Below are 143,792 nucleotides of genomic sequence, written 5' to 3'. Positions count from 1 at the left end.
CATCAGGGTGGTATTCCCACACTTCTGTAATATTCTGTGGGCGAAACAGTTCTCATGAGGTTCAGTTGCTCATTCAGTATCTGCATGCATTTCTTCATATGCCATGTTTGTTACTTATTCAAATGCTGCTGATGCAAGTTTGCTAAAGATACATAACAAGCCAGTCTCAGGTACCAGCCAATTACAGCTGTCAGTTATACTCCCACTAGACATGATACCAGTGACCCAGGTGATTTCAGAAGGCAAGAGCAGAAATCCTTGCTGACATGTTTTACAGAGCCCAGCTCAGTGCCACAGTTTTTGGGGGGATGGGGGCAGATATATGGAAAGAAATGAAATGAAAAGAAAAAAGCAGAGCTTTTATATTTTTTGGAGCATATTTGAAATTGCAGTCCTAAGTCATGCAATGAACACTGCCTTTGAAAGTATGCTTTTGATTTTTGTTTTTCCTAAGCCAAAGGTGAGCAGAAGTGGTTTAAAGGAAGGATTTGGAGATACAGAGAGTACAATAAATATCTTTATTTTTGTTTCCTCTGGTTCATAGTTCAAGGAAAAATGTAGAGAAGGGAGGTTGCAGAACTGTTTAAATGCAAGAAAAGGAGTGGAGAAGACATTTTTATGTTGCATAAATCCCAATCCCTGTTGCTTGTCAGGGCTGTTTTGCAGGGTTTAACAAAAGTAGGGTGGTGCTAGCTAATATTTCTTTTGAGAACCTTTTGAGAAAGACCTGGAGTGCACAGTGGTTTTTGATGTGTTTAAATTTAGTGTAAATTTTAATTTTTTTATCTACACTCTAGAAATACAAATGTAAACCAGCAGAAGTGATCATCTTCTGAAGGAGACTTCCTCAGCACACTGCTTCTCCAGTTTGAGGGAAAGAATGGAGCTCAGTAGAAGAACCCAAAGCGCTTCCCCTTGGGTGAGAATAAGGGTTGTGCTTTATTTATATTTAAATACATTTAAATGTGCATTTATTGCAGGGGGTGTGATTAGGAATTGGTAAGAATAATTGGAACAAACAAACAAGGAAAGTGACATTTCTTGAGCATTATCACCCCAAAAAGAAAAAGGTGAGTCTCATGTATCATTGACAATGAGATAAAAGGGAAGCCGCCCTCACTGCTCACTGCTAATTCAGACATTGCAGAAGGGTTCGGTTCAGCTTGTCAGTGTGCAACTTTCTTCTCTTTGGTAAGGTCACTTTGCCAAAAAGAACATGAGTGCACACAAGTAATACGTTACTCAGCCATTTGTGTACATACATCTATTTTTCTTACTAGATCTCACTATTCAGAACAGTACAGACATGGCACCATGATAAAAGGGGTCATTTAGAAGTCTTCACAGAAGCTCTGTACTGTGAAGGATTGAATTTTCACTTGAATGCCTAAGTTTTTACATCTGTTTCTTTACAGAGATATTCTCTTTGTTTCAATGGCAGCTTGCAGTTTGATGTTTGTTTTTTTTTTCTTTCTTTTTTTTTTTTTATATTACTGACAAGGAATACATAAAATATCAGAGCACATTAGTCTCAGGGGAGAACACAGACAACTTAGATGCACATCGTTGTGTTGAGGGATACTATCTATCCAGCTCTGGCCAGCGGCCTCCTCCAGTTCTCATCAGAATGAAAAAGATAAAGTAATTTCCAAATTCATTTCCTAGGTCTGGCTCTCATTATCATCATACCTTCTGTCCATCCATACACTGGCAGAATTTTGATTCTCATCTGTTTTTTAACATCCCCCTAGCAAGTGTGAATGTTAAAGGTCAACTTTAAAAGATATTTTCATGAAGACTGAGGGCATAATTTTAGGCTTACATCTGTGTACGCTTTGCAGCATGTTAAGGAGAGGTAGCACCTTGCTCATATTGGTTTATCTACTCAGTATGTGAAAGTACAGCATGATGATTCATGGATGCCTCATAAAAAGAAAGTCTGAGAAATTTTGGAAAATATTTTTCTCAGGTATTTTAGTTCATCCAGAGTAGAACATATCTTGGTGATGTTTCCAAGGTGAATTGTGTTTCACCAAATAGTGTGTAGAGTCTGGTTTGATTATTTCATGCTATTTCATATGAAGCTGGCTGTGCTTTTACGATAACCCATATGATAGTTTCCTAGTGAACTTCTGAGTTGCTCTTGAGCACCGAACAGGTACAGGAGTTATCCCTTTTCTCCACATTAACCACAAGGATGGCCTTATGCTCTGGTTTCTCTCAGAGTAACAGTGTTCAGGGATGAGTACGAGGGTGCAGAAAAATTTCTACATTTCATTTGAAGAAAAATTGTGTGCCAATTGGAAACCCAGGGGTGTCACCACTGGGACCTCCAAGACCTTTACAGAACTGAGACTTGTTTTCAATCAGTCTTGCAAAAGCTCTTGAATAGTGTTCAGTATCATATTGAACAACTTGCAACAAAAGCTTTATCAGAGGATTTTATATTGGTAAATTCTGCAACAAATCTAACTGTGGTGGTAGAGAAAACCCAAATTGACACTGGGTTCATTTTACATATAAAATTCCTCTTTCAAATCCAACTGTGCTTGATTCTCAATAAAAGAATTTCCTCCACTAGTCCCTTAGCCTTAATATTCCTTGTGCTCTTTACAACACATAAAAAGCTGATGATGTGTCAAAAAGAAGGTCCTAACAGATGAATAATACCACTACTGTAGTTCTGACAAAAAGGAAAATTAACATACCACTTCTTTTCAAAATGTGAATAGATATACAAATAACTAGATTTCTTTTTTAATCATAGAATAATAGAATCATAGAATCATAGAATGATCTGGGTTGAAAAGGACCACGATGATCTACTAGTTTCAACCCTCTTGCCATGGGAAGAATTGCCAGCCATTAGACAAGGCTGCCCAGAGCCACATCCAGTCTGGCCTTGACTGCCTCCAGGGATGGGGTATCCACAACCTCCTTGGGCAACCTGTTCCAGTGCGCCACCACCCTCTGAATGAAAAACTTCCTCCTTATCCCTTACCTAAACCTCCCCTATCTCAGTTTAAAACCATCCCCCCTTGCCCTATCACTATCCACCCCTGTAAACAGTCATATTCTCTCCTGTTTATATGCTCCCTTCAAGAACTGAAAGGCCACAACGAGGTCTTCCCAGAGCCTTCTGTTCTTTAGGCTGCCTTCACTCTGCAGGCTCACATTAAGTTTTTCATCTACAGGAATCCCTAAGTCCTTTTCTGCAGGTCTGCTCTCAAGACCATCTCCCAGTCTGTACTCGTATCTAGGATTGCCTGGACTCAAGTGCAACACCTTATGCTTGGACTTGTTAAACCTTGATAATGTAATGCTGCATTAAAAAAAAAAAAAGAAAAAAAAAAAAAAAAGAAAAAAAAAAAAAGAGAGAGAGAGAGAGAGAGAGAGAGAAGAGACAGAAAAGAAAATGAAAAAGTCTTTCCTAACCTCTTTTCCTAGTATTTTTTCCTTATTTTCATATCCTTTTCGAAACTGAATAAAATTGCTTTAGATTCTCAGTCTCAGGTAACATCTATGAATATGCATAGGGGCATTAAAAGGCTTTTTTTACTTTTCTTAGTTGTATGATAATAATTCCCAGAACCTTATCTGAACATCAACATCATTATCAGTGACAGTGTAAATCACAATGAGCTGCTGATGCCAGACACAACACAGTTTGGTTCATAGACACTTCCATCCTTCTCATTTGTTAACAACCTGCTCTATTCACCTAAATGTAGGCTATCACATGACATTCTAGAGGTCCTTCTTGGCAGAAGATTGTTTTCCCCTTATTTCTTTGAAGCAATGGTAATGTGTTGGTGTGGTTATATTTCAGAGTTACCATGCATCCACATCACATGGTAAGAGTCTGATGCTGGCACAGCTGATTTGCTGTTTCACTTGTGTCTTACTTGGTGACTTAATATCTCTTGATGTCATAGATATCTCTGTTGGAATTCTACATTAATTTTATTTGTCCTGCATGTGAACAAACAGATGTGGCATTATTACCCTTGAATCTTTGTTATTATGATGATGAGAGCCATGAAATTTAATATCACACAGTATCAAACCACTTTGTAAAATGTCGGTAGAAAGGCACTGATACCACCTGGTGAGTCAGCATGCAGCATGAGAAGATGGTGGCATTTCTGCTCTTGTAAGCAAGAACCATGCTCTCTATGACGTGCATGCTATACTGCTGAGATTATTTTTAGCCTCCAAAAAAGCATTGCATCCATTCATAACAGACATTTCTCTCACACTGTTGCCACAGTTGCTGCCTTCATGAAGACCAGAGGAAAATATATATTATTTGATTCAGTTAAGTGATGGCACACATTGACTTTCAGAAGACAGCCATTGTATTGAGTGCTCACAGCATTAAACTATGCACATTATGGTGTACTACAACTTCCATGACATTTTTTTGACCTTTCCACTTCGTAACTGAAGCTGTGGATAATTACACAACTGGAAAACTGTCAATCTGGATGCAACTCTGAATGCATAAATCCCATTAGTTACTTATAGTGCTGTAGATTTGTTTTCTTGTTCCTAGGAAAATCATCACTAAGTATTTAGTTGTCGATTGTCTCAATGTTTTTTTGGAAGAACTGTAATTTTTCAGTGGGCCTGTAGTGAGTTCTGTTATCTGGGTTATATGGTATCATGTCAAAAAAACCTTTTGATTTTAATGATATTTTTTCTCAACTCAAATATTACATTGGCATGCATTATTAATATGACAGTGTGGCTAAAGTGAATGAAGATACACAGACTGAAATAATATTCAGCTATTAAATATGGAAAATATGGGCAATGTGTTTTAAAAGTTCCAGCAAGCTCTTTACTTTTCTCCTCTTAAACTCCAGTGAGCTCAGTGCCACAGTAATACATCCATCTTGACTATGAAACCAGTTCACCTTTCACAGAGGAGCTCAGTGGGAAGTACTGGCCCATTTTGTTCCTGAGTCTTGCTTACTCTAAGGTAAAATGGACTCCGTTCAGGAGAGAGTCTTAATGAAGAATCCGAGGAAATAATGAAAGTAAAAGTTAACAATAGTTAGAAGCACACAACATGTATAAAACTTAAGATTCTCCCCTGGAATGTTTTCCAGAACAGTAAATCTGTCATGGTCAGAGAAAGAAATGCTTCTCTGAAATGAGGTGAAAAGACTAAAGATGGAGTGACTGAGAAGACTGGGAGATGAAAAAAGATGGAAGTTAGCTGATTTGATTGATCAGACTTTTATGATAAAAAGCATTGCAAAGTTATGGTATAGTAGTTTCCTTCCAATATTTCTATACTACACATTATTCACCCCAAGTGAAAGATACCAGCAGCCTAATTGAAGTCTCCCCTGGAACTGGGGTTATAAGTGAATAATAAAAGGGGAATGCTCAGGAAGTCTCTTAATTAGGTGTTCTTTCTTCCATTTTTTTTTTCTTTTTCTTCTTTCCTAGTGAATAATTATAGTAATAATTAAAAATAAGGAAATAGGAGGAGAGTTTTGCTTCCTTGGAGATAAAGGGAGTGAGGTCTAGATGAAGATTAACTGCAATTTAATTTACATTTTTGATTAATATGACTACTGACTGCTGTGTGGTAAAACTACATGTCATGTACTAGATGTACAGTGTTTTTTCCTGCAGTCATGCAAGTTGGGAGACCAACTTAAGTCCAGCTAACGGAGAGTTAATTCCACCATTCCCACCGGCGCAACACTAAGAGAAATTATTCTCTTTCTTCTCCCCTTTTTAGTAGTATATAAAATGATTTATTTACTGAGCAGTCTGTATGGCAAGTAAAAAAAAAAAAAACAAAAAAAAACCAACACATTATTTTTACCATCTGAAGACTGAAAATAGGTTCTGAACATGAAAAAGAGGCAGAGTAAATGTCTCTCTTAGATGTGTGAGAAATTTGACAAAAGTCTTGGAAAATAAAAGGAACTTTATTACCAGGCCTTTAGCAAGAGTTGATTTACATACTGGATTAGATCTTTCCTGAATTACACTAAAATGCAAAGGAGAAAGGGAAAAGAAAGCCAAAAAAAAAAAAAAAAGAAGAAAAGAAAAGAAAAAAATCTGCTTATGTGCAAACTGATGAATCCCCGGAACATGTTAATTAGTGCTCTTTTGTGTTTGGCAGCCTACCAAGGACTAGGACTGTAGACACAGGGATCCTTTAACCTACAAGTGGCTTACAAGGAGAGCAAGAGCTATGTTTATACAAGATGTGAATGCTCTCTAGGAAGAAGCCTTTCTTTTGCTGTTAGTGCAGTCAACTGAAATGAACTGCCATCTATCACAACATTTTATCATTACTATATTAAAATCTTAAACTCTGTAGACTGAGAACACAAAACATTTATAGTATTAATGTGGCATTTGGTCAAGAGAATATTCAAAGAAATCTTGTGATTCTTATCAGATTCTTCCAGAAGAAAGGAAGTGATAAACCTCATCACTGTTAAAAAAATTACCTAAAAAAACTTCTTTTTCCTCCCCACTTACAGGAAACAGCATTCAGTTTTTATTCCTTTTTAGTTATTTGTGAGCAATATACTAGATACACCAAGAAATATCTAAAAAGTAAGTCTATCTGTCAAGAATACTGAAAAAAAATCACTGATTATTTACTATGGAGTAATAATTTCTATCCATCAGTTAATGTTAATATTTACAATGGAAAAGTAATCCAAAGTAAGATCAGGCTAGAACAGAAATTTCTGAGGGGATAACCATGTTTAAGCAAAACAGCACAACTTCTCAGAATCAGAACTGCAAAAGTAAAGAAAAAAGCTTGCAGTCCAGTTAAAAGCTATGGAATACTAAGAAATCATTGGCCAAATGGTTTCAAACACAAAATACATCTGTAAAAATTATGATATGTTTTTTGTCAGCTTGAAGGGAAGAAAAATCTGAACACAGAATTTAAAAATCCATTAAAAATGTACCCATTACAAATTATTCATCTGTTCTGTAAACTAATATGTGTAGTAACAGCTGTACACTATAAAGTTAGTGTGCAATATTCTTGTCATGCAAGCAGTTATGCACAGGATAACAAACCTGCAATTATCACAATAAACGACAACAGCTAGTTTATCCTTTTTCAGTTTTCTTTAAAGATGTGGCACCTGGCCACAATGCCCAGGAACAGAGCGCAGCCTGAACTACTCAGGTTCTTTGCAGTGTCCAGGTGACAATTTTTTTTTCTCTTGACTTTTGTGAAAAGGAAAAAGATAGAAAAACAAAGAAAAAAAAATATAGAAAAAACAAAGAAAAAAAAAAGATTTATTCATTTTTCACTAGATTACCTGCAGACATCAAGTATGGAGCAAGGGCTCTTCCTAAACTCCACTTCCTTTCCTGGGTACAAGACCACCCGGCAGCTCCTATCACTTGGGAAAAGTGAAACTCAAAGTCATGCCTAGGCAGCCAGTCAACAGTTGAGGTCTCCAATAAACATAACTTAAAGAATCCTAGAAAACATATTTACTTTTTCTGACTGCAAGTCTCTGTGGAAGCCTTCTCGGCTGGGTCAGAACTCCCAGGTCCTAAGCAACTGCTTCTACAACATATGAAATAAAAAACTCCTCCCCTTCATGGTGCTAGCACTGTTTTCCTTTATTAAAAATTAAAATTCAGTGGGCATGGAAGTCTGAATCATCGCTAAAAGTGATAATTTCAAAATGGTTTCCATTAGGTCTCTTCTCAGAATTTATGAGAATTTAATTTTGACAACACGCAACTGTTCACAGTAAGACTTCCCATGAGCAATTTTGCTGTTTTTGTTACTAAAATACAGAAATTGGTTTATTTCTTATCTAATTTCCTCTTGTGCATGTTAGTTCTTTCACCATATTTATTCCTGCTGGGAATAAACAGAAAGCACATTTCCCCTTTCTATGACTACCAGCAACTTATTGGTTATTCATGTACCATACTTGCTGACCTTCTTAACCTTGACTTACTTGCTTAACATATTTTTGCATCTTTTTCCATCTGTGAAACAAGAAAATATTCGCCTAACTCTGAGGGCTAACCAAGCAGTTTTATTTTATTATCATGTTATATAGAAGACAGCTCCTCCAGGAGCCCACATCATCTCCTGGAAGACTGGAGTGAGCCCTTAGAGGGAGCAAGGAATAACAAGCTGCACATTTGCAGCCAATTAAGAGGTGGAGGGAGTTCATGCACAGTCTTCCAGATACTTAAGATGTCAGCCACAATTCAAAATCTGGATCATTTGTCATCAAGCAGTTAATCTAATTCATCTATATTATGGATTTTTCTCTCCACCAACATTTTTATTCTAATCATGTTGCCTTTAATTCTTTTAGTGATCTATCTGTTGACCATAGGGACCACATTTTTGACACTCGTGTTAAGCAGCAGTAATTTTTCCTCTAAAAATATTGTTAGCAAATGTCGAACATTTCTACAACTCTCAGCTAATTTTGTTTGCTGTGTGAGCTGACTGTAATCTGTGACACTTATTTTGCATACTTTGTACAAAGACTGTCTACGGTTTTACATAAAAATGGTTCTAAATACTTCGTTTCTTTCAATTGCTTTCAGCTAATTATTAATAGCCACTCCCATTTTCTGTGCTAATTGTCTGAATGTTGACATGTGACTTTTTATCAGAATTGCACTACTACAATTCCTACAGATTTATCCTTCTCTTAAAATAAAACAAAATTCATACATGTATTTTTTTTTCCTGCAAACTATTTCACTCTTTACTCCTTCCTTGCTGTCATGGTTTTGTGCTGTTGCTGTCAATATTCTACATCATGACATCATGTGCAGTATGAATCACTAACTGAGGGTACAAATAGTGGTAAACTGCTTTGGTGGTATAAGAAAGTGTAGTTGTTAATGGCATACAGAAGTGTAACAGAGGGTATGTGGAAGTGTAACAGAGGGTATGCGGAAGTGTAACAGAGGGTATGCGGAAGTGTAACAGAGGGTATGCAGAAGTGTGGAAGGTTCATGCTCCAGATCTGTGGAATGGCAGCATCCCGAGTACTCAGCTCTTGGAGGAAACTACATATCCCAGGGGACGACGCGGCCAGAGACGAATCACCAGAGGAGGAGGACACATATATAATCTCACTCCCAGTCTGGAACGTCCTTCTTTTCGCTCTGTCTATCGCTTTGGAGCGCTCCATCCCTGCCGTCTCCCTCTATCAGCAACGTTCCAGCCTGTCGCCTAGATCACAGTAGGCCCCCCGGTTCTCGGGGACTCTTTTTCTCTCTTTCTCTTTCTTTGTCTTGTTTGATTTAGTAGTTGTAGTTATATTGTATCATATTGTGTCATCTTGTATTCCAATATTATTCGTATTTAGTAAAATAAGTTCTTTCCTTAGATTGCTGCCATTGTTTTTGTTCATTTCCCTCCTTCCATGGGCAGCAGCCTTTATCACGGGTAAATCTAGATAACCCGATTACACTTGCTTAACAGATCAAAATATCACAAAGATGGTCAACATTATTTGGTTCAAATAGGCAGTTATTTTTTGATTGGATAAGAGAAAACTGAAAACAAACAAACAAACAAACAAACAAAAAAACAAAAACAAAAAAACCACAAAACAAAACAAAAAAACCTTGCAATATGAAAATAAGAAGGAAATTAGGGCAACAGTGACAGGATTTTCTCCCTTTTTTTTGTGTGTGTTTGAAGAATATATTTTCAATGCTTCAGGCACGGGCTTTGTTCCATGAGATGGATTTACCTTGAGTTCCCAACAAAAATCCATCTGGAAACAAGGATGCAAATAGAAAATGAGTCACCTTGGATATGGGGATGGAGAAGAACAGAAGGCAAGAGAACAAGGAGGAGAAGGATACAAGCAAGACACAGTTCTTTTCAACTGGAAACCAATACATCTGACCTCAAGCAAGGACTATAAAACTTTAGGGAGGTAATGGATTTCTGCTTTCGATGACTTAGATATTACTGAACAACTCCTAGTTCTTGACATTTTTATTCTTTGCCAAATAAATCAAACCACAGACCCACCACAAAGTGGCCCTCAGCAGCCAATCAGGTTCACTCAGGCACTTGCTTCTCTTTGAGGAGTGTGATGAAAGCTTTTTTTTCTACTTTCTGAACAGAAGGCTCAGATAATAAGTGTTTCATACAAATCCACCTAAACCAAAACCAGAAGAAATGCAAATCTGAAGAGGTTGTTCACTTGCCAGCTCTGCGTACAGTTGTGAGGACATTCTTCTAGTACTCAAGCACACCACAAACCACCAGCCTCCTCCTTCCTAGCTCTGGATACCTACTTTTTACTCTCCTTTCCTCAGTGGCCCCATTCTCTACTATCATCTCACAATAATTCTATCAGTAAGATTATGTTCCATTGAGTTGGCTAATAGCACAGGCAAATTTATCCAAAAGATGAAAAACCTTGGAAATAAATAATTTTTCAGGCAGAAATAGGTACAAGATGTCTTTGCATGATCTCTGCATGTTAATATATTCCCCATACAACTTGTATCATTCCTTTTGCAAATTTCAGACAAGACAGGAAATTTTCACTGTGGAAATACTTTCTATATCTGATAAAGGAAGATAGGTCAAAAAAATCTCTGCTGCAAAAGTCTATCACTATCCTGTTGTGAACAGATTAGTCTATAATAACCCAGCCTCCAGGGTTGGCATTATATTTATTCCAAGAGTTATGCTGCTGCAGTTGGTAGCAGCAATAAAAATAGCTGTAACACACATTTTCAAAAGACAGTCATGAAAAGTTATGTAAAGGAAGAAATGGAATTTGCAATCATAGGTGAGTGTAGGAAATAAAGGGAACATAATATAAAGAAATTGAACGTTCCAAGCTGCATGCATTTTGTTTGAGTAGAGAAAGTGATCTGACTCACAACTCTTTGTCAGTGACCATCAGGTAACAAACATCTTGACCCCATATTTTATAATGAATTAAATCCTCTTGGGTTCAGATGCCATGGAGGTGCTACAGTGTGCTGAGCCTCCTGTGGAGCTCAATTAGGGAATAAATTTGTCTTAGTCCAGTTTAAAGGCAGAGGCTCCAGATCCAGAAATAGGTGGTAGAGCAATTGCTTCTATTTTCTTTTGAGATGAAACATAAATTGAATCTGGTGTTCTATTGTAAAGACAAGACACAGAGGGGCTTTGGCACCATGCTTGGGGACCACATGGATGCTGCTGCCTCCATGTCCTCCTATGGAGCTGCTGAAAACAGATCCTTGCACTGCCCAGCTGCAGGTGCCCATGCTGAGCTTCAGTGGCTTCGGGATTTGTTTTGGGCAGCTTACCTTCAGATCTATCTTGGGTTGGAACTGAATGGGTTTTAAGGTTCCCTCCAACACAAACTTATCCATAATTCTATGATTATACTTGTGATCCTTTCCCCACTTGAACTACTGAACATGTGGAAGGAGATGCATTCACCGACATGTTTATGATTCAGACTTCCACCTTTAACAGTGCTCAGTTTCACAAGCAGTGAAAAGAAAGAAATATCATTTCTATTTTCTCCTGTACAGTCCCTTGAGATGAGTAGGATCACTCACTTCTATCTAGCAGTCTCCTCTCAAGAACCTTATGGGAACTTAATATCTATGAAGCTTTAGCCTAGCCTGGAAGTCTGGTAGAAATCAGACAAGTTCAAAAGACATGGGGAGTGAGAAGGAGAAATAAACAGGAGATAACTAAACAGAAATATGCATATTCTCCTTGATTCAAAGGAAATAAACTCTATGATGCAAACAGATTATAATCAATAAGATTTAAAAGCTATTAACAAGATCACTGTCAGTACATCTCTACCACTGTCTGGATCATGTTCTCCATAGGCAGCTGATTATCTTGAATACCAGGTATGTTCATTCACAATGGGGTTCAGACACATTACTGCAACACTGGTCACTATCTCCTTATCTAAACCATAAGGACATATTTGCATCACCACTTCTTGGGATTTTAGGCCTGCTTTCCTCTATCTGCCCATTTACCCCCCCCCCAGTCTCCCTATGTCATTTATGGCCTAGAATTTTTACAATTCTTATCCAGCTCTCAACCAGTAAGCCCTAATAACAACCACTCTGCATAGAAACACATCAGATTTCAAGGTAAAATGTTAAGTTTACTCATATAAATATTCACAAAAGAGACTATTTGTTTCAACTGTGATAACTAGGCAAAAATGTCACATTAGTGCATATTACTACTTTTAGATGTTTTTATTTCATCCACAGATCCCAAAATACTTTGCACTCCATAATTATTTCTAATTACAGTGAGGACATAGAAACAGAAAATCTTATTATTTCTCTGTGATAATCTAGCTATAATGAGTCTGAACTAGGCAGAATCCTTAGGTCTTTGCCCAATATGTGTGCTTGATTACAAAAAGGAGTTTACTGTTTTGAGGATTTGCATTGCACTACTGTACTTTATGTTTACACTGACTGTAGCCTAAACAAAATTTTATAACAGAAAAGGTTCATCAGAAATATGATTTTTTTCATGCTTTGTTGTTGATTTTTTTTAATGAGCAGATCCTTTGTATTTTAATGCAATTTCATTACCATACAACAAAGAAACAAACAGAAAACACGGTGATGATGAAAAAATCATATATCAGTCCTAAATGATATCTTCTTCAATAGAAGCATTATGCTTGTAATTATAGTAATTCTCTATGATGGTAATCATACCCTGAGGATCACAAATGGACAAAATATATCTAGAATATATTTGTCTGCAGTTTGCTCTGATTTAACTGAGAGCAGAGCATGACCTTTTGCATTATAATACTTCAGGGGAAAGATAAAATTACCTTTTCCATCTATGAGCAGAGCATGGGCTGGACTCTTGCTTCAGATTGTGAGATGTTCAATACTCAAGTGGCAAGTCAACAAAGCACTGATGCTTAAGAGTCATGTGGCATCAGTAGCTGACATCAGTCCTCTTACATGTCCAACTGAAGTATATGCTTCAGTACTGCTGCTTTAACATCAAAGCATCTTGAAGGACCAATTGGCAGAAGCTGTCTGTTTTTTTTCACTGGTACACAGAATGATGGTATTTCATAAGTGAACTACTGACCAAGTGATCAGAAATCTACTGTAGACTGTCAATTAAAAAATCACTTAGATTTCTTTTTTTACAGAAATTCATACTCATATTGTGGTGTAAATATTTTGCAGTTGAAGATTAAGTGCATGCATGAAGGTCAACAGATTTTTCAGATTATAAATTAAAGTAGGAAAAATTATCTCAGTATAAGCAGAGATAAACAGAGTGAAATATGTACTTCCCCCAAAATATTAGATACCTATTTCTTTCACTCAGAATATATGTGTGTAAAATATATGTTATATGGCTGTGACTTTGCATGCAAGATATAAATAATAATCCTGCTCATAAATGATTTATTATGGAAATATTACTCTTTTTAGACTACACTGCATAGTAGATGAGCTGTCATTAGTAAAAGGATACATGACTTTTCAACAGAAGTAGGTAATGAGGCTGCCAGGGTGTTGAAGTAGTTTGGGTGTTTATGTATGCATACACGTATGAAATTATGTAGGGGTGTGTGTGTGTGTGTGTGTGTGTGTGTGTGTGTGTGTGTTTAGCACCCATCCCTCCCAGTCTTTGCATTGCTAGCTGGGAAAATCATATCCATGGCAACAAACTTCACCACTCTCCAATCTAAACTGTCAAATATTCTATGCACATCATGTAAAATAGGCCTCTATTTTTATACCTCTGTGCATCTAGTTTCTGCGGCTATGTGTTTATGCAAATGAGAATTGACATTTTCTTCTCAGGTTGATTGAACATGGAATTTGCTTTGCATCTTGGCAATGCAGAGCCACGCTATCATGCTACCTGGTACACCATGTAATTGCAGAAGTTATATCATAATGATAACTGTCCTTAAATTAGTCTAATAATACCATCCAGCCTTCTCATGAGGAAGATTTGGAGTATACTTTAAATGGAGAACATTCATATAGGGCTGAGATATGAATAATGTTTAATTGGCTCTCTAGAGAGCAATGATTTTTGTGCTGCAGATCTAGTGTTTGATTTTTTCTTTTCAGATAGGGAGGAGAAAACATCCTTTATAAATTCTGACTAATGAATTACAATTTTATTTATTTATTTATTTATTTTCAGAGACCTAAAATTCCAAGAACTGTCCTTTTCCTACTTAACAGGAAGAGATCCCATCAAACAATTCGGCTTCCTACTCATCTTTTAAGGGACATACAGTCAAATTCTCTTTCCTTGGCCTCATTTGAATGGAGATTCCTACAGTAATGTAAAAATGCAGCAGCCTACAGCATCTTACAATAAATCCACAAATCCTAAAGAAATGCCAAAGCAAGAATCCAGCATGTTTCAAACACACAGCTTCACATGGGAGGTGCTAAGCTTCTCCATCACTACCTGGTCTGAAGTGCTCTGATTTGTGAGTAGAAGATACTTTGAGTTGCTGCCATCAGAAACCACAACAGGTTTTAGAGAGGTCAAAGATTTTGTTTTTTCATGCCAAGAAGGATCTGGATGGTAGGACAACAGTCCTCAGGCTAAGGGATTCTAATAAGTAGATCTGATGGCAAAAATTTGGCCTGGGATTGTATTTGCTGCTGTGCTTAAAATGTCTGTAGTATGCCAGTGAAACAATTGCTCACTCTAAAGAAACACAAAATACGGTGATAGAGTTTATACTGTTAAATGTTATCATTGAGTTCTTGCTAAAAAATTATATATTTAAAAACACAGTAAGGGAAAGGTCTCTTCAATGTTTTTAAACTGCAAGAACAGGGCATCCTGTCAAAAGTTAACCATTAGGCATTTTAGGTGTGCCTACTGTGCCTATATTTGGTGTTGGTTTGTTTAATTTCAGAGCATGACAACAGACTGTAAAATTATAATGTGATTCTATAAAGCTATTCACTGTAACAAGTCAGCTTGTGACAAGGACATCAGCATTTTAAAAAGGTCTGGTCTGATACATCACATTATGTTTTGGAAAAGAAAAGAGGCACTGTCTGTAACTCTTGCATTCAGCTTGGTCACTAGTCCTGTAAACAGGATGTGCAAATTAAGCACTTTTAGACATAATTATATAGCAAACCTACCTTGGAAAGAGGAGATGGAAATTTTCCAGTGACTCTATTTAATTGTTCATATTCAAAACACTAACTTGTTAATTCTGCTCCAAGAGAACAAAACAGCACCGTGAATATAAAATGCAGCTGTACACAAAGGATATAATTCAAGCCTCATTATTCTGGATGTGATCATATAAGTTCAACCTGTCAAGACAGAGAATTCATCCAGATCTTCAATACAATGAATGGTAGTATAAGTGATCCTTATGAGCAGGATAAAAAAGGGTGAATAAACACAGTCAGCTGCAATGAACCACAGCTATTTTCTCTGGACAGCTGTTAATATATGTAGCCCACATCATTATATATATTCTACAGCAACTGGGACAGCAACAGAACAGCTGGAATGTGGCTGCTCTGCCACCAGGGAGATTGTTCTCTAAGGAAAGGCAACAAAAGATTAAGGCAAAAAATCCATGTATTCACATTTGGATTAATATCTCTCTTATTCCTCTCCCACAGTGGAAGTAAATGGGGAAATTGATGGTGCTGTCACCAGCTTGGCCCCACCATGCCTACTGGCCTCCTTTAGTATCCAAAGATGAAAAGCACCTTCCTCATTGGTTTCAAAGACTACCTGCAGTGCATGGGTGTTATTTAGATCACACAGCTACTATTTTCCCTAGCAAACACAGTCATTTCTGATAGTGTACAACAGTATTTCTGTTTAGAAATCAGAGTAAATGATATCTGCTTTTTGCAGAAGTGCATCTATTCCTCTCTTCTTCTGTAACCTGCAAAGTGAAATTAAGGACAAAAAATGAATGAGAAATTAAAATAATAATAATAATAATGTAGTTGACCTAGCATTTTATCTGACCCAGGCCAGCAGTAACTCCTCAGAGAAGAGCTATGGTATGGAGGCAACAATTCATAGCATGGAGATTGCTTATTTGACAAGGGGGAGAGAATGAAGAGATCCAAACTGAGTAAAATAAGAAGGGCATCAGCCAAGTGCCCATGCTCTGTACCTACAGCATCACTACCTGGAGATGCATTTTGATAGGCAAAGTCTGTTATCACATGATCTTGTGTGACCATGATGAGCAGAACAAGGAACCGTCAGTTTCAGACTTGGTTAGGCTTCATGATAGGAGATCCTTCCAAAGAGGCTTATTGGAGTCCATGAGTGCTAAACTTTCCCTCCTGGGCTGAAGCTCATCTATTGAACATTTACATAGAAAAATGGGACACATCATTAAGGTAGCTGAGCAAGCAATTTTGGAAGTTGGTTCTGCCCATGAATAGGTTCTGAAATGACCTTAAAACCTAATTTCGCAGACTGAGGGATGGCTGGAATAAAATCAGTCAAACCTGATGAGGGAGACACTAGAGATATGTACTTATCTTTCTGGTCTTATGGTGTCCGTATTTGAGATTCCTCAGCTCTCCGAGCATGCCTACTGTCAGAACCTACTGACTGTGACCTTAATTACTGGTTTCTCTGTATTTCCTACTTCACTTTCTCTCAGGTATTTTTAATGTATTTTGCTTCCATTTTCAACTCATCCACAGAACTGTCAGTTTTCTGAAATGCTTCCCTCTCTGTCTCTCCTTCTCCATGCATGTCTACATTTCCGGTGATATCTGAATAAATTAAAATAAAAATAAAAATGCAGAGCATCCTGTTTTAAAAGTGGGAATATACAGTATTATCAGTCCAATTCGGTACTTTTGAAGTGGCTAAAAATGTTGGTCTGTTTGTGTGCAGTGCTGAAGCAGGTTCTTATGGGCAGCAAAACCCCACCCCTCATACCTTCAAGGAGCCACTGGCAACCTCTGATGAAACCTTATCTTAGGATTTTTTTGTCTGTTAGATTCATTTTTTTTTTTTTCTCTTTTCACTGTATTTTCCTGTGATTTTTTAAAAAACCTTTGGACCATCACCTTCCAAATCTTTTTCTTTCTTATACTGCCCAAGTTACTCCCCAGTATTAAAAGGAAGCTGATTTATAGATAAACTGTAGCAGACTAGATGGATAATAGATGAATTCTAGCAGATTATCATCTTTTGTCAGAACCTTGCTGAAAAGATCTTTCAGGCTTATCCTCAGTCTGCAGGAAAGCTAAATATCTCTAAAAGGCAGAAGGACGACCAGTGTGGTGAAATCCATATGGTTCAATGAATCTTTTTTCCCTTCTGAGTCTGAGCACAGTGGGTCTCTTTATGATGTGATTTTGTTTGTTTGTTTGGTTGGTTGGTTTCTCTTCTTTTCTGTTCTTTTCATCTGGAAGGAGGAAACTACTGGTTGTCACCCCATTCCAAGAGCATTTTCCAAACCTGCAAGTGTCAGTTTGCTCCCTGTTCCTGACAGCATCCCTGCTGGTCCCCCTTTCCAGTCCTCTATCAAACCATGCTGCAATGAGAAGAGTCCCTGCACTCTCCAAGAAAATGTGTTGTCTAATGCTTGCTTTTCCTAGGAAATCAGATCAGGTATTCTATCTCTTCTAAAATCATCCCTCTTTTCAACCTTGGTATCCCAGATCTCAGTCCTACATCTTTGACCTCATTTATTCCTCCATGTTTTGGAGGACTCCACATGAAAACAACCAAATAGAACAAAAAACACTAATTTTTTAAAAATTTATCACCTCCTGTATCTTATCCTGTCTCCTAGAATAGACTTTGTTTGGGATGTATAGCTGGTGTTGCAATCACTGCAGTATTTCTACAGATAGATTAGAATTTCTTGTGGAGACTATAGGCTAAGCATGGAACAAACAATGGAGAATCAAGGACTGTCTTCCCAAGCAGTTAAACTGAGTAATTCAGGGTTGGATCCTAAAGGTGCTGACACTGGTTTAAAGTACGTGTGGTTGTTTGGGATTTGATCCATAAAGAGACAGGAAATGGGCCATTAAAAGGCAGGGTTATTTTTAAGGCTATCGATTCAAGCATCATCAGTCTCTTAAAGAGTTGAAGAACCATGCTTAGAGGAGGACAGCTCTTTTTCACTGAAGTGAGAGAAAGTTCCCAGATCACTGGCAAACAGGGAATGATTTCCTCTCAGATTTAATGATCTCTTTTTAAAATCTGCAAGAAAATGTGTAAAACTAGTTTAAAGCTGATATCCTCAGGCACACATGTGAAAGCACCTCTTGGTTACTTAATACCAACATGTTAAAAAGTCAGATGCTGAATTGATAGACAACTCTAAGGCAAAATGCATTCAGTAAATAATTTGTTTGCTTGTTGCATGTTTTTTTGTTGTACAGTGATTAAAAAAAATGGATAAGGAAGTATTGCACTTTGCTGTACAGCAGCATTACACCAAGTGGAGCCAGTGCTATTCACATTTTTCAGTTTGTTGAAGAAGCAGCCGTATGAACTGATAAATAAACAAAATAATGCAGTGGAAAAAATTGTTAATGATGTCATGTCATAGTGTGCAATAATATGAAGATATAAATAATACAAAGATATAATTATTTACATATAATTTTGAGCACTGTGAATTCAAGAAGTTGAAACATCTGGGGAAAAAAACCCAACCCGTTACAATTCAGAAAATATAGTAGATCATGTCACAAACGTATAAGACAATGATATTTTTTTTTGCCTTAGAAATTGTATTTCCTTAGTGTGCTCCAAATGGATAAACACAATACTTACAATTGTAAATGCACTATCTGGGGTTTGTTATCCCACGAGCATATTCCTGTTACTGCAGTGAGCAGAAAACTGAGCACTCAAGAAGGACAGTCCTTAATCCTATGGCCCTATTCTCAGTTTACAGTTTTGGTGAACTGTGTGCTGTGGACCAATAACTGAAATTCACAGGCTTATAACTCACCTGTACCCCATCCTTTCCCAAAAGCTCATTTTGCTGCATTATTCTGTGCCAAGTATCAGGCCTTACATAGGGATAAGAAAGTCACTATACACTACTGAGAAGTCACTTCTCATTACCAAAGTGAACAAAATAAATTGTGGCAAAATCAGAAAACGATCAGTGTAATCCTAAACTAAAATAATTATAGAACTTAACCTTGATGCATCTTCTCACTACTCCAAAGTAATGAGCGAGGACCTGTAAACTACCCCTTAAAACAGCCTTTGAGGGAAAGCCTGCTGCTATTCGGGTGAGAAAGCCATCAAAGTGACATGGAGCTGAGGAAAGATGGGTGACATGATTACAGAAATCCTCCTATGGACTTACAGGACGTATTGTCTTCTCTCTATAATTCCCAAAGGGACTGAGAGCATCAGACTACCTGTGATGACCCCTGTACTCAATGCAACCCTCTTTCTCCATCTCTTTTCCAAGGAAAATGGGCTCAGGAGGGCAACTGACCCAACTTGCACCATACAAACACAAGAACAGTGAGTTTGGTGATGAGGGCTGTGGTGACATACATCTCTGCCAACCACAGGGGAAAGAGACTGCTAGATTAAACTGTGTAGGCTAAGAATTTTCAAACTGCTGCCAAGAATGAAAAATGGCATTTTCTAAGTTGAAATTCTTCTGTTGCAGTGTATCAGACACATCGGGGCAGACCTCTGTTTCAGCAAAAATTTGACTTGACTGGACTTTTTAAATGCTCTTTGAAAATTATGCTTGAACTTTCCCACACCGCAACTCCTCATCCAGAGCCAGGAGATGAAACCCCAAGCCCAAACAGAATAGGTGAACTGAAAATATACTGGGAAGTTCTTAAGAATTTTAACTATTACCTTCTGTGGTAGAAAACATGACTGTTCAACAAGCGTAAAAACTCAGAACAGAACCCAGGGTTAGCGGTCTTTCATTCCTGTAGCATCATGGCAATACCTATTTGAAGCCTTTTTTCTCTCTTTTTTGTAATGTGCCCCACTTAGCTCCTGAGAATAATCTAAGTATTTGACATTTATAGAAACAGAAATTGTGCTGCTCTGATACACCCTGCAGCTCTGGTTATGTCTACAACCAATTCACTACGTAAAAATGCTTCCTGCTGCTATAGTTATTTCACCATAGCTATTTTTATATACTTGATTATCTACCAGAACGTTTGCTCTAAATGACTATTATTTGTTTGCAGCAAATAACTTCAAAAATACCAAGACTTTTGACATTTCTGGGAAAAATGTGAGAATTTTTTGAAGATTAAATGGATAAAAACGCAGCCATGAGGTCTAATGTGCGTAAATGTTTGGGCATAATAAAAGTTTGCTGGGTCAGTGCAGCACTGTGTGTTTTTTGTTTTGTTTTTGTTTCTATTTTTCTGAATGCATAAAACAGACTTGAGGTATACAGTGTAAATCTCCTTTTTGTAACAAAGCCATATCCAAATTAACTGTTCTTGGGATACATATTTTTATTTTTATTTCTTATTTTGCTCATTAGGATAACTATTTTAAAAGTGAAGCTTGCTTTTATTCTTGTTATCCTCAGGGTAAGCTGAGAGTACCACCTTTGCCATCAGTGACATTACAAGGCTATAAAGCTGAAGTGAGAGAAAGGAAAACTGTCATCCTAATTTACTGCCTCATGTCAAGCTATTATTTTGCTTTTTAGGTCTCGGTTCTACAGTTCCCAGCGCAACAACCAAATTCAGGCAGGCAGACTTCACCTGGGTAAAGTTTTCTGGCACAGAAACATGAAAAGGTGCTTAAGACAGTCTTCAAGCATTATTCACTAAGAGCTGATGTCTATGCAAACTGCAGAAGCATGTGCCCACCTGGCCATCATGGGTTAACAGCAGCAATGATCTTTTTCTTTTCTGTTACGTAAGAAAATATACACACAGCCCATCCATGAGCAAACCAGCAAGGTTTGAGCGTTCTTCCAAATCTGTACAATCAGTGGTAATTTTCCTTCATTAAACGCATCAATGAATTACAGTCCTTACCTGGGTTGCTATGCAGGGCCCTCAGATTTTCTGGGTGAAATAGCTGGCTGAACTTCACTGAAAAGCTGATTAAGGGCACTTACTTAATGCAAAAACACTCGCTGAATATTCATACAATGCCTGTGTTTATGCAAATTAAAGCAAAAGAACCCCCAAGAGGATTGGTTGCCATAGCCCACAAACACTGCATGCAGTAGTGACAAATAAACCTTGAAAACTAGCTGGGAAGAACAGAAAGGAGGGAGCTAAAATATGAATTACAGCTTTTAAAATCTTCATTTAGTCATATTGATTTTTAGGTCTATCCAGTATTTTTCTACAGTATATTAATCTGTAATCATCATCATCATAACAAGCCAGTATAAGCAGCGCTTGTCAGATTTATTGCCTCGCAGCTCTGTAAGCACAGTCCTTAGGCGTATAAAGTAGGTGAAAAAAAAGAAAGTAAAACAAAAATGTAGTGAAACATAATAGGAACAAGCTTGATAAGGTTCTGTTATGCTTTATTAAGTCTTATATGTGAGGCTGTCTTTTCAGGCAGAAGGACAGAGAAACACAGAGTGTGCCAGTGGGGAGTCTGTAAGAAACCAAAATGATCTCTTTAGCATTTTAGCTTTGTGGCATAACTCCTTCATTCCAGATGCATCCTTGTCTGTGATACAATTAATATTATTGTTATTTATTATTAACTCTCTTCTTAACTCAATCCAAAGTCATGCTGAAAGGACCAAGCTCCTTCACAATTATAAAATAAGAGAAAATGCTAAATCAGGTTCTGGCATAGCTACCCACGTCCTTAATAATAGTGATAATCCAAGGCAATCACCAGAAGTGCTAATGATTTTTCACAATAAGATATTTTAAAATCAGTATGGTGTAGTGTATCAGCATTGCTACTTCATTGATGAGCAAGATATGTACAAATAGAAATCTTTTTTTTTTTTTAAATAGAAATTTAAATTTAAATGCAGACAGAAGGTGACAATATCCTACCATCTTCTAGCAAAGATGTTCATGTGTGACCTGATTCTGTGAAATGATAGTGCTGTATTCCGGTTCTGTCAGTCCTCACCTTTCAGTGCAGACTAAACCAATAAAGTAATTCATTTTAAAGAATAGAAAATCGGCCATAGTCTGATTCATAAATTGATTTCTTTGTTCTGACAATTGACTGAATGACACTTAAGTCATCTCTAAGTGCAGGGAAGAAAATAAAAGGCATTTTTATATTGAGGCTGATGAACAATTAGGCAATTGTAAAGCATGGAATAGCAAAGTGGAAAATGCATAGCAATAATGCTTTTCATCTTCCTCTCCCCCATTCTTTTCCCTCATCAAACACTATAAGTGGAGCAGCAGAAGAGCTTTACTTTCTCATCTCAGGTTTATTGATGAAGCTGCCGGTTTAGTCTCTTTCCAGAAGTGCATAAATGGAGTTCACTCTTCCACTTCTGTTTCACTGTTGTTTACAAAAGGAGGGTTGTGCCGGCTTGCTCTATTCAACTGGGACCACACTGTGTTAGTTTAACATCGTGTCCTCATTCATTTTCCAAAGCCAAATGGCAGAAATAAATGCAGAATTCACTGCATGAGTTCATACTTTCATCAGTGTTGTATATGTTCAGGATCTCCAGAGTAATAAAACCACAAACTCAGACCACAAAAACCTGATGATGCATGATTCAAACTTTTTAGATTTTTCTACCCTCCCAAGGATTTCACCTCACATTTTTGAAGAGATGCTGTTGAAGATGGCTCCATAAACAAGTATCCTACTCCTTGCCAAAGATGCTTATCTGTATATCAGCCAGAAATATAGTGTCAACTCACTTCTAACCCTCCTTATTTCCTTCAGTAACATTCCCTGTAAAATTCTTTTCACATTTTTCTTTTCCTTCTCTGTGTCTTTAGTTTCCACTGTAGTCCCATTAACTAAATATTTGCCCTTAGTCAGTAACTTCCCTGCTCTCCTAACCAACATCTTGGGAGATTCAGGTTGGACATAAGGAAGAAGCTTCTTACAGTAAAGGTGGTGAGGCACTGAATAAGGTTTCTCAGAGAGGTTTTGGTACTCCATTCCTGGAGTTATCCAAGATCATGCTGGACAGGGCTCTGAGCACTCTGATGTAGCTGTAGGTGTCTCTGTTCACTGCAAGAGAGTTGGACTAGATAGCCTTTAAAAGTCGTTTTCAACTCAAATGATCCCATGATTTTATGACCTATGCTCATTTGAAATCCTTTCTTGGAATCATCTTCATTTACTTGTGAAATGACAGAAGAACATCCTTGTGCCAATATAATCGCCCAGATACATCACACAATCAGAACAAGATTTCATGAAATGTAGACATAGATCAAGTATGAGAAAAAAGTTTAAGCTAGGAAAAATTCAGAGATACAAATAAGGATCATAATCTTGTGTCAAAATACACACAAAAAAACAACAAAAGAGTTATTGTGAGTAGAAAACACCAACTTTAGAGACTGGAAATAAAAAGTTTACTTTCAGAAAAGGGTAAAGATTAAAAAATGTAGAGGACTGTGGCAGTGTGTTGGGGGACTGGCAACATCCTGTAGAATGTTTGTGGCACTTTCAGAGCAAACCTGCTGCAGCAGGGATACAAGAGAACTTGCTTCAATGAAATATATTTTTATTAAAACTGGTACAAGATGGAGGGCAAATGAGAGACCAGGCATTTATTTTTTTTTGACCTAATAGGATTTTGAAATTAAGCACAGCAGGTAGAAAGATTCTGTGCAATTTCAGAAGAAAAACCAACACACTGTGTGTCTGTACATGAAAGCAAGCTCACTTCTCAAAAACACTCTGCTGTCACCTAGGGCATGGGATGGTGATGGACATACAGTCATTTTCACAGGAAAGCCATGCAGTGAGGGCTTTTGGAGCCAGCCTTGGAAAGACTAGAAATACAAAAGATTGAAGACCTTACTTTCATAAATTGCCTCTGAATTTCAGCATCTTGATATGCTACTGCACCAGGAGGTCTTCTAAGAGGTGCTTTGAAAAGTATGTGGTTTAGGAGGAAATTTTTGTCATCACTGAACCTGCAGGTGGTCCTCTGAATGGACACACAATTTAACATGACTATAAAAATATCTCTCTCAAGAAATGCAGAAGACAAGGTCCCACAGGTAAAACTGAACATGGGCTCAGTGCTGCTGGGATAAATGATTCAGGTGTCATTTTTCCTCCTGTCTTTCAGGTTTCCCATTTATTTGTTTATTATTTATGCAAATTTATTTGATTGTTTACTACAAATTACCTGGCGAAAGGCAGTGGATGCAACAGGTAAATTCCATCATGAATCATGAAATTTCCATACATGTGAACACTTCGATCTGCACATGCTACTAAATTACTACCATTGCTATTGCTGTTACTTTCCTGATTAAGAAACATAATGGTATCATAGAACATGTAGAAAAACTTTGCTTTTTCTGAGATGAGTTAATAGTTCCCATCCAAGATGCTGCACAACGAATTTGCCAACACAGCTAATAAGTTTGAGAACACTGGGTCTCTATTTCCATTGCAAATACGAACCATTGCTTCCTCCATGCTATACACCGTGCATAGAAGGGTTAGTATTTTGATGAACTGTCAACATATGACAACAAAGCTAATGCATTTGACATCAAAAACTGTACCAAAGTACATTTCAGATAATCTTCTTGCTTTGTTTCTTAAAACTATTTCAGCAGCCGAAGCAAGGTGAGAAATGTTTCTGTTATGTAAAGAATGAAATAGAAAGAAATATCTGCTTAAAATAGTTTTTCAGGAAAAAAAAAAAAAAAAAAAAAAAAAAAAAAAGATGTTCCTTAAGAAATGAAGCATTCAGACAGCTGGAAACTTCCATGTTAGCTATATAATTCTTTGTTGTTTTATTTCTTTAATAATTTGTTCCTAAGGCTAATTCCCAGTCTTGTCAAGGGTGGTATTCTAAGACCAGTCTTACTTCTCTCTTTCTTGATAAACAAGTAAATGACAAAGAGGAGAGCAAGTCACCAAGTCACCAAGTTCTGACTTGGTAGGAGGAGAACCTCACAATCATCAAGACCAACGTTGTACATCCTCTTTGAACACAGAAGATGCTGATGTCTCCCTGCATGCCCTGGCAGATTTCAGAGAATTGCACTTTCTCCCCCAAAGAAACCTGCAGGGAGGGTAGCACACTGGACAGAACAAACACATTCAAATGGTGCCTGGATAATGGTGCAGTTAATGTGTCATACCTTGCTATTTTAATCTATATACAATTCTATAGATACAGGTCATAACACAACTTATTCAAGTCAAGAAATTCTACTTTTAAGAAAATCTTACAAAACAGAAATTGACTGTCTAATATCTATCAGTCAATATTCCTCTGATGGAAGTACTATGGAGGAAAAAAAAATATCTTTGGCTAGTGCTTTAACCTCTTCTTACTAGAAGCCACAGCCCTCTTGGATGACAGAAGATCTCAAGCTCTGGTGTTGTGCAGTCACACACCTTCCAGCTACAGTTATAATAGATAAAGTTTAGTGGAGATGTTGCTTTAATTACTTAATTGCAAAGTACTAACAAGTGCAATTTCCATCACCATAAAATGGGGAAAAAAGCAAGAGATGAAGAAAGAAATCAGAGCCCTGTCAAGATATTCAAAGTCTGTGAGCATTACAGATTCCAACACTGTCTGTAGGTGTGTTGGGTGCTTTGCACCCATCAAAAGTTAAGCTAAACATAATAACCAGGTGTCAGAGTTCAGGAGGTAAAAATAACAGTACTTCAACAGTATTATTAGTAGAGGGAGTGCAATCATTACAACGTGTAATTGGGAACTATTTTAACACTGGAAGTTTGCAAAGTTTGTTTGAGCATCATTGGATTCTTATCCTCTGCAGAAGAAATCAAGAAAGAGTGGGGGGTGGAGAACAATATTGAAAACATGAAGAAGAAACTACAGAGGCCTTTATACGCAGACCCTGCATAAGAGTCTGAGGTCTGTGGAGGAACTCTGTACACATTCCAAGTAGGCTTCATATTCGTGCTTCAAAGAGACACGAGTTTAATTTAGCTGAATTCTTGAAATGTCTTTTCTTTTTCCAATTAAAACCTGTGAAACAACTTTTGAAATCCTGTGTTTGCTTCAAAACAACAAAACTGCTAACAGAAGCGAGTCCTCACTTTCAAAGCACATTTTAAAAAGTAATAAATAGGGCTATTTGTTTGTATCCCCAAGGACAGTATTCTTCTATAATGGTGAAAAGTACAGTATAAACCAGTACTGATGATGTCACTATGTATTTCAGCAGCAACTTGCAATTAACATTCCGTGATGCAAAACATTTCTATTATCAAGTTCATAGGTAGTAATTTCTTCCAAGATTATATATATATGTATATATGTATATATTTAGTTTAAAGCACAGCTAGTCATTTCTCTCTAAGTAACAGTATTAGTGCATATCTACAAACCAGTTCTTCCCTGAAGCTTCTTTCACACAGAGGTCTACATCCATTATGTTCAAAAGTCTTGCCATTAGCCCAGGCTTTTTTTTTTCAGAATCCATCCATTCTTCAGATCACAGATTCATAGAACCATAGAATGCTTTGGGTTCAAAGGACCTTTAAGATCACCTAGTTCAACTCCCCTGCTATAAACAGGGATGCGTCCTTCTAGGCCAGGTTGCTCACAGCCCCATCCAGCCTGGCCTTGCATGCTTCCAGGGAGGGAATGCCCACAACCTCTCCGGGCAACCCTCTTCCAGTTGAAAGTCATTTCCCCTTGTTCTGTCCCTATGTGCCCTTATAAAAAGTCCCTCCCAGCTTTCCTGTAGGTCCCCTTCAGGTTCTGGACACGTTTCCCACGATACCCTTCAAATGTCCCCCGTTAAAAGGTTGTTCACCTTGTCTCCTTTCACGCTAGATTCATATGCAGCAAACAGAATACTTAAATCAAGTGACTGCTAATTGATATCTCAAAGACAGCCCCAGTATTTTGCTCTGGATTGGACCATGGCAATCCCAGGGATAAATACATTTGTTCCCTATGCATAATTTTAGGTGTCTCCCTGTGCAAATAGCCTGTGGCCAGGATTTTAGCTGCTAGTCAGGACCCTCTGGATTCAGTAACTTCTCCCATGTGTAACGATCCTGCAGTTTTATCTGTCTAATTTTAGGCTCAACTACTCTGTGATTGAGCTGCATTTTATCATGCATCAGCACTGAAGCATGGCACCATAATCTGACAGATGCGTAAAGTAAAAAAAATATATTCCCACAATGTATTTTAACCCACTCTTACTTGTAAAGCAGACTGCAGGGCTGTACGTTGCTGTGGCACAGCACAGACCACCTCTCCATCCATTCCTGCACTACCAAATACGCTGGAAAAGCACGTGGATGTAAAGCTTTTCTGTACCATCTGAGAAGCCCTGCGGATTCCCCCATAAATGCTTTGAAAGGTTCTCATTCTCTCTGTTTTTGGCTTGATGCAGCAGATAATGCGTGTTGCAATAATATGAGGGAATGCACATAATGGAAATGCTGAATTTTTTTTTTTTTTATATTGATACCTTCCAATGAAAAGAAAGAAGAGATGGACAAGTGAGTAACAATGGTGTATAGCAAATGCAAGACAGACACAAGAACACAAAAGCAGTGAGTTGTGGCACAAAGGGCTGTCTATTTGCAGGGATGAAGTAGCATAGAAAGCAGAGTGATAATAAATGAGGTGCATATTAAATTATTAGCACAATTACAGTGCTAATAGCGCTGCACAGATACACTCACCTAATACCTGGCTCATTTTATCCATTGGCCAAAACTATGCTTTCTCTCACTGCACAAATATACACTAATTAGGGATAGAAATGTTTGATTTTCATATCTCACATACACAAATGTAAATCAAGACTGATTTCATATCAATAAAGTTGTGCTAATGCAAGTATAAGAACAAAAGATCTTGAAAACCTTTTTCTTTTTAATGTTTCTCTGATATTTTTGTCTTTTTATTTATTACAAATAGCAAACTTGAGTTTCTGTATTTTTTGCTCAAAAGAACAAAAAGAAAGCATGTGAAAGGTAAGCTCTGGTGAAAGAGGTCAGACTCTTGCTGAGAGTAATACAATAACTGCAAAGATTTCATAAATACCAATAGCCCTTTTTGTTTCTGTTATTCACACCAGAGCTAGATTTGATGCATGGTAGAGCTGGGTATCCAGGACTGATTATGTACGTCCACTGTATTGACTGAGTAAGAAGGAAACAAAGATGGAGGGAAGGAAGAAAGGAAAGGAAAGAAAAGAGAGGGAGGAGAGGAAGAAGGCAAGAAAGGAAGGAGGGAGGGAGGGAGGGAGGGAGGGAGGGAGGGAAAAGGGGGTAGAAGAGGGGAGGAATAAGAGGGACAGGGAGGGAAGGAAGGAAATCTCCAGTTCCTAACATCTCCACTCTCCAAATTCTTCTACTTTCTCCAGTGCTCAGTATTTTCTGAGTTTTCCAGAGTGATGATTTTGTCCAGATATTTTTAGATGAGTTATTGTATGCTAATAGCATACAAGTCTACACTTGCAGAACACTTTTCATGCCTACAGATGTCAAAGGGAAATAAAGGTGTTTCTTAATTTCAGGGATCAAATCATCCTGTGTTGTTTTTTATTTTTTTTTAATACTTTCTTTAAATGAAACATAGAAGAAATTTTTTAATAAAAATTATCATAATCATTTGTACTCAGTAGATACCATTGTGTGTAATTAGAATAAAGCTGGTTGATAATGTTATCAGTCATAATGAATTCATCCCAAGATGCAGCTGCAAAGCAGTTGGTAAAATTGTTCTGAAGAAATATAATAACCACAGATGTAATTAAACAGTTCACACCCATTCATTCATTGCCCAATTAAGGGATCTACAAGAAGTGTCTATTCATGATGTTGAAAGAGGAAAAAAACAGTTAGCCTGGCTACCTCTCACAATACTGTTTATCACAACTTTTTAAAAAATTAAATAGAAATACCTGGCTGTGCAAATCCACTTCTATGACATTACTATCATGGCAGTCATGATAGTAATGTCATAGAAGTCTCTTTACCTGAATTTGTCTCCAGGCTGTTTTGCACCTGCCTATCTGAATGGTTTTAGCCCCACTAAAATGAGGCTGACACTTCAAAACAAAATAAATTGTGTTTGAAACTGGGACTGTTAAAATGTGACAGTGCCAGCAGGAAATCCACAGTGGCAATATTACATTCCTGTAAAAGACAAAGAGTAAAAGCATGTGAAATGTGGTACTCTGTTCGCTATGGCATAGCTAACATTTTTAAGTTCCCATAAGCTGGTTCATAACATTTTATCAGGTTATAACTTACCAGTCAAGCTTGGGACATACCTGCAGCATAGCAGTTATAAAGATTTCTTAGCAACTGGCATTTTTCAATGGCAGACATTGGCCTTTTTCAACCTTAGGAGTATTTGCAAAACGATTTAGATAGATCAAAGGTAGTAAAAAATCCCATTCTTCAAAACCTCCCCATGGTTTGGTAAGAAGAGATCTACAGCAGGAAGATATTTTTCAACACACAGATTTTATGTCAATCCCTGATCTGAAAGGAGGAATATTCCTAGCCTTTTGTCTGGTAATAAAGAGAAATGTTGTGTAATTGTAGAGTCTCAAAGGAAAAGAAAGGAAGGTCAAAGCTTTCTGGTTTCCTAAATCATTCCTAAATCATCCTTCTCTTACTACACCTCTGTGTGCCATTTTTAATGATAATATTCCCTAATAAGAAAGCATTCCCTACAAATTTAATGTGATTCACAGTCTAGTGCAGACACTCCTCATAACACATCCCCCTCAGAGATTCACTCACAGATCTCTGTTTTCAGAAGAGCTCAGCACATCACAAGTGAGTCTAAATTTTCAAAAAGACTCAGTTCCAATTTGATCTCCCTGAAGGAGTGCCAGATTTACAGAAGAGCTGAATACCCAGCAGCTCAGCTCCTATTGTCATATGCACAGCCTAGATTTTCAAGTGATCACCTCTGAAAATGTGGTTGCTAATTTTAGCTCCTCACTGGGACAGTTTCTTTGCACAGTTGATTCCCATCTGCTATTACCATGCTTTTATTTTGGAGAATATGAGAATATGGAATTTTGTGGTTTAAATGGATATTCATTTAAAAGGAAGGAAGGAAGGAAGGAAGGAAGGAAGGAAGGAAGAAAGAAAGAAAGAAAGAAAGAAAGAAAGAAAGAAAGAAAGAAAGAAAGAAAGAAAGAAAGAAAGAAAGAAAGAAAGAAAGAAAGAAAGAAAGAAAGAAAGAAAGAAAGAAAGAAAGAAAGAAAGAAAGAAAGAAAGAAAGAAAGAAAGAAAGAAAGAAAGAAAGAAAGAAAGAAAGAAGGAAAGAAAGAAAGAAGGAAAGAAAGAAGGAAAGAAAGAAAGAAGGAAAGAAAGAAAGAAAGAAAGAAAGAAGGAAAAAGAAAAAAGAAGAAAAACAGCTTTAAAACAAATCAAAACTCTTTCTAAGTGGAAAAAAACAAAAAACTCCCTCAGTAACCTACCTCTCAAGGGCAAAGCTACTGAGTAGCAGAGAAAAATACTAATAGCATTTCACAGAACTTAAAATTTGACAATTTAAATAGTTTATTCTCATTGCTCTTGAAACACATTCATAGTAATGATGGCATATAGTTTCAAATTTCAACTTTACTATCACACAGCTTAAAGGAGACTAAGAAATATCTGCAAAAATCTTAATACCTGAATTGCAGTCGCTCCATTAAGGTAGAGCAGAAATGAACTTGTATCACTATCTTTCCTTTCCACAGGACATAGGATGTGTAAGTCAGTTTGACTGATAAAAACAGGAGAAATTCCTAAGCAATGAAAGGGATAGCCTGCATGTAGATCCACCTCGGATTCTGAGCTGCCAGAAATATATTTAGAGATATGTGGAAAGTACATGAAAGAATACAGTCACACAGATGACCAAAAATGATTTAGCATTCACTGGCAGTTCTGTCATCATTAATCAGGTATGTGCTTTTGCTCACTCCAATCAAGAGGTCATTGAGTTAACCCTCAGTACAAAAGATTCATTTCACTTGTGTTAGATGTGCATCAGTAATATCAGTAATAATCAGTAATAAATTAATCCTCTTATTGGAAAGTGGTGACAAGAAAAGTGTTTTATATAAGAGAATGGATTTAAGAATGTTTTTTCCCCTTGTACTTAATCCCTTTAAGTCTGAAATCCTTCCCTTCTTACTGTATAATAGTCAAGATAGCTATTTGCACTGACATTCTCACTAGAAAGAAGTAATGGGTACCACAACTAAATGTAAGGTGGGGACAGATGTCTGAAAGAATGTACTCAGTGAACAGCTATCAGTGTTTTTCTGTCAAATAAGGAAGATGAAGCCAGGGAGATCCTGCAAGTTGTGTCTGGGTCTATCAGTATTTGATTTTTTCGTTTTTATCAAAATTATTAATTTTATTAATATATTTTTTAATTTTAAATAAAAATCATTTAAATTAAAATTTTATTAGAATTTGTATCAATCCACCAAGAATTTTTATTTATCCACCACAGAATGGCATTTTAAGGCATGACTAATAAATCCTCAGACAACAGATAACTGAGAGGGACTGACTGCTGTTTTTTTGGAGACAGGCCTAGCATTCAAAATGACCTTAACAAATCAGACACAAGGAGTGAAGGCTGTAGGGTGTTAGAGTAGGACCTGATGAAAACTATGTCATTACCATGGGAAAAATAAGTATAGTTGAGGAGAAATCACCTGCAGACCAATAGCGAAAACCTAACATATGGCACAAATCTGGGGGAATGCCAGTGCCTCTCTTCCTGTGGGGCTATGAGGGGTTTTCCCATTTCTTGTTCTCTCCTTCTCTTGATGTTCAGATATGAATCCTCCCAATTAATGTGTGTGGATTTAATAACCTTCATGAAATATGGGATGTTGCTCCTGCACACCATCCTTTTAGTACAGTACTGTCTGCCTGGTCAGTTCAAGCTGAAATAAATCATAGTTGCTGCCAGAAGGGGAAAAACTGCTGTGGCTCCTGCATTTGGCTGGTGCTCTGACACCTCAGTTATGACAGCAAAGTTTGTACGGTTCTTCAGCTGTCAACAGTTGATGGCCTGGTTCGGCCCAGTTCCGTGACCAATGGGGCAGAGGGATATCACAAACTCTGCAAATCCCGGAAAAGGGAAACAGGGGACTCCAAAATAATTAAAAACAGAAACAAACAAATTTACTAAATATGGTATCAGAATGCAAGATAACACACTATAATACAATATAATTACGATTGTAGCTAATAAATCAAACGTAATGAGAAAGTATCTTAAAACTGTAGGCCTTAAGGTAATACTGAAGTGATGCGTGCAGTTGGGATGGGCAGCAGCCAGGAGAGGTGAAGAGTGACGAAAAGCCCCTTGACCTTGACCTTGCCAAGAGTTCTATAATCTCCTCTCTGACCACAAAGGCCCCTGGGGAATGGAGTTCTTCTCTTCCAGACAGGTACCTGGAACTGGAGCATTAACACTTAAACTCCCAGTGCACTACATGATGTTATGATGTGGAATACCAGTAACCACAAATCACCAGTCCTTGCTGCATTTCACTCCTCAATCTTAGTTTTTGAATAAAACAGCTCCCATATGTTGACTCTGAGAGAGGAAGAGACTTTTGGTGGTGGAAACCTGGAGACAAGCCTTCAGCATGACAGCAGACTAAATCATCCTTAGCCACTTGTGGATCTCATTTGAGAAAGTACAGTTAATTCTCTAAGACACAGCAAGAGCCTCCGGATACACAAGAGGTGCTAAAGAAAGTATGGGAACAATATCTCCATGTTTTAGCAAGTGTGACTTGCATTAGCTAAACTCAGATACTAAGGGTGAAATAGTACTGAAACAAACTACCTGAGAGTTTCAAGGCTATTCCAGCATTAGAGACCTTTCCAAATGGTTGAGATGAGAATGTATTGCAATTGCCATAGATGCTGTCAGTCCTGTCTTTGGAAGAGGAAAAGTTTTAGCAGCTTTTGGTTTTGCAGCTGAACAGAGATCAACTGATGGGCTCCTCTGTCCACCAGTTATTGAGTAGCCTCCAAATGCCTCCTCTCTACCATCCAATCTGCTTCACCATGTCCTACAAGTTCCCATCTAGATAAACTCACAGGTAGCCCATGCATCAAAATTCTAATTACTCCCAGTACTTTCAAAGAAAAAGAGCCCTCAGCCTTTTCTTTCACAATGCCTTTCCCATGCTACATACTACTGTACACATATGTTAGCGAACAACTAGTCTGACAAAGTATGTATGCTTTTGAGAATTTATTCTCAGCATATTACCAATAAGGTGCCTGCCCCATAAAGTATACATGACCATTTAAAATACGTTTGTCTGAGGAACAGGTAATAATAGAAGTGAAATAGACAGTGAAGCTTTATTTCAAAGAAAATACTAGTGGTATTAAATCCTTTTTTCTGTTTCCATCCAAAGCACAGAGCCTCCTGGATCAGAGCATCACATCTATGCACCAATTTTTGCAATGAGCATTGTACAAACACCATTATACTAGATGATCCCATATAAGCTGCTGGTATTTGCTGGCCCTTCTCTCCTCATCCCACTGCAAACAGTACAACAGATGTACGAAAATGCTCAGTGAAGCACAGTGACAGACATCAAGAAAAAGGGAGAGGCTAATTAAATCAGAAGGCAATGAGATGGGTATTTACACTAATAAAAGCACAGTATAGTAATTAAAGAACTATATACTGAGCGTAGTTTAGGCATTTGCTACTGCTCCCTCATGCACAAAACTACTAAGGTGTTTGATTAAATATAAAGGGAAGACTTTAAAAGTTAATGATATAAGGCAACAACTGACTCCTGAAGACAAAGGATTCTTGCCCTTTTGCTTTTTTCTGCACCATCCTGGCTCAATGATTTTAGTGGGGTTAGGCCCATTACTCAACTTAAAAATTATCAAAACATCAGTAAAACAGCAAATTTAAGTACCTTGCTGAAATGTGAAAGCAGATAGATAGGAGATCTTAGCTTAGATGAGTGTTTCCTAAGAGGAGAAAAGAGAAATGAGACATCTAAAGATGTTGGTTATTTCTTATTGACTCACAGATGAAATGATAAAAATACAACCTCACTGAACATTTTGTTGAGTAATGCTATCAGAACAAAGTATATGTACAAAATCATGGGATTTACTGACCTCAGCTTGAACTGCTGAAATATAGACTAAAAGAGCAATATCCCACTGAATTTCTCCTATTTCCTGCTTGCTGTGGTTAACACCATATATGACATCTGTTTTCTGGATGACAGGTAGGATGTAATTATTTTTCAGATCTTAATATCAACTTAAAAAGTTAGCCAAAAAAGAAACACAAATCCAAATATGAACACAAATCCAATTTATACCTTCCTGGACAGATGGGTTTTGGAATCGTTGTTGAGTTTAATGCTTCTGAGGATCTTTCTTCTACCCTCACCACCACCAACAACAGTATTTTCTCAGGGTAATAGGTCTCCAAAGATTACAGTGGTTATTTAATTACTTTCCCTATAAGCTTCTCCAGTATTTAAGAGGGGTCTATAGAAAAGGGGGATTCTTTATCAAGGAGTGTAGTGATAGGACAAGGGGAAGTGATTTAGAACTGAAAGACGGCAGTTTATATTAGATGTCAGCAGGAAATTCTTTACTCAAATAGCAGTGAGGCCCTGGCACAGCTGCCCAGAGAAGCTGTGGGTGCTCCATCCCTGGAAATGTTCAAGGTCAGGTTGGATAAAGCCCTGGGCATCCTCATCTGGGAGGTGGCATCCCTGCACACCATGCTATAATACTATATAATACTATAATACACATTTCCAGTCCCCACTGCACAGGTAGCAGACATGCTGAAAATGACTGCAATGCTATCCCTGCAGATGAAGAAAATCTCCTAATCAGACATACGGGGAGAGTTTTGACAGAAAAAGTGACATAAGGACCTAAGGACTCAGCCCTGGAAGACTGAAATATGAATTGATAAAAATCAATTTCAAATTTTTTTTCAAATTTCAATTTTAATCCCCTTCCTTTAGGTACTGAAAGGCTGCAATGAGGTCACCCTGCAGCCTTCTTTTCTCCAGTCTGTTTCTTGTTCTGGGGGTTCCATACCTGGACACAGCACTCCAGATGGGGCCTCACAAGAACAGAGTAGAGAGGGACAATCACCTCCCTGTCCCTGCTGGCCACCCCTCTCCTGATGGAGCCCAGGATACCATTTGCTTTCCGAGATGCAAGAGCACACTGCTGGTTCACATTAAGTTCCTCATCCATTAGGACCCCCATGTCCTTTTCTGCAGGTCTGCTCTCAAGGACTCCTCTCTCCAGTCTGTATAGATGTCTGGGATTCCTCCGGCCCAAGTGCAAAACCTTGCACTTTGCTGTGTTGAACCACGTTGTTCACTCAGGCCCACCTTTCAAGTCTATTTAGGTCCCTCTGAATGGCATCCCTTCCTTCCTCTGTGTTGACCACACCACTCAGCTTGGTGACATCAGCAAACTTGCTGAGGGTGCACTTGATTTCATCAGCAATGTCACTGATAAAGATGTTTAATCAATAAGGATTGTAAAGATGTAAAGAGCACTGGTCCAAGACAGACCTTTGGGGGACACTGCTTGTTACTGGCCTCCACCTGGACAAAGAACCATTAATCTCTACCCTCTGTCTGTCTGCAGCTTTTCTACTAATTTCATATCCATCGAGTGGCCCACCAGTAAAATTCACACCTCTCCAATTTGGAGATAAGGACGTGGTGGAGAACCACATCAAAGGCCATGTTCATGTCCAGCTATATGACAACGGTCACCTTCCCCTTGTCCACCAGTGTTGTCACTCCATCAAAGAAGGTCACCAGATTGAGTAAGCACGACCTTCCCCGGTGAAGCTGTGCTAGCTGTCTCGGATGACACACTCATTCCTCATGCAGTCAAGCACATCATCCAGGAGGACCTATTCCATGATCTTCCCAGGCACAGAGGTGAGACTCACCAGCCAGTAGTTCCCCAGGTCCTCCTTGCTCACTTTCTTGTTTCTTCCTACAATAATCCAGGACCTCAACTGACAGGCACAACTTTTCAAATATGATGGAGAGCAGCTCAGCAACCACCTCAGCCAGCTCCTTCAGAACCCTGGGGTGTGCAACATCAGGCCCCATGGATTTGTACACTCTTCATCTCATGAGGCAGTCTTGGACTTGCTCTGCCCTTACAGTGGTGGTGGTGGTGGGCGGGGGGCGGTAGGGGCTATTTACTGCCCTGGTACCTACCTAGAGGCTTTAGGGATGCAGGACTCAGGGACATGAGAAATACTAGAATCCTGGCCTGTGTTTTTCCCCTTGTTCGTATCTCAAAAATAAGAAGTACAAGGAGAAAAAATGCTGAGAGAGAGATTTTGGGAGCATCAAGGTGGCACAACAGCTTGATTTGTTCGGACATCTCCGAATCTTTCATTAAGATCTGCATCATGATGCTGACCTACCCAGCAAAACTGTGTTTCATAGAGGAAGAGATGGTACCTCTGGCAGAGTCAGGCAAACTTCCCTCTGCTCACAGCAAGTGAGGGAGCCTCCTGGCACCAACGGGGCAGACCGAAGGACACACATTCCTGGGCTGCTCTGAGGCAGCCAATTTTGGTCTGCACGGCTTTTATCTGCCTGAGCAAAACACTCCATTTGTGCAGTGTAAAACCCAACGCTTGCTTCTGTCCTCTCTCCATCTGGTGACAGCTGCACACCTCATGATGAACTGAGGGCTGTGGGGAGCTTCTCAGAACCTCACTGGCACTAGCAATGAAACTGGGTTGAGGATTCGAGTCTGAATTTTGTAATTTATTTCTAAATTTTTGTCCGTTTTAGCAAAAACAGTCTTTACGTGGGATTCACACAAATAGCCAGCCGCAGCAGGCCAACAATGGGAAGATCTGCGTGGGTGGTGGAATGCCCTTCAGACCTCCGTCAGAATGGAAAGGGCCTCAAGAATCAGAATACACAGAAATATACAGATAGAGGAAAAACAGATTTGGGTAGTTACCAACAGAATGCGATGGTGCACTGAGGAATGAAATCAGCACGAGCTGGCCTGAATTCCGATATCATATTTAGTAAACTCTCTTTCCTCCTCAGATAGTTGCCACTGCTTTGTTTTAGGCTCGCCTCCCATCTCCCTACTCTTCCCTGTTTTTCCCCTTTCCAGGGCTGTGGGTTTATGGGTCCCTCATCTGTGCTAGTCGTGGGAATGGGCTGAACTGGCCTGTAAACTGTTGACGCCCCTCTGAGGTTCCCCCTTTTTTTCAAGGCCGGTGGGCCTGTGGGCTTGCAGCCCCCCGTCACGGACACAGATCTAAAGATAACTCCATCTGGAAAGGTGCTGGGAAGAAGACAGCCCTGTGGTCTCGGCTCACAAACACTGCCCATTGTAGGACAAGCAGAGAGGAATGAAGCCAACTTTTAGGGAGTATTTTAAGGGTTTATTTTTTTTGTCTAATTGGGATAACAACTATCACAGGGGGATGGGACACGACTGCTTTCACACAGTCTTTGGGACTGGCTGTGGGGACATCTTCTCTGACGATGGTGGCTGTGGGGGTGTCGTCTCTGTTGCTGGACCCGGGAGTGGCTTTGTGCCCAGGCTGGCCCACCGAAGAACGAAGCCAATGTATGTGGGCAATCTTCTAGGATTATTTTCTTCGCCGCTTGGCACCACAACCATCACGGGAGGATGGGACACGGCTGCTTCTGCGCCGTCTCTGGGACTGGCTGTGGCGGCGCCTTCTCTGTTGTTGGGCGCGGGAGCGGCTTCGTGCCCGGGCTGGTCCCCGCTGCCTGGACCGGCTCCCTCGGCCTCCTCGGGGCCGGCTGCGGGAATTTGAAGCGCGACGCCCCACTGGGGATCGGCTTCGAGTGTTGGCCCGCCTTCGCTGCCTGGATTGTCGGCTGCGTGCTGGCAGCGGGGAAGCCCTTGAGGACCTTGATGGTGCTGGTGTGGCCGAGGTGCGGGTGCTGCTCTGAGCACCTCGGGCTGTTGTACGGCTGCTGCCACGACGTCTTCTGGGCTGACTTTGGGAGCCTGAGGCCCGGCCTCGCAACGGGGAGCGGCTTCTTGTGCGGTCGGTCCCACGCTGCCTGGGATGCCTTCTGGGTGCAGCTGCCGAGGTGGTTCTGGAGGACCGTGCTGTCCTCCGTCTGGTGGGGCTCTGGGAGCAGGTCTGGGCTCCTGCAGCTGGTGCCCGTCTCCTCCCACCACGTCCTTGGCGCTGCCGAGATGTGTCCTGCTCCTCAGATAAATGTGGCTGGATGGTCCTCTGCTCTGTTGCAGGCTCTCTGGGCTGGTCGTTCAGCTCAGGCAGCTTGGAGCTGCAGGATGGGTCTGTTGCTGCCTGGCTGGAGGGTCCAGACCTGATGATGTTTTCAGGGTCTGGAAAGCTGTGGGCTGACTCTGGTACCACCAGGCTGGAAGTGCTGGGGGAGCTAAGCTCAGTGTCGGAGTGAGATGCTGTAAGGAGAGACAGAAAGGTCAGCAGGATGAACCTGCAGCCCCAGGGCAGGACAGGCTGCCATCCGCCATGGGACAGAGACTGTGGCAAGGCCACCCTGAGCACGCGCTGCCAGGCCTTGCCTCGACCCAGTCCAGCGGCACAGGGCTCTGCCTCTTACCAGCATCCACAGCAGCACAGGAGTCGCACTCCCAGGTGTTGTCATCGATGGACCAGAAGGAGCAGAACCAGTGTGTGCCTTTTGTGGCACAGGAGCTGCAGAGGAGCAGCTGCCAGGGCCTGGGGAAGCAAACGGGTTGCGGCTGTGAGGACAAAGCGAACTGAGGCAGGGAGCAGCCGGCACAGCTCTAGTGCTCAGTCCTTGCTCCACTAGCCTGTGATGAGGCTGAGGTCTCATGCAGATCCCCAGAGGAATGCAGAGGTCACTCACCCGTCGTTTTCTGCCTCCTCCCTGCCTCCTGGGTAAAAGCACTCGCTGACATCACAGCGCCTGTGCCTTTCTCGAAGCGACTGGTACGCTTCGTCATCCCACCAAGATGGCCGTCTGCCAGAGAAGAGAGGGAATCTGATGAGTCTCCGGTGCCCCAGGTGTGAGGCAGATGCAGGGCATCCCTGCTCATCCACCTTGAGCTCATTCCCAGCTTCTCCCTGAAGCTGACACCAGTGCTCGCAGGACGGCCGGAGATCGGGCCTACCAGGGCAGTTCCTGGTCAGGCACAGCAACTGGGCCTGAGAGTCTGCGAAGCTGTGCAGAAGTACACCAACCTGACTGGGATTTGGATCCCCAGCGTGGCCATTTTGGAACGGAATCGCCCTTTTGCTCTGCAGACGGGGCAGACGAAGAGCATGGTGCCAGCGTGCATGGCCTGTTTCTGCAGGAGAATCACAAGCAGCATGAGTGCGAGCGGGGTTGGGTGCTGCTGAGCACTGGCCATAGCCACTGGGCGAGGGTAGGGCTCTTACCCTGATGCAGCCCCGGTGGAACCAGGCCTGTTTGCACACTGGGCACACCATGGTGTGATAGGATGTTCTCTCTCCCACGGGCTCCAGACAGATGACACAGACCGTGTTCTGTGATGGAGCTGCCTCGTCTGCCTGCTGAGGGCAGTGCTCCCAGCAGAAGGACCTGGGCAGAAGGAGAGAAGGGATGGGTGCCGTGAGATGTGCTACGAGGAGGACAGAGAAGACAGAGAACCAGGAAGGAGAGGCAGGCCTGGGCTCTGTCTCTGACAGGATGCTGAGAGGTGTTGCTGCGGGTTCCTCCCTGGGAGGGGAAGCAGCTTGGCTGCTGCTGACAGCCTCTTACTTGTGCTGCCCAAAGTACTGTGTGATGCACTCCCCGTCCTCGGCGCAGGGCAGATGGAAGCTGCGCTTACAGCCTGCCTCCGCACAGCTGATGGTAGCTCCCCTTCCACGGCAGACAAAGCAGCACTGAAAAGAGCAGAGCAGCCCCCATCAGCGGTGGGCCCAGGGCCTCCACAGCCAGCCCCACTTCTCCAGCCAGGGTGCAGGGTGTGGGCACAACTGCCTCACACTCTGCAGAGCCACCTGGCAGACAAGTCTTGTCCGCTCTGGTGGGCATTTGTCCTGGAGCCAGCTAGAAGGGCTGCAGTCACTTTCTTTGTGTCCAGCTGAAGCCAGCCTGGGCCTCTGCCGGCACCAAGCTCCCCATTGTGCTCAGGTCCTCACCTTCTTGTCCGCCTTCTGGACTGTGCGCCGGACGGCATTAAGGGGGAAGCCAAAAATTCCCCCCGCTGGGCTTCTCCATTTCAAAAGGTCGTTGGCAAAGAACTATGGGAGAGAAAAGAGTGGGATCTCATGAGGCCAGAAAGGAAAGGAGCATCCATGGCAGGAGCCCTAGCTCTGGAGGAAACTCACCAAGCAGAAGTGGTGGGCACGGAGCCCACCACTGACAAATGTCTGCCCGCAGATGTCCGGGTCGACCTGTGCCTGGCGGCACAGCATGCACACTGCAGAGGAAGGAGAGAGCAACCGTGAGCAATGGTGAGCACCTGGCAGGGCTTGGTAACCCTGGAGGACGTCCACAGGGCCTGCTCCGTGCCTGCTGCGCCTGCTGCCTGAGGGGCAGGGCTGGAGGGGGTGGAGGGGAAGGGCGCTTTGCAGGCCCAGCGGTGCCAGTGGGCAGCTACAGCCCAAGCTGGGCCACCTGGCCAAGGAGCAGAAGGGTCCTGCCTGCGGTGCTGGGAAGCCCCTGCCTGCCCCTTCCCCCCCTCCCAGTCTCAGGCAGACCCCCAGCAGCCCTCTGCCCAGCAGCGGGGAGCCATGCACAGGGATATGGTGCTCTCACCTTGCTCCCCAGACCTGGGGGTCTTCTTCGTCCCTTTGGACATGATTGGCATTGAGAGTGAGAAACAAGAGAGTCAGTGCTCCCTCCACGCCTCACCAAGCCGCACTGAGCTCGGCCCCAGCCCAGTAGCCTTAGCTCTGCTCCCAGCCCCACGTGTCACAATGGCCGCTCCTTGCCACCACTGTGACATCATGGTGTCCATGGTTTCTGGGCTGATTTGGCCCAGTTCCAGACTAACAGGGTAGAACTGCACCTCCGGAAAGGGGGATCAGGGAAAAAGGGTAGAGAGATGGGACCCCCCAAAAATAACAGTGGCAACGATCCGAGGAGAAACAAACTAATTTACTAAATAAGGCGATGAAATGCGAGATAACACGCTACTATGCAATATAATGCAATACAATTAGAATTGCAGCTAATAAATGTTCTCAGATATAATCAGTGTCCAAAATTGAAGGCCTTCCTCTAGTGCTAAGACGTGCATTTGGGTTGAGCAGCAGGGAGGAGAGCCTGGTTTTGTGACCTTGCCAGGGGCTTTATCTCCTCTCTGAACACAAAGTCCTTTGGGGTGTGCAGTCCTTCTCTTCTGGGACAGGTACCCAGAACTGGAGAATGAACTCTTTAACTCCCAGTGCACCACATGATGTTATGGTGTGGAATACTGATAACCAAAAATCATAAAACCGTGACACATGGTCACCACCTCAGCGGGCTGAGGGTGCAGCACCCATGTGGGAGGGGCGGTGGCTCATGCAGGCAGTGCAGAGTGAGGGGCCCGATGCTCCAGGAGCAGGAAGGATGGCCTCCCTCAGGCCTTTCGCACTGCACCCATACTGGGATGTCCCAGCAGAGAGAGCCTGGTAAATGTCTGCATGTCAACAGCCCAGCTGGCATTTCTAGTGCGTATGCTGACCAACCTCCTATGGCCTGATTGTGACAGGACAAGGGCGAGAACAGTTTTGACTGGAGAAAAGAGGGGGTCAGGGGAGCTGCCAGAGGGAATTCCTCACTCGGAGCACGGTGAGGCCCTGGCACAGCTGCCAGAGAAACTGTGGGTGACCGTCCCTGGTGGCTCTCCAGGCCAGGCTGGACAGAGCCCTGTTCTAACCTGACCTGCTGGGTGGCAGCGCTCCTGTGGCAGGCACTTGGGGCTGGGTGGGTTTTATGATCCTAATGGGCTACAAAGTTGTCTTCTTAAGGATTTATGAGTGCATACAGTAGTGCTGAGTAGATAGAGTGCAGGTTAGTGGGTGGGGAGTTTAGGTAGGTGTGTGTATATGTCCTCTTGCATGCGTCGGGTTTTGCGTAGCAGATGTACGTGTCTGCGTGGGAATTAGGATGGTATATAAGGAGTGTGACGTGACGCAGCAGTAAATGGAGAGAAGAACTCATGGCATCCATGGCTGTGTCTCTTTCCCCCAGATGGACGAGGTCCCGGCATAAGTTGGGTTAATTGGCAGTTATGTCACAATCCTTTCTTATCCAAGTGTTCGCGCATCAAAGCTTCAACCCTTATACAGTTCTCCAAGGCAAAGTGGCATAGCCAGGGCGTGATACCGTTCAAGTCCACATCTAAAACGCGTCAGGAAAACTTCTGAGGTTTGCTTTCTTTGACCTGCTAGCAATGGTCACCATGCCAGACACAGGAGAGGAGCTGTCCCTTGACAAGGGCCATAGTCCTGGTATCCCACTGGAGCATTCCTGCTCATCCAGCCTAACCCAGTTTCCATCTTCTCCATGAAAGTGAGGCCACCGCTGATGAGAGAACCCCCACAATTAGGGAACCTCCCTTGGTGGAGATGTTCAAGGCCTTGCACCTGCTTGGAGATGATGTCCAGAATAAGTAGTTCCAACACGTTCTCGGGGATGGATGTGAGTCCTTCTTCCTGACCTTTTTGTAGATTGGAATGACACTGGCTATCCTCCAGTCGTCAGGCATCTCTCCTGTTCTCCATGACATGATGATAGACAGCTGGGCTGTAAGCGCACACTGCTGGCTCATGCCCAACTTCTACCAGGAACCCCAAGTCCTTCTCTGAATCTGGCCCCATGGATTTGTACACATTTCGTCTCATGAGGCAGCCTTGGACTTGCTCTGCCCTTACAGTGGTGGTAGTGGCGGACGGGGGAAGGTAGGGGCTATTTACTGCCCTGGTACCTACCTAGAGGCTTTAGGGATGCAGGACTCAGGGACATGAGAAATACTAGAATCCTGGCCTGTGTTTTTCCCCTTGTTCGTATCTCAAAAATAAGAAGTACAAGGAGAAAAAAATGCTGAGAGAGAGATTTTGGGAGCATCAAGGTGGCACAACAGCTTGATTTGTTCGGACATCTCCAAATCTTTCATTAAGATCTGCATCATGATGCTGACCTACCCAGCAAAGCTGTTTTTCATAGAGGAAGAGATGGTACCTCTGGTGGAGTCAGGCAAACTTCCCTCTGCTCACAGCAAGTGAGGGAGCCTCCTGGCACCAACAGGGCAGACCGAAGGACACACATTCCTGGGCTGCTCTGAGGCAGCCAATTTTGGTCTGCACGGCTTTTATCTGCCTGAGCAAAACACTCCATTTGTGCAGTGTAAAACCCAGCGCTTGCTTCTGTCCTCTCTCCATCTGGTGACAGCTGCGCACCTCATGATGAACTGAGGGCTGTGGGGAGCTTCTCAGAACCTCACTGGCACCAGCAATGAAACTGGGTTGAGGATTCGAGTCTGAATTTTGTAATTTATTTCTAAATTTTTGTCCGTCTTAGCAAAAACAGTCTTTACACGGGATTCACACAAATAGCCAGCCGCAGCAGGCCAACAATGGGAAGATCTGCGTGGGTGGTGGAATGCCCTTCAGACCTCCGTCAGAATGGAAAGGGCCTCAAGAATCAGAATACACAGAAATATACAGATAGAGGAAAAACAGATTTGGGTAGTTACCAACAGAATGCGATGGTGCCCTGAGGAATGAAATCAGCACGTGCTGGCCTGAATTCCGATATCATATTTAGTAAACTCTCTTTCCTCCTCAGATAGTTGCCACTGCTTTGTTTTAGGCTCGCCTCCCATCTCCCTACTCTTCCCTGTTTTTCCCCTTTCCAGGGCTGTGGGTTTATGGGTCCCTCATCTGTGCTAGTCGTGGGAATGGGCTGAACTGGCCTGTAAACTGTTGACGCCCCTCTGAGGTTCCCCCTTTTTTTCAAGGCCGGTGGGCCTGTGGGCTTGCAGCCCCCCGTCACGGACACAGATCTAAAGATAACTCCATCTGGAAGGGTGCTGGGAAGAAGACAGCCCTGTGGTCTCGGCTCACAAACACTGCCCATTGTAGGACAAACAGAGAGGAATGAAGCCAACTTTTAGGGAGTATTTTAAGGGTTTATTTTTTTTGTCTAATTGGGATAACAACTATCACAGGGGGATGGGACACGACTGCTTTCACACAGTCTTTGGGACTGGCTGTGGGGACATCTTCTCTGACGATGGTGGCTGTGGGGGTGTCGTCTCTGTTGCTGGACCCGGGAGTGGCTTTGTGCCCAGGCTGGCCCACCGAAGAACGAAGCCAATGTATGTGGGCAATCTTCTAGGATTATTTTCTTCTCCGCTTGGCACCACAACCATCACGGGAGGATGGGACACGGCTGCTTCTGCGCCGTCTCTGGGACTGGCTGTGGCGGCGCCTTCTCTGTTGTTGGGCGCGGGAGCGGCTTCGTGCCCGGGCTGGTCCCCGCTGCCTGGACCGGCTCCCTTGGCCTCCTCGGGGCCGGCTGCGGGAATTTGAAGCGCGACGCCCCACTGGGGATCGGCTTCGAGTGTTGGCCCGCCTTCGCTGCCTGGATTGTCGGCTGCGTGCTGGCAGCGGGGAAGCCCTCGAGGACCTTGATGGTGCTGGTGTGGCCGAGGTGCGGGTGCTGCTCTGAGCACCTCGGGCTGTTGTACGGCTGCTGCCACGACGTCTTCGGGGCTGACTTTGGGAGCCTGAGGCCCGGCCTCGCAACGGGGAGCGGCTTCTTGTGCGGCCAGTCCCACGCTGCCTGGGATGCCTTCTGGGTGCAGCTGCCGAGGTGGTTCTGGAGGACCGTGCTGTCCTCCGTCTGGTGGGGCTCTGGGAGCAGGTCTGGGCTCCTGCAGCTGGTGCCCGTCTCCTCCCACCACGTCCTTGGCGCTGCTGAGATGTGTCCTGCTCCTCAGATAAATGTGGCTGGATGGTCCTCTGCTCTGTTGCAGGCTCTCTGGGCTGGTCGTTCAGCTCAGGCAGCTTGGAGCTGCAGGATGGGTCTGTTGCTGCCTGGCTGGAGGGTCCAGACCTGATGATGTTTTCAGGGTCTGGAAAGCTGTGGGCTGACTCTGGTACCACCAGGCTGGAAGTGCTGGGGGAGCTAAGCTCAGTGTCGGAGTGAGATGCTGTAAGGAGAGACAGAAAGGTCAGCAGAATGAACCTGCAGCCCCAGGGCAGGACAGGCTGCCATCCGCCATGGGACAGAGACTGTGGCAAGGCCACCCTGAGCACGCGCTGCCAGGCCTTGCCTCGACCCAGTCCAGCGGCACAGGGCTCTGCCTCTTACCAGCATCCACAGCAGCACAGGAGTCGCACTCCCAGGTGTTGTCATCGATGGACCAGAAGGAGCAGCACCAGTGTGTGCCTTTTGTGGCACAGGAGCTGCAGAGGAGCAGCTGCCAGGGCCTGGGGAAGCAAACGGGTTGTGGCTGTGAGGACAAAGCGAACTGAGGCAGGGAGCAGCCGGCACAGCTCTAGTGCTCAGTCCTTGCTCCACTAGCCTGTGATGAGGCTGAGGTCTCATGCAGATCCCCAGAGGAATGCAGAGGCCACTCACCCGTCGTTTTCTGCCTCCTCCCTGCCTCCTGGGTAAAAGCACTCGCTGACATCACAGCGCCTGTGCCTTTCTCGAAGCGACTGGTACGCTTCGTCATCCCACCAAGATGGCCGTCTGCCAGAGAAGAGAGGGAATCTGATGAGTCTCCGGTGCCCCAGGTGTGAGGCAGATGCAGGGCATCCCTGCTCATCCACCTTGAGCTCATTCCCAGCTTCTCCCTGAAGCTGACACCAGTGCTCGCAGGACGGCCGGAGATCGGGCCTACCAGGGCAGTTCCTGGTCAGGCACAGCAACTGGGCCTGAGAGTCTGCGAAGCTGTGCAGAAGTACACCAACCTGACTGGGATTTGGATCCCCAGCGTGGCCATTTTGGAACGGAATCGCCCTTTTGCTCTGCAGACGGGGCAGACGAAGAGCATGGTGCCAGCGTGCATGGCCTGTTTCTGCAGGAGAATCACAAGCAGCATGAGTGCGAGTGGGGTTGGGTGCTGCTGAGCACTGGCCATAGCCACTGGGCGAGGGTAGGGCTCTTACCCTGATGCAGCCCCGGTGGAACCAGGCCTGTTTGCACACTGGGCACACCATAGTGTGATAGGATGTTCTCTCTCCCACGGGCTCCAGACAGATGACACAGACCGTGTTCTGTGATGGAGCTGCCTCGTCTGCCTGCTGAGGGCAGTGCTCCCAGCAGAAGGACCTGGGCAGAAGGAGAGAAGGGATGGGTGCCGTGAGAAGTGCTACGAGGAGGACAGAGAAGACAGAGAACCAGGAAGGAGAGCCAGGCCTGGGCTCTGTCTCTGACAGGATGCTGAGAGGTGTTGCTGCGGGTTCCTCCCTGGGAGGGGAAGCAGCTTGGCTGCTGCTGACAGCCTCTTACTTGTGCTGCCCAAAGTACTGTGTGATGCACTCCCCGTCCTCGGCGCAGGGCAGATGGAAGCTGCGCTTACAGCCTGCCTCCGCACAGCTGATGGTAGCTCCCCTTCCACGGCAGACAAAGCAGCACTGAAAAGAGCAGAGCAGCCCCCATCAGCAGTGGGCCCAGGGCCTCCACAGCCAGCCCCACTTCTCCTGCCAGGGTGCAGGGTGTGGGCACAACTGCCTCACACTCTGCAGAGCCACCTGGCAGACAAGTCTTGTCCGCTCCGGTGGGCATTTGTCCTGGAGCCAGCTAGAAGGGCTGCAGTCGCTTTCTTTGTGTCCAGCTGAAGCCAGCCTGGGCCTCTGCTGGCACCAAGCTCCCCACTGTGCTCAGGTCCTCACCTTCTTGTCCGCCTTCTGGACTGTGCGCCGGACGGCATTAAGGGGGAAGCCAAAAATTCCCCCCGCTGGGCTTCTCCATTCCAAAAGGTCGTTGGCAAAGAACTATGGGAGAGAAAAGAGTGGGATCTCATGAGGCCAGAAAGGAAAGGAGCATCCATGGCAGGAGCCCTAGCTCTGGAGGAAACTCACCAAGCAGAAGTGGTGGGCACGGAGCCCACCACTGACAAATGTCTGCCCGCAGATGTCCGGGTCGACCTGTGCCTGGCGGCACAGCATGCACACTGCAGAGGAAGGAGAGAGCAACCGTGAGCAATGGTGAGCACCTGGCAGGGCTTGGTAACCCTGGAGGACGTCCACAGGGCCTGCTCCGTGCCTGCTGCGCCTGCTGCCTGAGGGGCAGGGCTGGAGGGGGTGGAGGGGAAGGGCGCTTTGCAGGCCCAGCGGTGCCAGTGGGCAGCTACAGCCCAAGCTGGGCCATCTGGCCAAGGAGCAGAAGGGTCCTGCCTGCGGTGCTGGGAAGCCCCTGCCTGCCCCTTCCCCCCCTCCCAGTCTCAGGCAGACCCCCAGCAGCCCTCTGCCCAGCAGCGGGGAGCCATGCACAGGGATATGGTGCTCTCACCTTGCTCCCCAGACCTGGGGGCCTTCTTCGTCCCTTTGGACATGATTGGCATTGACAGTGAGAAACAAGAGAGTCAGTGCTCCCTCCACGCCTCACCAAGCCGCACTGAGCTCGGCCCCAGTCCAGTAGCCTTAGCTCTGCTCCCAGCCCCGCGTGTCACAATGGCCGCTCCTTGCCACCACTGTGACATCATGGTGTCCATGGTTTCTGGGCTGATTTGGCCCAGTTCCAGACTAACAGGGTAGAACTGCACCTCCGGAAAGGGGGATCAGGGAAAAAGGGTAGAGAGATGGGACCCCCCAAAAATAACAGTGGCAACGATCCGAGGAGAAACAAACTAATTTACTAAATAAGGCGATGAAATGCGAGATAACACGCTACTATGCAATATAATCCAATACAATTTGAACTGCAGCTAATAAATGTTCTCAGATATAATCAGTGTCCAAAATTGAAGGCCTTCCTCTAGTGCTAAGACGTGCATTTGGGTTGAGCAGCAGGGAGGAGAGCCTGGTTTCGTGACCTTGCCAGGGGCTTTATCTCCTCTCTGAACACAAAGTCCTTTGGGGTGTGCAGTCCTTCTCTTCTGGGACAGGTACCCAGAACTGGAGAATGAACTCTTTAACTCCCAGTGCACCACATGATGTTATGGTGTGGAATACTGATAACCAAAAATCATAAAACCGTGACACATGGTCACCACCTCAGCGGGCTGAGGGTGCAGCACCCATGACGGAGGGGCGGTGGCTCATGCAGGCAGTGCAGAGTGAGGAGCCCGATGCTCCAGGAGCAGGAAGGACGGCCTCCCTCAGGCCTTTCGCACTGCACCCATACTGGGATGTCCCAGCAGAGAGAGCCTGGTAAATGTCTGCATGTCAACAGCCCAGCTGGCATTTCTAGTGCGTATGCTGACCAACCTCCTATGGCCTGATTGTGACAGGACAAGGGCGAGAACAGTTTTGACTGGAGAAAAGAGGGGGTCAGGGGAGCTGCCAGAGGGAATTCCTCACTCGGAGCACGGTGAGGCCCTGGCACAGCTGCCAGAGAAACTGGGTGACCGTACCTGGAGGCTCTCCAGGCCAGGCTGGACAGAGCCCTGTTCTAACCTGACCTGCTGGGTGGCAGCGCTCCTGTGGCAGGCACTTGGGGCTGGGTGGGTTTTATGATCCTAATGGGCTACAAAGTTGTCTTCTTAAGGATTTATGAGTGCATACAGTAGTGCTGAGTAGATAGAGTGCAGGTTAAGAGTTAGTGGGTGGGGAGTTTAGGTAGGTGTGTGTATATGTCCTCTTGCATGCGTCGGGTTTTGCGTAGCGGATGTACGTGTCTGCCTGGGAATTAGGATGGTATATTAGGAGTGTGACGTGACGCAGCAGTAAATGGAGAGAAGAACTCATGGCATCCATGGCTGTGTCTCTTTCCCCCAGATGGTCGAGGTCCCGGCATAAGTTGGGTTAATTGGCAGTTATGTCACGATCCTTTCTTATCCAAGTGTTCGCACATCAAAGCTTCAACCCTTATACAGTTCTCCAAGGCAAAGTGGCATAGCCAGGGCGTGATACCGTTCAAGGCCACATCTAAAACGCGTCAGGAAAACTTCTGAGGTTTGCTTTCTTTGACCTGCTAGCAATGGTCACCATGCCAGACACAGGAGAGGAGCTGTCCCTTGACAAGGGCCGTAGTCCTGGTATCCCACTGGAGCATTCCTGCTCATCCAGCCTAACCCAGTTTCCATCTTCTCCATGAAAGTGAGGCCACCGCTGATGAGAGAGCCCCCACATTTAGGGAACCTCCCTTGGTGGAGATGTTCAAGGCCTTGCACCTGCTTGGAGATGATGTCCAGAATCAGTAGTTCCAACACGTTCTCGAGGATGGATGTGAGTCCTTCTTCCTGACCTTCTTGTAGATTGGAATGACACTGGCTATCCTCCAGTCTTCAGGCATCTCTCCTGTTCTCCATGACATGATGATAGACAGCTGGGCTGTAAGCGCACTCTGCTGGCTCATGCCCAACTTCTACCAGGAATCCCAAGTCCTTCTCTGAAGGGCTGCTCTCAAGATCCTCCCTCAGCCTACTGCCCACCTCCCCATCACAGATATAGATCAATCTAGATAATTCCGTGACAGAAAGACACACCAGTTTGCAGCATCATTACATTGATTCATATTCAGGTTTTCAAAGGCATAATCAACTAGCAAGGGAACTACCTGTCAGGACAGTTCACATCTTCTATTTGTGCAAACTACAGAACTGTATTTTGCACTTTCACAGAATTTTTTCAAAATTTCCTTAAGCTAAATACACTTTTGACCATACAGTTAGAAGATCAGTGCACATGGTTTTTAGAATGTCCTGTTAGCAATTCAAGGGCATTTAGACTTAGAGTTATAGCCACCTCTGCAGGGCCAAAAGAAAATCGTACTTCCTCTTGTGAAACATTTCTACCTCTAATATATAACAGATCACATTCAGACTGTTGAGAACGATAATGATTTCTTTCCTATGAAAAGTTCAGTTTGAGGAGAATCTATTCCAACATATTCACTGCAGCTCAAGGATTCACAAAGCATAACAGGGACTACCACACCTTTCTGCCCTGTTTGCCCCCATATATCTCATGAGGCAATGTAGTGAAATTTCAAGATGTGCAAAGGCAGTTCCAGACATGAGGTACTCTCTCACCTCATATAACTCAAGCGCCCTTTCAGCCTAGAAGTTATTTTTGTGTAGCAAGAGGGAAGATCTATACAATTTCTTGTAACCTTCCATGTTCTCATGTCAGTGGTTATCAAATCAAGAGAGCTTTTATGCTCAGTTAGCAGTTATTTAGCCCAAAGAAAATTATTCTCTAATGGGCTTAGGTTAATAACATATTTCAGCTAACAGGTCAGAATAGTAATTTTTATATATGAGGTTTCATGTCATCTGATATGCCCAGCAATTCTGGAGCATTTATTCCTCCAATCCTCCATTCATTTTCTTTGTATCTTTGCAGTGAAGGTCTCAAAGCATTTGCCAGCCTCCCTTGTATTCATTTATGTTATAGTTATTTAAAGGCATTTTAGCTTAACAGGGTTCAAGTTCTTTCATTTCAGCTTAATCTTATACACAAGAAAGAATAAAATGTTTTTCTTGCCAAACCTAATGCAATAAAAAAGTTAAATGGAAGAAAAAATATATGTCCAATACCATGTACACTGCTATGAACCCAATAAATAAATAAATAAATAAATAAATAAATAAATAAATAAATAAAAATAACAAGAATAAAAAACAAAAGAAACAAACAAACAAAAAAAAAAAAAACACCAAAAAACTTCTATAAGTTCAGCAAAGAACAACTGTCAGAATAATATAAGTCACGGCATCCTAAATGGCCATGGAAATGATGTGTGGCAGTAAGCTGTGAGACTTTACATTGCTTAGGACAGCATTCTTTCCTAAGGTCCTTTGAGCAAGACAAATACTGAATATCCCTGTTAAAACACTATTGTGGCAGAGGACAAGTGGCTGATATGTGCCTTATTTTGAAAGAAAGTGTGTTGTGGGAAGACAGACATTTAATCTCCATTCTTCCTTGCTTAAACCTCTGCCTTTAAACAACAAATGGAGAAAAAAAAAATACAAAAGGATGAGAAAGAAGGGAACAAGCCCGATGATAAGTAAGTAAAAGAGTGCATTTCAAAAATGGCAGAAAAAGGGTCAGTTGTTGGAAATGTGGATCTAATCTGACCATGACAGGCCATAATTTGTCTTTAAAAACCTAATAATAAAGGATTCTGAGTAGGTGAGGTTTAAAAAAAAAAACAAACAAACTAAAACAAAAACCACAACACACTTTTTAATTTTAATTTCAAAGTTTATTTTCATCCATGAGCCCAGCTCATGTGGATAAAAATGATGCAGTTCCCACTTGTCATGTAGACTAGATAGGTTATAAGAAACTGTAAAATGAATAAATATAATAAATGTTACAAACACAAACAGTCTGCTAGTGGCCATGTCTCTGTCATGACTGTAAAATCACTGAATAATGGAATTATCTACATTGGAAAAGCTTTTTAACTTATCAAGTCTAATCATCAGATTGACACATGGAGTCCCATCACTAAATCACGTCTTAGCGCCACAGATACCTGGAGGTGATCTCTGAATTCTCCGTCTAGTCTCTCAGTCCACTTTGTCTCAAACACACTGCAAAAGCAGCATTCCTTCATAGGAAAGAAATTTTAAAAGCAACCAAATGAATACTAGCACATACGAAAGAATAATAGAAAAAATGGAATAGTAAAATCATTTGAATTGGAAGGGACTTTTAGAATCATAGAATCATACAATCACCAAGGTTGGAAAAGACCTAGAAGATCATCCAGTTCACTTATTACCAATAGCTCCCATCTAGCCCAGTTTCTTTGCTATGAACAGGCACATCTACAGATGGATCAGGATGCTCAGAGCCTGGTGCAGCCTGACCTTCACTGTCTCTAGGAATAGGCCATCCACAGTGTCTCTAGACAACCTGTTCTTTATTGCAAAAAGCCTTTTTCTTCCTTATATCCAATCTAAATCTCCCCTCTTTAAGTTTGAAACTCTTTCCCTTTGTCCTATCACAAAAGACTCTGCTAGAGAGTCCATTACCTTCTTTCTTACAGCTCCCCATTGGATACTGAAAGGCCACTCTCAGGTCACCTTGGAGCCTTCTCTTCTCCAGCCTGAACAGCCCCAGCTCTCTCAGCCTGTCCTCACAGGGGAGGTGTTCCACTCCTTGGATCGTTTCTGTGTCCCTCCTCTGGATGTGCTCCAAGAGGTCCACATCTCTCTTGTACTAAGGACTCCACATCTGGGTACAGCACTCCAGGTGAGGTCTCATCAGTGCAGAGTAGAGGGGCAGGATCACCTCCCTTGCCCTGCTGGCTGTACTTCTTTAGAGGCATCCCAGGATTCGGCTTTCCGGTCTGTGAGGGCATATTGCTAGCTCATAGACCATACCAAAGGCCTTATTGACATTTAGATGGATGACATCAGCAGCTCTTCCCTTGACCAAGGAAGGCCTCCTTAAAGATCTACCAATTCTGAACTGCCATCTTGTCTTTGATGACAGTTTGATGGTGACTGACCGTTTCCCAGGGGCTTTTCTTGACTAACTTCCTCAAGAGCTGGAAGTTGGCTTTCCTAAGATTTAGTGTATCAATTGTACAAAATCACACAAAGTCACTTTAATTTTCAGTGCTTTTATGGCTTAGGGCAGGAAAAAGATTTGTTGGGTCTCTGTAGGCTGTACCCAGATTTATTGAATCATAGAATCATAGAATTACTCAGGTTGGAAAAGACCTCAAAGATCATCAAGTCCAATCCCGGTCTAACCATAGTACCCTAACTCTAACAACCCTCTGCTAAATCATATCCCTGAGCACCACATCCAAACCCTCATGGGGTTGATTTTCCAAGCCCTTCACGAGCCTTGCTGCCCTTCTCTGGACCTGCTCCAGTAGCTCCATGTCTTTCCTGTGCTGAGGTGCCCAAAACTGAACACAGTACTCAAGGTGAGGCCTCACCAATGCCGAGTACAGGGGCAGGATGACTTCCTTAGTCCTGCTCACCACACCATTCCTGATACAAGCCAGGATGACATTGGCCCTCTTGGCCACCTGGGCACACTGCTGGCTCATATTCAGCCGACTGTCCATCAGCACACCAAGGTCCCTTTCTGTCTGGGACCTTTCCAGCCACACCTCCCCAAGCCTGTAGGGTTGCCTGGGGTGGTTGTGACCAAAATGCAGGACCCGACGTACTATAGCCTTATCTTACAGTGAGAGCAGGCTGTCTCTCTCCTTTCCAATTATATCTAGAAACCAGTGCAACGATTTAATGGTTTTGTAATTTTGCTATTGGTATTCCACATGACATGATGTGGAGCACAGAGAAGAAGAACTACACGTCCCAGAGGACCTCACAGTCAGAGAGGGAAACACATAAGTGACGCTGGCTCTCTCTCTCACTGCCTGGCAGTGGGTGTGGGTGTGCTTCCAAGCCGTGGCACCTTCCATTTCAGAGTAGGCTTCTCGGTCTTTGGAAACCTCTGTCTCTTACTTTACTTATTAGCCTCAATTCCAATTAGATTGTATTATGCTTTTTTATCTTGCATTCCGATATCACAGTCAGTAAAATTAATGTTCCTCCTTAGCTCGTTGCCACTGCTCTGTTTGTTTCCTTGAGCCCAGCTCCCATCTCCCTACCCCTTTCCCTTTTTTTTTTCCTTCCTGTTTTTGGGGGCCCATGTGCCCACTGCCCCCGTCATGGAGAAAGATTGATCTAGATTACTCCGTGACACTGTCACCAGTGAGAACAGTCTGGCATCTTTTGCTGCAATCACTTTTCAGGTATTTTAGGAGAGCAATAAGGGTGCTGAGGTATCACTGACGCTTGAGTGGCACCGTGTTGGACGTGTGCGAGAAGGGCGAAAGGGAAGTTGGACCCTGGGAACGACACGTGCTTGTGTGTTTTTATCTTTTATTGGGAAGCTGTGAAAGTCCCGCTAGAGGCGCCGTACTTCTGCCTGAGTGCATGGCCAGGCTGCTATCGAAAATATCTCCTCCGGCGGGGGCGCCGCCTCTTGCGGGGCGGAGGAGCGCGCTGGGCGCTGCCGGCCCTCCTCTTCGTGGGGCGCCGGGATCCTCTGCCGAGGGCCCCGCTGGACGTGCCGGGGAGCTCCTCCGCTTCGGGACCCCCGGAGCTGCCGGAGGGCGCGGCGCTGGGGGCGGCGGAATCCTGCGGGGAGGCGGCGGGACCGGACGGGGCAGCGGGGCCGTCCTCGTGCTCCTGGGCAGCGCCGGGGACTTCAGAGCCGTCCTCGTGCTCCTGGGCAGCGCCGGGGTCTTCGGGCCCGTCCTCCCGCTCCTGGGCAGCGCCGAGGTCTTCGAGGCCCAGCATCCTCCGGGCCTCCTGGCCGCACCGGCTCTCGATGGTGCTGATGAGGGCGTCGACGAGCGGTGCGGTGATGGGTCCCAGGGCGTGCTCGATGCACCGCACCAGCGTGTCCCTGTCCGGCCCCACCTGGCACAGGAACGCCAGGATCACGCTCCTTAGCCAGTTGATCTTCCACCAGCGCAGCTCCCCGCTGCGCCGGATCTCCTGCTCCAGCCAGGGCAGCACCGGGTCCAGGATGTCTCGTCTGTCCCTGAACAGCGCAGCCCAGAGCTCCGGAGGGAGGCCGCCCACTCTCTCCGGCTCCGCGGCCATGGGCTCAGGGGACGCCGGTGCAGAGGGCGGAGCGGACGCCGCAGCGCCGCTGGGGCCGGTGGTGGTGCTGAAGCCGGCGGGCACCGGCACTGCGGGCGGGGAGACGATGCAGTCCACGAACTGATTGTCGCCCCGCACGCAGACCCGGATGGTCTGCATGGCCGTCCTGCAGAGCGGGCAGCTGTCCCTCAGAGTCGCCCACCGCTGGATGCAGCCGAGGCAAAATGTGTGATTGCATGGAATCACACTGGTCATGTCCTGTCGCACATCGCGACAGATGGAACATGTCCATGCCTCTTCTGCAGACATGGTCTCCTTGCTGCAGCTGGCTGGGAGAACTGAGGATGACGAGTTGTTCTTCACCAGAGCTACAGAGGAGGTGTCTCACTGCAAGAGGAAGAGAGGCCACGGTCACTCGCTGTCCCAGGGTGTGCAAGTCCTCAGCAGGAAGCCCTCCCAAGCCCATGACTGCCCTGAGGGACCCACATGTCCCCACACCACTCACCTCCGCTGCTGCGGGTGCACTCAGTAGCGTCCCAGCTGCCTGCACTGGGCAGGGCCGGGGAAACAGTAGCGATGCTGTGGGTCAGGCACTGAGATGCTGCGAGCAGCCCCAGGCACGACCCAGCACAGCACAGCCAAAATCTTGCTCGACCTCCAAGCCTCGCACAGCTGCTCAGCACGGTCCAGGAACGAGCCAGACTGAGCCAGGCTCTGCCGGCACCCCACTATGAGCAGTGAGGGCTGAGCAGTCACAATCCGTCACCTGGTGATGTCACAGCCTGTTGCTTGGGGCATCGCCATGGGCTGTCCGCCCCCACAGCAACCACCCGTGTTTCAGATATTTCCTCCTTTTCCTGTTCCTGGTGTGCTGTACCTTCCCCTTCGTTCCTGTCCACCTTTGATGCTCTACATTTGACGTTAATTCACAGGCCTTTCTTTTTCTCTGATTAAACCAACTCTAATTGTTCATGTATTTCCTCTGTTTCTTCAGTAGTGAACTGTACATTCATATTCAGCCGACTGTCCATCAGCACACCAAGGTCCCTTTCCATCTTGGAGCTTTCCAGCCACGCCTCCCCAAGCCTGTAGGGTTGCCTGGGGTTGTTGTGACCAAAATGCAGGACCCGACATACTATAGCCTTATCTTACAGTGAGAGCAGGCTGTCTCTCTCCTTTCCAATTATATCTAGAAACCAGTGCAATGATTTAACAATTCAAAGTCAGATCTCAGAAACTAATTCTGGAGCAAATACCCCAGAAATTTAGGGAAGTTAGCATCAAACATAACCTTTACAGCACACCTTTTTCCCTAGGAATTAAGGAGAATCAAAGCTCCTGAACAGTACATTTTAGTAAAAATGAGGTTTCAGCCTGAACCTTTTGTGCACAGATTTATCTATAAGTGATATTTGCCTGTGCTAATTAAACAGAAAATTACCGATGCCACCTTAGTTGTCCATGCTCATAAAACCTAAAGACAGTGTTTGAAAGGCTGAAAACCTCTGATGACAATGCGACCAGCACACAACTTGTTGGTTGGAACTGGCTTTCTTGTCCTGTTAATATAGTAGTGTTCGGGATATTTTTCATTCTACAGTGCTTAAGTGTTCTCGTTTTAAAACAGCATTTCAAATACATTTGGTTCCAAACAAATCTTTGCCAACATGCCATGATGGTGCTTTCCAAATCTGAAGGCAGATGCAATGAATGCAAAGGTCCAAATCCACAGTTTCTTCTCATTTTCAGTTTGTAAATCCTGTGATGATTGTTCAACATCAGCACCAATAATTTAATGATATACATCAGAGATGATATACTGGAAGTGAATTAGGTGGGAATAAAGGATTTGTGAAGAAGTTGAAATGAAGGGTCAAGAACATCAAGGCAGGGTAATGAAAAGGAACAGAGATGGAAAAGCAAGAAACAAGGGATGGAAGCAGCAGCACTTACTCAATGAATAATTCAGACCTGAAGAAAGGGAAAAAATAGCAACTGCTCTCCTACATGAAAGCCAGGTTTGGATCTTGGTCCTTATGCAATTCTTCCACAGACTTTTATACACAGATGTTCTGTGTATCAAAAGCAATATATAATTCTCATTGCCAAGAGGGATTTCAATTCTCACTGCTAAAATAATGTGATGCCCTTAATTTACGAATAAACAAACATGTATGCCTTAGCACATTTCATTTTCACTCCCATGATTTCGGATTTTCTGGAGACCATACAGTTAGTGTTCGTTTCAAACTGTACATTATAAAATGCAGATGGCTTTTTTTGAGATTAAAAGAAAAATAAATAAATAAATAAATAAAAAAGAAGATGAGGCCATCCTAACTGTTGTTACTGGCCCCCTTTCCCTTACTTAATATTTTTTTCACAAGATTTCTAATCTTTATATAAGTCATATTCAAATTAAATGACTTACAGCTACATGCATGGAATCATACAATCGCAAGGTTGGAAAGGACCTGCAGGAGCATCCAGTGCAACTGTCCTCCCATTACTGTTGCTACCACAAGCACTAAACCATATCTAGTAGCTCCTCATCCAGACGCCTCTTGAACACTGCCAGGGATGGTGAATCCACCACCTCCCTGAGCATCCATTCCAGTGCATGACCACTCTCTGAGAGAAAATGTTCCTTCTTATGTCCAATCTAAACCTCCAAGGCAGAGTGGCATAGCCAGGACGTGATACCGTTCAAGTCCACATCTAAAACGCGTCAGGAAAACTTCTGAGGTTTGCTTTCTTTGACCTGCTAGCAATGGTCACCATGCCAGACACAGGAGAGGAGCTGTCCCTTGACAAGGGCCATAGTCCTGGTATCCCACTGGAGCATTCCTGCTCATCCAGCCTAACCCAGTTTCCATCTTCTCCATGAATGTGAGGCCACCGCTGATGAGAGAACCCCCACATTTAGGGAACCTCCCTTGGTGGAGATGTTCAAGGCCTTGCACCTGCTTGGAGATGATGTCCAGAATCAGTAGTTCCAACACGTTCTCGGGGATGGATGTGAGTCCTTCTTCCTGACCTTTTTGTAGATTGGAATGACACTGGCTATCCTCCAGTCTTCAGGCATCTCTCCTGTTCTCCATGACATGATGATAGACAGCTGGGCTGTAAGCGCACACTGCTGGCTCATGCCCAACTTCTACCAGGAACCCCAAGTCCTTCTCTGAATCTGGCCCCATGGATTTGTACACATTTCGTCTCATGAGGCAGTCTTGGACTTGCTCTGCCCTTACAGTGGTGGTGGTGGGCGGGGGAAGGTAGGGGCTATTTACTGCCCTGGTACCTACCTAGAGGCTTTAGGGATGCAGGACTCAGGGACATGAGAAATACTAGAATCCTGGCCTGTGTTTTTCCCCTTGTTCGTATCTCAAAAATAAGAAGTACAAGGAGAAAAAATGCTGAGAGAGAGATTTTGGGAGCATCAAGTTGGCACAACAGCTTGATTTGTTCGGACATCTCCGAATCTTTCATTAAGATCTGCATCATGATGCTGACCTACCCAGCAAAGCTGTTTTTCATAGAGGAAGAGATGGTACCTCTGGCGGAGTCAGGCAAACTTCCCTCTGCTCACAGCAAGTGAGGGAGCCTCCTGGCACCAACAGGGCAGACCGAAGGACACACATTCCTGGGCTGCTCTGAGGCAGCCAATTTTGGTCTGCACGGCTTTTATCTGCCTGAGCAAAACACTCCATTTGTGCAGTGTAAAACCCAACGCTTGCTTCTGTCCTCTCTCCATCTGGTGACAGCTGCGCACCTCATGATGAACTGAGGGCTGTGGGGAGCTTCTCAGAACCTCACTGGCACCAGCAATGAAACTGGGTTGAGGATTCGAGTCTGAATTTTGTAATTTATTTCTAACTTTTTGTCCGTCTTAGCAAAAACAGTCTTTACACGGGATTCACACAAATAGCCAGCCGCAGCAGGCCAACAATGGGAAGATCTGCGTGGGTGGTGGAATGCCCTTCAGACCTCCGTCAGAATGGAAAGGGCCTCAAGAATCAGAATACACAGAAATATACAGATAGAGGAAAAACAGATTTGGGTAGTTACCAACAGAATGCGATGGTGCCCTGAGGAATGAAATCAGCACGTGCTGGCCTGAATTCCGATATCATATTTAGTAAACTCTCTTTCCTCCTCAGATAGTTGCCACTGCTTTGTTTTAGGCTCGCCTCCCATCTCCCTACTCTTCCCTGTTTTTCCCCTTTCCAGGGCTGTGGGTTTATGGGTCCCTCATCTGTGCTAGTCGTGGGAATGGGCTGAACTGGCCTGTAAACTGTTGACGCCCCTCTGAGGTTCCCCCTTTTTTTCAAGGCCGGTGGGCCTGTGGGCTTGCAGCCCCCCATCACGGACACAGATCTAAAGATAACTCCATCTGGAAAGGTGCTGGGAAGAAGACAGCCCTGTGGTCTCGGCTCACAAACACTGCCCATTGTAGGACAAACAGAGAGGAATGAAGCCAACTTTTAGGGAGTATTTTAAGGGTTTATTTTTTTTGTCTAATTGGGACAACAACTATCACAGGGGGATGGGACACGACTGCTTTCACACAGTCTTTGGGACTGGCTGTGGGGACATCTTCTCTGACGATGGTGGCTGTGGGGGTGTCGTCTCTGTTGCTGGACCCGGGAGTGGCTTTGTGCCCAGGCTGGCCCACCGAAGAACGAAGCCAATGTATGTGGGCAATCTTCTAGGATTATTTTCTTCGCCGCTTGGCACCACAACCATCACGGGAGGATGGGACACGGCTGCTTCTGCGCCGTCTCTGGGACTGGCTGTGGCGGCGCCTTCTCTGTTGTTGGACGCGGGAGCGGCTTCGTGCCCGGGCTGGTCCCCGCTGCCTGGACCGGCTCCCTCGGCCTCCTCGGGGCCGGCTGCGGGAATTTGAAGCGCGACGCCCCACTGGGGATCGGCTTCGAGTGTTGGCCCGCCTTCGCTGCCTGGATTGTCGGCTGCGTGCTGGCAGCGGGGAAGCCCTTGAGGACCTTGATGGTGCTGGTGTGGCCGAGGTGCGGGTGCTGCTCTGAGCACCTCGGGCTGTTGTACGGCTGCTGCCACGACGTCTTCTGGGCTGACTTTGGGAGCCTGAGGCCCGGCCTCGCAACGGGGAGCGGCTTCTTGTGCGGCCAGTCCCACGCTGCCTGGGATGCCTTCTGGGTGCAGCTGCCGAGGTGGTTCTGGAGGACCGTGCTGTCCTCCGTCTGGTGGGGCTCTGGGAGCAGGTCTGGGCTCCTGCAGCTGGTGCCCGTCTCCTCCCACCACGTCCTTGGCGCTGCCGAGATGTGTCCTGCTCCTCAGATAAATGTGGCTGGATGGTCCTCTGCTCTGTTGCAGGCACTCTGGGCTGGTCGTTCAGCTCAGGCAGCTTGGAGCTGCAGGATGGGTCTGTTGCTGCCTGGCTGGAGGGTCCAGACCTGATGATGTTTTCAGGGTCTGGAAAGCTGTGGGCTGACTCTGGTACCACCAGGCTGGAAGTGCTGGGGGAGCTAAGCTCAGTGTCGGAGTGAGATGCTGTAAGGAGAGACAGAAATGTCAGCAGGATGAACCTGCAGCCCCAGGGCAGGACAGGCTGCCATCCGCCATGGGACAGAGACTGTGGCAAGGCCACCCTGAGCACGCGCTGCCAGGCCTTGCCTCGACCCAGTCCAGCGGCACAGGGCTCTGCCTCTTACCAGCATCCACAGCAGCACAGGAGTCGCACTCCCAGGTGTTGTCATCGATGGACCAGAAGGAGCAGAACCAGTGTGTGCCTTTTGTGGCACAGGAGCTGCAGAGGAGCAGCTGCCAGGGCCTGGGGAAGCAAACGGGTTGCGGCTGTGAGGACAAAGCGAACTGAGGCAGGGAGCAGCCGGCACAGCTCTAGTGCTCAGTCCTTGCTCCACTAGCCTGTGATGAGGCTGAGGTCTCATGCAGATCCCCAGAGGAATGCAGAGGTCACTCACCCGTCGTTTTCTGCCTCCTCCCTGCCTCCTGGGTAAAAGCACTCGCTGACATCACAGCGCCTGTGCCTTTCTCGAAGCGACTGGTATGCTTCGTCATCCCACCAAGATGGCCGTCTGCCAGAGAAGAGAGGGAATCTGATGAGTCTCCGGTGCCCCAGGTGTGAGGCAGATGCAGGGCATCCCTGCTCATCCACCTTGAGCTCATTCCCAGCTTCTCCCTGAAGCTGACACCAGTGCTCGCAGGACGGCCGGAGATCGGGCCTACCAGGGCAGTTCCTGGTCAGGCACAGCAACTGGGCCTGAGAGTCTGCGAAGCTGTGCAGAAGTACACCAACCTGACTGGGATTTGGATCCCCAGCGTGGCCATTTTGGAACGGAATCGCCCTTTTGCTCTGCAGACGGGGCAGACGAAGAGCATGGTGCCAGCGTGCATGGCCTGTTTCTGCAGGAGAATCACAAGCAGCATGAGTGCGAGCGGGGTTGGGTGCTGCTGAGCACTGGCCATAGCCACTGGGCGAGGGTAGGGCTCTTACCCTGATGCAGCCCCGGTGGAACCAGGCCTGTTTGCACACTGGGCACACCATGGTGTGGTAGGATGTTCTCTCTCCCACAGGCTCCAGACAGATGACACAGACCGTGTTCTGTGATGGAGCTGCCTCGTCTGCCTGCTGAGGGCAGTGCTCCCAGCAGAAGGACCTGGGCAGAAGGAGAGAAGGGATGGGTGCCGTGAGAAGTGCTACGAGGAGGACAGAGAAGACAGAGAACCAGGAAGGAGAGCCAGGCCTGGGCTCTGTCTCTGACAGGATGCTGAGAGGTGTTGCTGCAGGTTCCTCCCTGGGAGGGGAAGCAGCTTGGCTGCTGCTGACAGCCTCTTACTTGTGCTGCCCAAAGTACTGTGTGATGCACTCCCCGTCCTCGGCGCAGGGCAGATGGAAGCTGCGCTTACAGCCTGCCTCCGCACAGCTGATGGTAGCTCCCCTTCCACGGCAGACAAAGCAGCACTGAAAAGAGCAGAGCAGCCCCCATCAGCGGTGGGCCCAGGGCCTCCACAGCCAGCCCCACTTCTCCAGCCAGGGTGCAGGGTGTGGGCACAACTGCCTCACACTCTGCAGAGCCACCTGGCAGACAAGTCTTGTCCGCTCTGGTGGGCATTTGTCCTGGAGCCAGCTAGAAGGGCTGCAGTCGCTTTCTTTGTGTCCAGCTGAAGCCAGCCTGGGCCTCCGCCGGCACCAAGCTCCCCATTGTGCTCAGGTCCTCACCTTCTTGTCCGCCTTCTGGACTGTGCGCCGGACGGCATTAAGGGGGAAGCCAAAAATTCCCCCCACTGGGCTTCTCCATTTCAAAAGGTCGTTGGCAAAGAACTATGGGAGAGAAAAGAGTGGGATCTCATGAGGCCAGAAAGGAAAGGAGCATCCATGGCAGGAGCCCTAGCTCTGGAGGAAACTCACCAAGCAGAAGTGGTGGGCACGGAGCCCACCATTGACAAATGTCTGCCCGCAGATGTCCGGGTCGACCTGTGCCTGGCGGCACAGCATGCACACTGCAGAGGAAGGAGAGAGCAACCGTGAGCAATGGTGAGCACCTGGCAGGGCTTGGTAACCCTGGAGGACGTCCACAGGGCCTGCTCCGTGCCTGCTGCGCCTGCTGCCTGAGGGGCAGGGCTGGAGGGGGTGGAGGGGAAGGGCGCTTTGCAGGCCCAGCGGTGCCAGTGGGCAGCTACAGCCCAAGCTGGGCCACCTGGCCAAGGAGCAGAAGGGTCCTGCCTGTGGTGCTGGGAAGCCCCTGCCTGCCCCTTCCCCCCCTCCCAGTCTCAGGCAGACCCCCAGCAGCCCTCTGCCCAGCAGCGGGGAGCCATGCACAGGGATATGGTGCTCTCACCTTGCTCCCCAGACCTGGGGGTCTTCTTCGTCCCTTTGGACATGTTTGGCATTGACAGTGAGAAACAAGAGAGTCAGTGCTCCCTCCACGCCTCACCAAGCCGCACTGAGCTCGGCCCCAGCCCAGTAGCCTTAGCTCTGCTCCCAGCCCCGCGTGTCACAATGGCCGCTCCTTGCCACCACTGTGACATCATGGTGTCCATGGTTTCTGGGCTGATTTGGCCCAGTTCCAGACTAACAGGGTAGAACTGCACCTCCGGAAAGGGGGATCAGGGAAAAAGGGTAGAGAGATGGGACCCCCCAAAAATAACAGTGGCAACGATCCGAGGAGAAACAAACTAATTTACTAAATAAGGCGATGAAATGCAAGATAACATACTACTATGCAATATAATGCAATACAATTTGAACTGCAGCTAATAAATGTTCTCAGATATAATCAGTGTCCAAAATTGAAGGCCTTCCTCTAGTGCTAAGACGTGCATTTGGGTTGAGCAGCAGGGAGGAGAGCCTGGTTTCGTGACCTTGCCAGGGGCTTTATCTCCTCTCTGAACACAAAGTCCTTTGGGGTGTGCAGTCCTTCTCTTCTGGGACAGGTACCCAGAACTGGAGAATGAACTCTTTAACTCCCAGTGCACCACATGATGTTATGGTGTGGAATACTGATAACCAAAAATCATAAAACCGTGACACATGGTCACCACCTCAGCGGGCTGAGGGTGCAGCACCCATGTGGGAGGGGCGGTGGCTCATGCAGGCAGTGCAGAGTGAGGAGCCCGATGCTCCAGGAGCAGGAAGGACGGCCTCCCTCAGGCCTTTTGCACTGCACCCATACTGGGATGTCCCAGCAGAGAGAGCCTGGTAAATGTCTGCATGTCAACAGCCCAGCTGGCATTTCTAGTGCGTTGCTGACCAACCTCCTATGGCCTGATTGTGACAGGACAAGGGCGAGAACAGTTTTGACTGGAGAAAAGAGGGGGTCAGGGGAGCTGCCAGAGGGAATTCCTCACTCGGAGCAAGGTGAGGCCCTGGCACAGCTGCCAGAGAAACTGTGGGTGACCGTACCTGGAGGCTCTCCAGGCCAGGCTGGACAGAGCCCTGTTCTAACCTGACCTGCTGGGTGGCAGCGCTCCTGTGGCAGGCACTTGTGGCTGGGTGGGTTTTATGATCCTAATGGGCTACAAAGTTGTCTTCTTAAGGATTTATGAGTGCATACAGTAGTGCTCAGTAGATAGAGTGTAGGTTAAGAGTTAGTGGGTGGGGAGTTTAGGTAGGTGTGTGTATATGTCCTCTTGCATGCGTCAGGTTTTGCGTAGCGGATGTACGTGTCTGCGTGGGAATTAGGATGGTATGTAAGGAGTGTGGCGTGACGCAGCAGTAAATGGAGAGAAGAACTCATGGCATCCATGGCTGTGTCTCTTTCCCCCAGATGGTCGAGGTCCCGGCATAAGTTGTGTTAATTGGCAGTTATGTCACGATCCTTTCTTATCCAAGTGTTCGCACATCAAAGCTTCAACCCTTATACAGTTCTCCAAGGCAAAGTGGCATAGCCAGGGCGTGATACCGTTCAAGGCCACATCTAAAACGCGTCAGGAAAACTTCTGAGGTTAGCTTTCTTTGACCTGCTAGCAATGGATACCATGCCAGACACAGGAGAGGAGCTGTAAAATCATTTGAATTGGAAGGGACTTTTAGAATCATAGAATCATACAATCACCAAGGTTGGAAAAGACCTAGAAGATCATCCAGTTCACTTATTACCAATAGCTCCCATCTAGCCCAGTTTCTTTGCTATGAACAGGCACATCTACAGATGGATCAGGATGCTCAGAGCCTGGTGCAGCCTGACCTTCACTGTCTCTAGGAGGTGCAGCCTGACCTTCACTGTCTCTAGGAATAGGCCATCCACAGTGTCTCTAGACAACCTGTTCTTTATTGTAAAAAGCCTTTTTCTTCCTTATATCCAATCTAAATCTCCCCTCTTTTAAGTTTGAAACTCTTTCCCTTTGTCCTCTCACAAAAGACTCTGCTAGAGAGTCCATTACCTTCTTTCTTACAGCTCCCCATTGGATACTGAAAGGCCACTCTCAGGTCACCTTGGAGCCTTCTCTTCTCCAGCCTGAACAGCCCCAGCTCTCTCAGCCTGTCCTCACAGGGGAGGTGTTCCACTCCTTGGATCGTTTCTGTGTCCCTCCTCTGGATGTGCTCCAAGAGGTCCACATCTCTCCTGTACTAAGGACTCCACATCTGGGTACAGCACTCCAGGTGAGGTCTCATCAGTGCAGAGTAGAGGGGCAGGATCACCTCCCTTGCCCTGCTGGCTGTACTTCTTTAGAGGCACCCCAGGATTCGGCTTTCCGGTCTGTGAGGGCATATTGCTAGCTCATAGACCATACCAAAGGCCTTATTGACATTTAGATGGATGACATCAGCAGCTCTTCCCTTGACCAAGGAAGGCCTCCTTAAAGATCTACCAATTCTGAACTGCCATCTTGTCTTTGATGACAGTTTGATGGTGACTGACCGTTTCCCAGGGGCTTTTCTTGACTAACTTCCTCAAGAGCTGGAAGTTGGCTTTCCTAAGATTTAGTGTATCAATTGTACAAAATCACACAAAGTCACTTTAATTTTCAGTGCTTTTATGGCTTAGGGCAGGAAAAAGATTTGTTGGGTCTCTGTAGGCTGTACCCAGATTTATTGAATCATAGAATCATAGAATTACTCAGGTTGGAAAAGACCTCAAAGATCATCAAGTCCAATCCCAGTCTAACCATAGTACCCTAACTCTAACAACCCTCTGCTAAATCATATCCCTGAGCACCACATCCAAACCCTCATGGGGTTGATTTTCCAAGCCCTTCACGAGCCTTGCTGCCCTTCTCTGGACCTGCTCCAGTAGCTCCATGTCTTTCCTGTGCTGAGGTGCCCAAAACTGAACACAGTACTCAAGGTGAGGCCTCACCAATGCCGAGTACAGGGGCAGGATGACTTCCTTAGTCCTGCTCACCACACCATTCCTGATACAAGCCAGGATGACATTGGCCCTCTTGGCCACCTGGGCACACTGCTGGCTCATATTCAGCCGACTGTCCATCAGCACACCAAGGTCCCTTTCTGTCTGGGACCTTTCCAGCCACACCTCCCCAAGCCTGTAGGGTTGCCTGGGGTGGTTGTGACCAAAATGCAGGACCCGACGTACTATAGCCTTATCTTACAGTGAGAGCAGGCTGTCTCTCTCCTTTCCAATTATATCTAGAAACCAGTGCAACGATTTAATGGTTTTGTAATTTTGCTATTGGTATTCCACATGACATGATGTGGAGCACAGAGAAGAAGAACTACACGTCCCAGAGGACCTCACAGTCAGAGAGGGAAACACATAAGTGACGCTGGCTCTCTCTCTCACTGCCTGGCAGTGGGTGTGGGTGTGCTTCCAAGCCGTGGCACCTTCCATTTCAGAGTAGGCTTCTCGGTCTTTGGAAACCTCTGTCTCTTACTTTACTTATTAGCCTCAATTCCAATTAGATTGTATTATGCTTTTTTATCTTGCATTCCGATATCACAGTCAGTAAAATTAATGTTCCTCCTTAGCTCGTTGCCACTGCTCTGTTTGTTTCCTTGAGCCCAGCTCCCATCTCCCTACCCCTTTCCCTTTTTTTTTTCCTTCCTGTTTTTGGGGGCCCATGTGCCCACTGCCCCCGTCATGGAGAAAGATTGATCTAGATTACTCCGTGACACTGTCACCAGTGAGAACAGTCTGGCATCTTTTGCTGCAATCACTTTTCAGGTATTTTAGGAGAGCAATAAGGGTGCTGAGGTATCACTGACGCTTGAGTGGCACCGTGTTGGACGTGTGCGAGAAGGGCGAAAGGGAAGTTGGACCCTGGGAACGACACGTGCTTGTGTGTTTTTATCTTTTATTGGGAAGCTGTGAAAGTCCCGCTAGAGGCGCCGTACTTCTGCCTGAGTGCATGGCCAGGCTGCTATCGAAAATATCTCCTCCGGCGGGGGCGCCGCCTCTTGCGGGGCGGAGGAGCGCGCTGGGCGCTGCCGGCCCTCCTCTTCGTGGGGCGCCGGGATCCTCTGCCGAGGGCCCCGCTGGACGTGCCGGGGAGCTCCTCCGCTTCGGGACCCCCGGAGCTGCCGGAGGGCGCGGCGCTGGGGGCGGCGGAATCCTGCGGGGAGGCGGCGGGACCGGACGGGGCAGCGGGGCCGTCCTCGTGCTCCTGGGCAGCGCCGGGGACTTCAGAGCCGTCCTCGTGCTCCTGGGCAGCGCCGGGGTCTTCGGGCCCGTCCTCCCGCTCCTGGGCAGCGCCGAGGTCTTCGAGGCCCAGCATCCTCCGGGCCTCCTGGCCGCACCGGCTCTCGATGGTGCTGATGAGGGCGTCGACGAGCGGTGCGGTGATGGGTCCCAGGGCGTGCTCGATGCACCGCACCAGCGTGTCCCTGTCCGGCCCCACCTGGCACAGGAACGCCAGGATCACGCTCCTTAGCCAGTTGATCTTCCACCAGCGCAGCTCCCCGCTGCGCCGGATCTCCTGCTCCAGCCAGGGCAGCACCGGGTCCAGGATGTCTCGTCTGTCCCTGAACAGCGCAGCCCAGAGCTCCGGAGGGAGGCCGCCCACTCTCTCCGGCTCCGCGGCCATGGGCTCAGGGGACGCCGGTGCAGAGGGCGGAGCGGACGCCGCAGCGCCGCTGGGGCCGGTGGTGGTGCTGAAGCCGGCGGGCACCGGCACTGCGGGCGGGGAGACGATGCAGTCCACGAACTGATTGTCGCCCCGCACGCAGACCCGGATGGTCTGCATGGCCGTCCTGCAGAGCGGGCAGCTGTCCCTCAGAGTCGCCCACCGCTGGATGCAGCCGAGGCAAAATGTGTGATTGCATGGAATCACACTGGTCATGTCCTGTCGCACATCGCGACAGATGGAACATGTCCATGCCTCTTCTGCAGACATGGTCTCCTTGCTGCAGCTGGCTGGGAGAACTGAGGATGACGAGTTGTTCTTCACCAGAGCTACAGAGGAGGTGTCTCACTGCAAGAGGAAGAGAGGCCACGGTCACTCGCTGTCCCAGGGTGTGCAAGTCCTCAGCAGGAAGCCCTCCCAAGCCCATGACTGCCCTGAGGGACCCACATGTCCCCACACCACTCACCTCCGCTGCTGCGGGTGCACTCAGTAGCGTCCCAGCTGCCTGCACTGGGCAGGGCCGGGGAAACAGTAGCGATGCTGTGGGTCAGGCACTGAGATGCTGCGAGCAGCCCCAGGCACGACCCAGCACAGCACAGCCAAAATCTTGCTCGACCTCCAAGCCTCGCACAGCTGCTCAGCACGGTCCAGGAACGAGCCAGACTGAGCCAGGCTCTGCCGGCACCCCACTATGAGCAGTGAGGGCTGAGCAGTCACAATCCGTCACCTGGTGATGTCACAGCCTGTTGCTTGGGGACATCGCCATGGGCTGTCTGCCCCCACAGCAACCTCCTATGTTTCAGATATTTCCTCCTTTTCCTGTTCCGAATTTGCTGTACCTTCCCCTTCGTTCCTGTCCACCTTTGATGCTCTACATTTGACTTTAATTCACAGGCCTTTCTTTTTCTCTGATTAAACCAACTCTAATTGTTCATGTATTTCCTCTGTTTCTTCAGTAGTGAACTGTACATTCATATTCAGCCGACTGTCCATCAGCACACCAAGGTCCCTTTCCATCTTGGAGCTTTCCAGCCACGCCTCCCCAAGCCTGTAGGGTTGCCTGGGGTTGTTGTGACCAAAATGCAGGACCCGACATACTATAGCCTTATCTTACAGTGAGAGCAGGCTGTCTCTCTCCTTTCCAATTATATCTAGAAACCAGTGCAATGATTTAACAATTCAAAGTCAGATCTCAGAAACTAATTCTGGAGCAAATACCCCAGAAATTTAGGGAAGTTAGCATCAAACATAACCTTTACAGCACACCTTTTTCCCTAGGAATTAAGGAGAATCAAAGCTCCTGAACAGTACATTTTAGTAAAAATGAGGTTTCAGCCTGAACCTTTTGTGCACAGATTTATCTATAAGTGATATTTGCCTGTGCTAATTAAACAGAAAATTACCGATGCCACCTTAGTTGTCCATGCTCATAAAACCTAAAGACAGTGTTTGAAAGGCTGAAAACCTCTGATGACAATGCGACCAGCACACAACTTGTTGGTTGGAACTGGCTTTCTTGTCCTGTTAATATAGTAGTGTTCGGGATATTTTTCATTCTACAGTGCTTAAGTGTTCTCGTTTTAAAACAGCATTTCAAATACATTTGGTTCCAAACAAATCTTTGCCAACATGCCATGATGGTGCTTTCCAAATCTGAAGGCAGATGCAATGAATGCAAAGGTCCAAATCCACAGTTTCTTCTCATTTTCAGTTTGTAAATCCTGTGATGATTGTTCAACATCAGCACCAATAATTTAATGATATACATCAGAGATGATATACTGGAAGTGAATTAGGTGGGAATAAAGGATTTGTGAAGAAGTTGAAATGAAGGGTCAAGAACATCAAGGCAGGGTAATGAAAAGGAACAGAGATGGAAAAGCAAGAAACAAGGGATGGAAGCAGCAGCACTTACTCAATGAATAATTCAGACCTGAAGAAAGGGAAAAAATAGCAACTGCTCTCCTACATGAAAGCCAGGTTTGGATCTTGGTCCTTATGCAATTCTTCCATAGACTTTTATACACAGATGTTCTGTGTATCAAAAGCAATATATAATTCTCATTGCCAAGATGGATTTCAATTCTCACTGCTAAAATAATGTGATGCCCTTAATTTACGAATAAACAAACATGTATGGCTTAGCACATTTCACTTTCACTCCCATGATTTCTGATTTTCTGGAGACCATACAGTTAGTGTTCTTTTCAAACTGTACATTATAAAATGCAGATGGCTTTTTTTGAGATTAAAAAAAAAAAAAAAAAAAAAAAAAAAAAAAAAAGTGAAGATGAGGCCATCCTAACTGTTGTTTCTGGCCCCCTTTCCCTTACTTAATATTTTTTTCTCAAGATTTCTAATCTTTATATAAGGCATATTCAAATTCAATGACTTACAGCTACATGCATAGAATCATACAATCGCAAGGTTGGAAAGGACCTGCAGGAGCATCCAGTGCAACTGTCCTCCCATTACTGTTGCTACCACAAGCACTAAACCATATCTAGTAGCTCCTCATCCAGACGCCTCTTGAACACTGCCAGGGATGGTGACTCCACCACCTCCCTGAGCATCCATTCCAGTGCATGACCACTCTCTGAGAGAAAATGTTCCTTCTTATGTCCAATCTAAACCTCTTCTGGTACAGCTTATGGCCATTCCCGTTTGTTGCCTGGGAGAAGAGGGCAAACCCCTTCTCATCACAACCTCCCTTCAGGAAGTTGTAGAGTGCAGTGAGGTCTCCTCTGAGCATGCGCCATTTGTCACTGGTTTGAATAACACATTTTACAAACACAGAGTAGCACTCCTACAAAAAGTCTCACCAGTATCATGAGTAAGATAAAACAAAAAGTAAAGTAATATATGGCAAAAGCAACAAAGGAGAGAATATATTTTTAACTAGTATTTCAGTATTAGGACAACTGATAGTCAAGGGCTGTAAAGTGAATTCAGTATGATATTATACTTATTTATTCAGCAGACTGAGGACTGAAACATAGTACTTGAAACATTAAATTCAACACTACTGACAAATTCGCAGTAGTAATAACAATGGTGAATATTAAAATCATACAGTAATAAACATATGTGTTTTTTCCTCTTTCAGGCTTTTAATCCTGTCCAAGAACAGAAGATTAACTGCTTTTTTTCTGTGGGTGAATCACCACCACACTCCAGGCTAAGTAACAAAAGCTAACATTTGAGGTTAGGCTTAAAAGGTAACTAACTAACCTCAGACTCAGTGGAAATATGGGAAAAATGAATTCTGTCTCTCTGAAATCACTAGGAATGTTGCCATGGATTTTAATGGAAACAGAAACGTTTGATTCTAAATTGTTAGGGGCCTGTGAAGAACCTGAAAGGAGGAAAATACAGTTGGCAACAACAGTCTGAAAATATTTCTACCTGAAGACAACTTTCCTTGGCAGAAGCATCACAAAATTCCAGTACCTTGACTGAACTAATTATTTAAAACCTAGGCAAATAATTTTACCATTATATCACGGACTTGCTTTGTTTTTTCAGCATTTGCATAATCCAAAATAATTGTTCCTTTACTATTTGATGAAATGCAGCTCTTCATGCAGAGTTTTAAAATATACACAGCACTGATTTTTCTGCGTGTTTCCCATCTTTGGTTTATAGTGAAAAAGCTGAATATTAAATTCAATTTATAACTCCTTTAAAGAATCAGCATAATTCTTTAACAATTAGAGGCCACTGCATAGAACTTCAAATTTTTGGTCATTAAAAACATACAAGCAAACAAAAAACCAAAAGAAAATACAAGGCTAATTTGCATCAACTTTAACAGAAGAATGGGAAAACTGAAGATAAATGGCATAACCCATTTAAGACGGCAGATCAAGAAAAGTGGTCATAGTTCCTAATTCCAGGTAAACTTGATTGCATTACAGGAAATACTTCCTTTATGAAAACTGGCAAAAACATCTCTTCTAGAGGTGGCATACATTTGGTTATGGAAACAACACCCTCTTCTCTGGCTTGTAGATGACACAGTCTTTTTCCTACACTATTGTAATAAGGGGCTTCCTTACTGTCGGCCTTCTTTGTTGCAAGCCCACGCTGCCAGATCATTTTTTCATCATCCAGTGCCCCCAAGTCCTTTTCCATTGGAATCAGGGGAGAACCATTCGACTGGCAAAGTGGAGAGACTAGCTAACATGACAAGGTGTTATGTTCCTTCATAGGGAAATTAATGGAGAATATACATCAACTCGCAGCGTGCAATCCAGCAATAATGACACAAGTCCTGGCATTACACAGAAGAACAAGGTGGGTCATTTATTCTGAAATATTCAAGTGAAAAATCCTGAAGATTGATTTCACCCGGCATAACGCAAATGATTCCTCACGGGGACCCCGCTCCCCGCACCCTCACGCACACGGCCGCCCAACGGCAGGCCCCGCCGCCATCTTGCCCCGCCCCCGCGCTGCCATGCCCGGCGCTGCGCCGTTCCGCCCTACGGCTCCCAGCGCTCCGCGGCGCGGGCTGCGTGTTGCCGGTCGGCCCGTGGCGGCCGGCTGGCGGCGGGGAAGCCATGTTCTACAGCAGCACGCAGCGGCGGTTCTGGACCTTCCGCAGTGAGGAGGAGCTGGCGAGGAGACGGGCCGATGCCAACCGAAAATTTCGTAGCAAAGCTGTTGCCGGCGGGAAGGTGCGGCGCGGGGGCGAGGGGGGGAGCGGGCCGGGCCGCTTCTGCGGGGCCTCAGGGGGAGAGGGGCGGCCCCAGGCCGGGCTTCTTCAGGTCGGCGCCTTTCTCCCAGGTGCAGCAGGGCGACTCTTTCCTGCTGGAGGCCCACGAGGAGCTGGCGATATGCAAGTACTATGAGAAGAGGCTGCTGGATTTTTGTGCGGTCTTCAAGCCTGCCATGCCGCGGTCTGTAGTGGTAAGCAGAAGCGTGCTGTCGCGAGGTGTCCCCTGCTTCCTCACGGCTCTGCCGTCCGGGAAAAGCGTGGTTCCCTCGGTGGTCCTGTAGGAGCTCGGTAGGCCTGCTGGGTCCCTTCCAGCTTGGGGTGGGTGTTTATAGAATCACATAATGGTTTGGTTTGAAGGGGCTTTCAAAGCCCACCCAGTTCAGTCCCTCCGCTGTGGGCAGGGCCGGCCCCCCCAGCCCAAGGCTGCCCAAGGCCCCACCCAGCCTGGCCCTCAGCACCTCCCGGTGCGGCAGTGCCAGTGCTTCACCATCCACAGTTAAAAATTTCCACGGCTTCTAATTAAAATCTCACTTCGTCCAGCTTAAAACGACTCCCCCCCCGCTCTGTCACTATTGGACCATGTAAAAAGTTGGTTCTCCTGCTAGTGAGCTCCCTTCGGGTACTGGAATGACACACTGAAGTCTCCCAGGAGCATTCTCCAGGCTGAGCAAGCCCAGCTTCAATCTGCCATTGTAGGAGAGATGTGTTCTGATCATCTCTATGGTCTTCCTCTGGTCCCGCACATCGTTCTTGAATGTGGGGCCCCAGTCCTGGATGCTGTACTCCACCTGGGGTCTCACAAGGGCAGAGTTGACTGGGACAGGTACAACTCTTTTGCTGCAGCTCTGGATACTGTTGCTCTTACAGGCTGTGGGTGCGTACTGCTGGCTCAGTACCATTTAACTTCATTCTGTCCTTTACGCAGAGACTAGAAACTAACCTAGAACTGAATTTATGATACAGTTTTTTCTTTGTGCGGTGATGTGCATTTGAGCACAAAGCAAGCTAGCTCAAGCTCATGTATAGGCAATAATCTACAGAGCATATAAAAATGAGATGTTCAGTGACTTAGCATGAGTGCATTGAGAGGGAGGAAGGAGGACTTACAGCTGAAGCAGGGAACTGAATTGTGCTTCACTTGTCAGCTTGTTCAGAAGCATCCCCCCAGCAGTTCCCTCTTCTTGGATGCTGTGGTGAATAATAAAAACGAGTGCCTTGTCTGTGTGTGTTCTGGCCATGTCACAGTAGGCTGCTGTAACATGCTGTGAAGCCCATCCTTATATTTGAGAACTGGCTCCTGAAAGGTGTGTGTGCTGAGTCAAGCTTCACTAGTAAGTGGCTGGTAATGTGTGTTGATGGAGTTCACGTTAACTTGGAAACTTGGCAATAATGGACTGAAGTGTTTCATTTTAATATGAGATGAGGTTGTCCTGAAGGTATTCTAGACTGTTTGCACACTGTCTTCTTGAATATACATATAAAAATGATATAAGCCTGCTTTTTTTTATCAAGTTTTGCATGCATAAATGGATTAGACTTTAAATGACGCGTTCTGTGAATTTTAGTGTGTTTGTGCATCTGGTGTGCTAATAGTACACATTCAGACTTTATCTGTTTTATGATTTATTTTTTTTTAATTATTGTTTCTTAATCCATTTTTACTTCTACATTTAACTCTTTCCTTCTCTTTCTGAAAATCAAGGGAACGGCTTGCATGTATTTCAAACGTTTTTATCTCAATAACTCAGTAATGGAGTACCATCCTCGGATAATAATGTGAGTTTTCAACACATCATGAGTTACTGTACCAATAAGAATAATAGAAGTGTAACCTTATTTGCTAAGATACTGAATAAATAGGAAAGGAAATTGGAGACCTTAAATGCAAATAGAATGTGGTCACTTTCCATTTCCACTTGGAAAAGTTTATTCTATTCTGAATATAGTACTTCAAACATTTTAAAATAATAATAATAAATGTGCACAGAACTTTTGATAAAAGGATGGATGCTGCGTGTATGCTTTATTTATTTTTTTCTTTCTTTCTTTCTCCCAAACTACTCAAGGCTAACGTGTGCATTTTTAGCCTGTAAAGTGGATGAGTTTAACGTGTCCAGTTCTCAGTTTGTTGGTAACCTTCGAGAAAGCCCTCTTGGACAAGAAAAAGCTCTTGAACAGATACTGGAATATGAACTACTACTTATTCAGCAGTTGAACTTCCATCTTATTGTTCACAATCCATACAGGCCATTTGAGGGAATTTTGATTGATTTGAAGGTAATGCTGTTTTATCTGCTATGTACTTCATACGTTAATGTAATGTAAATACGGATTTTATGTTTTTGTTTCTGCACTCATAAGATGTAGATTCTAAAGTGATAGGCAGATGATTTCTGAAAGGAGATGTGTTTTGTTGTGGTCTTTAAGTCTTATTTTTGGGATGATATGGCTTGTTACCTTTCTGCTTTACAGAAAATTGTTGAATTTTGTGTGTTGAGCTCACAAACCGTAACAGAAATAGCTGTCTAACTTTCCTAAATACTTCCTAGACTAGGTACCCATTGATGGAAAATCCTGAAGTTTTAAGGAAAACAGCTGATGACTTCCTCAGTCGAGTGGCTCTGACAGATGCATACCTCCTCTTCACTCCCTCACAGATAGCACTTGCTGCTATACTAGCTAGCGCTTCAAGAGCAGGACTTAATATAGAAAGGTAGTCTTTTCATTTTCTTTGAAGAGTTTTATTTGTGTCTTCTATAAAGTTGTATTGCTCTAGATATTTTTGGCTAATAAAATACGTATTTGTTTCAGAGTTAACAATCTGCTGCATTCTCTAAGTGCTCTTCAAAACTAAAGCGGTAGTGATAACTTTCTCTTTTTCCCTTGTGGAAAGCAGTAGTTGTGGTCTTTAGTTGATCTATAGTTGATGTGGTCTTTAGTTGGAGTTAGTTGATGTCTGGATTTCATATTCCTTTGAATTATTTTTGCTTCTTCCAAAGTGACAACTTTGACTGATTAGAGCAGACTGGGGTTTTCAGATCAATCTTGAAGACTGGAGTAAAGAAGCTAGAAATAAAATAGGAAGTGGGAGTATGAACTGTATAAAGAATCACTGAAAGAAAAAAAGTAAGGTTTTTAAGATTTCTGAGATGCCCACGATTGTGGGGTCAAATTGTATTATTTTGAACTGATGGCTGCTAGGAATGCAGAAACTATTAGTGCTGTTCTTGAGCTTTGAATTTCCATGGAAATAGGCTAATCTTAAGGCACTGTTCTTCCCAGTGGTCTGCAAAACTATGATGAAATGCTTTACTATCATTGAAACTGCTCTGGCAAATAGTGGCTTTGGTTATGGTGTCAGCACAAAAATGCACTTAAAGTTCCGTGAGGGTAGGTGTTGCTAGTTGGGCAACTCCCAGCTTAACAACAGTTACTATTTTCGTGCTGGCTGGTGCACTGGGAAGCTGAGAGCTGCAACTGATAGAGTTGAATAAATTATACTTTTGTACAGACCGATCCTTGAATTTTACCTACAAGTTTTGTTTTCCAGCAAGGAAAAAAAGCAATGTTAGCAAGGATCACTGCTCATGTGTTTTGTGTTTTTAGCCAGGTGTTGTGTGCATCTTGTTTTGGTTGTTTTATTTGCTCTAAGGTTTGGAAGCGCAATTTAGCAAATGCTAAAGCTAAAAGTGAAATCACTCCAAATTTTGTGTTTTCACTCAGAAGCCATGTAGGTTCCATTCAGTATTGTGTCTTGTTAGTTAGGCACACTTGTAAGGAAACTTCAGGTGAAGTTCCTTCTCTTTAACACTGAAATGTGATAAGAATTTCTGTGATAGGGTTCTTCTGCTGTCTTGTGTTTCTTACTAAAAGGAAGTTTGTATCTGAGAGTTGTGCACAGGCTCTGTCTGAGAGTTGTGCACAGGCTCTGTGAGTGAGCACGTAAGATTTGCTTTCAATGGTCAAGCTGACTGCAGGGGAAGCAGTCTCATCTCGCAAGCTTTCTGTCGGTTGATTTGCTTAAAAATGCTCTTCTGTAGCGTCTGCTACTCCAGCAGTCATACTGCGCGTAATGCGATAGCACTATGATACTTCATAGAATGTTAAGCACTGCTTGATTTAACTCAGCAAGGCTTTATTTGCAGGTGCTTAATTCTGCAGTGTCAGGACCTTTGGCTCTTTTTGTGGTTAGGAAATAATTTTGTCAAGTTCTTAGAAGAAGAATACTGGAAGTGATGGACTTTTTTTTTGTTTTTTAATCACTTTATAGCACTTGTGCAACAGGAGTGTTTTCATCAAGTCTAGTTATATAGCTTTAGCAGATAGTCAATAAAATGTATTATTCGTATTTTCTAATGCTAGCTGTCACAAATTATTGCAGCAGTTTGTTTTGAGTTTATTCTTCTGTTTTTCTCGACAGTTATTTATCAGAGTGTTTTATGCTGAAAGACAACAGAACATTCTTGTCCAAACTACTGGAGGGCATGAAAAGTAAGTGAATATTTTAAAAGGTATGTATGAGGAAAATATATCTCTGAAGAGGGGGAAAAACAAACAACCCATCGCTTTTTTTTTTACTTAAAGCTCTTGTTGTTTGAAAAAAGTGTGCTTCAAACGGTTTTATTCACATCAAGACTTGCAGAAGGTGGTTGAAACATTGGTAATAGAGTGAACTTCCTGCTTGGTGGATGCAGGGGGGAAAGACACCGAGAGTTTCCTTTGATGTTAAACAAATGAAATGAGAATAACAGAGGACCCGATGATTCTCAAATCATACATGTTGTAGTGAATTGTTAGCAACTGATTTACATTCAAAAGTGAGAAATCCGTTTTGGGCACTAGGTAATGTTTTCCTATAAGTCTGGGTGAACAGCTTTTTCTGTTCACTGACAGCGTATAGATTTTTACAAAGGCTTGCAGATAACTGTTTCTGCCACTAGAGGATGATTGTTAGCAGGTGATAAGTGATGTGCCAGGATTTATAACTCACTTTATTTTGTAGCCATAAAGGTAGTTCAAAAGATGCTTAGGTTTGCTAATGCAAAACAAAGAAAGTATATTAAATAAAACACCAGCGGTGGAAGCATGGTTTGGTTTAGTTAGGACAATGGAAGTATGGTGCAATGATTATTACCTTTTCAAATCAGATGACAAGGTTGGAGTATGGAATTTTAAGTAATCACTTCTCTTAATGTTCTAAGCTAACACATGTATTTGGAATGGGAGAGTGTTCATATTTAAAAATAAAAATCCAGCCCATTGACTAGGCTGTTATCAGTAGTGAATGCAAGTCACCGAGGTCTGCAATTCAAATTGAATTTGTAAAGCTTGAGGTGATTTCCCCCTCACCCTGCTAGCAAACAATCTTCTTGTGTCTGTTAGTAAAATGCAGGAAAAGCTTTCAATTTCAACTGTTGGTAATACTGGCCTTATAGCTTCTTGAAGTCTGTTTTAGAAAATAAGTCATGATGTTTTCAGAATCTAGCAGAAGCATAAGGGAAAGAAGATGAAACAATATTTGAAGCTTAGATACAAGGGATAAGCGGTAAAAGTGGCTGCACTACTGATTGACACTGACCTTGTGTAGTTCACTGGGTGGAACAGGAATTACCTAATTTGCTTATAGCTGTGTTGTTGCTGCCACAGACATGAAAAATCTTATAAAGAAGTACGAACTTCCAAGACCTGAAGAGGTTGCAGCTCTGAAACAGAAGTTAGAGAAGTGTCACAGCTCAGAACTTGCACTTAATACTAACACGTAAGTAGATACTACTCTGTAATGTGGTAAAATCCCTCTTGTTTTTATTTATTTTTAATGCTGTGGGAACATCAGTTAACTCTGGTCTTGCAGTGAATGAAAATGAAAATGTGTCAATATAAGACACATGAATGTGGGTTCAAGTTCTTGGTTCTCAGGTTCAGGTAGTTAAATGCTGCCTAAATACTTTCTGTGCTGATTTGCGCTGCAGGCCCTAATGGTGCTTATTTTTTAACACAAAACTGGAATCCCGAGTGGCTTCTAGATATGGACACTTGATTTCATATTGTCTTGAGGGTCACAGTCTTCAGAATTACGTGATTAAAACAAATTCTGTAAAGAGTTAATGCTATCTTAAGAATAATGTTGTAGGCAAAGGACTTGCTAACATTTTCTATCTGCTCTTTTCATTTCAGTACCCACTGTGAACTTCCAGTGGGCTGTTGTTTTTAATTTTGATTTTTTTAATTTTTTTTTTTACTATGACGAATTTGTTCATAAACTAATCTAAAATACTGTGGCCAGATCATAGGTCTGACTCTAAAGGTAACTGAAGCTTCTTGTTTTTTCCTGTTTGAGGCTTAGGAAGAAGAGGAAAATTAGTGAAGAAGATGAAAACTCAAAAAAACCTAAACTGGATGAGGTCAGTTAATGTACTGTACAAGTAATTGCTTTTCTGCTCAGTAATAACTGACAAAACTGACACACTGTTGAGACAAACTTCTTCCTCTCTTGTTGATACAAAAGTTGCTCAGACTATTTTTCAAGTTAGTTTTTGAAGCATCTAATGTAAATCTTCCTTCTTTATTTGTAAACCATTTCCCCTTGTCCTATTGCTACCAGACCATTTAAAATCTGCCTCCCTCACGGTTATAAACTCATTTGAAGTACTGGAAAGCCATGATGAGGTCTCTCCAGAGTCATATTTTCTTTAGGCTTGGCATGCCTATCTTACTCAGCCTGTCTTCATTGGAGAGGTGCTCTAGCTTTCTTGTGCTCAGGGCCCCAGGCCTGGACATGGCACTCCAGATGAGTAGGCCGTTCCAGTGGCCTTCTGTGATGGGAGTGATGTCATGAATAGGCAAAAGGCAACTGATGTCTTCTACTTGCACTTCTGGAAAGTCTGACACTGTCCCATGGTGCATTCTTATTTCTAAATTAGAAAGATACAGATTTGGAAGGTGGAGTGTTGGGTGGATAAAGAATTTGTTGGGTTCTCTTTCAGGGTACATTTGGATGTGAGGGACAGGATGTCTCAGGAGCAGAGGCAAGGAAACTATGCACTCAGAGTAGCACAGAGGGTGATGGGTTGTGTTCAGCGTACACATAGGCATCCAGTTTAGATAATCCCCATAAGAGGGAAGCAGAAACTCACTAAGCGAGTGCACTCACTTTACTTTCTGACCCTTGAGAGATGACAAGGTGCTGAAAGGAGAAGGAACGTGCTGATGGTAGATTCAGTGGGTAGTGCCAGCAGGGCATCCCTGCTTCAAGGTGCACTTCTCCACTGCAGCCTCACTCCTGCTTTTATCCTTCTCAGGGTCTGCAGGGTTTTCTTTTTCCACCTGCATGCTGGGCCTGTGTGGCCAACGAGTGATAGAGAGCACCGGTGGAATACAGAACAGTTACAAAGCATGGCATGCAGGCTCTTGCTTTTTGCTCTTGAAAATGCACTGCTACTAGTGGTGACTGTGTTGAATTATTTTTTTTGTGTTGTATTTTGTATCAGTATTTTCTCTACCAAATAGCATTATTGTGTTCTTTGTATCTTTTGTAGTTTCCTTAGGAATAAATGGGAGGCATTATTTTCAGAGTGGCATACATACATTTGGTGTGGGACTTGAAAGAACTTGTATTTCTAGTTGGAGCTTGGTCTTACACGTTAACTAAGAATGACAGTTTCTTCCTGGTTGTCAGTGTGCAAGGAGGGTATTATCAGTCATTAATGTGTTTCTTTTCCACCCCTGTATCTTGGCAGAAACGCATCCCACTCAAGTACGTAAAGCGCATGCTTTGAAATCGGTTTAAGCTTCCTGTCATTTACTTGCAGTGGACACAGTGTGGAGATCAATGTGTTGGTTGTATTACTTGAACTCTCTTTAAGCAGCATATGTAAAAGATATTATCGCTACTATATGCAGTGCTACCACATGTACCGTTCTGTATTGCTTGGTCACCTTACTGTAAAATGACATGGTTGATTTCCTTCCTTTAGGAAGAATGGACTGATGAAGATGTGGATTTGTGAAGCCTATTCCTGTACTTGCTGTTCTGTGGCACACTTGAACCTGCCTATCAAAGGTTCTGTAGGCTGAAGCATGAGGTATTTCTTATATGGGTTTTTAATTTCCTCACAATAAAGCATTTATTTCAACTTTTAGTTGATTGTAGCTCAAGTTTTTGTTTAGCAGTGCCTTCAGATGCAACTTAATAAGGTTACAGCACAGCACTACCTTATGCCATTCTGGCATTTAGCAGAGTGGTTAAATACATGCACAACACAGATCTGCTAATAAATCCCGAAGTACTTGAGAGCAAGATCCGCTGCTGTGCTCTGCCCAGGCTGGCTACCGAAACTGCTACAGAAATGTAACCTTGCTCATAACATCTTTTTGCGTTTGAAAAGCTCTTCTCAAGTGTACGAAGGGGCTACAGGCACATTACTTACCATGCTAAAAGCTGTGTTCATGGTTATGTGACTGGTCTCCTACTCTGTTTCCTCTTCCTGTGGCTTTGCTCTCAGACGAGCTTGCTGGGACAGACTTTGTTTGGGGCACCCTAGCAGAATAATTTAAAAGATCTTCCGGAGTAGTTACGTTGTTTCTATATTTAGGCCAAACTATTTCCTTTTCATATGTTGTTTCTTCAGAACACATGCAGTTCCAGAATACATTTAGCTGAATGTTGCTTTGGGTTTTTCCTCGCTTTGTTTTCATCATTGGTTGTTTTGTTTTTTTTTTTTTAAATTAATATAAACAGATGCAAATCTGCAAACCTGCTCATCAGAGCTGCCTTGTTTTTTTCTTTGTTAAGCTGTGTTTTGCTGCTAATACCCAGCCAAACGCATTTAAAAGACTACTCACTCTAGGCAGAATGATATTTCATTCTTCAGTAACAGTGGCAAAGCTGCTTTTCTTCTGTGACTGCACAGTCCATCACAGCTTCACCTCAGAAGGCCTGACCAATAACACAGTACCTAGCAACTAAAGGAAGAGTGATTTAACTGAAAGACCTTTTATTGTGCCATCCTTACTGTGTTCTGAACTGGCTCGTAACCTTCTAGCAGAGCATTAAGAAAAAAAGTCATAAACTGGTCCTGTGACTTCTGTGTTTTGATTAATTACCTGACTGTGTTACGTAAGCAGGAAAGCCTAGTAGTGAAGGAAACTTACTTGAAGTAAGTTATTACTTAACTTTTCCTCTGATGTGCAATTTAAAATGGACTTGAGTATTTTATGGAAGGGGATCTAAAAAAAGAACTCCTTAATACCATATTCTTGCAAATAGTTTGATGTCATTATTAGTCTGTAGCAAGAGCGTGCTTTTATCTCTACCTTTTACTTCTACCTATATTGTATATTCACACAATCATTAAGGTTTAAAAGATCTCTAAGATCATCTGGTCCCAGTTACCCATTTCTGAACTAGAGGGATGTAGTTCAGGGATGGAGACTCCCAATGCTTGCCTAGGCAGCCTCTGGCAGTTCTTGATCCCTCCTCCTGACAGAACTTTTTCCTGATACCCAGCCTTAACCTTCCCTGACCCAACCTGACGCAGTCACTAGTTATGTGGGAGAAGAGGCCGACTCAGCCTTGCTACAGCCTCTTTTCAGGGAGCTGTGGGAAGAAGCGTGGTCTCCTGTGCTGTGCTTCCTCCAGGCTAAATGTTCCTCGTTCACTCAGCTACTCCATGTAAGTCTTGGTGCTCCTGCCCCTTACCAGAGTTGTTGCCCTTTCTTGGGCACACTCATTGCTTCTGTGTCCTTCTTGTAGTAAGGGGCCCAAAAATGAGGAACACACACAGTATTTGAGTTGTAGCTTCAGCAGGGCCGAGTATAGGTAACAATACTAGCTACTTCCTAGCTGCAATACTTATGATACAAGCCAGAATGCTGCTGGCTCTTTTGGCTGCAGGGGCACACAGCTGGCTGTCAGCACTCCCATATTCTCCACTTTACAGCTTTCCAGTCACTTTGCCCCAGGCCTGTGGCTTTGCACGGGGATGTTGTGACCAAAGTGCAGGACCTGACCCTTGGTCTTGTTGAACCTCATACAGCTGGCCACAGCCCGTCAATCCAGCCTGTCCATGTCCCTGTATAGGGACTGCCCTCCAAGTTGGTGTCATCTGCGGACATATTAAGGGCCGCACTCAAACCCTTGTTCAGGTCATCCATAAAGATTTTAAACAGGACAGGCCCCAGTTCTGACCCCTGGGGAACACCACTCGTGACTGATCGCTGTGCTGGATTTAACTCAGCTCCATTCACCACCAGTCTCTGGGCCTGGCCATCCAACCAGTTCTTTGTGAGGCACAGGGTGCATCTGTCCAGGCCATGGGCTGCCACCTTCTGCAGGAGAACACTGGGAAAACAGTGTCAAAGGCTTTACTGAAGTCTGGGCAGAACCCATCAACAGCCTTTCAATCATTCACCAGGTGGGTCACCTGATCTTAGAAAGCGATCAGGTTAGGCAAGCAGGACCTGCCTTTCAGGAACCCATGCTGGCTAGGCCTGATCCCCTTCTCATCCCACACATGCTGTGTGATGGCAGTCAAGCCTGTCTGCTCTGAGGTCGTGCTGACAGGCAGCTGGAAATCAAGTGGAGGTTTTGAGGACGTGTAAGGAAGCATCACAGCAGAGACTCAGATGAAATACATACACAGAGTGAAAGTAAAAGCAAAATGTTTAATAGACAGGAAACACTGCATAATATCTTAACAGCCGCATTCATGTTACACAAGAGTTATTTGCATGATTCTCATTAGTCTTGCCTGTGAATCTCAGCATCCTTTTAGTCCTTATCAGATCAGTCCCAAGAATTGTTGTGACTGAGGATGCAGAAACAAGGTCTGAACTGACAGCATATTTTACTCCTAAGTAAGTGGAAAAAAACAAATAAATACACGTAACAAATCCATTTTCTTGCCTCGTGGCTCAGAGGTACATACTGAGTAATTTTCCCCTTCCTTACTCCTAGCGTCTCCTTGTTGTACTGCATACCAGCACGGTAGTACTGCTGAGGGCTCATAGTATCATAGCACTGAACCCTAAGCTGACACTGCAGAACTGGAGTGACAGCGCAGCTCAGAGTGCAATCACGTATGCAGACAGGAGAAATAGATCCCACAGCAGCCAAAGTTAGCCAGTTTTCATAGAGTTGATCTGCAGCTTGATTTACTTTAAAAACTTATTTTTCATGTATAAAAATAAGATTCATGGTAGACTTACAGTACGCAAAAGACCAACCGATACATATTTTATAAAATGGTTTAATGAATGCATGCACGTCTGATACAATGATCAATAAATTTACTTAATTCAAATTATTTACTGTTGTAAACATTTTACAAAAGCATTGTGATTTATCTGGATATACAGTCCTTGATGGAAGAACTATTTCAGACTGAATCAGTGGCACATCAAAAAATAAAGCTGACAAGATCCATTCTGCATATTCTCTTTTCAACATGATTCCAGCAAGAGAAACAGCACGGTATAAAAGTGTACAGTAAAGATTGTTCCTACCATAACATCGGATTCCGGAAACTGTAAATAACAAGTTAAAGTGGTTGAAACAGTCATAAGTCATAGTTATTGTAACCAGTCAGGAATTACAGTAAGAAATGTTATCCAGTTATATGTAGCTGTCAAGGCAAAACATTTCTTTACTTGTCAGTTGATACTCCAACAAGACAGCGAAACTTTGGCAATTAGAGGTGTTGAAAGTAGTTTTCAAAGTTCAGGACACAGTCACAGCGTTTTCTTTGCAGAAGGTGAACTGTACACCAAGGCTCAGAGGTTGTGAAAACTGTTTCCAAGTGGAAAAAAAGTGCAAACGTCCTGCACAGATAGCTTAAAAAGCTGCTGGTACAATCATTCACCAACAGAATCTTTGTTTTCTTTTTGCATAGTTCACACATCACTGGGAATGTGACAGGGTGTGCTATTTTTGGCAAGAGCAAGAAGAAAGTGATACTGGTGTGAGTTGCCATGTCGGGCATGCTGGATCCATGCAGAACTCAGGTAGAGGGCTGCTACCTGATGTTATTAGACACTGAATACTGATTTTGTTTCTGCTGAAGCAGTTCTGTGATAGCCAGCAGCTTCTTAAGAACGTGCTGTAGAAAAAGAATCGGTACAACAGTACATCGTTAGCAACTGGAAAAAAAGGCCTTGACCTGCGTTTTCTACAGCTCCGATTCCCTGGTTAATAAGGCATTATTTAACAGATGGAACTTGAAAACAACACTGAAATTTAACAGAGCAAGCGCCCATCTTTGTTGCTTTCTGGTTTAACACAGGCTAAGAAAGTGTACTGACAACAGACTGCTGGGTGTCCAGAATTTTTTCTTTCTTCCCCCCGCTATGGTAGAACTGGGACTGTTATAACTAAAATAGGGTGACCACGAATCGTTAGGGCACTGATAAGAAAAAAGAAGGGAAGAAGATGCAAACTAGGTTTCTTCTATTGGCAAAATTATGAGGATAAATTTGTCCTCTGATTTTGAAGTTATTTTTTTGCACCGCAGAAACAGACCTGCATCCCCCCATCATCTCGTATATTAGATGTTTATAAAGATCTACTTTATAACACATAGTATTCCATGAGAGGCTTTGCAACCAAACAACATTTGTTTGTACAAGCACATGAATTTAGTACTGAAAACTTCTGTGCTGCTTATCTCAGAAGGCTACAAAAGAAGGAGCAGCTCCAAATTACTTAGTTTTATAAAGCTATTTGTTACAAATTAGTCTGTAAGTTTAGCTACTTATAGTAGCCCTGCCTAACAGCTGGACAGACCTGTAATACTTTATATTGGGTTTGATAGAAAAGTTTGCCATGTTTGTTTATTGATCTACTAGGAAACTGTGAAGCAGAAATGAGGCAGCGTTAGAAAGCTGGGGAAAGCAAATTCCATTCATCTGAAAACAGTAAAAACCATTAAACCAACAACCCAGAGAACCTGCCGTGAAGTTTGTGGACTTTGGCTTCCTCCAGAAATTAACAACTTTCTCCTTAACTGTGAAAAAACTGTGTTTTTATTTGCATGAAGAAGCAGCTCATAACTACCGACTGGGCTTTATAGCTAATAAACACCTGGTGATGAGCACATTTTGACATGTTTATCAGGTATAATGCTCTCCAGAAGTGCTAAAGAAGAACCCCAACAGTGCAGAGTAACTTTAGATACGCTATTTGTACCTCTGATCTGATCGTTAACCTTTCTAACTTACCTGCATTACACCTCGTTCGTTACTGAGTGTCCGAAGTTCATCTGAGTGTGCCACGCAGATCTCATGCAGGGCTGCCAGATCACGAGATAGATCAGTCCGAGAGTGCTCTGTAGTGTCTGGAAGCTCAGGGACATTCTTCAACAAAAGCAGGGAGAGAAGATTTAAGCACGGTGAATACTCAGGTGTATTATACTATTGCTGTACTGGTCTGTCAATTCAATTGTTTTACACTGCAAGGAAATATGGCAATGTTACGCCTCCTGAGCTAATTCTTCTGCCCATGTTATCTATTTCTTTCTCTTCAGCATAATCAATTCCTATGGCTGCTAGAAGGGCTCTTAATAAAAAAATCTGGTGTTGCTACACTGCCACTTAGTGAAGAAGAAAACTACTCAGGATAGACAGTTGACCTCCCAGTAAACAAGGAGATAAATCCATCTAGTAAGTGTCCTTTTCTATTTAAATAAGAGAACATCAGCAGCAAAAAGTAGAGCAAAGTCTGTAATGCCAAGTTACAGACTCGTTAAACCAATCAATCCTAAAACAGTAACTTTGTGCTTCAGTTACACCAATCCACCCTTTACTCTCAAGCCGATAGTTCTGACCTCATACGAACTCATTTAAAGAAAACTGGTGCATCATTTTATACAGAAACTACAGTTGAACCAGAAGAGGTGACATGGCAGCCTACCACTGCCAGAGTGCCAGGGAAGAATACTCACTGTTGAATCTTACCAAACTATTCTGTCTTTTAAGTCACTTTAAATTAATCGGATTGGGTGGGTAGGCACAAATCCTTCACCTTCGTTTTTAAAAGAAATACTTGTTTTAAAAGCGCTTCTACCACGAGCTTCTAATTCCTGTTACAGCTGCCATACACCGAACAGAGCTCATGGCAATACAGCAGCTCTTGACTGAGGCTGCAATAATGAATAAAATCTAATGACGTTTGATGTTTTAGTTTTGTGTGGCTGGACACCAACCCGCAGTTGTTACAGATGCAGTAAGACAGAGTGAATTCAGTAACAAGCATTAAAAGTCCTCTGGGAACTGGCAGATTTTTGAGCCAGTCCATAAAGAGGGCAGAGAAGTTTTCATCTGTGGTGCGGCGCATAACTTGCAATGAAGGACTTGTTAACCACTTACCCCGAGTTCATCTAAGAACATGATCATGCGGTGTTTGTTGCTCTTGATGAATGGATTTACCCCTTCCATATACGGCTCCTAGCAATTTTTAAAAGTTTCCATTAAATTATTCGTACATTCATTAAATGCATTCATAAAAACACATACTGGCGTGCAGGCTGCCATTTCCGAGGTGGGCATGTTCTTCCGACCCTTAGCCTCAGTGAACCAATGCTACTTTCTAAAAGCGCAGTCAGGAATGACCATAAATTTACAAGACGGTCCGTCTTTCAGGTGTGACTTTCAACAAAGTATTTTTTATCGCATTAACGATACGTAGGGCTGTGCTGTTTGGTGAGCAAAATGCAGTGACTGCCAGTCATGTTCCAGCCTGCCTACGTGTGTGTGAGCCTGCGAAGACATGCTCTTCTTTCAAACCAAGCAGACCTGGCAAGCCAAAAGGCTGAATGCCCCTGCTCTACACCAACCTCAGAGCTTAAGTTTGACTCATCTCAGTTTGAATATGAATTATGATATACAGAGATGTCTGCTGAGTTCCCTGTGTTCTCACAGCATCAGTACGCAGAGGCATCACACATTAAGACAGGTTTGTAGATCACTTCCTCCCAAAACAGTATGTCCTCCCTGCCCAGGTTGGCTGTACTACTACTGCTCTGCCTTCAGGTCAACACCCTCTTCAGCTCCAAACAAAGACAGAAAACACTTTTGAGAACCAGGCCTCCATGCTGATGAGGACAAACGGGTCAGGCGTCAGGCTCTGCTTAAGGAAATGCCAACAACACAATTCCAGGTTGTTGTGTGTGTGTGTGTGTATGTGTGTGTGTGCGTATAATACTCACCTTAGCTCCAAATTCAACCAGATTTGCTAAGTTCTGCACAGACTTGGCGACCAGCGTCAGTGTTCTTGCAGCAGTAGGGGAAGGAGAATCTGATGGGAATACAAAGTACAGTCACTGGCTACTGCATACAGAACCAACACCAGCCAAAAGAAAACAAAGCCTTTCTGCAGCTCGTGTTTTTAATAGAATTATATGCTTTAAGTGTTACAACCCAGCAGTATGTGGAAAATGGCACCTGGTGAGGTAAAACTGACATTGCTTTAGTAGTCATGTCCACAAAATGAAACGTGAACACGTGGCTTTCCTTTACTATTTTTATACTGCCAAACAAACTTTAGTCTAATAGGAGTTATGTGAAATGAGAACTGCTTTCAGTAAGATGAAATAGGATTACTTGTAAAAATATAAAGAAGAGCTCACACTTCTCCGTATTTGTGTGAACCTACCTAAGCTGTCTCTTAAACATCATGCAAGTTATACTTCAAGTTACTAGCACCAGGAATACAGAGTAAGCAGGGCGTGCTATCCTGGCTTATATTTCCATGAAATGACACTTCCTTGCTGCACCCGATATTGGACTTCACACTGTACGGTAACCTCACAGTCAGCTACAACTTCCTTTTTCAAGGAGGGACAGAACCAGGTGCAGCTCTGTTTTCCCCCGCAATACAGGAAGCGGCCTGGCCAAAAGCCAGGATTTAATTCTTTCAGACCTGGCATATAAATAGAAAATTCCCCAGCTCCCTGTAAGTTCGGTACATACTGTTTGCTTGCACCTTTTTCTCTGTCTTTCTGCCTTCCTGCTTACTAACCCAGCAACGCACTGAAATAAGTCCTGTTTTTCTCCTGCGTAGCTGGAGTTCAGATTGAGCCACTCACCGAACAACTAATGCCAGCTGTTGACAGTATCTAGTGGTGTTACAGTGCAACTCTTTGAAGGAACAGTGCTGGGGAACTTCAGTACCTCACAACCCAGAGCATCAAGTTTGCTGAACCAGCGTAAACACGTATGTTATTTCAAACAGCTCCATTACGTTTGGAGCACAGATTCTCTCAGGACAGCTGCAGAGGGTATATGTATGATTCGCTGCTGAAACCGAACTGCAGCTTTACACCCAGCCTTCAGGACACTTCTGTCTCATTATGGGAAACTGAGGTATGCTGGATGACCTGCTCCCAAAGAAGGAGCCTCCCCCAACACATTTCCCCCCCCCCCAACATCCCTAACAGCTGTAGCCATGTCTGTGAGTTTACCTTAGCAACAGCAAAGAACGTTAGCTGAACTTACGCACTGGACTTTAAGACAAGCTTAAAAGGGGTTACACATTTTGATACTTCCAGTTTGACAGATCCCTTCTTATTCAGCATATCTTAGAGCGTCGAAAACATGCTATATTGTCCAAAAAACTGAAGAGAAAACTTCCCTGTATGCAGTTTCTGATTTCCTCTTGTTTCCAAATCAGCATTTTAATAGTAAACTCAGGGGAAGAGGAAGAGCCATGGCGTATGCAAGCTACGTGTCCCCTACTCTGGGGTCACCTTTGCCAGAATATACGGTAACAAATGTGAAGTACCATATATGCAAACATTTAAAAACCAAGTTTTAGTAAAACAACTTTCCCTTCAGTATTTGACACCTTTCCTTTCTACTTCCTACACAAGGAATACAGCAAAACTTCAATTTTAATTCACCTCAAGGCATCCTTCTGTCTAAAACATACTCGTACATAGCGCTGTTCCATCTTAAAAATCCCACCTTTTCTAAATGCTATTCCCCCCCCCGCCTCTCTCACCTTTAGATTTCCTGACTTGAAACCGACTGCACTTAATGAGTAAAAGTAAAGACTTACCAGTGTCTGGCAGCTATCTAAGCAGCAGACTGAAACCAGAAAATCACTCCTGAGTAACTGAGTGCCCGCAGGTATCTGAGGCTCTGCAGACATACTTCCACAGCATCCCAGAATTATAGAATTAGCAAGGTTGGAAAAAATCTCCAAGATCATCCATTCCAACCTATCACCAATTTTGCCCACTAAATCATGTCCCTCAGTACAACATCTACAGGGTTCCTGAACACCTTTGGGGTTGGTGACTCCACCACCTCCCTGGGCAGCCCATTCCAGTGCTTGACCACACTCTCTGAGAACTGTTTCCTAATAACAAGCCTGAATCTCTCCTAGTACAACTTGAGGCCATTCCCTCTAGTCCTACTGTTACATGGGAGAAGAGGCCAAACCCCCACCTCTCCACAAACTCCCTTCAGGTAGCTGTAGAGAGTATTAAGGGTCCTACAACCCTCCTCTTCTCCAGGCTGAACATTCCCAGCCCCCTGAGCCGCTCCTCATGTGGCCTGTGCTCCAGACCCCTCACCAGCTCTGCTGCTCTTCTCTGAACACACTCCAGGGCCTCGATGTCTTTCTTGTAGTGAGGAGGCCCAAAGCTGAGCACATTACTTGAGATGCGGCCTCACCACATCTGAGTACAGACTCCATAGAGCTGAAAAGCTTCCTAATTAGTTATGTTAGACACTGAAGTAAACTCATGTCTATTAGTATGCAGCACATGAAATTGATCTGAAGCATATAGTCACCTGAGATGATATTAAACATCCTCGGGTTCAGGATAGCGGGACAAATCAGTCGAAGAAAAACAAAGCCACTGAAATTGAAAGAAATTTGCATTTTGTTTAATAGTAATATTAACATTAAATTGTGCAATCTTTAACAGTTCAGGATAACGTGGAAATCTTTTGAGACAAACAACAATGAATCAGCCTGCACTTTGTGAATGTGGTTGTTAATTAGGAACGTCCTGGTATGACTTCAACTATGATGAACACTGGAAGAGGAGGCATACTGATTTCCCAGTTAAGGTGGGTTGCTGAAAACAACTGGGAGGAAGTTGACTGTAAAGTCACTAAGAAGTCAAGCGAAGATCACACTGGCTTCAGAAAGAATAAGACCCGGGTCCCCTATCATCCAGAGTTTTCCCAAGGTTCCCTACAGAAGGCACAATCCTGCAGCCTTTGACTCCTCCCAACCAATGTAAGGGCTGCAGGAGTCCAAGGGCAGAAGGAAATGTCTCTTTTGGCAGCAACAAAGCCTCCAATCAGCTTAAGCAGATCCAAATCCTGATGATGGTATGATGCGGCAGCAGAAAATGCAGCAGAAAGAACGTCATATGATTTACTGTGTTCCTCTAATTGCTGCCACTTAGAAAGCTGAAGTATAAGGATCTAATTCAAGATACACTCAAAGCAACTTCCAACTATGATAAAAAAAAACTGATTTCCTTCAAAAGCAGAAGCAAAAAACTTCTAGCTCATGTCAACCTCAATTCTTACTAACTGCTACAAGAGGAAGTTACACAAAGACCAGCGAAGGTGAGTTACATCATCCTTCACTTCACTTGGACCAGCAGACTGTTTTTCACTGTAACAATAACAAAGCCTTAACCAATAAAGGAGGGAAGGGGATGACACACAGCCTTGCTTGCTGCTGAGTGCAGAGTGACTAGCATTCACACTACTTGGAAATGATGCGTGGGTTACTGGTAAGGTTAATGTATCTTCCTTATGTCCAAGACATCTGAATTCTAATAAACACTCATAAAGAAGTTTATTTTTCCACCAAGAACCACAAATTATGGGCTGGTAAAACAACAGTCTTGGACCTCAATGGAGCAAAACAAAAAAAAAAATCTATGGTGGAATATGAAGACACAAGGAAGTACGCAATCTTGAATCATGGAGTACAGATCAGTCTCTCCTCTTAAGTGTCTGTCTAGCACTGAAGACCTGTGAGGTATGAATCCTGCTAATATAGAATACTTGGGGCTTCCTACTCTGTTCACCCTGCGTTAATAATGAGTCACTACCGACATGAAAATCAGGTAGAAATGGCAACGTTTTCTGAATGAGGTGGCTGGTAAACTACCTAGATATCTAAAAATCGGTGCTATAAAACCATTTCCTTCAAAAAAGGCTGCAACATTCTAATGAGAAGTTGCAACTATCCACTTGTGAAGACCAAGGCGACAAGAAAAAGAGATTCAATATTTACAACATTTAGTGAAGGCTTCTGGGAAACATGGAAGGTATGCAGCATTCACCTAAGGAAAGCTATGTGGTTCTCTGGAGCTGAGTAAGAAGAGAAAGAGATCACATTTCCTGAGCCATACAACCCTGCAGTATGACAGCCCTTCAGAATAAGATGGGTTCTCCTAATGTCTTCTCAAGGCGGTGTACGACAGGATCACAATCTCCAGAAGATGCTACTTTCTACAGCTATCACAAAAGCTAAAGATCGCTTTGAGAGAAATTTTCTTCCCGCCCCACCCCCAGCATGAAAATGGGGATCATTATTTTAGTTGTAAAACTTAACATAATGAAGTAAATCTGAAGTTAAAACTATTAAGTAAAGCCATCCTGACCTCTGTAATACAACATCTTATTCTAGAAAAGCTCTATGAATGTGAATGTTGCAAGCTCATAATCCTTAACTGGGATATCATGCCTCAGTATCACAACTACTTTCGGCATCGTGATCTATATAAATATTAAAAAGTTTTGTCGCAGAGGAAGATGAATTAAACACACTGGAGCTTGTTAGAGATAAGACTTCAAAAGATTGCTTTTAACACAATGACACACAACTTACCTAACAACTCTGGTTCTCATGGTTGTATTAGCAGGCCACTTGTTCTGAACAGACTTCTGCAAGCACCCATAAATATACCTCAAGGTCCTGTAAAAACGGCAGCTAATTACTCATAAAGGATCAAAAAAACCTAGTCAAAAAGGATCATGTCCAACTGCCTACCTGATGCAGAAATGTTATCAATTCCAAGCCTGTAATTTCGACACTTAAATTCAGATTAACTAAGAATTTTTATGTATTTGTAAAAACTAAATTTATAACTGTTCATTAAAAAGCAGATATATCATCTGGGAAAACATTTTCAATGACACATAATTCGATTTGTGTAGGTAACATTAGATGTGCAATGAATGTTTCATAACCACCTATGTTTATTAAAAGAGGACAAATTTGATGTTTTCATTGTTTACTTTTGCTCCTCTTAACTCAGTAGCAACTTTTCTTTCCGCAAGTAAGCTCAGTGTCTAAGCAACCACAAAACTTATCCTCTCCAGAACAAACTGTGGCGCTTTTCATGTGTTGTTAAATCAAAAGGAACACACCTTTAAACCTTGCCAGCGCTACCAGAAAACAAGCATCTCTGTTACCTACAATTTAAAGAGCTTGTTTACTTTAAAAGCAAACAATACAGTGAAAGAGAACTGCCACTGCCATCAGCTTCTTATTAGATGGTTCAAATGTAAAATAAGAACACAGAAGTTGCACTGGCACTTAAAAAAATAAAAGGAAAAAAATTAGCTTCTGCACTTCCTTGATAGAAATAATCACAGCATTATCACAGCACCACTCTCTGCTAACGTTTTAAATGTACTGACAACAATTCCTTCTCTCTTCTCCAGAAGAGGAATTATAAGAACTTGTTGCTAATTTAAAATTGCCTTCTGTCCTCTTTCAGGACACAAGACATTGGTTATTTTTAAGGCTCTTTCCCTGAAAAGCAAGAAGCTTTTGTAAGAAGGTGCTATTTATGCCTGAAAACGTTGTTTTCAAATCCCTCTGTATTCCACTGTACAAATAATACTAAAGACCCAACTGATTCTCACTCTTGTGATTGAGTAGCAGAAGACAAACCCATAAAAATACCACTTTAAGGTGCAATGTAAATCACATAAGCAAGAACTTCCAAATACAAACCAGACGAGTGCCAACTTACGGAGGCAATATCTCTGCAGCCATGAAAATTTTCTCCACCAATTCTGAAAGTATACTGAGTAGATGCGCCAAATTAGTGTTTACATCTTCATTCTTTTCTAATTTCGAAGGATTTAACTAAAAAGAGAAGATGGTTAGGTTTCCTGTCCTACCAGGACAACGCAGTGTCATAATATTACACAACGAGGACTTCTTCAAAGTAAATTAAAAACTCTGCTACAGTAGAAATCTCAGACTCCTACAGAACTCCCACATCTGCTTCAATGGATAGCCAGGAAAACAGAATAAGAAGTGATTCTAGTATATAATGCCTTTAATATTCAAGACATTCCACACTACCCATTCACAGGACCCTTTCATAAATCTGAATTCAGAATTAGGAGGACTCCCATCCTTTCCACAATGAAGATGCGGCAGAACACAGAAGTTACGGGAATCATGTTAAAAACAAAACAAAAAACCAGTTCCCACCCAGCCCTACCCTGAAACCTCCCCCAAAAAATCAGCAGGATCAGGGGGTTTAAAATCAGAACTAAAGTTCAAAACTTGACCTGTACAACACCCTGAGCTTACTACGAGTTATTCAGGTCATGCTGTTCAGTGACTGCTGCAGCACAGCCTATGTTAGATACAGAATAAATACCTAACTTGAAAATTGTGAGTTTAAAAATGCTGCACTTCAAAACTACTACTATGAATATTGGTCATGGCAACATCTACAAAAAAATAATGAATTCAGGTCCTGTATTAATCACATGAATGAAGCTTTGTTCTGAGAGATAAATCGCTGTCTCTAAAGGCAACACTTAATCCAAATATAAAATGTAACAGCTAGAAGATAACTGTCTCAACAAACCAGGAAGTTCAAAAACATAGTTCAAGGAATCACCTCACAGGACTGCTTGCTCTCCATTATTTTTAATATTGAGTCTTTCAGTGCATGGTGAACAAAACGTGTTGCTGTGGCTTTCATATACTGCTCCATAAGCGTACTTGCTAACGTGGTAGCTCGAAACAAGGTAGTAGCTTCATCTGAGAGAAAAAACAAAGAGCGAACTGAAGGGATGGGAAAGACAATAAAGAGCACAGAAAAAGAACTGCTGCATTTATGTTCCAGTATATGTTGTAAACAAAGATGACAAAAACAGGGACACTACAGCTCTCTCCTCCCCACCTGCCCACAGTTTCAATAAGCGTCAGTGTAGGTAGTACAATACCTTCCATGCTTATTTCCCTGTCATTTAGTGTTCGTAACAACAAGGACTCAAGCTTTTCATGAAGAAAAATCTTCAGTAAAATGCCAGCCAACAGCGTTCTATCTTGTCCACAAACATGTGATAAGGCATAGACTACATGAAGTTCTTTCTGGAGTATAAGCTGAAAGGAAAAAAAAAAAAAAAGGAGCTTATAACATTCAGAAACTTCTGTAGGTATTCAGTAGAAATTGGTGTCTTATATCTATAGTAAAACAGATGTCACTACAAATACAACTGTGTCAAACACTGTTTTCAATAATCTGTCTCAGACAACAAAGTGAGTTTTGACAGGTGATCTAAGGGAAGTTAAATAAATTTATACCTCTTTAAACTCACTGTACTCCTCTTCTGGCATGATCTTCTCCATAGAATATCGCGCTCGAACACGCAGAGATCCTGGCTCAATACCCTTTAACGGTACATGGGAACTGAGTTGAAACCACTCATCTGTTGCATGTCCTTTTTGTAATCGGCTTAATTGGCAGCGCATAAATACTACAGGAAAAAAAAAAAAAAAGCATTATTCCATTAATTTATCTCTAGCAAAATAGTGTTGATATCAAATAAAATAACTATTTCCATCACATGCCATCCTGTTTCACCAAGAGTATTAATAGTAGCAGTCAATAAATTAGCAGGCTCTCTATTCACTGGTTCAGAACATTCCTGTGAAGTGGAAATACGAAGCAGTCTGTGAGTAATGCATAAACATGCATCCAAGAATGCCATACAGATACTGGCACTGTTTCCTCTGTAACACCCAAGCAGCAGATAAATTAAGTGCTACACAGCAAATCCTGGCAGCATCCAGAAAATAAAAGCAGATCAAGTGTTCAAAATTCACTGTAATCTTTTTGGTTTTTAACCAGTCTTGGGCTGATATCACCACCGCTTTCTTCTTACTATCATTGTATTGACTCCTTTGCTCACATTACAATACTCCAAACTCTTTTCTTGTTGTTTTGTTTTGAATTACGTTTCTGCAAAGTCTACACTGTCTTCCAGAAATTATCAGCAGTTCCAGCAGACTTTCCATTGCCCCAGTATTGCAATGTTTTCAGGTTATCACCTAATACTGGGAAAGAATAGCATCACATTCGTAATGCTCACTTCAGGGCACACCAATTGCCTATTTTATGATCTTCGGAGCTGATAAGCTCCTATAAGATAACGCATTCACGTCAGTTTCATGGTTGGAAAAATAATTCTTTGTTTTTGACTTAATACCGGTGTGGATGGGACCACAATCCCATCAACCAACTTTCCAAGACTACTTTTTACCTTCAAGTGTCATATACTGCAGCAAAACAACGTGTTTCGTTCCTTTGGTTGCAAACGTATGGCACGTGTCATACACTGGACAGTGAAATACAGAATAATCTAGAACAATTTATTTATTTTTCCTAGTGGCTACAGTAGTATATTGTAACTGTTATATTGCCTGGAAAACAGGGGAGCCTCTAGCCTTCCTGAGCAGACTGGAATAACTTCTAGTGTACATCTGCCAATTCTGTGGCACCACAATGGCTTTTTTTCCCCACCTGGCTGCAACTGCAAAATCTAAACTACCAGCTTCAAAGCCAACCTGTGGCACCTCTGCAAATAAGAACCATGCTCAGAATGAAAAACAAAGGCTAACACCGTGTTTTACAGACTTGCCTGCAAGTGCTGACCTCCTCCTTTATAAATAACATTAAGTTTTTCCATCATTAAATAAATGAAATTAACCAACTATTGCGGTGCTGAACTAAACCACAACTACCAGTGCAGTTCAATAGTGTGTGGTATTGCCCTGACAGACTGACTGCTTCAACTGTCTAATTAAACTTGAGAATCCCGGTTTTCAGTAGCAGCAAACAAAGTCTAAATACTAGAGCTTTACTGTAATTTTTTCATGCTTGTTTTTAAGGCATTAATATATACTTGTATGAATAAATCCTTGTGCAAGTTATTTAGTTCCTTTTTGGTAGAGAAACAAAACAGGTTTGAACAGAAATAATACTAAACTCCTTAGTTAAACTGGTAAAAATACTTCTACAAGGCAGGAGTATTACAATAATTATTCATTACTTCTAACAGACAAACGTCCAAGTCAAAAACTTGGGAATTCATGAAACATTTTAAAATACTGAAAAACAGCCTTCATGCTCTTGTTTTAGTATTTAAAGAAACCAAGGAAGAAATAAAGCAGTGAGACCCATACAGATTATTGGGCCTTCAAGCTGCTTACTACAGCAGAAGCAATAAGCAGGAAAGCTGACTTTACCGAATAATGGGGAAGAAGAACAGTATCAGAGTCACATGGTTCCCATTTCAGGGCAATCCACATTTAGGAACTGTGGCTGGCAAGCAAAATGTTCATAGAAGAAATGAATTATCTTGCTTTTTGCTTTTAGAGCTTTCGTGTGTTATTCCAGCAATACATACTGGTCTGTCAGATAAAATCTGGTGTTGTTCATTTATTTCCACTTTTAATAGTGCAGAGATGCATACTAATTCAACTGGACTTTGTCTAATCCTTACCCCCAAATGAAATTACTGTTGAGTTATGCTGCGGGGGTGCCAACTGCAGCCAAGTCACTCTACCCCTAATAAAACCTTCTACCACCTCCCAGCAGCTGGATGCATCCAAAGCCAACATAATCTCCTTAATTTGGACAAAGAAGGGAATGACAAAAATAATGTGAAAGACATTAAAGCACTCAACTTACGAATTACCATTGCAATAGTTCATTTTCTGACCGAACCACTGGGGTAACCAGTTAATGACTTTTCTACTCAAGTAAATGTAAGCAGAGTGCAAGGACATGAACTGTGATTAAAGGTGTTCTGTCTGTCAGAAGGACTACATCTTTTTTCCTCCTGTTATACAAGGATTTTTCTAGTCAGAGGAAGGACAAAGTTTTGGAATTGCATTCAGGAATCTGGAACTGGGTTCTGCAAGAGCATTCAGTCTGAGTAGTAATTCTACTTTCATCACAGTTTCCATATAAATCTCTTCTCTGAAAAATCACAGAATTAACAGAGAGGTGCAGATAACAGACTGGTAACGCAACAAATGCAAACTGAAACAACTGCAATAGGATCTAAGTACAATGCCAACCTTTAGAACAGGCAGGTCTGAACACAATAGGAAAGAAAAGTTCTTGGAACAAACTGAGGGTGGGTGGGGTAGTTCTGCACTGAAGGCAACAAACAAGGAGGGGCTGAAGCTCCTATAGAAGCAAGACAGAAAATGATAGCTTGACTAGGAAAACGAGTGTGAAATATGTTATGTGTGTGAAGGAAATAGATCTTTTGTTGTTGTTGTTTGTTAATGTAAAAGAGCTCAGAAGCCATGCTTTTCAAAATGAGTCTTTTCTTCTCTAGAAAGCTGATGTTGCCTTACCAGCTTGCTATTAACTTGCTGGCATGCACAGAAATGTAACAACTACTGGAGATACAGTTGTCTAGTTAACAAAAAGAGGAAAAAATGCTTGTGAATTCCTAAAGAATTAAAGAAAATACAGATTATTTCCTGAAGCGGTACTGAGGTAACTTCAGGACTAAGCCTAGAAGTCATGGAAGGAAAGAATGGAGATGACATGAAACAAAGAAAATGGCAAATTTTGTTCTGAAGACTCTCAAGGTATTCCTGATTCATTTTTAAATGAAGTAATACATTTGCTCCCTTACCTCATTCCCAGAAATATTAACAAGGAATTCCACACACGCATACATAAAACATATCAAATAAGTTAACTAAGGGAAACAGTATTTTACTGAGTGGACTATTACTCTTTCGATCCTCCTTTTTCGTGAGCACAGTCACTACACATCACGTAACAGCTATTCTAAAGAACAGCTAGGAAAGCCAGCAGATATTTAGGACTGGATTAATGTGCATCTTAGTACCATGCAATTGTAAAAACAGGAATGCAAAACCATTAACAGACATCCAAAACATACAGACACAGTAGTGCGGCAGGCATAAAAGTACACTTAATTCTCTTGTGATAATGTTTCACAAGAGCCATGGAAACTGCACAAAGAATCCATTGCTGCAACAGACATACAGCTTTTACAGAAAAATACTTACATATATCCGGATCTTTACTTTTCTTTGTTTTGTTACTAAGACTGATCTCAAATCTATTAATATCAGATGAAAGATCACTAGGAGAAAAGACAGAAAGCCTCAATTAATACTATGGTTGGCTGGCATTTAAGCGTAATGTAAACTCATTTCAAACCTGAATTCTCATTTACAGCCAAAGACACAAATTATATTTACTATGTTATCATATTTAGCTGCCTACAGAAAATCTGCTCACAAATTTATGGCAAAAAGCTGCTGCTCTTTAACCACACACGCAGTACATTTAAAAGCACATGCAAAATAGTATGCCATTAATAACCTTAAACACCTTAACCTTAAAGGTATCTTAGTGAAATTTAAGAAGAGTAAGACTTACTCAAAAACAAATTCTTCTGACCACACAGGGTTCTGCCCTTCCCTGATATGTGTTTTTGCTACCTGGACACTGTTCAGGTAGATGTTACAATATGGGTTAGTAAAATGCTTTACTGGGAGCGTATGAGCTTCTTCTACATGCAAAATAAGACTGCTGACCTGAAAAAAAACAACACAGAAACAACTTTACTCCTTTATGCTGAAACGGAAGCGTTAAGAACATGAATATTTCTTTGCCCTCCAAGTGGAGGCTTAATGTTAACTTATGAGTAGTGATTACAAACCATTACTTCCTAATAGAAGAGGCAAGGAACAGATGCAATGGTTCAACGTTTTAACAAGTACCAGGGATAAATAACAGCTATATCAATTACTGAAAACAAATCTCTGGCACCATATTTTTAATGTAACCTATTTGTTTTTATTAGTGCTGGTAAGTTTTACTTATTTATTTTCTAAATTTATTTCTAACAGGCATTAGGATTCGTAAATGCTGGCTTTTCTATACATAGAACATTTTACAGAATCCAAAGCCTGGCATCTTGAGTAAAAACCACAGCTGAGTCCAAGCAGGATGGCTTGCCCTGTGCTCTCCTAGCAGGTTACACAAAATTATGTTGTGCAACACTTTATAAACAATTTCCCCCCTAAAATGAAAACACTTGGTCTGTAATATGGATTAAATTGCAGCAATTGGTAACCCCACATTTCCAGAAAATGAGAAGTGAACTATCTGAAATCTTATTTAAGAGACTGAGTTAATGAGAATTAACTCCAACTACCACCCTGCTTGCTTAGCTTCTGCAGCTTGCAAGCCTCCAATTTTCACCTGCGAATTCACTTGACATAGTTATTTTCTTCAGAAGCATTCAATCTTCTTTAGTGCTAACTACAGAATAATTCTGTGTGTCCTGGAAAATGTATTTCTTTTTCCACAGTAATTACATTCAGTGTTCCCAACATCCAGAATTATCAGGGATTCTTGAAGTATATATGTTATTGTCCAAACATTACAGACTTAGTCATAAACGACCATCAGTCCTCCACCTCTGTGGCAAATTCCGGACAAAGCAGCACTTCCAATAGGCCAAGAAATTTTAAGCCAAAAGCACGGTTCAGCACATACTGGTTACTAAGGAACGAGTAACAGCATCTGAACGCGCATTTTGTTTTCATCTCCAAAAGATGATTTGAAGCCTGCCATTATTTTCTTTTAAAGTCTCTCACATAATTTAAAACGAAGTTGAACAGATAAAAAAGCTGACTTTATCACAGCTGTGTAACATCAGAAATTACTACCTAGCATAGTACCTACAGATTGGATACAAACACTGTTCTTTACGCATACAGAAAACAAAAGTAAAATAATTCTGGTTCTGCATAACTTCAAAAAGGAAAGTAAGAACGTGCAGAATTTACTACTATTGAAAGTGAACTTCATTTGTCAATATATATGCACAACATAAAACTTTAACCCCAGCAAAGCAAAACCCCTTAACATCTGTACAGCTTCACCTGACGTAGACGTTTGTTTGATGTTCCTGGACTGGTTTTTCTTAAACTGCAAAACATCTGCAAAGCTTTCATCCAGTCCTAAGAGAGAAGGATGCAGAATAGTGTAATAAGGCAAAGTCAGATCCAGGTTCTTGCAGCGGACTAGACATCTAAAAAGGTACATTAAATATCTAAAGTATTCCTCAGCTTCAAGTTTTATGCCATTCCAAATATCTGAGTTTGAATAATAAAGCAAAATTCTTATCTTCAATAAGCAAATATAAATTAAGGATTTGCAAATCAGAAGCACTGTCTCCTTTGGAAAAATCAAACACAGTTAATTGGGTACACACAGACAGTGTGACCTTTAACGAATTTCAAGTCCAGCAATATTACATTAAATTGCAAATGGCATATAAAATGAAACAAGACCTGCTTACTTTGGGGAAAATAAGTTAACAAGATAAACAACAAACAACACTGTTTTTCTTTCTCTCAATTATTCCTGTATTCTTGTCATAACACTGTGTATAATTCCAGTGTAAACCAAAGAGCATTAACAGAGAAACACTGAAAAGATGGATATCCTACATCCTCCTTTTGTCTTCCCATAGCCTTATATAGTAGAATGAAGGGATGGGTGGATTCCACTTCATTAAATAAAATGAATAGGTCATCTAGGACCAAACTGACTGCAGAAAATTTTGTTTTTTTTCCCTCTTTTTTTAAATTATCATAGAAATAAGCTGCTAAGAAGCAGCATTGCCTCACTAGACCTCCTCTGAAAAAGCTGAAAATTCACAGTATAAGAGCTTTGTATGGGAATCCTAGGTTTAGAAAAGGGAGAAAAGTACAGCTTCTTTCTCTTGTTTCTGTCCCACAACCATTGTACTCTACATTGCTGCTGCAAAGCTCAAAATGTAGGTTTTGATCAATTGCATTCTGAAGACTATCTCAAAGTACAATTTAACAGCATCATTAAGACACCCCACAACATCGTTTGAATCTTATCCTTCACCATATGTTCCATAAAACAATACAGGAGCATCACCTACTGCAGCCATTCTTAGCTAAACTACTTTGAGTCAGGCTTTGACTTTCTAAACCTTCCACAGAAGGAAAAGCTTCCAAATGAGCAGCATGAGCTTTTAGTGGCTTGTTTCTTTAATCTGAAGTTGGACACAAGGACAACATGTGACCCATTCCATAAGATGTCCACTTGTTACCTATCTGCACTATAAAGTAATCATTTTTTCCTTAACACATACAAAGCTCAGTTCTTTATAAGATATTAGACAGGAAAAAAAAACAAACAAACAACAAAACATGATCTTCTCAGAACAGATCTACATGAGAATTAATGCACATGGACCAAAACCGTACTATTAATGGAACTGTACTCTGTAAGCAATATGAACAGTGTGTCAGGTTGATCAATACCAAAAGTAGATTAAACCAAGGCATTCAGGGAATACAGCAGGATATTTTGCTTGCTACACATTCTTTTTTCAATTTCTAGAGCTCACAACGCTGGACATGACAGAAACGAACCTACATATTCATGGCTGTAGAAACTGAAGTATATACACTCAGTGATTGCATGCTGCTTCCCAGAGATGATACACTGACAGCTGTGTGATAAACACCAGTGCAATATTCAGACGTTATCCCAGTGACCTTCTTAAACTTTTGGCAGTTTAACAAAAAATATCTGCTTTTTCCTGTGTGTGCAGCTCCACAAGAATACTGAATTTATACTGCCTACTATAACTGCTCCTAAAGCTTTAATTCCATTCAATTTAAATCAAATGGAAACCCCAACTTCTGATGCAACGTGTATATTTCAGAATTGTAGCCTTAATAAATAAAAGCATTGTCTCAACTTGAGCTCTCCTGCTGGTAAGAGGATTTCAGAGCACTAAGCTCTTTACAACCACATCGCTTCTCATGCACAACCAAGTCCCAAAACTATGAAAAATTACTGATTCAGTAACAGGAAAAACAACTGTGGAAGACAGTCATTCTTTAGTCACTGGGCACACACAGATGTGACAATATTATATTTCACATCATGAAAGTACTCTTGAAGGAAAAGTCTTGGAGTGCAGATTATTTTTCTATACTGAACCATTCCAGAAATTGTGTCCTGCAAAACGTACAAAAGGATACAACCTGAGTTCATTCCAGAGAACTGGAACATGTCCGAAGTAAAAATCCCCAGGTACAAGTCATATAGGTACTGGATTCCCAACAATAGTTTTTCCCTCCTAGATCTCCTACTACTATATCATAATATCTGCAAGTATAAACTTAACCACATCACATCTCATTTACAGTACACTCGCTTGCTACTGAAGGATAGTATTACTGTACACTGCAATGCAAACAAAAAGAAATAAATCTCTTTAAAAGTTGTATTTACCAATAAAAGCTCTCACCTGTGCTTGTTCTGGAGTCTCGCCTGCAAAGTAAAAGATGTAATGCTCTTCACTAAAGTGCTGAACTACTATCTGAAAACAGTTTGGCCTTAAAGATAAACAGAACAAAAAAAAAGGTTTTATTCATCTTTGTAACGTTTACAGACACCTTCACTTATTAATCTCAGACTGGACATTAGGAAAAAGTTCTTTATACTGTGGGAGTGGTCAGACACAGGTGCGGGCTTCCTACAGGGGTGGTGGATGCCCCATGCCTGTCAGTGTTTAAGAAGCATTTGGGCAGTACCCTCATTAATGTGCTTTAACTTCTGGTTAGACTCAGTCAGTCTCCAAGATCTCTGAAGGTCTCTTTCAACTAAATGACTCTAGTAGTGGCATGCCAAAATTTACACCGAACTAACAGCATTCCGTTGATTTTTTGAAAGGAATATTGAACACAAATTAGATTTGTTTTTGCACAGAGACAGGAAAGACTCTACCAAAAAAAATATTCTCAGGTATTTCAAAATTGCATTTTTGCTTGAACATGTTACTTTTAAGAAAATTACAGTACAGCTATAGTTTGTTTCCGAGCATTAAGAGACCTTTAGACTGATTTATATTGTATAAGAGAGCACACTGTCTTACAGTCAAAGCAGTAAGTAATCACCTTGGAACATGAAAAACTTGCCACTAAGATCTGTTCCCACAAACGTTTAAAAACTAGCAAAGGTTCAGCATTAGTTCCCAAGCAATTAAAGACACATTAAGGATTTGCTCTTTCAGGATTTCAGGAAATACTACCATAAGAAATCCCCTACATGAATGTGCCCCACAGGACTCATGGCCAATAAAATGTTTATTGGGTCACCATTTCCTACATACCTCTAAATCTCTACATGGAATTATGGTGTCTCGGCCATTTTGTATACCACCATCCATTTGTCAAAAACACCACCAAGTGTTAAATTACAAGCTATTTTAAATGACACTTCATTCACAACCTTCCAGTTTATGTTGAAGGAAATCTAGCTGTCCCAATCACTGCATTATACAAAATCTCATTTCTTTTCCAATGGAATTTCAGCCTTCTGTCCTCCCTCTGTTTCACTGGCTGGTGAATGTGTCCATGTCACAGTATATGGGAGAGCAGGAAGTAACTGGAGCTAGGGCTATTTACATCACTACCCTCAAAGAAACAAGTAAAACTACAAACTTCATCGTACTTCTGAGAAAAGTGCAAAAGCAGAGTTTGGGATAATTTTTCTTGTTTTATTTTTTTCCTTCTTCCAGTAGCAGCTACTTAAAGTATAGGAGGAACTTTACCTCAGCTACAGTTCCTCACTATCAGCTAAAGTTTCCTACAGTTGATGCAACCATGCATTTCCTTCTCCCCACATTCAGAACCAGTTACTGCCCAACTTCACAGCAGAGTACTTCTTAAGAGGTAGTCATCAAACAAACTGTTCCTTCTTTACAATGTACAAATGGACACCAAGGCTTCCTTCATAATTGCCAGCTTACATACAGAAAATTTCAAGTGTTAATTTGTTATGGATGGTTCCATGGATTATCAGAATTTTTGAGTAAAAAAAAAATGGTTGGAATAAAAATCCCAAATATTTGGGATACTCATCTTAAGTAGAAAACTATTTATAAATTTTGCCTATCCAAGTTAGCTTTCAAATATCTGTCAAAGGTACAATGATGTTTCAGAACTGATAAAATCCTTAATCTTCTCAATTCTTGATTCTATCTGGTTTAAACCCTCAGCATTATTTCATCATTTTTCATGTATCTGTCACAAAATATGGAACAATTATTATGCTCAATATTCAGAAACAGAAACGCCAAACCCTGAATCATTACCATACCTTATTTCATTAAAAAAAAACCAAAAACACTTGAACTTGAAATACCAAAATTGTTAATTTCAATTAGTTTAGGAACAGTTACTGGTATGAGTATGAACGAATGATTGCAATCAATACAAGCCAGCTCACTCGCAACAAATTGCATTTGCACTGTACATGTCTGAAACTAACAGTCAAGTCTCCTGCTGCACATACAAGAATTATGAACCAGCATCCTACCTGCCAAACAAGCTGTCATGTACTCCATAGACAGAACACACGCTAAGGTCTATTAGTCCTTTGGGTTTTGTGGCTCGTTTTTCACTTTCAAAATAAATAAGCTGGGCATCATTTCCCTCTAATATAAAGTATAAGTTTTTCCATCTTTTTCCTTTACCTGTAAGGAAAGTAAAGCCAGAAATTGTGATTGTTTTAAATAAAAGATCAATTTTGTAAATGAAGATAACAAAGCAGAGCAGTATTTGTCAAGCATCAAACAGAAGAACATTTAGCTAATCACTATTATAATGGCATAGCTAGTCACTGTAGAAGACCAACAAAAAAACAATTTCTGACCTGCTGGGGTGTACTTGATTATGTTGCAATGGTACTCTGTCAAAGGCTGATATCAACAAGTGTGATATCCTCTCCTCTTGTGGGATAACTCCCCTTCTGACAAACTGGCCTTCTTCCCACAAGAGAATTTTGGCTATGTTGTCTTTTACAGTTTTGTTTTGGAAAACTTGCTTGCTTACAATCTTGGGACAAAGCACCTGCAAACCTAGCAGGCATTAAAAGACACCTGAAAGGGACCCCAGTGAGTCAGCATCTTCATGTCAGTGGTCATCACTACCGTTTGCTGATTCAAGACTATAATCTCTGGCCAAGTGCACACCCTCCTCTCACCCCTTCTTCAGCACTGCAGGCTGACACTGGGACTCTTTGAAACAGACCTTTTAAATAGTCTGATGACCAATCCTTTTGCTGTCAATTTTTCTGACTCTCACTCCTTGTCTGTCTTCCTCAGTTTCACCCTTTCATTCTTTTTCTCTCATAAAATTAAGTAATCATAAGATCTATCTCTGTTTCGTAAAACCTGTAAAAACTTTATGAGATAAGTCAAAATTGTTAAGTACTAAGGTTATTTTGGTTCTTTAATGTCATATAGTTTATATGGACAGTTTAATGTAGATTCTAAGTAACAGAGTGCCAGTATTTTGAGGATAATTGTAGCACGTAGGTTATCATGAAAACTGATGATTGCGTGTGGGCCTCTACGCATCATTTTACCACAACCTAACTGGGGGCATTCATGAATCTGGTCATCAGATAAAGGGAGGCCTTTAGGGGCAGGATGTGACAATCACACATATATCAGTATATATATACACATATATATCAAGTATATATACTCAATTTTGTGCAACATGTAGCTAAATCCAGACTGCCATCACAGATTTACATACAGTTGCAATGAGTTCTTTAAACATCTTAATTTCAACAAGACTGCATATGCAAGTGCATATGAGCTGCTGGGACACTGTGTACATATCAGCAGGGTGACTCAGCATCTGTACAGTTAACAGTTTATGTCCTGATTCACTGACCCCATTTATCACAACAACTTTTAATTAGGAAACAGGATCTAGACAAAAAGAAAGCTACTCCTGAACTTTGAACGATTTGCAGCAGGAATATCAAAGCACCATTAAAAAAAAAAAAATGACTGAACAGCAGAGATGGGAATACATTATATGCAGATCTGAATTAGAATCGCACACTTATACCCACTAAATTGGCAACTTTCACTTTTTCCGGAGAAATTAATCTCTGACCTCCAATGGATTAGATCTTCCTGGAGCTAATTCACATATAAGACACAGTATGTTTGAATATGACAAATTCACCACACTAGCAGTATGGTTTCGAAAACATGACTCCACCATCCGGTTATTACACTGTCCACTAGATGGCGGAGAGATTATGTTTGTTCCATATGTGGCTATGGGCACCTCTCTGATCTACACAGGACTCCTGTTTGCATTTTCAACTACCCCATTTTCTCTTTTAGCTAAAAGGTTTTCACTTAATTCTCATCTGATTCTTTGCGCCAGCACACCCCTGCACACCTCTCAGAATTAGTTTTCTTAATAGAAGAAATGCTTTCTTTGTTCTGTCCAGAAATTCAGTGGCTTTGTGGACTTTTTATTTCTCTTTTATATTTGGCTGCATTTAAAATCATACCTTTCTTCTCTTTTTTTTTTTGCTTGCTATCTACTATTGCTATCTAAACTTATCCTTTTAGCCATGGACTCCCTCAGCTGTAAAAAATCACGCTATTATTGGTTTTTCTCTTTTCATTATTGTTGATTTAAAAAACCCAGTGGAAATAAAAAGCTTTGTAAGGGACCAGTTGCCTCAGAACTTCAAAGACTTCCTCAGTGTCTCTGCAGACACTCCATCCCAAGCTTGTGCATTGTGCGGTGTTGTTCCAATCAAAGTGCAATTCTTGTTGAATTTTTCAGGGACATAATAATGCAAGTCAAGCCATTAACTTTTAATGTACTTATTATTAATTATGGTTGATGGTACCAGTGTTACAACCCTAAAAAAGTCCCTATGTATCTTACAGATAAAACAGTACTTTTTAAATCTGGAATAACAAAATAGCTCTGATCTTCAATGATCAGATATATATCCTTCTAGCTTCAATCTATTCTGTCTGAAAAAATACGAGCTTCAAGTAAAATACAATTTTCTTTTTTCCCCTCAAAATACATCTCACTTGATGCACTTGAAATCTACTCTTGATCAACATTCCTGGTAGTCGCAATGTACTCCATTTTTCTTTTCCTGAAAAACTGCCAGTCACGTTTACCCTGCACGTAGTTTTGGTTACCATACTTTTTATCAGAGTTTTTCACACTCTTCACACATTTTCTCTATCTTGTTCGCTTCTACTTTGTCCTTTCTAGTGCCAGTTTTATGTAGTAAGTTATTAAACATGCCTCCATGTTTGTTCCGCAGAAAAGAACAGTAGGGAGAACTCACTTTTTTTCAGCAGATAGCCTTTTTTGACAATGTTTTTATAAAAAGCATCCTTGGTTTTGCGACGAATTGTATTGTAAATTTCTTTTCCATCCAATGTATCATTAAACACTTGCTCTTGGTGCTAGGAAAGAAGGAAGAAAACAACATATTTTAAGTTCAGAAATTGCTATTTAAAAAAAAAAAATCACATACTTTGAAGGCTGCAACCAAGGTCAACTTACTAACAAAATCTTTAGTATTGCGTATTCCAATGCTGTATTACAATGCAGGAAATTTTAATACTAGATACTCACTAGAAATGCATTAACTGTTTTCTATGGAATGATCAGATCAGAATTAGCAAAGAATACAGACCAAATTTGACAAAGTACCACCTGTGCTTTTCTAACATTAAATAGAAAGCAGCATCTCTCACAGCAACTTCTGTAAAACTTGTGAAAGTCTTGAAAATCACATCTATTTCTACCAAAGGTTTTAAGACAGAGTAAAAATTTACTCTTAAGCTACAAGAATGGTGCAGATCACAATAAAAACTGACATGCTCACAAAATTGCATTCTTCCTCGCTAATATTGTTAAAATTTGTATGTTCTAATTGGGTAAAACTGTAACAGAAAACAACAGAAGGAAGAAGAAACATGAAACCAAAAAAGGATAAATCACACAAAGCTTTAAGATTTGTAAAGTCAAGTAGTAAATGGGGATGGTCCAAAGCTGTTCAGTGCCCCTTCAGTTAGCCGAGTCAAATTTGACCTTTCCTAGTAAGCTGATCAGTAAAAGGTCTTTAGCCAAAAGAATATATGAAAAACTGGACTGTCAAGCAGTGAGAACAGTGCTGTGATGAAACATGATACAAGAATTGGCTAGACATTAAATATTTCACTCTTCTTCCTGGTGCTATAAGAATTATAGTTTTGAACAAAACAACAAAGACAAGATGAAAAATACTTTGGTAATACTAGCAGGAATTGTAGGATCCACAATGGAAACAACATCAAGATGTTTATGAACTTAAGACGCCAGTAACTACGCAAGAACAGCAACCTTGGCACTGACATAGGATGTCCATCACTCCCCACACTATAAGCATGACTTCTGGACTTTTTTTCAAGTCACAAACATGAAAAATTTAAAAGCAAATGAAGTAGTCTCATGGAAAATATAGTAAAAAATATAGAAGGAAAAAAAAAAAAAAGCATATGAAAAAAAGCTAAGATTACAAACAACTTATGCCACAGACCAAAAGATGCTATAGAACATGAAGAAAGTTTACTAGCAAAGCCTTCAATGATGAGTCTCCAGATATACCATTTGCTGTTTGTCCCAACCACATTACTGAGCTCAGGTTAACATCAGCAAACAACTGGGGAGCATCAGTGGCACAGGACAATCAACAATACAGGAAAGATTGGAATGATGCAGCATGGAAGTTGTATCTGTTGATACTTATCAACAGAAAACATTAGACTGTTTTGCCAAAACTGTGTTGATAACACACAAGGGTTTTGTCTACTGTTAAGCAGTGCTTGCACAGAATCAAGGGAGTCTCTGTCACTCACCTCACATTGAGGAGCCTGTGAAGGGAAAAGAAACTGGACGTGCATATGGCCAAAACAGCAGGCCTGAACTAATTGAGGGGGCACTGAATGCCATGTAACACCTTAATGACATTAAAATCGGGGCTGCTGATCATGTTCTGCAGCACCTGTTGTTCAGATACCAGTTGGGCAACAGTCTGCTTGTAGGAAGTGGTGAGTGACTGCCTTTGCATCACAGGAACTGAGTATTTTTTTCTGCTCTTTTCTTTGCTAAAAATTTATCTCTATCCAGGAGTTTTTTCCTTCTTAAGCTGTGCTCTTCCTAATCTCTCTCCCATTCCATGGGATAAGGGAATAAAAAGTTATCTCTGCAGGTGCTTGCCTGATCACTAGAGCCAGCCTACCACAAAAGATGACACAGGTGTTATCATAGAATCAACATAAAATGGCTTAGGGTAGAAGGGACTTTAAAGCCCACCCAATTCTAACCCCCTGCCATTGGCAGGGCTGCTCCTCAGCATATATGGCAGCCTAGGGCCCCATCCAACCTGGTCTTGAATACCTCCAGGGATGGATCACTCAGAGCTTCTTTGGGCAGCTATGTCAGAGTCTCATCACCCATTTACAGTATCACAGAACATCAAGGATACTTCTGTTAATTATTTTATTTATGAAAATAAATATTTTATACGATATCATAACACCATTTATACTAGTGATAGGGCTGTTCTCGTCCATCATATTCAGGACAGATGAGCTTGCACTGGAATAAGCCACAGCAGAGTAGTGATAAGAAGGAATGGTATGAGGAGAAATTAATGATTTTAATATGTCTAACTTAGTGAGCCAACTGAGGGAGAATTACAGGATAGAACGACCTTCTGTGAAAGGGCAAGAATTCTCCTGAATAAGTCCTGCAATTGTAATGTGTTTCCTCTAGGAGGAGGAGAATGCCAGACACTATAGACTGGAGTGTACTGTGGTTTCCCTCAACACAACATTAAAGAACAGCCACGGACCAAAGATGGAGGCACAGGTCAGAGGATGAATTCTTCAGGGCACAAACACAGCTTATCTTATTTTCTGTTGACTACAAGACAGCTCTGGGTAAGTGAACAGATACAAACTAAAGAAACATACATTCTTATATTATAAATAGATTTGATGATGATCAGATCTTCAGCAAATGATGAGAAATGAAATCTTACCTGCATTGGAACAGGATCTTTAAGGTAATATCCTTCAACAATTTGTTCTTTCCTATAGTGCTCAATGATGTCAGCAATACTGTTTCAAAAAGAAAAACAGGATTTTAATATTAAACTAGTTAGCTTTCCCTGTGAAAGAATTTGCTTTCCCATTCAAATCACAGAAAAAACAAAAAAAACAAAAAAAAACAAAAAAAAAACCAGCTTGGTGTTAAATACCAAAAATCTCACTTGAAGCAAAAAGAATTTACTAATACTAATATCATGTTAATGTGTTATGAATACCAGTACTAAGCTGAACTCTGCAGAACATTTTATTCTGTTGCTTAACGTGCCAATGTTTTTCCCATATTCAAACAGTGCATGCACATTACCAGCTTTCCAAACAGTATGATTATCAGTGATGGATTCACAGCTTCTTCAAAGAAAATGAGAAATATATATCATTGTTTCTTTTTATTTATTTATTTTAAAGATTATTGTATTGTTACACCATTGGCAAAATAAATGCACTCCAAGTTTCCTCATTCTAAATGGTGCCATCTGCAATTCCTACCAAAGTATTCTTCACATATTACGATGCAATTTAGTAACTTTTTTTCCAACAATGAAAACGTTTTTTCCTTTCCCTATAAATACACATTTCTCTTATTCACACTTTGAAATTCCTGTGGAACATCGCAGATAAAACTAACACCATTACATTCCTCTTTCAAATGGAGAACTCCTCCCATTACAAACAGTAGCTTCCAAGACAACACAGCATTCTCTTTATCACACCCCCACTCATGACCCATTTGACCTACAGTTTATAGACTGAAGAAACTCTTTGCAGAAGAGCACTTACTTCAGAATAAATAAATAAAACCACAAAAGTTATGCACAGTCCTCAGGAACTTTCTTGGTTTTAACTATTAAGCTACCTAAGCAAAATATTTTGCACTCTGTTAAGAAAAACAGTCTCATACCAGTCTATCAGGAATAAGATGCAGAAATCTTTCATGAACATAACATAAACACAATTCTTGCTACCACAGTAACTTACCTATTATAATACCTGCCTCCCATCATAAACTGATTGTTTGCCGTTGGACATATTTTAAACCGCTGAATATTTTCACTGGTCCGAAAATAAAGTGAATAATCACCAGGTGTATTATCTGAAGGTCTCACAAGAAAGCTGCACACCTGGCCAACTGAAAAGATTTCATAGTGTTATTTACTGCTTTTGTTTTTGGTAGTATTACTTGTAAGCTCTCATCGACCTCTGTATAAAGCAGCAACAAGTGTCTACTTAAAAGAGATACAAAGTCAATGAGCCAAGTTCCAAGAGTGATCCCACATCAGATGCAGTACAACTACCCTAACAAAGTTAATGCAAAGTAGTTTAGCTGTAGCTTGCAACCTACTTACATAACATCTTTAGAAGTTTGATAAAAAAAAGTTTGATAAAACAATACTTTCTCCTGAGAAAATCTGATTTTTTTTTTTAAAGTTTATTTATTAATCAAAATGTATTTCATTATTTCAGTCGAGATTATTAAATTAGCTGTACTTAAGAATTTAAATATGTTTAATACTCATAGTCTTAAGAGTTTTCTTCTAGTGCAGTATTCTACTGCAGTAACAATTGCAGCATCTGATCAAGGACAATCACATATTCACACACAAAAACCCGCAGGTTTTGTCACACAATACATACAATGGCTTCGCACTACTTAACTACCGCTGTGTCAGAAATACAAGTACCTGTCATCAGCAGATTGTACGCCTCTTGTTTGGAGATCTTCCCGTGGAACCATCTTAACAAAGATGAAGAGAAAAATTAGAAAGCAAGATCTCTTTTCGTTGTGGTGACATCCAAGGCTCTGGCACCTATGAATTGATCTTTATTTTAAAAGACCTAATGCATAACAGATGAGATAAGATTATGCTACTCAATGCTACCATTACACCAACAGCATGAAAAAGGTAAGATTAACAGGCACCTAAGTTATTTTCAAGAAAAAATGCCCAACACATGGGAGTCGATGTTCAAATCTGACTGCATTTAAAGATTTAAAATCAAAGAAACAAAAACAATGTTGAAAGAGTAACAAACTTAATGGGCACTATGAAGTGACAATTCCATACAGGAATTTCCCCAAATCATGAAATCCAGAGCAAAAATAAGGAGGATAAACCCAGTAAAGAAAAAAAAACAACCAAAAAACAATCCAACTAATTTTGTCTGAAGCTGTGGAAATAACCACTAGGTTTTTCTGAATAAAAACTGCTTTAATGCAGAATCTTTTATGTTCTGCAGAGCCCTGTGTAAGAGCAACATCCTAAGAAATTTCAGTAGCCTCTGTCTAGCCTCAGCCTGATACCAGCAATCAAAGAACTGACATTACAGTTTAGGTTCAGCGCATCACGTGCTACAACTTAAGATCACATTCTATCCTTTAAAGGAAATCTAAAAATAAGGGCTATAGTTCATTACATTCACATTGGGTGGGGTATGGAGCAGAAGACTCTCATGCATTAAAAATAAGCTCTATTTCTAAATCTTCTTTTCTGTACAAGATTTAGAGGAAGTTTTCTTGCTACTGGAATATTTGAAGGAATGCTGTATCCCCAGAGTTCCTCTGAGTACTGCAAATATCTGTAAACAGAGTCAGCCTCCAAGCATTTATTACAGATTTCTTAACAAATTAATAGATGTTCCTGTATTTTTGAAAGCTTCCCACTGCCAAACTGACTAGCAGAACATTAGGAAAGAGTAAGCAAACGAAATATCAGTGATGTTCTTTTGCCAATTAAGATAAGTCTCTTGGAGACCGCAAAGAGGGCAAGAGAGATAGGAAGCAGCAGTTGCAGTTACCAGAAGCAAATGCAGAACAGACAACACAGCCAAGCCAAGCCTAGAGATCTTCTGAAACTCGCTTTGGTCTGTAGTACTGAAAACAATGCAACTACCAGCAGTTTGCTGTACCACTACAGAGATAAGCCTGAAATGCATCCACTCCAAAAAAACACAAACACATTTTCTAATACTGAAGGAAAGGGCACAATTACCACATGGCCTTTGGTTTTCACTTTTAAGAGTTATTAGATAGAGATAATGCAGATTCAATTATTACACCATCATTCTTATACTGGTACTTTGCTCTGTCTCCAGCATCTGCAGCTGAGCAGTTCTGAATAAGGATATCTTTAAGACAAACACTGCCTTAGCTCCAATGTGCATATTTTGGCTGAACATTATCATACAAGATTTATTGAAGATTTTAACCCATTACCAATAGATATCACTATTTCAAAACTTTAATAGTGTCTATTTTCTATGCATCTTCAGCAGCTGAAACAGAAAAAAAATCTAAGGCAAAAAATAAGCATCTTCTGTTCACCCTTCCAAAAGCCAGGAAACCTCATAGCTGAAGTTTATGTTTTATATTTTAATTAAAAACAAACAAAAAATCCTTACATTTTGCCTTCATGTGGATCTTCTTCTCTTCCCTAATGAGAAAATTGACATATTAAGTGCATGACAATAGTAAAGGTTAGTTCAGAAATTAAACTTCATAGGGTAAGACCTTCTGTTAAAAAGCAAACAAACAAAAAAATAACGTATGATACTTCTGAACCAAAAGGGCTTACTGAAGTTCTAGGAAAATGAATTTTCCTCTTCATTCTCTAAGTGGAAATTCAGCCAAAATATGTTCTTAAGACAATCCTGTCATCTTTCAAGTCCTTCTTCAAGGCTGACAAATTTTAAAACTCAGCTTTCCTAAGGTTCATTTAATCAAGGATATACAGGACTGCAGTTTGATGTTCTAGCACTGCTGCCACATTGTAACATGGACCTCTGAAAAGCAGCTGCAAGTAAATATGCTATTAGCAAAAATACATAGACTTCACAAGAAAACATTTTAAGGATTCCAAAGTAATGCTGCAGTTAAAAAAAAAAAAAAAAGCTCTTATTTTTTAGTATTTAAAACATCCTTTAAACCCTCCTTTCCCTTGCAGTAACCCAATTATCTGCAGGTCACCTTGTTAACTTCTTGAGTTCTGCCTGTCTAGGCACAGTTAATTCACTGGTACGCTTTCTGTGTATCATCCTTAAAAACTACCCAACTACTACAATGTAAAATTACATTCTGTTCAGATTGTGAATAGCAAACAAAACCCAAATGCAACTAAATAACCAGCAGATTGTTTATCAAGACTGCTAAGTTCAGGAAACTGCTCAGTAAATCTGCAGTACCACTCATTTGTATTTCTTAGGACAATATGTGAATAAGAGCTTTTTTAATACTTTATTAAGCTTACAGGTCTGTTACACTATTTTAAAACTGTTAGATTCAATTACTAGGCTTGGAAAAGCACATAACTAGAAATGAAGCAGTGCCACTGGTTTAGATGCATTCCAGCGTTTTACCAATTTTTATTTACCATGTGTATGTGTACGTATCTAATTTTTAAGAGACTTGAGTATAAAGTTACTTACCACTTCCTCTACCAGATCTTCCACAATAAGACCTTGTTCATCTGTCCGAAGGTTTGTAACCCACATCCAGCCATCTTCTAATTCATTATGGACAATAAACATGTCTCCTTTAAGGAAACTGAAGAGTTATGGTAAGAATAATGTTAGAAACAGACTCATAATAAAAACTTAAACAAAGACAAAGAACTATTGAGTATTCTTTCAGAAAAATACTTGAGATAAACTGCATGTGAAAATATATCAATTGATATCCTAAGCATGCACACGTGTTTTTCTCACAGTTATCATATATGAGTATTTATACTTTGATTTACATCAAAACCCAATGCATACTTCAATTCTATTAGCTTGGAAGTGAGTTAAGCTATATGCACAGAAAAGAACTAACACCACAACAGAATTACAATATAGGAACATTTTTCTTTTATCAAATAATGAAATATGAAAACAATCAAATACTCTATTTTCATATGGACTATTAGTGATGTTCCTTACTCCTTAATATTGTTTAATAAACCTAATCTCATAATAAAAGTCTGCAGCGTACCAATTATTTATGTTCTCATATACAAAAACAAGTGCTGCAGAGTACAGAATAGCTACGAGAACATCCATGCAATTAGCTACAAGAAAGCATAAATAAATAGCATTGAGATGCCCATGGAAAATTCATTACTGAAAGTTAGGCTAAGTTGAGTGCTACCACAAACTCAGGTCATATGAGAACATTTCAGTGCAGCACAACAGAACTTCTTAGTCAAGTTAGATGACGAATCAGGGGTACAGGATGTATCAATAAGCTCATTCATTAACTATAAATCCAGCCCAAAATTACACAGCAAATTTCAAAGAAAACATAACTCATTTGAGATAAGCTAACAGAAAAGCCTTTGAACAGCACAAAGCAAACGAACAAACAAAAAAAGCCTAATGAAACAGGGAATGAATTCAGACTGTAATGGACCCAAATTTTAAGAACAAGTGATTTCCAGCACGTTGATCGCATCAGCCCTATTGCAAAGAACTACTCAGTAAGTTAATGCACAAAGGACAGGCGGAAATTAAGCCTAAAATACTTAGAATTTTAATGTTGTGGTCAATATTTATGAAATTTTAAATTCAGTCAAATGGCATCTTCAAGTGTAAGTCAATTTGATCTAGAATAAACTGGGGAACCTGATTGCAGCTATACCAGGAACAGAACGATTTCAACCAAGCACATCTCAAAAGCCTAGCACAGAACTCTGTATTTCATTTGTATCTTACAAGAGAGGGAAAATGTATGATTCTCTAAGATCTGTACTATGGCAGCAAAGTAATGAAATGTTTTTTTCCTGTAGGTTGCTACATGCAGTAAGGCACTTCCTGGACTCAACTGATATTTTTACTTGTACAGGTAGTAGCACGTCTTACTTCCAATATGCACAATTCCTACCAACTTCTCTTCCACCTCTTAGGAAATAATCATCTCAATGATAAAAATTCTCATTCTTTAAGGAGGTCAGACTGGAATGCACTGCAAGCTTTGGGATACCTTTTGATCCTAATGAGGATATCAAGGAAAAAGGATACACTTTTTTCTGTATTTTTAGAAAACAGAATAGTTCAGTTTTTGTTTCTACAAAATATAGGCTACAGCATTAAAGAACAAGTTTTTTGTTCTTGTTATTTTTAACACTGCTGCCTTATCTTATTTCCAAAAAAAAAGGTATTAAATATGCTATTCTTAAATTTTTAAGTAGTCAATATTTGCATTATGTTTCCAGCAATCAGGACTAGTTTGGCCTAAAACACTTATCTGTTGTCAGCTACTTCTGCAGGCAGTTCAGGGAAAAAAAGCCCAGCACATTTAGCTCAAACATTCACACGAGATACTTTGGAACAGAACACCTTCACACACAAATCTACTCCTTAAAAAAAAAGTCTTTGCAAATCTTACTTCAGAAACGTAACATTACTAATTTTAGTTCATTGGTCTAATTCCTTACAATTAATGCAAAGCAAATACACAGAGAAAAAAAATGTGTTACTGCTATACCCAACAATAAAAGAATACATCATTCTTTAACCATTTATTAAATCTAAGATGTGTCTGGAAGAAACAACTTTGTACTATATCCAACTTGCACATGAATGTATGTCTTAAATTATTAGTATTTATAAATGCTTGGAGAGATTCACAAGATATTATTAAAACATACCTTATTTCATCTGTTTCCGGCACTTTGGTGTAAGGCAGAATTGCTCTAACTCTCCTCCTGTCCTCCACAGGCTACAGTATAAAATGAGAGCAAAGATAAAACTTTAACAGTATTTCTCTCCCCAACACTTCCAAGTGTCTTAAGAAAAGCTCTTGCACCTGTCACTAATATCCCTCCTATCAATGTTAAATTTTCAAAGCTCAAAACCACTACAGCAAAACACAATTAATATAGCTGGCTTCTAAAGCTCTCATTTCATTTGTCTCTGAAGCATGACAAGTAACACCGCCATCTTCAAATTACATTACTGATAGAGTAATTTCTATGTAAAGTACAGTTTTAGATTTTCTTCCACTTAGTGAAACTTACAGAAGTTTAAGTATCAGAAACATCTTTGTTTAGCGGTACAGTTTGCATGGTTTTAATAACTGCTATAAGAATGAGCACCTGAAAGAAACCTCACTTTCAGTATCCTTTGTTATCTACAAGATGATTATTTAGGAATCTCTGTCAGATACACAAGATACCACAAGCTGAGAAATTAAATACATTACTGGCAAAGAACTGCAGACTTTCTTGTTACCTGTTTACTGACAACATCATTGCTGCTTTCAGAGATATCAGTGATATATAATAACAAGTCTTCTCACCACAGTTTTTCAGTAAAGACACCTCTTTAATTGTTATTTTGCATCAGTAAAAATGCATTTATATATTCCTTATGCTTACCATATATGTCAAGTATATGTGGAATTAGGGGAAGCTTTTCACAGAAAACTATGAATACTGGCTAACAGCATTTAAATCAATGGCTCTTAAAAATATTACTATAAAAATTCTACTACTTACCTCTGGAGGTGCTACTGGAAATAATAACTTTTCCCCCTTTAGTAAACAGGACACATGACTGTAATAACCGATTAGGTCTGAGAGTGAAGCAAAGCGACGTCCACCAATGTAATAGTCTCCACACATGGCAATAATTCTGTTAATTACAAGAAGAAAGCTTGACATAGGAAACTTCTTGTCCACAAATGGGTTTTTCTACTTTTTCTTTTAAGAAAAGATTTTAAAGCAGAGTGACCACATTCAGTGAAACACAGTATTACCAGATCTCTACAAGCAGGTATACAAAACATAACCAATGTGTATTTTGTCAAAAATTACTGATAAATATCAGGAAAAAAAACAAACACAAATACCTCATGACTGAAAAGGAACCGTAAAAAATACAACTTACTGAAACTAAATGAAATTAAACAGCAAATAAATGTATATAATAGTGTCCTGAAAAACTGTCTTAGTGCTTCTGTATACGCAACAATGTTGCATCATGCAAGACACACAAAAGTACCTAATTATTTTAACAACAAATTAATCCATTTGATTACAGAATGCTGAGAGCTGAAATACCTTCAAAAATTAGTCACTTTCGAAGTTATTTAGTACCCATGCATAATTAAGAAATTACTTTGAAACTTATCCCTCATCCAAAATAAATACACTGCTTATCTGCAATTGCTTTTAGACATTCTTATTCTATTTTCTTTAACTGGTCACTGTTTTCACACCCTACAAATCTTTCTACTCAGTCAGTTCTTTGAATTAAATGATTTCTCCCACACATTGGCATAAAGCAGAAATAAAGATGAATTTCAGAATTTTAGGTCAGTTTTTAAGCATATTTCCCTCCACTTCCAGTGCTATAAGAATAGAACTAATGATTTAGGTTAGATCTTCTGGCATATTTGCTGCCTGATTCCTTGTTAAGTTTCTAAACAGATTAGGTTCTAGCTAAAATGTTGTGTCTCAGATTACTAATTCAAGCATAAATTAAATCTGCCTTCAAAACACAGAACCAAACACTATAGGAAGTCTTCTGTAATCCCACAAAATCCAACAGGAAAGACTGAAACATTAATATTTCCTCCCACAATATGTGGTATCACTCAGTAACTCACCGACACTCCTGTGAAAAAATGATTTCAACAGACTAATATGCTATCCATTAACCATACAGTGCAAAAGCATTTTCACCTGATGCTGACATCTTACTTTCACTGAGGGAATCAACACTTTTAGGGAAAAAAAAAAAAAAAAGAAAAAAAACAGAAGAAGATTGGCAATTAAGGTTTACCCATTTCAATAGGCTGCAATTAGCAAACATCAAGCTCTGATGGAAAGAGCACTTCTCTTTGGGATGCAGGAAATTCATCCCCGTATTTGCTTGAAAGTACTTAAAGACAGGATTTTTGAGTACAGTACTTGTCTTAAGTTTGACAGTGTTTCTGAGTGCAGTACTTCTCTTTCTCATAACAAAAGAAAACACACATTCAATAAACAAATGAAATTTTGGATACATCCAATCTCTGAAGCACAGTATCAACAAACAAATTAATTCACTTCAGATAGTCATCTTTATGTGTGTTTTAGGGATCTTGGAATGCAAGATTATTTTAGTTCTTATTGGAACATTTTTTATGGGATTGGAAACCATTGAAGACCGTTTTCAACCGGCAGTGCCAATATTCAAGTGGGTGAGGTTGGCTTCAATAGTAAATATATAAGAATAGTGCAGGACTCTAGAACAATAACAGAACACCACCATTAGTATAGTATAATTTTCTCCTATTGTTAGGCGAGATCCCTCTCCTGTATTATTATCTGTATAGCTGAGAAGCCAAAATTGTTAGCTCACATGACAAATGTGACATACTATACGTGCCGCACACTGTCTGCATTTAAGAGAGTTAGGAGCTCATGTCAGTGCTAGACTGGGACCTATGAACTACATTTCATCATTCAGCAGAGGCACTCAAAAACCCCACATTTGTAAGTCACACACATAGTGTCTTATATGATGATATCTTGGATCCCTCTTTCATGAGTTAAAGAATTTAGTTTGCATCTGTTGCTTCTATTAACTGTACTCCTGTCAAAGGTTCCTTCTGCTTCCAAAGAAACTTGCTATTTGGCCTACATTTTTCCTACTTGCTGTCCTGTTTGGTAAAAATGAACACTACACTGCAGCACTTGATTTGGTAACTAACGTTCAAGCTTTTCTAAGCATACACTGCATTTACACTGAAGAATAAAGAAACACACTAACATACCCAGCTTGCTAATGCTGAAATAATCCTAGTTTGAGTTTGGATAAAGGGCTATTTGTTTTTGGAACAATTAATTCTAACAGAGGCTGAAAATTGTTTCTAGCAAACCCTTACTAAAAACATAATCTCTTCACTTCTTATTATTTTATTCCCGCAATTTAAGGAGACAATCAGATTTGTTTTTAATGCTTATGCCCCGTGAGCTGAAATGACTACTGAAGAACACATCCAAAACCATCTTTACGGCTAACGAACAAAATCTGCATGTTACTTTAAGTTTATTCACAACAGCTGGAGACAAGCATCTCTCTTTTGATGCTGGGCTTCCTGCAAAAGGATTTGATGTAGCATACTTTAGAACAACTAAGCACAAGTTTAAAAATATACCATAAAAGGTCAAAAATATTCTATCATAATACAGGGCTTGCCTGCTGGCATAAGACAAGCACAAGACAAAAATAAACAGATTACAGTAATTTAAAAGAAAACATTTTGTTCTCACCTAAAGTGATTGACATTTGTTTTACTAAGGAACGAAAGCACGAATGAACCTGGTCTCCGATCACTTTCTCGAATAAGGTAACTCCCAGGTTTTCCAGCCTGTCGAAGACGTTCTTCTGCAATTGTTCTGTCAAGTTTTCCATGATACCACCTGAAAGAGAAGCATAACAATATGTGTCCTTAGAACTTAAGGTTTTTGTTTATTCTTATAGAATAGACTTGTAAAGCTGAAGAAAGCTCTTAAAACTGATGCAACTGCAATCTTCTTTCAAATATATATATATTTATTACATACGTATGTGTGTGATCTCTTAATTTACTCATGTCCCATAAGTATTTCCATGACATCAGATAACCTGTTTAGCCAAATAACTCACATTTTGAATGAACTCAAGAAGCAGAGACTTTATATGTCATCTTTTTCCTCCTCCCTGATCTGCTTGTTTTAAACAGAATCAGAGATGATATCTGACTTGAAGACTCTTGCATTTTAATATAAAAATGAAGCTTAGGCTTCATTTCAGGCTGGAGTTGCAAAGTACCTATTTTCATCCCATGCACACCAATAATCCAGAAGCAAGACCTGCATCACATAGGAGGAACAGTAGTCACCAGAACACTGCCCAATCCCAAAACTGTCTTTCCTAAATCACAATTCAGGCCCTATCAATTAAGGCAAAGTGCAGATTCACAGCAAATACAGACTTACAAAATAGGACAAAAGAGCACTTCAGTCTGTAAGGTAAATATAAGACAGTTAATAGCAAAGTATTCACCAGCTGCACTTGAGTTCTTTGACTCATATAGCTCCCACCAGAAATCTCCATCCTAAATGATCCAGCATTGTGTTTACACACACACACACACACACACACACACAAAGAAGAAAAGGAATTAAAATAAAATAAAAAAATTTAAAAAAAAAGATTGTGTTCTGATCTCCTTATTAAGAAAATATATCTAGGCCTTTTAGAAGGTTGCAGTATGCTCTAGAGCTACATAATATAGTAATTTATTAGGTCTGCATCCACCAACTAACAATGCTCAGATTTAGCCTTTGATTTTTACCCTCAAGTAAACTCCAGTTTTCATATTGCCACTTTTACAAAGTAATTAAGTCATTCAGTAATTCAGATCAGCCACTTATTGATTCTGCCAGACATATGAGCATGTAGGATTTATAAAAAACAAATTCTGGAACAGATATGAAAAGTACCTTTAAAGAAAAACAAAAAAATCAGAACACATGGGCTGCTGATGAAATCTAGCCAGAAACATTTATTTTACGAAATGGAAGCAAAAACAGAAGTTTTCCTTCAGGGCAGCTTTTATCAGAATGACGATCTGACACTCTGCAGATAAGCATTATGTACTGCAGGAGCAGCAGCACCCATGCAGATACTGTTTGCCCTGGCAAGGCTATATTTTTGCTGGTATAGGCCTCCATTGCTTCTCTTCCTCATCCTGAGAAAAACAAGCTAAACCAGAAAAAATGCTGCATTGTCTGCACGCCCTCGCAGCAGCTGAGGCTCAGGCAGGCCAGCCAGGCTGCAGAGCTGGTGCTTTGCTCACTGCATTCCAGAACTGCACGGCCTTGCTGGCAGGAACCAGCTTACAAACAGCTTGCACACAAGTGGATGGCACTGCTCTGTCTGAGAGCCCTCTGTGGAGCTGAACTAAATCAGGACGGTCTATTTCGAACTACCTAGGACAAAATATTCTGCTTCTCAGTGGGCACAGTGTGGCTTAAACCCTGTTAATTACACGCATGCCACAACCTGGCTTCGCTCTTCTGGACAGACTGGCTTTCTGAAAGGAATGAACTCCCAGGAGACCCAAGAAACTTTCCTGATCAAGAAATTATTTGAAACCAACATTCCATGAAGTCTATTTTAAACTAACAATGGGCTCACTCAGCTTTTATTTGTTCCTACTTATAACCCACTTGAGAAAAATAATCCTACCTTTATTGAGAGATGCATTACCTTTGATGCCAAACTTAAGGGCACATTCTGAAAATCTGGATGGTGGTAATAATCTTGAGTGCCAATAAGAACTCAAACAACTAGCAACAAATATACTAGGAAAAAAAAAAAAAAAAAAAAAAAAAAAGCATAATTACTCGCAAATTAAGTGCTCACCTTTCTGCAGTGCACTGAGATTTCACACAATAATGGTCACTACCAAACCATGTCACTAACACATTAAGGCCAGAAGTTCTGAACAAAGAGGACACCCTCACAGCTCTTGCCCTGCATTTAACTACCAACTGAAGGTAACCTACAAGTGCCAGTAGAGCAGTTTATACACAGCAGTGATAACAGAAAACAGCCCAAGTGATATCCTCAGGAAGCCTCTGCAGATAGCACACATCTTCAGAAAACAGGATACAGACTGAAGTACAAGCTTCTACAATACCATGACAGTAAGCAAAATGCTTGTTGGGAGGCAACTGCATTTTTCCAGAGACTGAAGTTACATCATTAACGAAACACTTTATTCAAGCAAGATAGCATGCTTGAATAGATAGAAGAGTGCTGATAGATTATGTTTTTAACAGCACATCTTTTACTTCACTCAGCTATCACTTGATTTCAATGAAGAGGTACTCTGCAAATTTTCATCACTGCCTTCGCATAGTTTAATAGCAAACATGAGTAAAGAATATCTAACAATATTGTCATACTTAATCTGATTTAAGGATATCAAGTGCTCAATTATCTTTTTTGGTATATGTCTAGCGTTGTTAACCACTTTTAAGAAACACTTGCTAAGCCATAGGTTGGTTTTGTTGTTGTTTTTGCTTTGAAATACATCGACAGATCAATTTTACTTTCAACACTAACTAGTGTTCTGAGTACAAATTCATACCAGTGAAAAATGTCATAATTTACGGTGCTATAAAGGAACACTCACCCAACTCAGAATGCTATTTGAAAAAAAAAAAAACATAAAAAATTCAATAAATGACTGAAACTGTGGAACCAGTCCTACTCACTGCAGTTTCATCAAAGAATGATGAACTAAATGAAGGACAACCTGAAGGACAGGCCAGATCCTCTGACTTTCATCCTCAATTGAGTATCTCCAGGAAGCTTGAGTTCAGCATCTCCAAAATGCACCTCTGAAACCCACCTTTGCCTCCTAGGAGGCTCTGCAGAATCAGGAGCGCTATCTGTCACGGCTTCAGGTTTTGCGGCCTAGTTTAACATACATGTAACTAGAAGTAACATTTAAGATCTTTTAATATCAAAAACAGACTCTTCAAAGGAGTAAAACTGAGTCCTACCTACGGTGCACTGCAAGACTCATTAAATATACTAAGGTTTGGATAGGAGGGTATCAACTGAAAAAACTGTGCAGCTGTTCCTGAGCAAAAAGTTTCCCCCCTGGCTGAGACACTTGTGCACTCAGAACAGTAACTCACTACTATTCAGATGTATACTCTCTACCATTGCCAGATGCAAGACCCCTATTAATGCTAGTCAGTTGATTCTGTTTTCTTGCCTGATCTTACCTAGGAACACTTATTTTCAACATTAGCTTTCTAGATACTTAAATGCTAATAATATAGGGGGGGGCCTTCTGTGTGTGTTTTAAGTTAACATTATTAAACAACACTGAATCAAACAGCAGTGATCTGGCAATACTTTAGATGTTGCTGGGTATGAAAAAACATAGGTAGTATTGTCACAGAAGGTTATGGAATGATTCAACTACAGAATGCCTTACCAGCTTTGGATCATAATTTCAGTTGTTTCCATGACCAGCTGTTTAAGCACTGCTGTAACAAACTTATTACCCACACCATGACCTTTATTGTAATTCTAAGAGAGTATCGATTACAGACTTCCACATTTCACAAACTAGTCTGATGCTGTGAAGAAAATGTTTCCATCTGTTAGTTTGAATCAAAAGCAGCATATTCAAAACTTCAACCCTGTGTACCATAATCTTAGTTACTGAAAGCAGACAAGGAAAACACTGCATCATCACAAGCAGATTCTATGAAGACACAAGCACCATGCAGCTACCCAAGAGAACGCTGCTGGCAGTGCAGCCACAGCAGAGGAGCCAGCACTGCTATCTCTGACTGGCAGAAGAGGAGCCCAGTGGTTCTCCACACAGCACAGGAGAAGCAGGGCAGCAGACACTCAGCCTTACCTGCCTCATCAAACCTAGCCAACATGTCTTTCTGGGAGCAGGAATATGACCGCATCATATCTCTAAAGAAGCTTGTGGTGCAGTAACAGGACTCCTGGCCCCACAGACATGCTACAGAGTCCATCCGAGAGACAGGCTGTGAAGCAGATGGTGGAGTTGCCATCTGGAAGGAGGCAGCTGCTACTGTGTGTGGAAGTATGTCGCATTGTTCAAACAAGTACTTTTATTTGCATATTTCCTTTTAAATGCAAGAAAAGCAAATGCGGATTTGTTGTTCCATTCAAGCATCTTGCTGTTACAGCATGCTGCAGTTTTAACTTGGAAACAATGCAGACCAGGAAGAGGGCAAAGCAGGAAAAAGCACCGAAGCAGTGCAAAAGTAATTCTCACAACTCAGTAGAAATGAGGATACAGACAACAGATGGGGATCTCCTGATTTCTACTTAGAAACTTATCAAATGCTGCATCCACTTCACTCAAAGCTCATCTTAGCTACACACCTTACTGCTACAACAAAATCCAAAAGAAATGGAGTACTCCTGAGATGTGGTCAGAGCCCCGCTCTTAACAATACACAGCCAATAGTTTAGTGCTTTGTTGTTTTGTTTTGTTTTTTTTTTACACATTACAGACTCTTGTTATCACCCCAGAGACTACATGAGCTGTGCTCCCTTTGTAAAGCAAAAGAGAACAAAGGTATGATTACCTCGGACCAGGAAAACTGCAAAAAAGCTTCAAATGGCACAGCACTCTTGAGTAGTCTCAGGGACACAGATGAAATCAAAACCAACAAGATAACCTGTGCTCTTGTTTCTTATCATTCTGTTAATACCAGCCATTCCCTCTCAAACTTTCCATTTTTAGTAATAAACAATGGCAGACTTGACACTCAAATCCACTGTTTAAGTCTCCTTTCAGATTTGCCAGTCCCTCAGTTTGAAGCACATTCTTAGTGCTACCATTTTCATCCTGATGCTGCTTCGTAACACCTTATCCTCTGTCTGTCAGATTCATAAAGCTGCACTCTATGTAAAGCTGCACTACTTCCTTTATGTATACTATTTGCAAAGATTAAGCAGTTTCACTTGTATCTTTATAAATTCACTGCTTAATTCTGTCTTGCTAAGTCTATCACTGCATAGTCAGCAGTTTTTGACAGGGTCTTTGTAGTTCTCAGCACTGCAAAAAAACTTCCTGCCTGAGAAAGCTCTACAAACACGGATCATTTGCTACAAGGGCTGCACCTGCAAAATACTGGAAGGAGCAGAAACTAACCTGAAGGTGTTCTTTGTCCAGTGTGAGTGAAATTGGAATGTTCAGTACTACTGTAGGTTAAGTAAGGGTTACGTAAGGATTTTTAATCCCTTTCACATACTCATGCATTTTTGTACAGAGGTAGAATGAAAGTAAACCTGATAAAGAATAAATCTGCGTATATCCTTTTACTGTTCCAAACCTCTTCAGAAACACTTAATAAACCAGCGTCATACTGCACTTGAAGACTAGAAACCAAGCAAAAGACATGAGTCCCACTGTAGGACTTGCACAGGGCCCCAAAAGCCACTAAAACACCTCCAGCAGAGGATATAGCAACTATGAACTTGGGAGGAAAAAAATCTCTGTACATCTTAACACAAAGACTAACCAAGGCTGAAAAAAATGCGGTAGGCTTACATTCAAAAGGCAGTAATTCAAACAATTTCATTAAGACGGGTGAGGTTCTACAAGTTTTAGTATTTTAAGGATAAACAGCATACTTTTATTACAAGAGATGCGACAACAGCACAACAGTAAACAAGGCAATGCAAAGGAGTATTTTCAACCCTACTTAGTACTTATTTTCTAAAAAGAACACTGACTGCTATTTCCTTTTTGGAAAAGCAACTTAAAAACAAATGACATACAGCTAAATACGCTGAAAAACAGCTTGCATTTTCTTAGTAAAATGTCAGTTCAGATGTCAATTCAGGGACTCAGTACAGTTTTTAGCAAGAAGTTTCTCATTAGTAAAAGTTACTCATTTTCACACACTCATTTTCCCATTAGTGCCTTCTGGTCAAGGAAAGGCCTTTTTCTATTTAAACTAAGAGTAATGCTATCACAGAAACAACACCAATATTGTTATGAAAATAAAAAGATATTTTCTGACAACAATTAATCCCTAGGATAACAACATTTTCTGCTGATAACTCCATGAAATGCATCATTAGCTCCTTAACTTTCCTCCTCCCTCCGTGCATCTTATCCTCTCCTGCACCCAATCTTGGACATTCTTCTTGTCTGTTTTATTTTCTGCCAGCTTTGCTCAGTTATCACTAACTGAAACAGAAATTCGCTGCCTCCCAGTGCTTTCACCTCCCAGGCAGCAGTAAAACTCCGGGTTAGAGTCCAAAGGAACCAAGCAGAGCTTTGTGTTCTGTGCTTCATTCTCATCTTGCATGCTAGAATGTTTCCCAGACTCTTGCTCATGGAGAACTGTTGCTCTAAAGAGAAAACCCTGACAGCTCTAGACTTTCAAGCCAGGAACAATGCATAAAGTAAAAGATGTCCAACGCCTCCCCCACACAACACAAATAACAAAGAAATATACTCAACAGCATACAATTCATGCAGCCACTGACCCTAACAGTATGACATCACTAAACTGTGTGAAGCTAAGACAAAACAGAACCTGCTTCTAAAACTGAATTACAGAACAACTACTGCAGAGGCTTTGCTATGTTTTGGAAGAATTAAGGTATTTCCCAGTATATCTTTGAAACAGTAAAAATAACAACATCAAAAAATCTCAGCAGATTCTTAAAATGCACAAAAATCCCTCAAAGAAAAGGTCTAGGGAAAAGGTACTGAGAACTAGCAGTGGTTTGAAAAAGTTAATGTTTGTAACTCGGTGTTCCAGATTAACAAAATATCCAAATATGATATCCTGTAAGGCCTCCACTGTTATTCATTAACAGATGGAGATGCAGAAAATGAACTGATTTACTTTTGCTCTTAAATTTCATACACAGCAGGCTGATGCAGTTCAATATATAAAATAAGCACACAAAACCCAGCAAGCCACAGACTGAATATCCTTTTGTGTGCGTACAACATGTGGGTCAGCATTTATATATATGCTTAATTTTACAGGAAACAGGTGGACTTAAAACAATAATAGGCCAAATATTTTAGGAAAAGAAAAAAAAACAAAAAAACACAAAAAACTTAAATAAATCCTCACAAAATTATATGATTCTTGAGTTGATCTAAGACTGACTAAACCCCCATGGCTTCTTGAAACCACTGCAGGAAAGAAAGCAGTGTACCCTATAAGGGGAAGTTCACAGAAGGAATGGAACCCTTGTACAAGTATCTCCAAGTACCTATGGATGAGAGAAATCATACAAACACCCCTGCTGAGGCAATGACAGTCATCTTTAATAGAAAATCATAGCAAAGCAAATACTCCCATATAGTTGCAAAGTCATCTGCTTGAAATACACACAACTGAAAATATTTCTACATTGGCATGTATATTCCAATCTGAGGAAAGTTTATACTTACTAGCAAAAAAATAGCTATAACTTGAGGATGGTCAAGTACTACTGTTTCAATTCAACATAAATGAAAACCCTAAAAAAATCCAAACAAATTGAAACTTGCAGATGAGAAATCACTTTTTCTTTAGGGGGGAGCTTGATTACTAATGGTAGTTTCACCATACGGGGCAGCTCAGCACTGCCATTCTGCCCTTGTACTCCACAGCTGGATAAAATGAAATGAAAAAGATGCTCGTGCGTTGAGACATGAACAGAGAGACACTCAGCTAATTACCACGACATGCAAAACAGCCTTAACACAGGAAGATTAATATTAATGCAATTTATTGCCTACTGCTAACACACTGCTAACAGGGACAGTGAGAACTAACAGCAAGCTAAACAGACCTTCCTCCTACTCAACCACTTCTACCTCCTCTCACTGGGCAGCAGATGGGAAGAGGCAATGGAATGGGGGCTGCAGTCAGCCTATAGTGTTTCATTTTTGCCTGTCCTCCATGGTCAATCTGCCCTTGTCCTTATATTCCTCCCCCTCTAAAATGTGCCTGGAGCTTTCGTGTTTATTTACCAACAGTGGTTTCTATGCAGCTTTTAAAGTACACCTATTAAAGAAATAAAAAGATAACTTAAAAGTTAAAGTTATATATGACAAGCAAACTGATTAAATAACTAACAGCACTACTAATTATCCTAGAATTTATTTAAAAAACAAACTCCTGAGTTTTTGCACTAGAAATTAGATTTGTATACACAAAATAAAAATTAAAAAAAAAATAAAATGAAATAAAAATGAAATATTCTATTTGTTTTCCTAAGGATACCTTGTACTTTAAAGCCTTTGCTATTAGCTGATGTCACTGAGGTGATTCCAGAGTACTTCAAGCAGAGAGGTCTTATAACAGTCATCTTCAACTCTATAATCAGCACATTTACATAGAATCATAGAATCATTTAGATCATCATTATGAAATGACTACTGGGGATTGCCTGCCTGTCCTTCCACCCAGTTCTTCAAGCAGATGAGATATAGCAGGCTGCTCAGAGCCAAAGTCAGAGACAGAGACTTAGTAATCTCTGAAGGCAGCCTGCTGCAGTGTTCTCACTAACACCAAAGTTAAACAAACAAACAAAACCATCTTGTTTTCTGTATTCAAGTGTAATTTCAAGTTTTTCAATTTTTTTTTTTTTTTTTTTTTTTTTTTTCCTACAACCTTCTGTTCTATCACTAGGCAGCAAGGAAGAGAGCTTCACTCTCTTTGCTCCCTCCCATCATGTGTAAGATGGGAAAGATCCGCTTGAGTTTCTTCTTCAGGCAAAACAGTCCAAGCCATTACGTTGGTGGTCCCACACTGGACTTGCTCCTTTAAGTCTGTGTTTCCCCTCTACAGGGAGCCCAGCACAGCACCATATTTGCCTCAGCAACACTGAGCAGAGGCAAACTGTCCTCATAAAGGAGCTTCTCATTTCCTCTGCTGAACTTCAACAGGTCCCATACCGCTTCAGCTCACCCACCAGCTGCATCAACCTTATGGTTTTGTCATTGTTTGTGAACTTTCTGAGGGTGCACTCTGTCCCATCACAGCAGCCAATAACCACATTGTTAACAGAATGGGCTCTGTGGTACAACCTGGGGAACATCTGCCTCCAACTTAATTTCACGTCACTGACCACCGAGCCCCTTTTGTCCAACATCCACGTTGGCTCTTCAATCCACTGTACTTCTACTTACCTAACCTGTATGCTGTTAACCTATTTGCTATATGCTATATATACATATATACGGTAATAAAAGCAGTCCTAAAGATAAGGTCAACAAATATCCACTAATTCTCCCGCATGTACCAAGCCAAGTACCTCACTATAGAAGGCGATCTGGTTGGTTAAGTTTAATATTCATCTCAGAAACCCATGCTGACCACTATCCCTTACCTTCAACACATTTCACAACATAAAGACAAGTGAAAACAAACTTTTCTTCTATTCTAGATGGATAGAGCAGATGTTTTACGTAAAAGGTAGAGAATAGTAAAGGCTGTATGCACACGTATAAAACAAGAAAACAGGAGAGGGAACATAAGCATTTGAATGACACTAACATTTCATTGGTGCTGACCATAATTTGGAGAAAGGCAGAGGAAGACAGAATTGTTCCAGTGGGATACTTCTATGAAGCACAGGGACCATGTAAAAACATAATGCCTCCTACACTGCTCACTAGTGAGATAAATTCCAAGATTTCTTGGTTTAGTTTTATTAAAGGACTAAGAAAGATATGGGATAAAGCTAAAAACTAATGCAGGAGCGTGGAAACAATAGACAGGATCCACATATGAAGAGACCCACACCCACACTGGAAAATTTGTGCTTCTCCCCACTGCCCCTCTACAAAACATCAAAACAAGGAAGGGTGAAGGAACATTGCATAGTATTGTGTTCCTTAATAGGACAGGCCAGCAAAGTCAGTCAGTCCCACACTGATATTCTGGAATTTGATATATGACAAAACACAAGCCTAATGAAGCATAAGGAGAACAAGAGAACATTCGATCTATAGATGAAGTGACACCATCTGATACTAAGTAGAAATACTAGAAATACTGAAAATTCCTTATCAACACAGCATCAAATGCTGTTCTACTTTTGTTTCTCTACATCTAAAGCTCACTTTTACATACATACCTATCACATCAGTTTACTTACCACTTTGCTTCCTTCATACGGTTATGTGCAATTTTGCTCTGCTGCTCTTAACCACACATTGAAGCCATATTAAACCGTAACTAAAACTAGACTTCTTCGAGCTTATTTTGTAAGCAACCAAGTCAGTACACTAATCAGCCACTTCAGATAATTAATTCCTTTATCAATTCCTGCTCCCCATAGGAAGTAGAAACCTCAGTTTTTCGAAAGAGGGAAATTTAGCCACTAACTACATTAAGACTAAACAGAAATGGAACCTTGTGCACTAAAGTCAACTTACATCCCATCTCATTTTTAATGTGTTCACAGAATCAAACTAAATATGCCAACATTATTTCCCCTTTAGTTTTCACAGCAACAGATTTATTCATTGGCATGGAAAATAATCCTCAACAACTATTCCAGAAAAAAAACAACACACACACACACAAAACAATACAAAAAAAAAAAAAAAAAAAAAAAAAAAAGCCCAAAAAACCCTAAATTACTTTCTATTCATACTGGTTACCCAAATAAACAAATGTTGCACAGCTCTGGACTTGCCACCTTTGCAAGGCTTACCTGAAGAACATTTGGACATAAAAATATTATTTCCTGCAATCCTTGCTTGTTTCCCTACCCATCTCTCTATTTTCAGCCTTATCTCACTAATATATTGAACAGAGTGTGACCAAAAATATATCTACTTTGGGTAAGCTTTTTTTTTTTAAAACCAGATAGTATTTTGACAGACAGTTCCGTTCTGTAACAGTCAGCTTTCAATTTCAACTGACTGCCACTTAAAACTGCTAATCATTGCTTAAAAAAAATCATCATATGAAACTACAAATTTTGATGAAATACCCAGCAACTGTTTCTGCTGCCTTAATAGAACAAAGGCATCCCAAATTATCCCGACGACTAAGATTTTTAGTCAAAACATCTCACCTATCTCAAGTATTACCGATTTATTACTAAGTTAGGTAACGCTCGCTAATGATGAAGGCAATTCCCTTACAATATTTCAGACCTCCATCAACCTGCCAGTCGTTGTTTGGCAGATGAGGAAAAAAGCAGAGAAAATCCGAGAACGAAACAACATAGAATTGCGCGTTTTATTCTTTAGCATCCTGTGCTTCCCACCCAGTATTAAACTACAAAATAAATACACATTCGCTACACTCCAGACTAATGGAAAACTACACACACTTGAATGATGAACAGACAAGTCCTGAGTCAACTTCACTCAGTATGAAAGAAGATGAATAGCAACACTACTTGGAAATTTTGAGCTTTTGGTTGCAGAGAACCTGTTAAATGCCGACAGTGTCCTTCTAATGAAACAAAACCCAGGAAAATGTATTAAGACATGACATGTTCCCCTTTTCCTTAGGCACATGGAAAAGAAGAAATTAAGTGTACTTATTAGATGCTTGCTATCAAAGATGAATATATCCTGACTACTCTAAGCAAACTATAGTTACAACATCCTGATGGGAAGCACAGAATTTGCACTTGTTTGACTTCCCATCTCTTTGGGTTAGCTACTGTGAAAATCTGCATGTCAGGTACACTTTAAGAACTCACTCATACCAAAAAGTCTATCTTCTATAACATCTTTGTGGTCTCAAAATCGTAAACTGACAATTCACACAGATTCATTTTATTTATTTATTTATTTATTAAATTTGCAAAGCAAATCATCACACAAAAAGGTCATAAAGTTGTGCTTCAGTTTTTACAAAAAGCTTTGTTTAATTTCATGCATGCAAGTCCAACTTCAGACTGGAGCACAAAGTAGGAAATACCAGCAGCAGCTTTTACCAGATTTATTTTTTTTTTTAATTTTTAAAATTATTTTTATTTTTTGTATAGAGTCAGTAACCAACAATTCAGTAAATCCTGAAATGTGATGCATGCCAAGGGAAGGCAAAGAGGCCCACTGAGTTTTACTGTTATGAAATAAAATCTCTTTTTGTTCTCGTACAAGACATAATGTCACATAAAGCAAAGCCAAATGCAAAGAGCACTTCCAGTTTTCAGAGGTGCATACGTTATTTATAAGCAAATAAGGCAAAGAAACAAAACAAAGTCACAGAATTATCCATCGAGCCGATCATGTATGCCTCCCATAAAAACTGAATGAATTAGGAGGAAGTGGGAAAGGGTGGAGCTGGCAGTCACATTTAAACAAATGGAACAGCAGTTTTGTAGTCATATCCAACTGGACAAATTTAATCTTAACTATAAATTCAATTATTATTCCTAAAGAATTATAGCAAACCTTTTATATAAAGAATTATAGCAAACCTTTCCCTGTATAAGATTATAGATAATATTGATCTTTGTTTTGGTAATAATTCAGGAGTTTAATTCCATAGAAGCAGATGGTACGTCTACAAAGAAAGGGCCCTTCCAAAACAAAACAGCAGGACTGAGAGGATGCGATTTACTATCAGCATATGGCCAATTTGAATGACTTAAATAAGAATGATGAAAACTGACACCATAGAGGAGTGGAGTGAGAGAGAAGCGTGGTTCTATTCAATCAATTTTTTATTAAAAAGTCACACTCCAAGGGTTATGTGATGAAGAAAAAGCTGTTAAGAACACGGTGTTAGGAGGTACGTGTAAATTCTCCAAAATACTTGATTTGTTGTGAAGGATTCTCTTTTGTGAAGAAAGCTCAGCTCAGAGTTATGCCCTCCTTCCACAAAGACTCCTGTCTCCCTTTTGTCTGAGTAAGGTACTGTTAACCAGAGCAAATTAGGGCCTGTACAGCCTTCCCCTCAGCACACACTTGTCAAAACACTTAAAGACAGACATCACTCCAGCACTCCAGTCACAGGACAATGCTCTGACAGCAAATCCCACTCCCATTTGCATACGTCCATATTGCATATTTAGGACCAAACAGGTGGTCATTTGTAACCCATCACCCCATTTCCTAAAGGTACTTGCAAAAAAGACTACTCTCTCTCTGACTAATATGACTGGGTCTAATGGAAAAAGCAGTCCGATCTTTTTTCAGAGAGAAAAATCAGAAGCACAGAATTGTCTGCTCCAGTGATTTGACAACTCTGAAGAAGCAATTTCACATTCGTGTGCCTCTATTTCCCTCCTGATCCTTTGTCAGAACAGCCTGATCATATTTCCAGCTCATTAGTGACGCCAGTCAAACACTGTTCAAACACTGTCTGCACAAAACAAGGTCTCACGTTAGCAAACTTCTACAGAAAGTCAAGAAATCAGGAGATTACAGGGAAGACTGTCAAAGTGAGAGACATGAATTTAAAAGGGATTCATAACAGTACATCTTTATGTCCTCCTGATGACTTTAATGATTCCTGAAATCATGGAAATACGTGAATAGTGCAGAAGTCTCTAGGAGTGGTGTTGGGAAAGAATGTAACAAAGAACCCAAATTCAGATGGGTCTTCAGGTCGCCTTTCTGATCCACGCCTTGAAAATATCTGCCAACACTCATGGTTTCACAGAATGAGACTCCTTAAGGTTGGAAAAGCCCACTATGAACATCTAGACCAATTGTTTCAGTACCTTGAAACCTTACGTTAGCTGCTATCCTCAAGAAACTTCAGGAACAATGTTTCTAGACACTATTTGGTGCAACCAATGGAGCTTCGGAAGCAACTTCTTTTTTTAAATAACCAGGCACCCTCTCAGAGAACTGTTTTCTGTACTAAAACAGGGCTTGCAGTGCTTTACACAAACCTGCAGACTTCCTACACTTCAATCCAAAGGCTGTGCATGGAGTTCTTATTAATTACACAAACTCCGCACGGCATTATCTGATCTTAACACTTTTCACACGATATAAATTGTGTGAAATCTGCTCAGAGTGCAAAATTCTGTTACCAGCACCGCAGGACTTCCCTTCACCTTAAGACAGAAATAACAGAATGAGATCCAACAGGAGGTTTGCAAGATTTTATTTTTCACCTCTGCCTCCTGCCTACATGCAGACTAACTAAAAACAGCCTTGCTTTAAACTGGCTGAGCAGCAAAGTCAGGCGCTATTCTGTAAGAACTGCCCGCCCACTATTTTAAAGTAGAAGAAGAATTCTACTCATTTCAAAGCTGCGTTCCAGAGTGAGCAAACCTCATCCTCCCTACTCCACGAAGGCAAACACGTGCGTGCAACCTTTGTGATATTGTTGTACGAAATAAGAAAAGGTTGGGGTGTTTTTTGCGCTGTTGTTATTTTTGTGCTTTTTTTTAAGGTATAAACAATGGAACGCAAAAGGATGGCACGAGGGGAAGCAGCGCTTTGTACAACGGCAGCTCTCCGCCTGTTACAAAGTTACCGACGTAGTCCGAGGCTGTCCGGGAGGCGCCCCCGGGCCTCCCCCCGCCGCACGGACACGCGGCGCTGCGCGGAGCCGCGCTCTTCCTGCGCTTCAGGAGCGGAACCGAGGGGGGTGGGGGGGCGCGGTTCGGCGGAGGGGCGCGGTACTTACTGGTTGGTGGGGGGCGCGTTCAGCGGGATGGCCACCTCCTCCTCCTCGTACTCCGGCCCGTCCAGCGAGTCGCCCTCGTCCACGGCCGCCAGCCCGCCGGCCGGGGGTAGGGGCGGCGGCGGCGGCGGCAGCGGGGGGAAGGCGGCGGTGCCCGGCTCGCTGGGCGGCGGCGGGGCTCCCGTCGAGCCGAGCGCCAGCAGCCCGAGCGCCGAGCACAGAGCCGGGCCGGCGCCCGGGCTGTCCCCGCCGGAACCGGAGCCGGGCGCGAACGGGCCCTGGGGCCCCGGCGCTTTGCCGCGGCAGTGCCCCGGCTCGGCGGCGGCCGCCGTCCCGGCCGAGGTAACCGAACCGCCGTCCTCAGCTCCGGCCTCGGCCGCCATCATGTTGAGCCTCGCCCCCCCCTCCCCTCCGCCGCTCGCCCTCCCGCCCGCAGCCGCCGCCGCACGCCGGGGAGGTGGCGACAAAGGGGCCCCGGCCCGCCCCGCCCCGGCGGGGAGCGGAGCCGGGACGAGGGCAAAACTCTCCCGGCGGAGACGGGCCGCGAACAATACCCGGCTGGGCGGGGGCTGCGCGCTCACGGCGGCTCCGCAGGGCCCCGGCGCGGCTGCCTCGGCCCCGCCGGCCGCCAGGGGAGCGGCTCCGCCGCCCCGCGCGCTCTCCCCGCCCCCGCGTGCCCGCGAGTTGGGCTGGGGGGGGGGGGGAGCGAGGAAAGGAGGGAGGCGGTGGGACGGGTCGCGCATGCGCGCCTCTCCCCCGCCCCATCCCTACGGGCGCGTGCGCGGAGCCGGGCGTGTAAAGGAGGGGGAGCGTCGGCACCGCGTGGGAGAGGAAAATGCGGGTTAGGAGCGGCCGGGCGGCCCGCCCCGCGCTGATGTGGTGCGGAGGGGCGGCGGTTCGTGCGCCCGGCCGCCGACCTGCCTTTGGAAGGGAAAAATTAGAAGAAAGAATGGGAAATAAAAGCGAGGAGAGGCGGCAGGTGGCGCGGGGGCACGGCGGGGAAGGGAAGCGGCCTCGGGGACGGCGCGATCGGGGCGTCCTGAGCTCGTGCTTTGTGTTTCACCGCTAGCAAGGCGCCCGCCGCCCTGCGCCTCCGCTGTGTGTGCTGCGGGTGGGAAAGCAGCTCATCTTTAGGCGCTGTGTGACCGACATTGCCGGGCGTTACCGTCTCCATTACCGCGGAGATACTTTTCTGATCCTTCTTTTTTTTCCTTCCCCTGTAATAAAAGAGCTGACAAATAGCAGCACGTTGACACTTGCACGCCGCTCAAAAGTTCTCAGGAGGCATCTAAACATTCAGGTTTTCAAAGCCTCGTGTTACCAAAAGAATTAAGTGAATTTCTCCCGAGGCCACTAAAACAAACTCCTACTCGCACTTCCACCGCCCTGCAGCCAACCTCCTTTTATCTACTGAAGCGAACCCTCGTATCTTGCCTTCCGAAGGCAGGATCTGCTTCCAGATCCTGCAACGCCGCAAGTACCCGTGGGACTCTGCTGGGCTCGTGCCCGGCGTCAGAGCAGAGGCTGGCTGCTCACGGAATGGCAGCACGTTCATACCCCGCCGTTCTGTTAAAGAAATTACAGCCTCAACTGCCATCTCTTAGGGTCTTGGTTTCCACGTTGCCATATTTCAATCGGATATGTAATTCCAAGCTGTCTTGCAGCCCGCTGGCTCCGTGGGTTTCTGTTTATTGCGGTTTGCTTTCTCCTACAGGTTTTTAAATAAAATGATTTTAGCACAGTTTTGTTGTAAAAGTGATATTCCTAAACATAGAGCTGCAGTGTAAATATTTATGATTGCTTCGACGAAGCAGGCTTTTCTAAGTGACTTCAAGGGCGACAGCATGTGTATATGAGCATGGAGACCAGAGGCATCTGCACTCAGAACTTCCTGTAGGACTGGAGTGATGTAACTGCAGCACTCCTTCAAGAGATTTAATCTGGGTAGAGCAGTTCTAAATGTAGCAAGGATTCCACAGAAAGGTAATTTCTTGTGAGATCGGCAGAGTTGTTTCACCCCTGCCCCAGACACACTGCTTCATTCCACTGAGCCAGCAAAGTCATCTGCCCCAGGTTACTTGCATTTCCTCTTTTTTAAGGCTTTCAAGTTGAATTCCAGGCTTTGATGGGGCTTTATTTAAAGAAATATGTTTGGGCGAAGGACGAGTGTAACAACACTTTCCTTAATACTTGTAGATTTACAGTTCTTCTTTAACAAAAGCTTAGGTATAAGTGTCATAGTATAGTTCCTTCTTCATCCCTACTGTAGGTGGTGTTGGGTTAGGTTTCCCGAGGTAGGTATTTGCATATGGCCCAGTGCAGGTTTGCAGGATGGCAAATCTGAGAATATATACAGTTTAGTTCTTTGCCAGCTGTTGGGTGTGGAGTCTCTGAGTCTTGGTCTACTTTCAAATATTAGAATTGCAGTAATAGAGTTTTTCTGTTCTAATTTAAAGGCCAATCAGAAGGAGTTCCAATACTGACTCTTACACATTGTTGCACATGATAATGCTGCCATTTCTTATGGGCAATATTTTCTGACAGTACCACCAAACCTCCTTTGAAAAGCGTGAACCACTGGGACTTATATGATAGTATGCACCACAGCGATGGTGGCAGTGGTAACGTGTTCTGCTCAGCTGAATATATCATTAAGAACTCAAGGGTTTTCATTCCCTATTTGTTGCTTAGCCTTGTGCAAATAATTTCTACAGGGTTACACTTTCTTCATCGGTACTTCACAGATGTGTGACAAAGAATTAATTAGCTTTAAGAAAAGAAACTGAAAACTGTTAAGCATTAATGCTTATTGGGTTAAAAGCCAGCATAAATTGAGTGATCCTGTATTTCAGAGAGCTGTTATTTATGGAGTAGATGTTACTTGAATCACTGATACTTATACTTTGCATAACTTTCTCTTTTACTCCTCAGTTTAGCCTACTAAAGCCTACTTCTATCTTCTACCGAGGCATAGCTTATTTCCACCTTTCCAGAGGTGTTATCCCGTCTCAGAAATAAAAAGCATAATTGAAACTAAAAGGTAATAATCACTATCTGTCTTTAATTTTGAGTCCATCAACTCTTCCATTTTCATAGCTCAAATTAGAAACTTCTGTATTCGTATGTACGAGTATTTCATTTGTATTGAATCTCTGAGTAGATTTTAACAACATACCCATTTTAAAATTACTTCCCTTTGTTTTCCGAGGATATTTTTTGTTTCATGACTTCCAGATTATTGTTGATTTGGAACAGCATTTTTGTCACTTGGAAAATGATCTCCCTCCAACTGCAAACTCTTCTGTGGCCTTTTTTTCCCTGCTCACTTTGTTCTCGTATAGTCTGCACATAGAGTGTTTAAGCCGTGGTTCAGATGAATAAGCACAACTAAGAACTATAATCCCCTGAAAAGTTTAAATTGTCCTCTCTTAAGAATCATCATCTTTCTTAATAGTTCTTTTTCCCCCTATGTTCCAAAACAACTTTAAAAGGTTTTGTATGCTTTTTCTGTAATTTTTCACTTTCTCTCCTCAATTTTAGAACAGCACCATTGCATAGAAACACAGTTTTTTTTGCTTGCCTCACTCTACTTCAGGCTGCATGAGAGAAATAAGTTTGCTTTTCATTTTCCCTAACTTTGCATATTTCATGTTTCTGATGTTGTAAGTAGTGTGGTATTTCAGTCCCTTTTTATTATTATTATTATTATTTGTGTGAGTCCTTTGCACGCAGCAAATCTGCTTGTTTTCAGAAGGAAATTGATATCGCAGTTTCATACTCAGCATTAGCACATGATTTTGAATCTTAAACCTTATGTTAGAACAGCATGGCTCAAATTCTTCCTGGCTAATCTGAGTGTAGCAGTATTTTTTCCCAGTCAACCTGCTCATGAACATAGATGGAAATATTTTTTTCTGTTCTTATTAATTGACAGATTTTCTCTGAATCTGCCATGTTGCAGTTTTCTCAATGATTAACTTGGGAAAATGTAAAATTTCTGTTTCGTACATTTAAAATGTTATGCAGAACTTTGTAATTTAATCAGGGAGCAGTTGTTTCACTGTTAAATTTTAAAATCCATTTATTTTGCGTGTAATGCACTGATACCAGTATATGTCTTTATTCTACCTAGTCTGACATTAGCAATGAATTCTCAAAATACTTGCACTGTATCTTTCTATTTATAAGATTTCTAGCCTTAGGCCACTTGTCATCCTGTGATGAAAAGTGGTAAAATGGTGGGCCCTCTTCTCTGTCCCCCTCTCCTCTGCCCTCGTGAGGCCCCATCTGGAGTACTGCATCCAGGCCTGGGGCCACCAGCGTGAGAAAGATGTAGAGATGTTGGAGCAGGTCCAGAGGAAATGAAGATGATCATCATGAAGATGATCAGAGGGCTGGAGCACCTCTCCTAAGAAAACGGGTTGTGGGATTTGGCCTTGTTCAGCCTGGAGAGAAGGCTCTGGGGAGACCTTACTGCAGCCTTCCATTACTTGGAAGGAGTGAATGAACAGGAAGTAAACTAACTTTTTACATGGGCAGATAGTGATAGGACAAGGGGGAAAGGCTTTAAACTAAAAGAGGGGAGATTAAGGTTAGGTGTTAGGAGGAAATTCTTTACTCGGAGATTAGTAAGGCCCTGGCACAATTGCCCAGTGAAGATAGGTGTCCCACCCCAAGAGGTGTTCAAGCACAAGTTGGATGAAGCCCTGGGCAGCCTCATCTGAGGGATGGCAACTCTGTTCATGGCAGGGAGTTGGAACTGGGTGGGCTCTTAATTTCCATTACAACCAAAGGTATTTTCTGATTCTATGGTTCTATGATTTCAGATTCACTGTACCTGCTATGTTTAAATTGATGCACTTCAGATGCACTTCCTGCAGTAGACATTCTAAAAACAGGCACATATAGTGAAAACTTTACTGGTTCTTGTGTTTAGGAGTTCTGGTTGCAATTGCTACCTTTCAGTGACTGTCAGCTTGTATGTATCAAAATATTTTGACAAAAGCAGAATGGTTGACAGCTCAGACTGTTCAGTTCAGATGGAGCATAGTTAGATGCCATTGCACCCCTGCTGGCCTGTTCTCAAAGCACTGTACTGTGGCTTACACAGCCTTGGGTCAGTACAGACTTGGAACTGTTTTAATTTACTGACATCTGATGAAGCAGATCAGTAAGTGCACATGTATCTGGCATTACTATGATAGGCTATTGTTAGAAAGTTGCTGTCTGTAAACTTGGAGGGTGCTTTAGGTAAAAAACAGATAAAAAGTTAAGTTTCAGTCAAAGATGTAATGGTGTGCCATCTTAGTACATATGAATCAATAAGATGCTTGCTTAAAAAGGTAAAAGCATAGAAGTTGCAACTGTCCCCATCCGTGTTCTTCCTGAAAAATAAAGTGGCAACTGCAAGTGTAAGTAAATGTGGGGCCCATAAAATAGACCAGCTAAGAAAACAGTCTATTTTTTTCAGTGGAGATTTTGTTGCAAGTTAGTAACAAGCTAGAAAATAAAACAAAAACTTAAGAAATCATTTTATTTGCTTTGAAGATTTGCTTGTGATTTTCCAGATGTGATTTTTCAAATATGCCTTGTTTTCTCATCAAGATCCTGTCTGATAGATTGGCTGTCTTCTTTCAGATGTTATAGTTAACTTCAGCAGAAGTAGCATTATTCTCTTTCCTGAGGGCTAGATTTTATGTCCCTGAAAAACTATGGCAAAATATCCTCTTAACTTGAGTAGTATGAGAGCAAATGCTGTTTGAGTGCTCTGTGTGCCTCATGTCACAGTTCTTAAACTCCACAGTGCTGCATATTTTTAAATGGGAAAGATCTGTGCATTTCCATCTGTCTATGCTTATATTTATGCCTTCACATAGAGGCATTTCTCTCCTGAGGTATTTAACGATTCAATTTATAAACTTACCTACCAGTTAGTTTTTAATTCAGCATGGAAGTATCCTTGTTTTGAGAAGCTGATTTGTTAGATACTGACTTTTCCCATAAGAGACAGAACCTGAGTTACAAAGGACAAACAATATTTTTTCCATTTTGAATATGGAAATATTTTGCATGTCATGATTTTCTCTGCTCCGTTAATTATGGCTTATATCTATAAAAGCTCTCAGTAATGAATGACTGTGAGTTTTTGCAGCGTATCTATGACTGTTGATAGAAAAAAAAAAATACACACTGACAAACATCTTTGTATTTTTGCAGCTGTTTAGGTGTCCTTTGAATGTTTGTATAGGTGCTTTTACAGGAGCAGGAGAAAGGAAAAAAGTCTGATAAGAATGAACAAACAGGAAAATGTGATTACACTCATAATACCTACAGAACTTCCTCTCTCAGAACCATTATGTAACCAATGCAGGATAATCCCAGCCATTGCATGGGGGACAGCCTTTCATTTCATTTCATTAATTCATTTCATTTCATTTTTTCCTGCTTTCACTTTGAGACTGTGAAAGAAACATCACAGTATAGAGAAATATATATTTTACATTAATTTCAGTAGCCTAGTTTCTCAGTTTGTGACTGTTATTTGCAACGGCTTAATGTAAGTCACCTACCTATATCCTGTATTTAATTAAAAGATATTTCTGTCAAACACAGCTAACAGGTGTTTATGGAAATTAAATTATATAAATCTGTGAAAATAATTTTTAAATATATATATATTAATTAACAGCCTCATAATCTGCATCAGCTATGGAAGATGGTACCTATTTCTAGATATAGCTTTAATGTAGCTAATAAATAGCCATATATTGGTCTTTTCAAACTGTGTTTATATAGAAAAGCATATAAAATAATAGCAATGAAAATAATTTATCTTTCAGTTTCAAATTTTCAGTTCAATTTCCAGTTACAAAACAACGTTGTAATCAGCAGAATTGGCCTGATATTTTTTCAATAAAGCCTTCACAAACAGTACTGTTGAAAACTTAAAAAGAACCAGGAAAGGAGGTGCTCTTTCATGTAACATATATGAATGGCCATTGTGTAGCTAAATCTAATTTCATGTACATCAGGTCTGCATGAAACCAGGAATCATTAAAAAAATGGCTGCTCTCATGATGCCAACAAAATTTATGTGTATGTCTACTGACTGTACAAAAAACAGAATTTGCATGTGAGCCATGAATGATATATTTGCAAAATTGGTAAGAGTCTGAGGTCACATTTACACATCTAAAGTACCTATTCTGTGCATGGAGATTCCTGTTTCCTTACGGGTATGTATATATTACTGTGAAACAAGTTTCTTCAAGTATTACACTGAGGTAGTTCAGGTGTCCTATTCATCTGCCTACAGCTTAGTTCCCGTATGTCTCCCATCCTACACAATGCTTTTATTTGTGAAATCTTTCTGAAGTAGACATACAAGATGCTAAAATCCACTGTGCTAAAACGAATCCTTAGCTATTTTAGTTGTAGGTGAAGATAGTTACACTTAACTATACACAGCAAATTAATAGCAGGAGTTGCTAAGTGAAACGCTGGTAGGTCAATATTAGGTAATTCCCCAGCCTCTTAACCTTTCCTGCTTTATAACACATCCATCCAGCTGTGTGCTTTTTAAAAAATCCGTTTATTTCTCCTTCTATTGCTTTTCCATTTGTCGCTTCTGATATTTGTTTTCATGAAAGCGATTTAAGCCATTTTCATTTCTATTAATGACTTTCAAATAAGTTCCACAGTCAGAAACTCTGGTCCATGAATTTAGTGTGTATTTCTATTCTAGAGAATATACGGTCTATTCTCATTCCAGGATGTATATAGCCTATACTAATTGCAGAGTATATATAATGCTAGAACTTGTTCCAAAGTAGCATAAATATAATGACACATTAGTTACTCTAATAGATTTCAATAAATTTTTGACCAAATGCTAAAAGTATTAAAATAGGTATTAATAGCTGTCATCCCATTGTTGCTGTTTGATTTTAAGTCAGGTACCTGACAACCTAACAACAATAATGAAATCACTGTGAAGATTATTACTTTGAGAAGAGCAGAAGTCTAATATATATGCGTCAGCATGACATTCTTGATGATTAGGAAGATGTAATGCTAAAAAAATATCCGAGGTATGGCAACTGCTACCTAATGGTAATTGTGCTAGAGGCAGTCCATTATAAACAATATTAATTACATTTGACACTTAGTGGTAACTTTGTACGCTGATAGTATTTTTCCTAAGATTTTGCTAGAATGTGCTGATGTGTAATTCATTTACTGCTTCTGCAGATTCCCATGA

At 41.9% G+C, this 143,792-nt stretch overlaps 5 protein-coding genes across 7 annotated transcripts; 1 reads left to right on the top strand and 4 right to left on the bottom strand.

Annotated features, from left to right (window-relative positions):
* Positions 1-37,793: 37,793 nt before the first annotated feature.
* Positions 37,794-40,969, bottom strand: LOC140264563 (PHD finger protein 7-like). The gene is made up of 10 exons (XM_072360418.1): positions 40,918-40,969; positions 40,488-40,579; positions 40,299-40,400; positions 39,916-40,040; positions 39,573-39,735; positions 39,375-39,481; positions 39,040-39,153; positions 38,770-38,888; positions 38,551-38,608; positions 37,794-38,274 (listed from the first exon to the last, which is right to left on the bottom strand). The coding sequence occupies exons 1-10, from the start codon at positions 40,967-40,969 to the stop codon at positions 37,794-37,796; spliced, it is 1,413 nt and encodes a 470-aa protein (XP_072216519.1).
* A 3,520-nt stretch (positions 40,970-44,489) lies between these two features.
* Positions 44,490-47,665, bottom strand: LOC140264562 (PHD finger protein 7-like). Its single transcript, XM_072360417.1, has 10 exons — positions 47,614-47,665; positions 47,184-47,275; positions 46,995-47,096; positions 46,612-46,736; positions 46,269-46,431; positions 46,071-46,177; positions 45,736-45,849; positions 45,466-45,584; positions 45,247-45,304; positions 44,490-44,970 (listed from the first exon to the last, which is right to left on the bottom strand). Exons 1-10 carry the CDS (start codon positions 47,663-47,665, stop codon positions 44,490-44,492), a joined length of 1,413 nt encoding a protein of 470 aa, XP_072216518.1.
* Positions 47,666-59,567: 11,902 nt separating this feature from the next.
* LOC140264561 (PHD finger protein 7-like) lies at positions 59,568-62,743 on the bottom strand. The gene is made up of 10 exons (XM_072360416.1): positions 62,692-62,743; positions 62,262-62,353; positions 62,073-62,174; positions 61,690-61,814; positions 61,347-61,509; positions 61,149-61,255; positions 60,814-60,927; positions 60,544-60,662; positions 60,325-60,382; positions 59,568-60,048 (listed from the first exon to the last, which is right to left on the bottom strand). Exons 1-10 carry the CDS (start codon positions 62,741-62,743, stop codon positions 59,568-59,570), a joined length of 1,413 nt encoding a protein of 470 aa, XP_072216517.1.
* An 8,981-nt stretch (positions 62,744-71,724) lies between these two features.
* On the top strand, positions 71,725-80,233 carry CCNH (cyclin H). Of its 3 annotated transcripts, none has more exons than XM_072360335.1 (9): positions 71,725-72,054; positions 72,170-72,286; positions 73,798-73,871; positions 74,162-74,372; positions 74,645-74,808; positions 76,516-76,586; positions 77,742-77,853; positions 78,433-78,496; positions 80,069-80,233. In XM_072360335.1, exons 1-9 carry the CDS (start codon positions 71,740-71,742, stop codon positions 80,099-80,101), a joined length of 1,161 nt encoding a protein of 386 aa, XP_072216436.1. In that variant the 5' UTR covers positions 71,725-71,739; the 3' UTR covers positions 80,102-80,233. The 3 variants fall into 3 exon arrangements, with proteins under 3 accessions (XP_072216436.1, XP_072216435.1, XP_072216434.1); XM_072360334.1 differs by having other exon boundaries at positions 72,164-72,286; positions 78,439-78,496; XM_072360333.1 differs by having other exon boundaries at positions 72,164-72,286.
* A 2,504-nt stretch (positions 80,234-82,737) lies between these two features.
* RASA1 (RAS p21 protein activator 1) lies at positions 82,738-136,192 on the bottom strand. The gene is made up of 25 exons (XM_072360294.1): positions 135,536-136,192; positions 120,674-120,823; positions 117,911-118,046; positions 117,062-117,132; positions 114,861-114,978; positions 113,838-113,869; positions 112,121-112,173; positions 111,417-111,567; positions 110,372-110,450; positions 107,627-107,747; positions 104,816-104,972; positions 102,744-102,831; positions 100,327-100,404; positions 98,813-98,970; positions 98,437-98,513; positions 94,681-94,853; positions 94,320-94,479; positions 93,992-94,134; positions 93,104-93,219; positions 91,951-92,037; positions 89,883-89,950; positions 87,293-87,381; positions 86,454-86,531; positions 85,308-85,442; positions 82,738-84,190 (listed from the first exon to the last, which is right to left on the bottom strand). Exons 1-25 carry the CDS (start codon positions 135,916-135,918, stop codon positions 84,107-84,109), a joined length of 2,985 nt encoding a protein of 994 aa, XP_072216395.1. The 5' UTR covers positions 135,919-136,192; the 3' UTR covers positions 82,738-84,106.
* Positions 136,193-143,792: the final 7,600 nt, after the last annotated feature.

This window comes from Excalfactoria chinensis, chromosome Z, assembly GCF_039878825.1.
Source record: "Excalfactoria chinensis isolate bCotChi1 chromosome Z, bCotChi1.hap2, whole genome shotgun sequence".
Lineage (NCBI taxonomy): Eukaryota > Metazoa > Chordata > Aves > Galliformes > Phasianidae > Excalfactoria > Excalfactoria chinensis.
This window is presented reverse-complemented; position numbering and strand designations above follow the sequence as displayed.

What these genes read in the sequence shown, in the direction of transcription:
- LOC140264563 (XM_072360418.1), bottom strand. Translation starts at nt 40,969, where the DNA reads ATGCCAATCATGTCCAAAGGGACGAAGAAGACCCCCAGGTCTGGGGAG. An exon ending in GGGATCCAAATCCCAGTCAG is followed by an intron (nt 39,154 to 39,374) that starts GTTGGTGTACTT and finishes CTTCTCTGGCAG; the next exon opens with ACGGCCATCTTGGTGGGATG. An exon ending in CTGTGCTGCTGTGGATGCTG is followed by an intron (nt 38,609 to 38,769) that starts GTAAGAGGCAGA and finishes CTCTCCTTACAG; the next exon opens with CATCTCACTCCGACACTGAG.
- LOC140264562 (XM_072360417.1), bottom strand. Translation starts at nt 47,665, where the DNA reads ATGCCAATCATGTCCAAAGGGACGAAGAAGGCCCCCAGGTCTGGGGAG. An exon ending in GTGCCCACCACTTCTGCTTG is followed by an intron (nt 47,097 to 47,183) that starts GTGAGTTTCCTC and finishes TCTCTCCCATAG; the next exon opens with TTCTTTGCCAACGACCTTTT. An exon ending in CAGTACTTTGGGCAGCACAA is followed by an intron (nt 46,432 to 46,611) that starts GTAAGAGGCTGT and finishes CCTTCTGCCCAG; the next exon opens with GTCCTTCTGCTGGGAGCACT.
- LOC140264561 (XM_072360416.1), bottom strand. Translation starts at nt 62,743, where the DNA reads ATGCCAAACATGTCCAAAGGGACGAAGAAGACCCCCAGGTCTGGGGAG. An exon ending in TCCAGAAGGCGGACAAGAAG is followed by an intron (nt 61,815 to 62,072) that starts GTGAGGACCTGA and finishes TGCTCTTTTCAG; the next exon opens with TGCTGCTTTGTCTGCCGTGG. An exon ending in TCCAGCCTGGTGGTACCAGA is followed by an intron (nt 60,049 to 60,324) that starts GTCAGCCCACAG and finishes ACGGTCCTCCAG; the next exon opens with AACCACCTCGGCAGCTGCAC.
- CCNH (XM_072360333.1), top strand. Translation starts at nt 71,740, where the DNA reads ATGATTCCTCACGGGGACCCCGCTCCCCGCACCCTCACGCACACGGCC. An exon ending in CTTGCACTTAATACTAACAC is followed by an intron (nt 77,854 to 78,432) that starts GTAAGTAGATAC and finishes TTCCTGTTTGAG; the next exon opens with GCTTAGGAAGAAGAGGAAAA. An exon ending in AAAAACCTAAACTGGATGAG is followed by an intron (nt 78,497 to 80,068) that starts GTCAGTTAATGT and finishes TCCTTCCTTTAG; the next exon opens with GAAGAATGGACTGATGAAGA.
- RASA1 (XM_072360294.1), bottom strand. Translation starts at nt 135,918, where the DNA reads ATGATGGCGGCCGAGGCCGGAGCTGAGGACGGCGGTTCGGTTACCTCG. An exon ending in AAGATCTGGTAGAGGAAGTG is followed by an intron (nt 113,870 to 114,860) that starts GTAAGTAACTTT and finishes TTTTCTCATTAG; the next exon opens with GGAAGAGAAGAAGATCCACA. An exon ending in AAGATCCTGTTCCAATGCAG is followed by an intron (nt 107,748 to 110,371) that starts GTAAGATTTCAT and finishes CTTCTTTCCTAG; the next exon opens with CACCAAGAGCAAGTGTTTAA.